We start from the raw sequence: 144,179 nt of genomic DNA, 5'->3' as shown, positions 1-144,179 counted from the left end.
AAGGAAGAGAGGGCCCCCAGCCCACCCCTGCCCCGCCACTCAGCCAGGCAGCCTGGCTTTCTCCCTCCCTGGGGCTGGAGCTGCCTCTCCGCCTCTGCCTGCCTGATCGGGGCAGAGCGGCTTCATGTATTATTAATAGCACTGCCAGCCTTCCTGTTTTCACGCTGATAACCTGCTGGGGAGGGCGGGTGGGAGGGAGGGAGCAAGGTGGCAAACCCTGGAGCTTCCAGGGCCCCTCCCCCAGCCAGTGGAACTGCTCTGCGGGGGCTGGCCCAGCCCCAAGTCTCTGAAGTTGGTTTCTAGAACTTCCCCATCTGAGCCCACAGGAGGGGACCCGGGCCTCTGAAGGGAATTCACGTGGGAGGTTGGAATGGGTGCCTCTGGGCAGGGCTCTGTCCCTCATTTTCCCCAGAATACACCAAGGGCTGAAATCACCTTGGCCTCCCTAGAGGCGCATGTGTCCATAGCCAAGTGGCCCTGGGACTCAGGGCTGAGGATTCAGGGGTATGTTGAGTGTGTGAGTTTGTGAGTGTGAGTGTATGTGTGTGTGTGTGTGAGAGAGAAAGAGAGAGAGAGAGAGAGGGAGAGAGAGAAAGACATTGACTCCCAAGATTCCTAGGAACACGTGAACCGCAGGCCACATCTGAGCTGGTCTCTTCTTGCCTGCCACCCCTATGCCTAACCTTTTCCCTTCCAGGGCCCAGTTTGAGGGCCAAGGGTGGGGAACAGATAGAGCCAGCCCTGTCAGGGGTCAGGGTGGGGTATGTCCTCTGAGCCAACCTGCAGGCCGGAGGTCACTTCTATGGGCCTGCTGGTGTTTCTCTTTCAACGTCTCACTCAGGGGCAATACCTTGGTAGTTTGAAACGAGGTAGGAAATCAGCAGATACTGCAGATCAGGGTCCCCCACCCCTAGAGCCAGTTGTTAGGCATTTATTAAGCTCTCCTCCGAGATGGGTATGGAAGGCTCTGTTCTGAACTTGAATGTGCCTGCACTCTGCCTTTAACTGCTGCCCAGCCTGCTCCTCTGAATTCTTTACTCTTCCCCTTTGCCTGTTAATTTTCAATAACAATAAATAAAAGCAGGAATAATAATGGCTAACCTTTGAAGTGAGTGAAGCATTAGTCCCTCAGCCCAACTCTTTGCGACCCCATGGACTGTACTTCCTGGGCTCCTCTGTGCATGGGATTCTCCAGGCAAGAATACAGGAGTGGGTTGTCATGCTTTCCTCCAGGGGATCTTCCCGACCCAGGGATGGAACCCACATCTCCTCCACTGCAGGCAGACTCTTTACCGTCTGAGCCACCAGGTACTGTGTGCTCATAATTGTGTTTGCTCAGTGTGAAGAGCTTTACAAATTCAATCCATTTCATCTTCACAGCCGTCCAATGAGTAGACACTGTATATGTTTTTTCTATCTTTTATTTTCGCTTAAATATTTATTTTTATTTATTTGTTTGGCTGGGCCAGGTCTTAGTTTGATCATGAGGGATATTGTTCCCTGGCCAGGGATGAAACCTGGGCCCCTTGCACTGGGAGTGCAGTCTTAGTCACTGGACCATCAGAGAAGCCCCTATATTTTTTCTCTTTTTAAGTTATTGAATTATAGTTGATGTATAATATTATGTGAGTTATAGGTGTACAATATAATGATTTACAACTTTTGAAAGTTATGCTCCATTTATAGTTATTATAAAATACTGGTTACATTCCCTGTGTTGTACAATGTATCCTCGTAGCTTATGTTACACATAACAGTTTGTTCCTTTTAATCCCTGACCCCTGTCTTACCCCTTCCTCCTTCCCTCTCCCCACTGGTAACCACAAGTTTGTTCTCTATATCTGAGTCTGATTCTTTTTTGTTATATTCACTCGCTTGTTTTATATTTTAGATTCCCCATATAATTGATGCCATACAGGATTTGTTTCTCTCTCTCTGTCTGGTTTATTTCATTTAGCATAATACCCTCCAAGTCCATCCATGTTGCTGCAAATGGCAAAATTTCATTCTTTTTTATGGCTGAGTAGGGAGGGTGGGTATTCTGTATTTATATTCTGTAAATATATGCACATATTTTTTGGCCGCTTTTGGGATCTTAGTTTCCTGGCCAGGGATGGAGCTGGGATCCTTGGCAATGAAAGTGTGGAGTCCTAACCACTGGACCAACAGAGAATTCCCTATAAATCCCTCCATCCTGGGAGTGGAACAGCTGTCGCAGGAGAAGCAGGGAAGGGTTCCACTTTCCACAGTGCAAAACAGTCTCGCAGCCCTTGTCTGGGTCCTGGGCTTCTTGTAGACTCCAGTGCAGCACAGAGTTGCCTCAGTTTCCCTTCCAGACTCCTATCAGACTCCTCACCTATTCTGATCATACGTCCTGCCTGAGGGGCACTGCGGGTCTGGAATGGCACCCTCCTTCTCTGGGTTTCTGCTGTCCTTTCTGCCTCAGGGAATACTTCTTCCAAGGTCAGATTCACTAGATGCTGACCACCAGACCGGCCATTCCTGATGCTCCTGCTTTCCAGACACTGCCCTTTGTGTTCCTGAAGTCCGGCCTCCAGGCAGAGCCTGCTTGAGAGCAATGCAGCTGTCTCCCCAAAGAGAGTGAGGGCTGCGGGGCCTGGAGAGCCTGGTGGTACAGGAATGAGGTAGCGAAGGAAGGCACAGCATGGTGGGGTGCGCTGTGTGAGTTCAGTGGGCCCGAGGGGTGCTGCAGGGGTCTCCTACCCATCTCGAGGCCAGGACCAGTGCTTGGGGGTGGTGCCAGGGCAGGTGATGTCTGGGTTGGGGGTGTGTGGACTGGATTTATTTGTCCAATGCCACACCCCACCCCAGAGCCCTAAGTGCTCAGCATCGTAAATAAAACACACCTAATAAATCTCCCCTGTAAATTTTCTGCGTAGAATTTCATTACTCGTCTCGTTTCCAGTCATTAGGTTTTAGTCCAATTTGGAGTTGTCCCGATGGCTGTGTAAATCATGTCTGCACTCTGGGGAGTGTGAACTCCAGGGAAAAATCACGCCTGGGCCTGAAGGGGTGACAGCTCGGGCCTGAAGGCCTGGACCCCGAGTTGTCGCCTGTGGAGTGTCGGCTGTTGGTGGCAAGCTCCTGTTCTTCCCCTTGCCCTGGAAAAGGGCAAGGTGCTGACATGAATTGAGCACTTTATGTATGCCAGGATCTTTATATATATCACCTTTTTTTTTTGTAGTGTTTATTTATTTGACTACGTTGGCTCTTAGTGGCATGTAGGATCTTTCATTGCATTGCGCGGACTCTTTAGTTGAGGCACATGCGCTTAGTAGTTGCGGTGTGTGGGCTTCATTGCTCCAGAGCAGGTGGGATCTCAGTTCCCCAACCAGAGATTGAATCTGCATCCCTTGCATTGCAAGGTGGATTCTTAACCAGTGGACCATCAGAGAAGTCCCTATACACATTATGTTAAATCCTCATATATGCCCTGCAAAGTAGGAATTACTATCTCTGTCTTAAAGAATGGGATGGACGCTTGGAGAGGGTAAGTTACTTGCACAAGGTACACAGCTCAGCTGGTTTATACCTTGATAGTTTGGCTAGGGCCCAGGTTTATCCGACTCCAAAGCCATTGCACCTGCTGCCTCCCAGCTTCATGGATGGAGGGGTTTATGAAGTATTTAGCACAATGCCACCACTTCCAGGAAGCATTCCTCCATGACTAGCAGGAGTCTGTCCAGTCATCTGTTTCCCCCGTATGAACTTTGAACCACTTTGGGAGCTTTCATCACCTCCAGCGGCCTTCCATGACCCTTCATCTGCTGTGCTGTCCCATGGCTCCCTGGGCCTTTCATTCACAGTCTTTTGCACTCCATTGCTTTAATTTCTGTGACTGCTGGGTTGTTGTCTTTCCTCTCCTTTTAAAAATTATTTTATTTATTTATGGGCTTCCCAGGTGGTGCTGGGGGTAAAGAACCCACCTGCCAGTGCAGGAGACGTGAGACACAGGTTCAAGATCCCTGGTTTGGGAAGAGTTTCTGGAGGAGGAAATGGCAACCCACTCCAGTATACTTGCCTGGAAAATTCCATGGACAGAGGAGCCTGGCAGGCTACAATCCATGGGTCGCAAGGAGTCAGACACAACTGAGCACCACATATTTATTTATGGTTGTGCTGGTTCTTCGCTGCTTCATGCAGGCTTTGTCTAGTTGTGGCAAGCAAGGGCTTCTTTTCGTTGTGGTGCGTGGGCTTACTATCACTGCAGTGGCTTCTCTTGTGGAGTGTAGGCTCCAGGGTGCATGGACGTCAGTAGTTGCTGCTTGAGGGCTGTAGAACTCAGGCTCAGTAGTTGTGGCATGGTTTTAGTTGCTCCACAGCATGTGAGATCTTCCCGGGCCAAGGATTGAACTGGTGTCCCTTGCATTGCAAGGCAGATTCTTAACCACTGGAAGCCCTTTTGTCCCTTTAAAAACACAAGTTCGATGGAAGTAGCAGCCGCATCTGCTTGGCTTACAGTGCATTTCCAACATCCGGTATAGTGCTCAGCACATAATGGATGAGCAGTATATTTTTAACTGAATGGTTGAGTGAAATAATAAATGAATGAATAAAGTAGCCAGCCCAGAGGGAAAAAGGAGGAGATGTCACTATGTCAACACCTATACAGAGTAGGTCAGTGAGGCTCCCAAATCTCTGTGGGGGTCTGTGCAGGCAGGTAGGATTCCGGAACCTCAAGCCCAAACCTCAACTTAGGGCAGACTCAGCCCCAGCCTGATTTCAGTCTTCAACCCCAGACCCCACTCAGACCTCAACCTTGACCTTAACCTCTAACCCATCTCCAATGCTGATTTCAGCCCCAGCCTCAACTCCCTCCTCAGCCCTAACCTCAACCTCAACTCCAGCCCATCATAGCCCCAACTACATTCTTAACTTCAACCCTACATCCATCTTGAAATCAGCTTCAATCTTAGCTCCAACTTGAGCATAGATCCAACTCTTAGCCTAACCTCCATACCAGACAGCCACCCCAAATTTACCACCAACCCCAGCCTCAATCTAAATCCTAAATCCCCATCCTAAATCTAACCCCAGCCCAAATTTCAATCACAGCCTCATTCCCAGTTTCAGCCAGGCTCCTGCTGCAACCTCAATGTCAATATCATTTGGGATATTGATGTTCTTCAGAAAGCAGTGGCGCTTCCTTGTCTGTGGGGCAGGGGGCAGCCCTAGACATCAGATGTTGGCTCTTCTGTAGGCCTGCTACCCTTTCCCCCCACCTGCCTTGCAACTTGGAGGCAGGAACTCAGTAATAATTTCCCACCTCAATGTCATGGTTGAGGTTTACAGACCACATCGCATCCCTCAGCCCACCAGATCCTCTAACAGCTTGGGAAGAAGAGTGAATTTCTTTATGCTATAAAGCAGGAAGTGGAGGTTATCAAATGTTTTAGCTGCTTTGTGGCAAAGGGGTGCTGATTACCCTCCAGAGTTATAAGCTGCCCTTTTCTCTCTGGCCTGTGAGGAAGATGCGAGGGTCTTTTGGCTCTCTCTCTCTGTAACAGGAACCCCTTCCCCACCCTAGCATCTTGGGGGGGCGGGCGTCTCTCTACTAGGAGGCAGAAGCAGTCTCAGTGCTTCCCACCCTGGGTTCAGGAGAACTTGCAGGGGAGAGACACTAAGAGATACCGAGGATGCCAAAGAGCATCCTTTGGTTGAGTAGGTTGAGAAGTGTGCACTTAGGGTCCTGGCAGGACACACTGTGTGTGTGTGTGTGTGTGTGTGTGTGCACGCGCACACACACGTGCTTAGTCGCTTAGTTGTGTTGGACTCTTTGTGACCCCGCCATGGACTGTAGCCCACCAGGCTCCTCTGTCTATGGAATTCTGGAAATCGTGAATTCTGGAATCCAAGGCCAGAATACTGGAATGGGTTGCCATTTACTTCTCAAGGGGATCTTCCTGACCCAGGGATCAAACCTGCATCTCTTGCAGCTCCTGCATTGGTAGGTGGATTCTTTACCACACCTCAAATGCTTTACATATAGAGACTGCAATGGAATGGACAGGCTACTTGCAAGGCAGGGCTGGAGTTTAGAAAGCCAGGGCTGGTGCCAGGAAGGACCAGATGCCTCGTGCATGCTGTAATTGTGGAGTAACACAGCCTTTTTGAAAGATGTGGCCCAGGAGAGGGGTCGTGGGGAAGGAATCCCTGACTGCCCTCCCCTCCCACCCTGCCATCTCTTCTCATGCCTCCTGCAGGCTAAACCCAACCAGGGGCACCTCAGGCGTGCAGTCCTCAGGGGTCAGCCTCCCAGGGCACAGAGCAGGACTGAGCAGGGCAGCAACTGAATCCAAGGCTGGGGATCAGATGGGGAACGAACAACCCAGGGAGACAAAGACACGGAGGAGCAAGCCGTCCGGCAGAGACAGACAGACAAAGAGCAACCAAGTGAGGTGCAGAGTGTATGAGTGAGACAGTGAGAAAGGGCTCAGCCTGTTGGTCTGGGCAGGTCTGCTGAACCCAGATCTGGCTCATCTGAGTCTCCTCAAATAAATTGAGCAGTGAATGCAGGAAGCTGGCATGGTGCAGAGAAGTCAGCCAATGTGTGTGTAGTGAATCCCATGCTTTCTGTTCCCCGCCTCTGAGAAGAGCAGCACAGCCTGGGTGTCCTTCCCTCTGATCCCCAGGAATGGTCTCCACTGTGGGCATAGGGAAACATGGAGAGAAACCTCTCACCCAGTAGGCCTGAGGTCCAGAGGGATGCAAGTCACACTGGAGAGTGACACTGGTCTCTGAGGTTGACACCAGCCTTCATATGCATGATGCGATGGTGCCTCCATCGCATGCGATGTGCTGCCTCCAGAGGGCATGCTGGCTGGCCTCATTGTTCCATTTTACAGGCAAGGAAACTGAGGCTTCTAGGGAAGGGATTTTCACACAGGGCTGTGTTGTGAGTCAGTGGGAGAGCTCTGATTAGGCTCGGACTGAGCCTGAACTCTGACCTCACAGTGAGCCCCAGCCCAGGCCCAGACTGGCCCTGAACACGACCTCAGATTGAGCCTCATTCTGTCTGGACAGACTTCTGGGATACCCTTGAGGCTTGGAATTTTTCCAAAAGAAACTTTTACTAAAGGAAGACCGCTGCTATTTATGAAACAGTTTTTCGTTACCTGGCACCGTGTGAAGCACTTGCATGAGCTGTCTCATTTAATCCTCTCAACTATTTATAAATTCGGTACTATCATTATGCTCATTTTATAAATGAAGAAACTGGGGCTCTGAGAGGTTAAATAGCTCTTTCAGTATCTCATGGCTGGAACGTGGTGGAGGTGGGATTCCAACCCACATGTCTGTGACTGTTGGTTTTCACTGTCAAGCTACACTGCCTAACAGAGACCAGAGACTGTAGTTTGTCCCTTTTCTTTCAAAAACAAACACCTTACAGATCTCTAATGAGAAGGGACACAAGTCAGCTTGCTGGGCACAGCATCTGTTTTCAAGGTTGGCCTGTGACAGAGGAGACTTGAGAGAGTTGCCTTCCTTCACCCCCAGGGAAGGGGGGTAGGGGAGGGGGTCATGGTCATGGAAGCAACATCCTCAGTCTTGCACAGGACAAAATTCTGTAGTCACTGCAGACCTGGGCAGTCCACAAGGTATGGGTATGTTTATTGGTCAGGGCTCTCAAGAGAAACAGAACAATAGTGTGTGTATATATATGTATCTGTGTGTGTGTGTGTATATATCTATCTATCTATCTATCTATCTATCTATCTATCTATATAGAGAGAGGCTTATTATGAGGGATTGGCTCACATGATTATGGATGTTGAGAAGTTCTACCATCTGCCATCTGTAAGCTGGAAGCCCAAGAAAACCAGTGGTACACTTCCAGTTCAAACCTGGAGGCCTGAGAACTGGGAGAACCATTGATATACGTTCCAGTCTAAGTCTGAAGGTGTGAGAAGCAGAAGAACTAAAGTCTGAAGGCAGAAGATGGACATCTCAGCTCAAACAGGGAGGGCATTCACCCTTCCTCTGCCCTTCCTATTCTATCCAGGCCCTTGGTGGGCTGAGTGGTGCCCACCCACATTGGTGAGCGTGACCCCCTTTACTCCATCTACTGATTCACATGTGGATCTCTTCTGGAAACGCTCTTGGAGACATACTTAGAAATAATGTTATTCCAGCTATCTAGGCACCCCTTAGCCCAGTCATGTTGACACAGAAAATGAACCATCACAGCATGCTGCACACGTGTGAGAGAGAGATGTCAGCTTGCCAAGAGAAGGTGCTGGGTGAGTGTAGGGAGCCTCTTCCTCCCCTCGTCGTAGTGCTGTGTGCAGTGCTAGGCATGTGAATGATCCGTTAAAGCCCTCACTCAGAACTGTGCGGAGGAGAGATGGGCAGAGGACACTTTCCAAGAGTTCTGGTCTACGGCTGCACCCCCAGGTAGAGCCTCGGCCTCCTGCAGCCGTCTGTTCCTCCGGGCAGCCCTCTCGTGCGGTCTCCCTCTACACCAGTAGGGAGTTCCTAGAAAAGAGAAGGGACCCAGAATCCTGCCCTCGCCTTCTGTGGGACAGCATGGGGTGTGGAGATTGTGAGCTTGGAGATCCAGCATGTTTGTGATCCGGGGAAAGTCCTTTGCCCTCTCTGGCCTGTTTCTTCCTATGCAAAGGAAAGCAGTGGGCTTCATTGGTCCCCAGGATTCCTTCACACTGATTTCCCCACTGCGCCCCCCCACCCCGGCTCCCCAGCTCTGAGCCCTGCAGCATCTTCTGATCTTGATCCTCTCCTGCCATTTTTAGCCTCTGGGCAGAGACTCTGGCCATGGTGCTGAAGGAGCCATAGCTTCTACAGCAGCTTGGAGACGGGCAAGGTAGCCATCTAAGGGTTTGCGAGAGCAGAGGAAACTACCTGAATTGAGCACCTACTATGTACCAGTCTCTTTGCCGTTCCTGTTGCGTGCTTTGTCACCTTGACTGATGGAAGTATCCCCTTGGAGGAAGAGATCTTCAGGGGGAAACTGAGTTTCAGGGGCTGTGGGTCCCATACCTTCCAGGAAGCAGAAAGCTATTCCCTTGACTTTGGATTTCAAGTCGCCATGGTTCCCAGAGATGGTCCTGGGACAATTAAGGGCAGCTGAGAAAACAGTGACACGCAGAAATGGTTGATAAAGCTGTGAAGGAACGTCTGTTGGCATTGGTTCTGAGCCTGCGGCCAGAGATGAATGATTGAAACGCCAGGCTTGTTAAAGCGAGAGCACGTTTGATTTCTCTGCCCTGCACTGCATGCGATTTCGCTGGAGGGAAGTTAGCAATCAGCTAATTGACATTGAATTAACCATGAAACTCAGCCCGTGCCTTCTCTCTGAAACACTCTCCAGCAAGACTTTATCAAGGCTTTGAATTATTGATTATTACTTATAGCTCTGATGGGGTGATTTCCTTTTATTTGTTTTCACGTTGGGTGTCCTTCATAAGTGTCCCTGAGAGTGGGAGGCACCCAGACAGCAGAGCTTCTTGCTGGAGGAGCCCAGGGAGGAGGGTTCTGGACAGTCCACTCTGCCCCAGAGAAATATGCATGTATTTGTTAAACTGTGAAGCTTTTGCTTTTTTGTTGTTGTTCCTGTTAGTATTGCGAAGCCTAGCCTAACCTGACTAATAGGGGTTCTGAGGGCTGGCATCCTTCCTGATGCCTTATGATGCCAAGCTTAGAGTGTGAATGAGCTGTGCTCCCTACCCTTGCTGTTTGAACTCTATCTGTAAGGGCTACTATTGTATGTTTATTTCAACTTCTTCAGATACCTGAATAACCAAAGCCTCCAAATCAAATGGCTTTCTGGACTCTGCTTGTATATTCCTGCAACAGGGAATTCACTCTCTCCTGTGGCAGTCTTTTCAAAAGTGCTCTGCTCAGACTGTGCCTCTGGGAATTGTCTGTATAACTTCCCTTGGTCTGAGCTCTGCACCAAGGAGGCCCACAGAGTAGTTTTTGTCCCATGACAGTCCTTCAAGAATCTGAAATTCGAGATTGGAGGCCTATCTTCTTCCAGACCAAGCGTCTTTTCAACTCTTCCTCGGTGTAGACTTCAAGTTCCCTTTTCAACTTGATCTCCTCTCTTTTTGGGAGTCCCATGTTTCTGGGAGGCTCTGAAAATACACCTAAAGATGCAGAATAGCAGTCTAATTAAAGTTTGAAAGTGGCATTGCTGAATAGAACCATCAGCTTCTTCTGGTTGGATATTAGACCTTTAATGGTACAGCCCAACTTGATGAATAATTTCATTCCATGGCAGAGACATTTGCTTCTTACTGAATTCATGTGCTGCCTATATTTCTAACTTCCTGTGTCCACGCAGGGCCATGTGACCGATCTGGCCAGGGGTCTGTGAGCTGAAGTTATATGTGACACTCTGGAATGAAACATTTAAGAGCCAGTGAATGACATTTCTTTTTCCTGGCCATGGTGACTTGGAAGCCATGTGTTCCAGATGGTATTGCTATAGGACACAGGAAGCCTGGATCCCTGAGTCACTAGTGGAGAGGGAGTGGACATGAAGAGTTCCTGGGCCCACAGTGGACTTTGCATGAGCCGAAATAAACTCGCATGTGTTAAGTCACTGACATTTCTGCTGTCGTGGTTGCTGTTACTGTAGCACCGCCTAGCAAACCCGACTAACAGGCCGTCATGCTGCGTATTCACAGTGGGCTCCAAGCCCATTCCATCACCGATGTAATGCCTCATGTCAAGCCCATCCCTCCTCAGTCAGACCTGGTGGTGATTCTTATTATTAACTTTGAGCTCCTTAAGGTTACTGAGCATGTTTTATTCTTTGTATCACCCTGGGGCCCAGTCTACCATGCAGAGTACGTTAATCTTTGCAGAGGAAGGGAGTAAGAAAAGGAACTTCTGGGTCCATCAAGATGGAGACAGAAAATATCCCCTTCGGAATGAGGAAATGTGGATTCAAATCTCTAGCTGCCTTACTGACCAGCTGTGTCTCCTTGGTTGGTTACATATCCTCTGTGGATTTTAGTCAGATCGCGATAGGAATCCCGGTCTCTCAGAATCTGAGTATGTAATAGTATATTTTATAAAAAGTCTGCCACATTGTGTTGTAAATAAATGCCAGGTGTCACCATTTTCATCATTATTATAGTCATCAGTGGGGTCAAGGGATACTGTTGCCCTATCCATCCAGGCGGAGAGCTGAGAGAAGGATCATCCCAGAAGGGACTCAGCCCAAGGTGGTCACGGGGAGGATTTTGCTGACGTGGGATCAAGGAGGCCCTCCTGGGCCAGACATCCCAGATCTAGCCACATTGTAGCATCCCTCCAAGGATGCTCACCCTACCCACCCCGGGCATCCCTCCCCTTCCTCACTGGTGTTCGCTCAACAGAGATGTTTGGCCTGGGGTGCAGCTTGTCACATCCATCTGTATGGCTCCTCCCATGACTCTGCTTGGTTCCAGCAGACACCTGGGCAAGACGATGGGAGAGTGAGGAGCCGCGTCACTCTGCTGGTGGGTGTTCGGTGTGCAGGGGAGGGAGGGTGACCTCTGCACAGACGCCACGCTAGAGATGGACAGCACATGCGGGCAGATGTCCTCTAAAGATGATCCCAGACAAATGTCACTGTGCAGATGGACTCCACTTTGTGTTTTTTAAAAAAAATTTGAAGAATTTTTATTGTAATTGATTTACAATGTTGTGTTAATTTCTCTCTGTTCAGCAAAGAGATTCAGTTATACACATATATACATTTTTAAATATTCTTTTCCATTATGGTTTATCCCAGGATATCGAATAGAGGTCCCTGTGCTATACAGTAGGACCTTGTTGTTTATTCATTCTATATGTAACAGTTTACATCTGCTAACCCCAGTCTCTCAGTCCATTCCTCCCCCATCCCTTTCCTCCTTGGCAAACACAAGTCTGTTCTCTATGTCTGTGAGTCTGTTTCTGCATCGTAGATAGGTTCATATGTGGCATATTTTAGATTTCACATATGAGTGATATGGTATTTGTCTTTCTCTTTTTGACTTAGGATGGTAATCTCTAGGTCCATTCACGTTGCTGTAAATGGCATTACGTAGTTCTTTTTTATGGCTGAGTAGTATTCCATTGCATGACAGTACCATATCTTTATCCATTCATCCGTTATTGGGTGTTTAGGTTGTCTCCATGTCTTGGCTATTGTGAATAGTAGATGCACACCACTTTGAATGCCTAATGTCCCTGAGGAAGAAGAAAAGAGAGGAAGTTTACATTTTTTGGGCACCTACTTTGTGCAAGCTATAATTTTAACTTCATTTAATCCTCATGATTCTATGAGATAAGGATTGTTATTTCCATTTGACATACGAGGAAACTAGGCCTAGAAAGTGTTTGAACTGGGGACTTGAGTCCAGGTTTACCAGACTTCAAAGCCCAACTTCTTTTAAATCATTGCCTGCCTCCCAAGCCTTGTCTTCTGCCTACTGCCCTCCACCTTGACAAATGTATAATTTATTTTCCTTCCTAAAATGTTTCCTAAATCACCAGGCACTGTCATATGTTCTGAGCCTCAGTTTCCTCTCCTGAAAATGCAAATAATAATAGCACTTGCCTCTTAGGGTTGCCATGAGATTGAGTTCATATCCATAAAACATTTCATTCAGAGTTAACATTATTGCAGTAGAGTCATTAATGTAATATAGCTAACATGTATGGAGTCCTGTTTTCCATGTTCCAGGCATGGTGCTAAGTGCTTTATGTGGTTCATTTTATTTAACCCTCAAAACAACCCTTGGGGCAGGCATTAGTACCCTCATTTTCAGCTGAGGATTTTGAAGCATAAGGAAAGTTATGTGAATTATTCCAGTTTACACCCTAAGGAAGAGGTAGTGTGGGAGTCTGAATCCTGATCACCTGAGGCTGTGTTATATGAGGTCAGAATCAAGGAATAATAATAGTATAGGGATAATATGTATTAAGTGGCTATTAGGTATCAGGCACAGTGCTAATATATGCACTACAGAATTTTAATTTTCAAAACTATGCTCTATGAGGCAAGTCCTGTAATGAGCTGATTTTTTTTTTTTTTTTTTTTTACACATGAGAGTAAGCAAGATTAGATAACTTACTGAAGATCTCATGGCTAGATGTGGGGACCTGAACCCAGGCAGTTGATAGCCCTTGCACTTAACCATGTAATCACCTTAGCAGCAGTGATAATATAGATGTTACATATCCTAAGAATGTGATGCAATGTGGACTGAAAACTGGTTTACAGAATACATCCTGTAAACAAAAGGATCCAGAAAGCTTGACGAGGAAGGGATAAGTAAAGATAGCTCCAGCAAAGGCCAACACAAAGGAAAGGTATTGACTGGTTGACCTTCCAGTGGCTCCAGGTGGGTTGAGCAGGTCATAACCAGTTTGATTCAGCTTCATCCAGTCCTGGCCAGCTCCACACATTCTGTGCTGGCCCCACCGGGTCTGGTTTGATTCAAGCCAGCTTGAATCAGTTAGGTCGAGTTGCAGCCAGTTGGGACCAGTCTGAACTGGACTGACCTAGTTTAAGTCTGTCTCTTTAGGCTGACTTCCCTTTCAGCATTAGGGTTCTGACTCCCTGTGGATGCTGTTCTCATGGACTCCTCGGCTTTGGTTGGGACATCAGTGAGAAAGAAAGTGTAAGTAAATTATTAACCTTGGAGAGGCTGCCCTGGGACCCTGGGGGGTCTATAGCTGGAAGACACAGCTGACGAGCCCTGCCTTGGTCAGCTCTGCCAGAGCACCCCTCCTCAATTCCCTCCTCCTTCTGTCCCTGTGGAATCCTCTTGCCATGTGTTCCCCGCTCCCCGTCCTTTTCTGTCCTACAAGTAGACTTTTCTTCAATTTTATTGATTTATTTTGGTTATGCTGGGTCTTCATTGCTTTGGATGGACTTTTCTCTAGTTGTAGTAAGCAGGGGCTACTCTCTAGTTGTACACAGGCTTCTCATTCGGGTGGCTTCTCTTGTTGCAGAGCAAAGGCTCTAGATGCATGGGCTTCAGTAGTTACAACTCGAGGGCTCAGTAGTTGCAGCTCAAGGGCTCAGTAGTTGCAGCTCACAGGCTCTAGAGCGTAGGCTCAGTAGTTGTGATGCACAGACTTAGTTGTTCCGCGGCCCGGGGAATCTTCCCCAGCCAGAGATTGAGCCCGTGGCCCCTGCATTGGCAGGCAGATTCTTATCCACTGCACCTCCAGGGAAATCCTCAATTTTTAAAAAAATGTGCGAACCTGGGGGATCTGAATGTGCCAACCTAGAGCTGTGCCCGTGCAGCGGGGCTGGTCTGGGATGACAGGATGCTTGTGTGGTGGGCCCCCCCACCCCCATCATGGGAGACTTGGTGGGCATTGCTCACCTCATCCCCAGACCCTGAAACAGATGTGACTTGCACTTCGACACTGGAAATTCAATTAAACATTGATGTGTGTGGGGGCTGGGGGGAGGAAGGTGGGCAGTGAGGGCAGGTGCCGGCTAATGGGATGCCACATTGCATTACCATTCTGCAGAAACCATGCCCCCTTTGGAGAATAACGCAGGCCGAAGGGGCTGAGCACCAGGCAGGCCTGGGGAAGGGGGCCTCCACGCGGGCTGGACCGCCACCCTGGGCTTGCTGCTCCATTCCTAGCTGCACCGGGTGGTGATGGAGCTGTAGGACTGATCAGACCCAGGAAGCATCAGAAATCCAGCACCAGCCGTGTCCTGGAGCTGACAGTCCCCTGGGACGAGCCACCTCCTCCTTCCCTGTTAGAGCCATGCCTAAGGCTGCGAGTATGTTGGTTAGCAAGCAGGACTGCCACCTGGTAGGGAATTTACATTCTTAGAACTAGAAGAAACTTGTTGCAGTCACTTACCACCATCACGTGGAGGTTCGGTAGCAGTCCTGCATGCTTCTTCTGGAGATCTGTGATCCATTCTGTACACAGCAGGGGAACAGGGTAATGAGAAGGGGGGACTCCTGCCTCCAGGCCGGGCCATGTCTACCGTAATGCACCCCTCTGCCTGCATGGGAGGCCAGCTCTGCTTTGGAGCACTAGTTTCCCATTCTCCCAGGCCTAGCTCTCCCCCAACTCTTCTCTGACCTTGCCACCTCCACTGGCCAAGACGCAGGCCATGCAAGGGCTCTGGGGACCCCAGAGGGTACTTCCAGTTCCTTCTGTGGTCCCCAGTTCTCCAGGTCCTTTGAGGAGGGACTGGGGCCACAAGAGAGGGGGGTGATGCGTCTATGAATGTTAATCAAGGGTGGGGGACTCAGTGGACTGTGTCAGGGGTCTACTTTGTCCTAAGATTGACTGTGCCCCAGGGACTGAGTGTAGTGCCTGGCTGCTGACCATGCCTCAGGATGGATAGTGTACTGTCGGCCAATGATGCCCGGGAACCAGCTCTGTCCAGGGACTGGTGGTGACCTTGGAGTAACTGAGCCCAAATGACTGTTCTCAGAGACCCTTTGAGAACCCCCTGTGTCTGGGGCTCATCCATGCCCAGGACTCTGCCTACCATGGCTGCCTGAGAGCTGACTGGACCCGGGGCTACACTGCCCAGGGGCTGATTATGCCAGACACGGGGTATACGGAACCCGACTGTGCCAGAGACTAGAGTGGCCCAGTGGCCAGTTCTACTCAGGACAGCCCCACCTGATGAAGCAACTGAGCCCGGTTCTCCTCTGCCCAGGGCTGGAGGAGGCCAAGAATGGGCTGTGCCTGGACCACTCAGACCGAGGTAGGAGCCCAGCTCTGCCCGGAGACCGTATTGGGGGCAGAGACTCTTCTACCTGGAAATGGAGTCTTGTGCCCAGCACACAGGCCGCCCAGTCAAATGGTACCATGCCTGGGGTGAGGGTTTCCGGCAGCAGCTTTTCTTTTGGAACAGGGCAAGGAGGAAGCCCCCACCCTCCATGCAGGCAGCCTCAGGGGCCCTGTTTTAGAGCCTGATGAACAGAGAAGGAGAAAGAGCTGCTGAGTACCTCCTGTGTGTCCACACATGCACAGTTTTGGCATTTTGGCATTTCATCCCTAGGACAACCTCAGGAAGCAGTAGCTATCATCCCCATTTACAGATGGAAAAACTGAGGTGCGTGGAGGTGAACATTCTTTCTGGTCTTTCTTCTCTTCTGCCCGTAAGGCTGTGAGCTTTCCTTGCTCCTCATTGGAAGGAGAGGTTGGGGCCTCTCTCCATCTTGCAGAAGAGGAGACTGAGGACAGATCAGAACCCAGACATCCAGTCTGCAGCTGGCAAGTTGAACCTGCTTGTGCCAGCGGCCCGGATCCTCGGGCGGGAGCAGGGCACTTGGCAGTCCTGGTAGGAAGGGCTTCCTGCGGGTTGCATTCCTGGTTGCTGTCCTGGAGGCGGGCGGGCCCGGGTGCGGAGGCCGTCTGCCTCTTTACAAGCCCCCTTTCATGATGCTCAACAAGGCTCCCTCAGAGCCCGGACTCGGCTGTGCAAACACGCACATCTGGGCCGCTGGCTGCAGCGGGGCAGCGGAACTATCCCACAGCTGGCCAGCTGCTCCTGACCTTCTGGACAAAAGGAGCTTTGGCCCTGTGGGGGCTCCCCGGGGAACTTGGGGCTCTGGAGGGGACTGTCCCCACCCGGCCCTCCACAGGGAGCAGTCGTCTCTGGCTGCTGCCTGTCATCTTCATCAGGCCCGAGACGCTGATGCTGACAGCATTTCCTGCCGGGGGCATGCCCTCCTCCTCTTTCCCGGGCCAACACCCAGCCAGAACAGGGGAAAACAGAACAAAGACCGCAGGCAGAGAAGGACGCGAGTGGGCAAAGAAGCGTCTGAGCGGTCATCCCAGTCCAAACCCCCTCTTCCTAGAATTTATAATGTCATGAAGGAAAAAGCCATAAATCAAGTAATCACACACACAAAAATTGTAAAGAACAGCACACTCTTACCTAGTGCTTTTCAGATGCCAGGCACTATTTTTGGTGCTGTGCATATTTTAACTCGTTTCATCCTTATAATGACCCTAGGAGGGGGGATACTATTATTATTCCCACTTTAGATTAGGTGGTTGAAGCACAGAGAGGCTAGGTGATTTGTCCAAGGCCACTCAGCTAGTAAGTGGCAGAGCCAAGATTTGAACTCAAGGAGTGTGGGTTAACAGCATCAGGGCGGTGCAGGGGGATTTGGTGGTGCAGGGGGGAGAGGGGAAGTCATTGGGAAGGGAAATATGATCTGAACGTAGGGAGGATTACTTTGGCGGCTGGCTGGAGGGCAGATCTAAGCATCCGGACTAAAGGCTGTCACAAGAGTGTAGGTGAGAGAGGTTGGTGATGCAGCCTGGGTTAGGGCAGGCAGGGAAGGCGGCCTGGGGAGAAGAGCAGGGGGCCTGGGTTTGGGAGAGGTGCAGCATCTAGAATGGTGAGAGCTGGCAGGTGGGTGGGGATGAGGGTGGATGGAGGAGTCTACCCTGTGTCTGGGGAGTGGGCCAGCTGGGTCCCAGGTCCCTCTTCACCTGCTTGGCTCTCCTGGACCACTTTGGCTCTCCTTCCTCCCGGGAGGATGGGGCCTATTGTTGCTATGCTCCAGCTGCCAGAAGCACCCCTGGGGGTCTGGAGGGGACAGCAGGTTCGTGGTCCAGCAGAGGAAGCCTCGATTTGGCAGCCAACATGGATTTAAATCCTGACTCCTTCTCTGACAACCTGAGAGATGTTGGATGCTTGACCTATATCTCAGCACCTTAATTCCTTCTGAAATTGGGGAAATGATGCTTCTCTTGCAAGGCCTGTGTAAGACTGGATGTGAAAGTGAGGGGCAAGGTAAAGGGCTGAGTTGCCCCTCTTTGCTGCTGTTTAAGTGGCATCCTTTGAGGCTCCTTCTGCCGGATGGCTGGAGGACTCTGGAGGCCAGGATACTTGTCTCTTAAGATGCTGCATGATGCTGGACATGTCTTCTGCCCTGGGCTTCGGTGTCCTGCTCTGGACCATGAGCCACCCTGTGGGAGGTAGAGGAGCCAGGGCTGTCCTGAGTTTAGCACCTGGAATGGACCTGGGCAGACAGGACATCTCTTGTTCATCCCAGTTTGTGGTCTTGTTTAACAAACATTTTTTTGGGGGGGTGCTTATTTATTTATTTATTATGACTTACGAGATCTTAGTTCCCCAACCAGAGATTGAACCTGGGCCCGTGTCAGTGAAAACCCATATCTTAACCACTGGGCCAGCAGGGAATTCCCTCCTTTAACAAACTTTTAGCTGAGCCTGTCCTAAGTACCAGACCCTTTCCAAGGAGGAGAGATATTGTGATGAAACTAGGTCTGCAATATCCTGGCTTTCCAAAACTCCTTTATAGTGGGGGACGTGAATAGTTATCAAGTCAAAAAATTAAAAAAAGAAGGCTACATTAATGAGATGTACTACACAGAGGGGATAAGGGATAGGGAGAGGGATTCCTTTGGATGGGGTGGCCAGGGGCAGTCAGGGCAGAGGCCCTAAAGAGGCGCTGGGGGAGCAGAGGCCTGGTGGATGAGGAGCAACCTGCCTGGAGATGAGAGGATGAGCTGGCTATGTGACTAGCAGAGGCCTGGGGAGGTAAGAGAGATCTATCTCATATTGGGCTTTACAGGCTCTTAAAGAGTGTGAACTTTCCTTCGAGAGCCATGGGAAGCCTTTGAAAGGATTAAAGCCAGGGCATGACATAATCTGATGCACTGGTTTAAAAGGTTACTCGGGTTCCCTTGCAGAGAATGGATTGCGTGGAGGAAAGGAACCTGCTGACCCGTCCATCTCAGCTCTGAATCCTGCCCCAGCGCTGCCCCATCCTTCAGGGGTCCTCCCCCATTCTCCCTACCCCTCCTCCACCCCACGGCTCCAGATGTGCCGTGGTCCTGGGGGTGGTGGGGGTGGGGAGCACCAGGGCCCCCAAGGCTGAGTCCTGGCTGGCTGACACCGGGGGCAGCCTGGGCTGGAGGCTGCAGGTGGGGGCCCATGTGTTGGGACAGTGGGCGTGGGCACGGCTACCCTGCCTGCTTCCACCCACCGTGCGGGGCAGGCCCCCTACCCCCACCCCGCATGGGGCTTTTGAATTAAAAAGTCTTAACTTTTTCTTTTAAATGGCAGCTCTGTGTACTGTACATGGTAATTAATACATTAGCATTTATGCAAAATACCATCACAGCCGGGCTGGTATGTCAGCTGCCTTCCTGAGCTGCAAAAATGTGAGCGCCCCGAGGTACCTCAGACAGGCCCCTGCTCCTAGCAGACAGCTCCCTTTGACCTGGCAGTTCTCTAAGCGTGTCTGCCTGGGTGTGTTTCTCTGGACGCCGGCTCATGTGTGTGTGCACTGCTTGTGAGGGTCTGTGAGTTTGCATGTATCCTTGTGTGTGTGTGAACGCACACGTGCTTCTGTGTTGACATGAAGGCTCCTGAGTGGTACATGAGGGCACCCCTGTGTCTGTGTGTGCCTGTGATGACCCGGGAGTGAGGGACTAAGAATGAGACTTTATATGCGTGCCTCTCTGACTATGTGTGTGTACATCTTTGTGTGCCCAGGGACATGTCTGCTGGTCTGTGTATTCGTGACTGGGTAGGTGTGCGTGAAGTTATGTGTCCACACATGTCTGTATGTGTACCTGGATATACTCAGTGTGTGTCTGTGCATCTGCGTGGGTTATGTGCACAAATGCACATGTGCATGGATGTGTATGTTTGTGTTCATCTGTATATATTAGTTGGCACACATGTATGAGCATTCATGTGTATCAGGCATGCCTATGGAGTCTGCTGTTTGTGTCTGTTCATCTGTGTGTGTCTCTGTTTGGATATACCCATGTGCATTTCTATACATGTTGAAGTATGTTTGTGTATATGTGTGTATGAGATGCTTGCTAGAGTGGTTCCTAATTGAAGCTGTGATGCAGTGGAAAGAACAGCCCACTGGGAATAGTGACATCTGAGTTCAAGCCCTGGCTGCCCCGCTTGCCAGTTCTGTGACCTTGGGAGAGTCGCTTCCCCTCCCTATGCCTCATTTTCCTCACCTATAAACTGGGACTGATGATCTGACCCTGCGTAATGAGCATTCACTGGGTGCTGGATGCCCTCTGTCAAGGAGCTCACGGTGCAGTGGGGAGACGAACCCATACCTAGGCAGTGACGTCGAGGCCATGAGGGTGATGACAAAGAGTGTTGGAACGAAACTCATTTAGCCCTGAGCAGGAGATGGGGTGGGATGGGGGTCAGGGAAGGCTTCTGGGAGAAGGCAATTGTTGAGCAGGGTCTTGGAGGATGAGAAGGGGTGAGTCAGATGAAGAAGCAGAAAAGAGCAAGCCAGGCTGAGGGAGCACAGGCATGGAGTTGTCTGGCCCCTTTGGGGTGGCTTGAGACAGGGAGAAAGTTGCAGGAGTTGGGGAGTGTGTAGCTGGTGGAGACCATCCAGTGCCAGTGAAGAAGACCTTTAGGAAGGAGAGTCTGGGTCTAGCTTCTGTGGGGAGGCGCTGACTGCAGGTGAGGGGTAACCTGGAGACAGTGACCCTGAGCAAGGCAATGGGGAGGAAGGGGAGAGGAGGGGACTACAAGGTGTTGCTGAGTCAAAATCAATACCGCGAAGAAACTGATTAGATAAGAACAGAGGACTGTCGTAGGCAGAGGTAAAGAGCAGGTGCAAAAGCCCAGCAGCAAGAGAGAAAGTAGTGTCTGGGAAGAATTATAAAAGGCTTAGGGAGGTGGGAGAATGCAGGAGAGAGAGCTCAGGCCCCCGGCAGGGGCTTGGAGGTGGGTAAGTAGGTGGAATGTTTAGGGGAGACAGTTTGGAGGAGGCACTGACCATAGGGGATTGCCAGGTCAGTTTGGTGTTTTAGGAAACCTTTCCTTTCCCCTTCTTGCCCTTGTCCAAAGCTTGCCCAGAGGGTCCTTGGTTCTCTGATCTACAGATCAGATGGGGCTGATGATCTGGGCCATTGCCATACAGTTGTGAAATCGATTAAAGCTGGGCCCTGGTGATATATCCCTGCCCTCTAGGAACGTCTGACAGCACATCATAGGGGCTGATTAAGTATTTGGCGAATAAGTGGTCTGTAGGGGTGATCTGGGACGACTTCCCGGATGAGGTGACCACCAAGCTGGATCCTAGAGCAGGAGTGGAAAGTAGCCGGGGAGGGAGTGGAGTAGTGGAGTAGTGGAAAGTGAGAGGGGAGGGAGATGCATGGTCCGGGCGGGGGTGGGGGTGGGGGTGGGGGAACGTGTGACAGCGCAGAAGGCTGGAATGATTGTAAGCACTCAGTGAAGACTGGAGATGGGTGTGGCTGGAGTGGGGTAGAAGCCACAGCACGAAAGACCTGAGTTATCAGCCTAAGGAGCAGAGATTCCGCCTGAACCCCGCCCCGCCCTCCCCGGCAATGTGAAGTTTTGTAAATTTCATAAATGTGGTTCTGGGTACAGGTATTGGATCCTGACTGAGGGAGGGCAGAGTTAAGGACACAGAGGCAAGCGAAGGGGTCTTCTGTGGCTTAATTTGGGGTAATGACCTTGCTGCTAGACCTCTTGGATTTCTTTTAAGGAATGGGGCACCAAGCTGTTTTGTTTGATTTTGATTTTTGGGGGGCTGCCCCGCATGGCTTGTGGGATCTCAGATCCCCTGACCAAGGATTGAATCCAGGGCCACAATAGTGCAAGCGCCAAGTACTAACCACTGGACCGGCAGGAAATTCCTACCAAGCTTTTTTCAATGAAGGCATGCACAGGACAGCAGCAGGAGACCCCACCCCACACCCTCCCACTGTCCAGCCCTGCGACCTCGGGTTGCCAAGTCAGTTAGCTTCTCAGGGTTTTAGGTGGTTCTTGGGCAAGGAGATGGTAGGAGGTGAAGCAGTAGAAAGGGGGGGATGTGGGGAAGGGCCTTGATTCCCTCACCTCTCGCGGCGAGGGTCCCATCAGGACACAGGAGGGCCGGGAGAGGGGGATGGCTCTCTCCTTCCTCCGGCCCCCCTGGACTGGAGCAGGGTGAGGACAAGGACGAGGCGAGCTCATGTATTTTCATGCCGTGGCCTCGACTCTCAGCCGCACAGTCCCAGCTCACAGGGGCTGGGAGGCTGCTCTGGGGTGGGCCGACCCCACCCGCAAGCAGACACTCCGCTATTGTTCAAAATGGAATTGGTCCCAGGAAGCTTGGAGCCTGCGAAAACCGCTATGAATTTTGCAAAACAGCTCTGAGGCGGTAAAGCATGTCAGAAGAATCAAATGCGGAAATCCCTATTTAGAAACTCCACTCTGGACAGGCATGACGTGCCCTGAGAAGATGGGGTGCAGGGGCTCCGGGGCTCCAAATCTCCCCTGTAGCCTTGGAGGGTGCCTAGCACACAGCAGGGGGGGACAGCCCCGCCGCCCCTGCCCCGGCCCCGGCCCCAGCTTCTGCTGGGTTTGCCTGGCTGGGGGTTGAGCCCTTCATAAGGCACTCCCCTCTCCCATTCTTTCTTAATGTACCTATACTTTTTTTCCTTTTGAAGGCAGCTTTATCATTTTGTAAAAAAGGATACATATGCTCATTGCAAAAAATTCAGACAATATGGAAAAGTTCAAAGAAAAATGTAAAAATCACCTCAGATTTCACCATCCAGAGATAACCACATAACATTTTGGTGAGCGTCCTTCCAGACTTCTCTCTGTGCATAAATATACACAAATAGACTCCACGTATGCAATTCTACCCTGAGTGAGATCAGACGACACATGCTGTTCTGTCACCTGTTTTTTTTTTTCCCCACTCAGCAATATGTCATGGACATCCTTCATGTCAATACATATAGACCCACCTCAAAGTTTGAATGCCTGTATTATATGTTTGAATGCACCTCTCTTACCCAGTCCCCAGCTGATGGCGATAGATGTTTTTCCAATTGTTCTGCTCTTGTAAACATCCCTGCAATGATTGTCTACGTGCCTATCTTTGTGCATTCATTCATTCATTTGTGCCACAGATGTTAGTCAAGGGTATTCTACATACCAGGCCTGTGCCGGGCTGGGAATAGGAATGGGGAATAAAACTACATGGTCGGTCCTTGTTTTTGCAGAGTTTATGATGTAGTGAGGAGACAGGACAACCAGCCCCTGCCAGCAGGGAAGACAGTGATTTTTTGCGATGAGCTTATGTCTTAAGCATTTACAGAAATAACTATCCAATTAGCACATGATATGCAGTACGAAAGTACACATAGTACGAAGGAAAAGAGAGTCAGACAGACAGGAGAAGGTAACTTAGACTCAGGAGTCAAGGAGGGCTTCTCTGAGGAGGTGACTTTCAGGTTGAAAGATGAGTAGACAGGAGACAGAGGAAGGGAAAATGATGGGTGAGTGTGAAGGGGAACAGAAAGAGGACTTCACTTAAAGGGAGCAGTATTTTCAATGACTGACACACGGAAAATTCCCAAAAATGGGATTGCTGGGTCAAAGGGTAAGTGGAGCTTGCATTTCATCACATATTGTAAATTGCTTTCCGCAAAGGTGTTGCTTTTTACAGTCTCATAAAGGGGATGTGGAAGGGGTTGTCGGGAGAGTTGGTGAAAGTCAGTGTAAGCAGGCAGGGAGGGCTAAGTGGTTGCATACAGGAAGTGAGCTGGTCGCTGCTGTTGCCATTATTATTATAATTATCTTTGCCAATCTAATCGGTGAAAAATGATATCTCATCTTTGTTTTCAACCAACTTGTCTTTTTTTTCTGATTCTGCAGGAAATTGAGCCCTTGGGGGGAAATGAACTATCTTTCTTTCTTAAGCCACCTTTGTCAGAACCTTCCTGTGCCCTGGGAGAGGCAGGAAATGCTCAGGGTCCTTGGCCTGTGGTCCCATTCTCCCAGTAAAGCCCCCGGGACTTAGAAATGATTCCAAATCCCTCATGGCTCTGGGTCTCCTGAGGCAGGCAGAGGGTGGTTTGACACCTGGTTAGGGTGGGAGTGATACCCTTGGGGAGGGTCAGGCAGAGAGGTAGGGGCGCTGCAGCCAGAGTCCACATGCCATTAGGAGTGCTTGGAGATCCCAGGTGTTCCTGGAGGATATTAATGCAGCTAGATGAATATTAACAGAGCGGCTATTAATATTAATGACAATAATAAACAAGTGTGAGGATTATTTTTAAAGAGGGCTTCTGCTCCAGCTGTTGCCTCCGTTCATTAAGAAGCTTCTGAGGTCCTCAGCCTTCCTCTCCCCAGGCCTCATGCAGGACTCAATGGCATCCTCGAGACCTTTTCCCTGGGCTGGGACTGAGCCAGAAGGGCCTTTCCAACACTTTGGACTGAACGAGAATCAATGCAAGAAACCCTGAGTTTCCGTCCAAGGCGCTCTGGGCCAGTGAGTGGATGGGGGCCAAGGAAGGGATGAATTGGCTTGTGTGCGGGCAGCCAGCTATCAAGACGCTACTTCTGACCCTCTCAGGCATAAGGCCCCAGTGTCTTCATCCCCAGAGGAACATGGGCAGGGGGCTTGCAAGGGGCCCATCTCTTGCAGAGGTGGCTGGAGGAATTACCCTGCTAAAGTGGTCATGAATTATAGAAGAAGAAGGGGGAGGAAGGCCCAGAATATCATATGTGTAAATAAACCGGAGTGGCTGCCAGACATAACAGCCAGCCACCAAGCTCTTGGACCCACAGCGCCCCTTCTCCCACGACCCGCTTGTGCCAAGTACCACAGTGAGTCGCTTACCACCTCCTTCTTCAAAGGATTTGTTAATAAGTCAATGACGGAACATCTAAAGGGGAAAAATATTTCTCTTTATAGTTGGAGATAATTGTCCCAGGAAAAAAAAAACAACAAACCTTTAATTACAACTCACATGGAGAAAGCTTGATTTGTGGGCAGAGCCCAAATGCTGAGGAGCTGGATGTAAAATATTTGTAATATTTAGGGAACCTAGAGTTTTACATAAAAGTAAACAGCATTGCCTGAAGGCACAATTTCCAGCAACACAATAAAATGTGCAGTGAATTTATGGCGGCCATCCATTAGCTCTTACCAAGGCAACGTCGCCCCTATCTGTCGTCCATCATTATAATAGAGGGTTAATGCACCGAATTTACATAAAAAAGTCATATTGTCTGCATGAATTATTTACACTCGAAGCTGTTTTTACAGCTTGGTTTCAAGCTGGATTCTGGGAGAGATTCTGCCAGTAAATTACTCTGTGGAGACCTGGTTCTATAACTACGCGCGGAGCCGGCAATGAAAAGAAAGGAAAATGGGCCGGCCCTGGCGGGTCGTTGGCGCTGACGCCTCCCCGGTGGGGGCTGGAGGCAGTGGTGGGGGCTTGGGAGGCTGTGGGACTTTGCTGCTGCAGATGAACCTCTGTGTCTGGGCCCGTGGCTTCGTGGTTGCTGCCTATGCATGTGGTCAAGAGCAGTTTGGGCCCAGTTGGAAATGCAGCAATCCTTCAGAGGTGTCCAAGGGCTCTTGGTGGCTGAAGTTAGGTTTTTTTTTAGAGATCAGGGTCCTAGAGAGGGAGAGGAGCTGCTGTGTTGGTTGGAGCAGGGGCCTAGCTCAGCAGTGTGAGGGAGACCCAACGTCCCCATTGTACAGATGGGAAGAGTGAGCCCCCAAGAGGCACCTACTTGAGAAGCAGGAAGCCTATTCATCCCAGGTGGGCCTGGGGAATGTGGGATGTGCACACACTTCCAATGTGGGGGGAGAGTGGGGCTGGGATGGGGCATCCTTGGAGGATATACACAGAGTCCCCAAGATGCCATCTCAGTCCTTATGTTTTCTAGGAAGTTTAGTGAATCAAAAGCAGTTTTTGTTGGGCTGGGGATGAGCCATTGTGTGGCACTGGGTCTTTAAACTCTCTTCACTTTAGGATTGGGGGACTGGGGGGAGCTGCTCATGCTTCCAGGTGATGAGGAGGTTGGGGAGCCAATCACACAGTGGAAACACACCTGGATTTTAAATTCAAAGCCAGCTGCGTGGCCTTGAGCAAGGCTTTTAGCTTCTGGGGGCTCAGTTTCCTCATCTGTAAAATGGGGTTTTTAATTCCAACTCTCCCAACCTGTACCACCACATGCCCCCTCCCACGCAAATGCCAAGAGGCTCAGATGGAATAATGTGCCACCCTGGGAGAGGTGTGATGTGTCAGCAGCAAGGCCACAGCAGACAGAGGTCAGCAGAGGGAAACCTTGAGGTTAGGGGGACTGATAGAGGAACTTGGAGAGTGAAAGACAGACAGATGGAGAGAGATGGCCAGACAGCCAGACACAGGCAAGAAACAAATCCCAGAGACAGAAAGACAAAGAACAAACACACAGCAACAGAGAGAAAGGCATGGAGCAGAGGGAAGAGTTGACGGTCCCAGGGAGGAAGAATCAGGCAAATTCAGGCTAAGACTCAGACATCCTAGAACCCTGAGGGTGTTATTCTGGCTGGTGAAGAGGTTGACGGGGTGGGATCTGCACTGGGACCACTTCTTGCATGGACCCCCTTTCTCCCTCCAGGCCAAGTGGCTGGGCTTCTCTGGCCTGCAGACTCCTGCCTCCCCTCTCTGCTTTTCTTTAGCACCAGGAAGCCTGGGCTGGATGCCGGCCCCTTCCTCCCCCATCCCCCAGCACCTGGGACAGGAACGTGCTTGTCGCTGCTGCTCTCTGGGTCTCCCGCCCTCCCGGAGCAGCCACAGCGGGTCTCAGGGGCCTGGAGACAACAAATGACTCCCTGCTGACGGGTTGCTGGCTGCCTCCTGCCTGCCAGCCCTTTCCCCTGCACACGGCAGATAATCATGTAAGGCAAGGAAACCCCTCCTGCCCGTGGTCTTGTGATTTAAACCTGAACTTTGCTTTGCTTTCATCCCCCGGAGAAGCAAGATTTAGATTATAAATTTCTCTGTCTTCTTGGGCGCGTGCACACACATGTGCGTACACACACACACATACACACACGCCGCAGACTCCCTGTGTGTGAATTCTTACACACAAACGTGTCCTCCCCAGTTGCAAACCACATGCCTACACGTTCACGTAGGATGCATCTGTACGCACACACCTGCCATCCAGGGAACTTGCGGCTGCTGGTCAGGGCAGGAAGAAGATGCTGAAACAGCTGGGAAGGGTAGGGTGGGTGGGGGAGGGAGAAGTGAACAAGCAACACCGAAATTGTCAGAAGCTCTCCAAACCTCACCCCACCGGGCTGCCTATAAGAAGGGAATGGGGGTTTGTGTTTTTGTGTGAACGTGTGTGTACAAGTCTGTGTGCTTATGTGTGGGTGTTCCCACGTGTGGGTACCTCTGTGGGTGCTGCTGGCATCAGGCAAGCTGGTGCCTCTCTCCCAGCATCACTTCCCTCTGGCCGCTGAGGGTTCTGCCAGTTCTGACTTTTGTCTCCCTGGGTGACCTCAAGGGAGGGTGACCCTGAGGCTTGAGTAAACTGGGCATGTGTGTGTGTGTGTGTGTATGTGTGTGGGACAGTGTGTGGGGAAAGATCTGTGAGTGTGTTTTGCTTAATAGAAGAATTAGTAAGGATGAGGACCTGATAGCTTAAAACTGCGCCCTTCCTGTTTCCTACTCCTTCTCTGCTTTAAAATTCTCTATTGCAGCCATCACTATTTTTTAAAAAAACATTTATATATTTATTTGGCTCCGCTGGGTCTTAGTTGTGGCATGTGGGGTCTAGCTCCCTGATCAGGGGTCAAAGCCGGGCCCCCTGCATTGGGAATGCGGAATCCTAGCCACTGGACCACCAGGGAAGTCTCAGCATCCATCACTATTGGACATATTATATTTATTTAGTTTCTAATTTCTCTCTCCCCTGCCAGAATATAAACTCTAAGAGGGTAGAAATTTTAGCTCTTTTGTTCATGTTAGTATCCCCACTATTAGAACCATCTCTGTCTCATTGTGTGTTCAATAAATATTTGTTGAATGAATGAACCCATGAATAACTTCCTAATCTCTTTCCAAGAGTTCTCTTTAAGTGTCACTTTCTTTTCCCCCTGAAAATGCTGTTAATCATAGCGCACCATCTGTGGACCAGGAAGAGCTGACATCACCAAGGTGCAGATAAAGGATGGAAAGGGAGGAGAAAGGGGAAGTTCCTTTTTAAGAGAAAGTTGCTTATCTTTCCAGGAGCAGTTTTGACAGAGTTCTGAGAATGAATAATAGATTTCAGGGTATCAAAAAGGGAGGTGGAGAAGACCAGGTAAAGACAGTTGTTTTGGGAAAGAGTTGGAGGGGGGCAGAAAAAACATATTAGCTGGAAGAGGTATTGGGGTCCCTAAATCATTCTGACTGACATGATGACATTCATCAACCTTCCTGTCAAGTGACCCAGGTCCATGGTATGTGGTAACTTAAGTAGGTTTTCAGGCATTTGTAACAGGGAGTATCTCTCTGAATGAGGGAATTAATGGAAAACTGTCTAGGTGTGAGCTTTTCAACACAGGAGCCATTGGCCAAGCATGTGTGGCTACTGAGCATGTAAGTGTCACTTTCTTTTGTTTTATTTTATTGAAGTATAGTTGATTTACAATATTGTGTTAATTTCCACTGCACAGCAAAGTGATTCACACACACACACACAGACACACATATATATACTTTTCCATTCTGGTTTATCACAGGATATTGAACATAGTTCCCTGGGCTATGCAGTAGAACCTTGTTGTGTATTCTTCCTATATATAACAGTTTATATCTGCTAATTACAGACTCCCAGTCCATGCCACCTCCCCCGCCCTTGACAACCACACGCCTGTTCTCTGTGTGTGAGCCTGCTTCTGTTTGGTAGATAAGTTCATTTGTGACATATTTATATATATGTTTATATTTTTGAGGTGGACCATTTAAAAAATCTTTATTGAATTTTTTACAATATTGCTTCTGTTGTTTTATGTTTTGGTTTTTTGGCTGCAAGGCATGTAGGATCTCAGCTCCCTGACCAGGGATCCAACCCGCACCCTGTGCGTTAGAAGATGAAGTCTTAACCTCTGGACTGCCATCAGTCTCCTCATAGGCAAAATAGAGATGCTTTTAATTTCATACCAGGATTGAAAGGATTAGGCTGCTGTTATCACTGTTATTATTTTATGTGTATAAACAAAACTGCACAGATCCAGGAAGGGAAGAATGTCCTAACAGAAATTCACATGAAAAAGAGCCAGGGTTTTGGCTGATCTCAAATTAGCGTGAGGGCCAAGCATGGGTGGTAAAATCTGTGACACTCAGAAAACAAGGCAGCGACCGTTGGAGCCAACGTGGGTTCACCAGACCAGACATGTCTTTCAGATTCTCGCCGGCTTAATGGCTGGTGGCTGAAGGGAGAAAGCTAGCATGTGGTGGACTGGAGTCTGTTTACTGAGCACCTACTGGTACTGGATGTCTCACATGGTCTTTTTTTTTTTAATCTTGTTTATTTATTTTTGGCTGCCCTGAGTCTTGCTGTGCACAGGTTTTCTCAAGTTGTGGCAAGCAGGGACTGCTCTCTAGTTGTGATGCTCAGGCTTCTCACTGTTGTGGTGTGCAGGCTTCAGTAGTTGTGGTGTTACCTGCAGCATGTGGAATCTTCCCAGACCAGGGATCAGACTCATGTTCCCTGCATTGGCAGGCGGATTCCTAACCACTGGACCACCAGGGAAGCCCCATCACATACATAGTCTTGATCTTCAGAAGCTTGTGCACTAGATGTGACCATTCTTTATTTTGCAGATGAGAAACTGAATCTCCAGGAAGTTAAGTGACTTGCCCAAGACCCGTGGAGCTGGGACTCAAGCCTGGATCTGCCTGACCCTTTCTGCTATATCACGCTGCTCTCCCAGACACTGGACAGGATCTCTCGTGACTCTTGAAGACATGATGGATGGTGTAAGGGCTCAGAAGGGGCTCCCATCTGAAGGACAACCATGGAATGTTCTTATAGGTGGGAACAGGTCAGTCTGTAAAGGTCTTTAGAGGCTGCTGTGGACCTCTGCCTGCTCCCCAGTTCTGATCAGTATATGCCAACGACCAGAAGATGCAGAGCATGCAGGCCTTTGACAGTAGGAAGTAGGGGGGATAGAGAAAAAGGACAGAGAAAAGCTCAGATAGCAGGATCAGGGTCTAGGGAGATCTCCACAGACTGGAGTGAAGAGGTGAACTTAGCAGGATGAAATGTCATGAGGATAAATGCTGGGGCCCATCTTGCTGACAGGAAAAAAATTGTAGAGAACAGCAGCTTACAAGAAAAGGATTTAGGAGTTCAGGGACCCAGTAGGTTCAGTATGAGTCAGTGGGCTACATTAATAGAGGTATGGGGTTTGAGTCAGGGGAGAGGACCACCAGCCTGATCCAACCTGCTCTCTGCCCTGGGGCAGTCTCTCTTCTACATATCTGAAGGTCATGTACTAGTACCTGCTTTTTCAGATCTTCTCCTTTTTTGAGGGGTGGGGATAGAACCCTTTTGGAGTTCAATCCTTGGAATTCAGAGCAGCCCTCTAGAACGACACCTTTGAAAGTGGAAAAGAAGGTGTAGATTTCCTGGACACTTTTTGAGCAGCAAGTCCGGGATCTCATCTTTGTGCCAAACCTCCCTCGTTTGGCGAGAGGGAAGTTCTAGTCCCCGAACATTGTGGAACAGGGAGGGGTCCAGGTTTCTTTGGCCACTGGCCAGGTGAGTCCACTGCTTTTCCAGCTGCCTTCCTCTGCTCTTGGAGCCCTGAGCCCAGTGGTCAGCGGCTTGCCGGAGCCTGGCGGGGCTGGTTCCTCCCGTGCTGGAGGCAGGCAGGAACAGAGAACCTTGCGGTTGCTCATGTCAGGGCTGGATCCCTGCTCGAGCTGGAGCGTCACCTGCCAAGCTGAATTCGGCACAGGAAGCGCCTGGCGGGGAGATGTACTGTTTGGAGGTTCTGTTCCACTCTGAAATGCACTTCTTCTGGCAGCTGCAGTGAAGTGAAGCTGTTGCACTTCCTTCTCTCTTGCCAGAATCACAGCCACTTTTTCCTGAGAAAGAAACAGGGCTGCAGACAGTTTGACTCATTAAATACTTCTTTTCCTCTTAAATCTGATTTTGTAATTTTTCTTCTTTTTTTTTTTTTTTGCATGAATGGAAAATCCAAATGAATGATATTGAAATAAACAAGGCATTTGTGATGGGAGGGTTAAAGCAGATTGTTGGGGGTGGGGAAAGGGGGTTGGAGACGCCTCACGTTTCTGCACACAGGCTGCTCATAGCCTGTTGAGGAGGGGAGTGAGAGAGTGTTCATGTTCTGCCCACCTCCAAGCCCAGAGGAGCCTTTTTCTCCTGGTGTCTTGGGGATTCACTGAGAAAGGCTGTGGGGAAGGGAACTCTCATTTATCATGAACCTACTAAGCGCTAGGTCTGTAATATGGGTAATGTCATTTTATCCTCATAGCAGCCTTAGGGGATAAGGGGACCCATTGTGTCGATAAGGGAGGTTGAGGCTCAGAGGGGTTAAGGTGAACCAGCCCAGGATACACAGGGCTTGGATTTGCACCTCCATCTGTCTGACCTTAAATGCCATGCTCTTTTTGCTGCTCATTACTCTGAGCAGTTGTATATTGAGCTCGGGGATATAAAAGGAGGAAGAGGAGGAGAAGAAGAAAGGTGAGGAGACTTTGACCAGCTCCGAGGAGTGGGCATCCTACCTGGCGAGACAGACCAGGACACTGACTAATGTGAGTGAGCCAAGCCCTAGTTGCTGGGTTCTGGCAAATATGGGTGGTTTAGGGAAGGGTGTGGAGTGTGAATGGGTTTGGCCTGAAAACCAGGATGGGCTTCCTGGAGGTGGAGGCCCTGGAAGTTAAATGGAGGTGAGGGAATGACCTTGCTGTGTAAGCAAACATAGGAAGAAAGGTCTGAGTCTGGCTTGGGTATGGGGACGTAAGTCTGGGTGGGGTAGTGATGATTGTGTTGAGAATCTAAGTGTTGGAGACTTCCCTGGTGGTGGTCCAGTGGCAAAGACTTCATGCTCCCAATTCAGGAGACCTGGGTTTGATCCCTGGTCGGGTTTGATCTCTGCTGCTGCTAGAAGACCCACAAGCTGCAAATGAGACTTGGCACAGTCAAATAAATAAATAAATAAAATATTAAAAAAAAGAATGTCTGTGTTGGAGTTGGGGTAGAGGGGTGATCAGGTTGAAGAGAGTATTGCGAAGAAAGAGCCCGGGGCTGGGAGGCAGGTGCCTACTTCTTGTCCTGGCTCTGCTACTGGCTTGCTGTGTGATCTTAGGCAAATCCCTTTCTCTTTCTGGGCCTTAGATTTTCTGTCTGAAAAATGGTGAAATTGGACTGGAGGCTCCCCAAAGACCTTTGCAGGGCCCCATAAAGAGAGAAGCTGACTGTAGAATCCAGAAGGCCTTGAATATCAAGACGTGGCATTAGAATGATGAAATGTTAGTGTTTAAAAGAGCCCCCTGTCGCTGCTACTTAGTTGCTCGGTCATGTCCAACTCTTTGCGACCCTGTGGACTGCAGCCCACCAGGCTCCTCTGTCCATGGGGATTCTCCAGGCAAGAATACTGGAGTGGGTTGCCATGCCCTTCTCCCGGGGATCTTCCCAACCCAGGGATTGAACCCCAGTCTCCCACACTGCAGGCGGATTCTTTTACCATCTGAACCTCCAGGGAAGCAAAAGCGCCCCTAGGAATCATCAGCTAAACCATGCCACTTTATGTCTTAAAGGATGAGAAGGAGTTCTTGAGGTGAGGGAAGGTAGATGGGGGAGGAAGATGAGGGTGTTCCAGGTGGCGGGTTGGGGTAGAGCGTGAGCGAAGGCATGGATGGAAGATAGAGATGGGTGTGCAGGGGACACCAAGCTCTTTGGTGCTGTTGGAGAATAAAGGCCAATATGAGCTGGAGCCAGCAGTCTGAGACCAAATAGGAGAGGGGGATGTAACTAGACCTTGGAGAATCAAGGGACTTTGGTCCCATCCTCTGGGTAACAGGGAGCCACTGAAGGGATGGGAGGGACATGCTCAGAGGGGCAATTTTGAAACATCACTTTGGTATCTGTCTCGATGACGGATTTGGCCAGGGCTGGGAATGGGTCCAGGTCAGGGGATAAGGGTTGAAAGACCAGTTAGGAGACTGGTGTGTCAGCTCAGTGATATGGTGTTGGTCTGAGCCAGGAGAGCAGAGTGGGTGTGATGGGTGTCTGTTTCAGACGAACTGGGGAGTGGAGTGGAGAGGACTTGCTGATTGACTGGATGTAGGGAGTGAGGAAGAGGGAGAGTCAGAGACTCCAGGTTTCCAGCTTGGTGATATTCATCGAGAGAGGAAACACTGGAAGAGGGATAGCCTTTTGGGAAAGGTGATGGGTTCACTTTGGGATTTGGTGAGTTTGAGGCATCAATGGAACATATGTGGAGTGGATTTTTCATTCATTCATTCTTTCACTGCTGGGCACTTCCTATGTGCCAGGCACAGCTGGATGCAGCCTTCCTGGTGCTGTCAGTCTAGTGGGGGCATTCAGGAAGTCCTTCCTTGTGCTCAGCCACGATCTGCTGAACTTTTACTTGCTGGTCTTCTTCTGTCCTTTAGGACCCCTCCAGAGTCTACCCTCCTTCAGAGATTAGAGATCAGTGACCTTGGCTCCCTGCATTGCCTCTGGTTCAGGGAACATGGAGCTGACAAGAGGAGGTGGACTTTAGAAAACTGGGAAGAAATGGATTTCAGCCTGAGTACCTTTTTATATAGTCTCATCTGTTAAGTGGGTTTCATAAAACCTTTCTTCCAGGCGGTGGTGTGCTAGAATGTACTACTGTTGGATTTTTTAAACAATCTTTTTTATTGGAGGATAATTGCTTTACAATGTTGTGTTAGTTTCTACTGATACAGGAAGTGAATCCGTTGTACACACACATATATACTCTCTTTTGGATTTCCTTTCCATTTAGGTCACCATGGTCTTCCCTGGTGGCTGAAACAGTAAAGAATCTGTCTGCCATGCGGGAAACCTGGGTTTGAGCCCTGGGTCGGGAAGACCCCCTGGAGAAGACAGTGGCAAGCCACTTGAGTATTCTTGCCTGGAGCATTCCATGGACAGAGGAGTCTAGCAGGCCCCAGTTCATGGGGTCGCAGAGAGTCAAACACAACTAAGTGACTAACACTTCGACTTTGGGTCACTGTAGAGCATTAGTAGAGTTTCCTGTGGTGTACAGTAGCTTCTCATTAATTATCTATTGTGTATGTAGTATCAAGAGTGTTCTATGTCAATCCCACCTATTGGCTTATAGAACCAATTGAGGACATCTCTTCCCAATTCTGTGTTCAGCTCCACTGGGAGCTGAAAGTTGACCATGGTGGGAATATTTACACCACAGAAATTGGCAGATACTATTCAATGCAAGTCAGTATCAGTATCAGTTCAGTCGCTCAGTCATGTCCGACTCTGCGACCCCATGGACTGCAGCACGCCAGGCTTCCCTGAGCTTGCTCAAACTCCCGGAGCTTGCTCAAACTCATGTCCATCGAGTTGATGATGCCATCCAACCATCTTGTCCTCTGTTGTCCCCATCTCCTCCTGCCTTCAATCTTTCCTAGCATCACAGTCTTTTGCAGCGAGTCAGTTCTTTGCATCAGGTAGCCAAAGTATTGGAGCTTCAGCTTCAGCATCAGTCCTTCCAATGAATATTCAGGACTGATTTCCTTTAGGATTGACTGGTTGGATCTCCTTGCAGTCCAAGGGACTCTCAAGAGTCTTCTCCAACACCACAGCTCAAAAGCATCAATTCTTTGGTGCTCAGCTTTCTTTATGGTGTCAATGCAAGTCAGGGCTCTTTTATTCTTACAGATTGCTAGTTGGTAAATATATAACCAGCATACCACTGCTCACAGAGTTACATTAGGATGATGGATGTTGAGCCCCTGATACACAGCCCCTACGTGTGCATACATGCTCAGCACACAGTAGGTGTCATAAGTGTGACTATCTTCTCCTTTGACATTTCCCTCGCTTGGGAAAGACTATTGTTTCCTTTGCTCAGAATAACAACTCCCGTTCAGCCGGGGCCTTCTCCCCCTTTCAGACAAGATGGTTCTGATGGAAGCTGCCATCTTCTCTTGCTCCCTGGGACTTCACAGAGGGGTGGCGTCCAAAGGATGAGGATTTTAGAGTCTTATGAATCTAGGTTTGGATCTTGGCTCTGCCTCCTGCTAGCTATATAATAACCCTGAGCAAGTTATTTAATTGCCCTGAGCCTCAATTAAGTCACCTGTAAACTGAGGATGGACATGCCTCCCTCATTAAGTTGTTGTGAAGATGAAATGAGGTAATGAGTGTGTGGGTGTGCAAGGACCTGGCACAGAGGCAGCAGTTTCAGTGGGAGCTTGACCGATGCTGGTCTCCTTCCCCGAACAGTCCAGTGTAGATTTGGGCTCCCCCTCTGGCCATGGGCAGCAATGGGAGGGAGGAATTGGGGTCGCATCCTTGGGAAATGTGTTTTCTGGTGGAACATGTAGGCCGGGAGAGGCTGTGGGCTGTAGGACCTTCCAAATGTATTCCGAGTGCAGTGGAGGGGAACTCCCTGGGGCCGTAGTTCACGCTTCTAGGGCCCTCACCTGCAGATCTGCAGATAAACTCCTATCATCAGCTCGGCTCGTGGGTTTCTGGGGCGGCTGTGGCAGCCTGGGCTGCGCTGATTTACCACCCTGGCCCCAAGCAGATTAAATCACCCAGAGTCATTTGAATTTTACCCGCTCTTGTCACACAAATCTTGGAAACTGCTGTCTGGCAAGAAACTTTCTCTGTACTTCTTGGAGGAAGTCTAAGAGCTCTAGAAATTGAGGTGAATGGGAAAAGGGAGGTGGTGCCAGGGGATTTCTGCATCTTCAGGTCAGATTTGAATTGGGGAGTGGAGGAGGGAATGTGGAGAGTGTGTGTGTGCATATTTGTGTTTATATGTGCAAGAGAGTGAGAGTGAGAGCAAGAGAGAACTTGCTCTAGAAACCTCTGGAGGCAAGTCACTTAACCTCTCTGAGTCTCAGAGGATTGCTGTGAAGGTCAAAAGGGTTAGTTTTTATAAAATGTTTTGTAGGCTTTAATGAGTTCTATCATTACTAGCTGGGAAAAATGGACAGATGACTATATAAACTACATATGGCTTGGTTACCAGGTATTGAGCAGAGAGTAAGAAGAGCCCTGGAAGCTAAAAGGAAGGAGCACATGATCAGAGTTCTGGGGCTTGACTTGGGTCTTAAAGGAAGCCTAAGTCCCAGGAAAGTGAAATGGAAGGAGTTCTAGTACTATTAAGATTGTCAGCATCCCATCCATCTTCACAGTGTATGTGACTCTGGAGAAGTGTCTTGGTTGGTTTAGCCAGTCAAGATAATCCACTCTCTTCCCAGCCTTGGCACATTGGCTGATTGTAGAGCAATTAATACACATATCCGTCTGGTCAAAGGGATTGGTTTAGAGTGGCCCAATCAGACAGAAGCTCAGAACTTTTGTTAGATAGCTGGGAAAATACACCTAATCTCTGTTTGGATTCAAATGAGGAAGAATGAAATCCTAGTTCCTGGTAGGCATCTGGTGAGATTCCCATGGAGGTGGGAAAAGCCTGGAAAATCACAGAAAAATGGCATTCCAAACTTGATCAAACTGTGCCTGAAGCCTGTGCAGTTAAGTTGCTAAATAAATTTGCCTTTAAAACCAGTTTGGATTTCATTTTTGTATTTCTTGCAAATAAAAGATAGAGAGGCTTGATCAGGGGATCTGAGCTGGGAGTGAGAGCCTGCTTGGTATTAGGCAGCTGTTAATGAGGAGAGCATCTCAGCTGGAGTAAAGGGTGGGTAGTGGGTGTGTGATGGGTGGGGGCAGCAGGAATCTATAGGAAATAAGGCTGGAAAGAAGCTTGGGGTTGCTTAAAAGAAGGACTTAGATGCAAACTTAAGAATTTGGACTTGAGACTGTTGGTGTGTGTGTGTGCTAAGTTGCTGTTATGTCTAACTCCTTGTGACCCAATGAACCATAGCCTGCCAGGCTCCTCTGTCCACGGGATTCTCCAGGTGAGAAGACTGAAGTAGGTTGCCATGCCCTCCTCCAGGGGAATCTTCCCGACTCAGGGATCACACCTGTATCTCTTACGTATACCTGTATTGGCAGGTGGGTTCTTTACTATTAGCACCACCTGAGAAGCCTGATTCTGTTGGCAGTGGGGAATAATCAGAGATTTGCAAGCAGTGCGGTTGGGGGGTGGGTTGGAGGGAGGGGAAGTGGTAGAATGATGTGAATACAATGGTATTTTGAGAAGGTCAACATAAGATTGGGATATAGGTTGGATTGGAAGGAGAATTTGGGGACTGAGACTTGAAAAAATATTATCATTTGTTGATATTGCACATAGTATATGTATCACTCACTTGATCCTTATAAAACCCATCTTAATTTCAAAGATCTTGAGTAGTAACATGACCAGGTCATATGCTCATAAATAATAGTCAGGACTTGAACACAGGTCATCTGACTTCAAATCCTGTATCCCTATTCTTCACGTTTGTGATGTCACAGGTGACAAGTTAATATGGGCCAGACGAGGGTAGAGGTCACAGGGCTGAAAAGGATGGAACAAGAGATGCCAGGCTGGTGAAACCTTAGATATATTCTTGTTAGAGACAGGAACTAAATCAGGATAGTTTTTGTTACCAATATTTTAAAAAGTATATTTTCTAAAGTGCTAGACATTGGAACTAGACAAGAAGATAAAAGTTTAAATATTGAGGGAGGAGAGAAAAATAGTCATAGTTTGCAGATAAGATGATTGTCTGGAAAATCTAAGACAATTTCCTGGAAGCAATTAGAAAAATAAAGAATTTAGTAAAAACGACCTGTAAGAAAACAATATATACAGAAGTTATTAGTAATAGCTTTTCTGTTTATAAAATGAAAGCCCTCATCCACAGTGTTGAGAAGAAAATAGCAACACAAAATAGCTGGAAATGAGCTTTACAAGAAACATATAGAGTTTACATGAAGAAAATCCAAAAACTCTTCTAAGGCTTATAAAAGGGGCTTTAATAAATATGACATACACTTACTTCTTGTGTGAAAAGATTTAATTCTTTAGGGATGTCAATTCTCCTTAAGTGACTATACAAACTTAAGATAATCCAAACAAGACTCCAGCAGAATTCTTTTCTTTTTCAGTTTGACAAAAATAATTATAAAACTAATCTGGAAGAATAAAAAATGAGAATTGTCAGGAAAATTCTGAAAAAGAATGATGAAAACTTAGCCTGTCAGGTATTAAAATATTTTTATAAAGGACAATAATGGAAATTCTTATGTGAGAACAGACAGATCATTGGGACAGAATAGAGATCCAACAGGATCCAGAAATGATCCAAGTTTTTAAGGGAATTTTTTATCTGCTAAAATGGCATTTCAATTGAGTTGGGAAAATATGGGCTATTTTTATAAATGGAGTTGGACTAATGGGTAGTAATTTGAAACAAAATCTAGTTTTCTACCTATGCAAATAAGATCAAGCCATGAAGACCATGAAGATATAAATATGAAAGAATATTTTGGTCATTAAGGTGGGGAAGGTCGTCTAAGCATGACATGATATCCAGAAAACAGAAAGAAAAGATAAATAAATTTGGATATATGAAAATTTAAATTTAATTGCCTAAGAGATGATTAAAAGGAAAGTGGGGGAAAAAAGGCAGGGGGAAACATATACATTAGACAAAAGTTTAATCTGATCTCAATTGTACAAAGAATTCTTACAACTCACTAAGAGATAACTATCTCATTAGAAAAATGGGCAAAGGACAGGAACAGGCAATTCACAAAGAAAATAATTGTAAGTGATTGAAAAACATAAAAGATACTCATTTACTCCCACTAGCAATGGAAGCCGTGCCAAGAAAAATGAGTGTCATTTTCCTTTTGATTTGGCCAAACATTAAAACCCAGGGCTGGCAAGGGTGTGGGCAGACAGATGCTTGAGTACTATTGTTGGGACGTCACTGTCATAAGTTTTCTGAAGGGCAGAGTGGCAAAATTAGAAATAGCCTACCCTTATTGTAAGTAATCTCATTTGCAGGATTTTATTCTAAGGAAAGAATTGCAAAAAGGAGTGAAAAGATAGGCTCACAGCGTTGTTTTGTGAGAGTAAAATCTTGATAACATTCTAAACCATCAATAGAGACCCAGTTCAAGAAAGTATGATACATACATGCAGTGGAATACTATGAAGTAATTAAAATAATTTTGCAAAGCTCTATTTATTGACATAGAAAGATGTCTATGACATATTGTTGAGAGAGAAAAGCAGGTGTCAGCGAGAACAGTATGTATAATACAATTCCTCATCTATAAAATTATATACATAGATCTCTGTGCGTATATATTCATAGAGATATGTCTGAAAGCCTGTTCACCAAAATGCTAGGGGTAGTTATATCTGGGAGGTGGGATTTTGAGTGGTTTTTTAAACTTTCTTCTTCACACTTTAAAGTATTGGTTTGATTTTTTTTTTAATAATGAGGCTATAACTTGTTTTTCAATCAGAATAAATAATCAAGCTATTTTCGTTTTGAAAATCAAATAAGTATTAAACAGGAAGAATCAGCACGTGGTGATTTCATGACTGTGGGTAGGGAGTCAAGAAAGAAACCAGAAATTTGGGGAGGACTAAGTGGGGTGGAAAGCCCAAGGCAGAAGCTGATTCTAGAGGAAGGAGGAGGAGCTGGGTTTGCAGAAATGTGGCTTGCGGCAGTGATTGGCAGGCAGCAGGCCTGCTTCTTAGGACACTCATCACAGAGGCACAGATTGGGGGGGGTGGTCTCTTCCCCAAGGAGAAAGTCAAGGACGAGGTCTCTCTGGGAAGGGCTGCATCAGCAGGAGAGGGCCGAACACTGGACCCTGGAGCCTGGCCACGGCGATGAGATGGGAGAAGAAACAGGATGAGTCAGGATGGCGAGGGGCTACCAGGGGCATAGAGTGTCTCAGAATTCCGTGGGGATGGGGGTGACTTTCCAGAGAAAGGTCAACCATATCTAATGCTGCAAAAGCACTGACATCAAAGAGAGGCCACAGGGCTTGACAGATAGGAGTTTGTTGGTGACCTTGGAGAGAGCTGTTTGATGGGGGTTGAGGCTGCATATGGTGTGTGTGGGGTGGGAGAGTCTGTGATGGGAGAAAGGAGGCTGATAGCTTGGGGGAGCAGATCTGAGGGAAGGGACCGGGCCTTGATCAGGGATGGCAATCACCAGCACGTGTGCTACCCTGCTGGTCCCCCAGCACTGGCAGGCATCACTAATCAGTCTGTCGAGCCCAGGTTAGGCCTCAGCATCTTTGTCCCTAACACTGGCAGGCATCACTAATCGGTCTGTCGAGCCCAGGTTAAGCCTCAGCATCTTTGTCCCTAGTGGCCAGGGAGCCACTAGAAATCAACTAAACTTGGCCGGTGGGATGAACCTATTTTCCATGCCTGGGCTTGAACACATACTTGAAAGATGATGAGAAGGAAGGCATGGAGAGAGGGGTGATTAAAGGTACTGGGAGAGAGGAGGCCTGGGGCAGCCAGGGCCTCCAGTGCAGGTGTGGACTGTGGCCTCAGCCTGGGAATATTTCTGGGTCTGAAGCCCAGGAAGGTGGGTGTGCTCTGTCTCTGAGGCTGAGGTGAGGAGATGCCAGAACAAATCCATGCGTTGGATGACGCTGTGAAAAAGCCCGACAGTGTGTGGATTACTGATTGGTGTGCAGATATCTGGGAGCCCACCATGGCCCACCACCTGCCTGTCCGAGGAAGGCATAGTAGGGACCCCACTGTCTGGAACACCTGGCGTGGAAGAAGGGCTGCCCATGTGTCCCCGTGGTGGGGGCCAAGAGCAGAATGAGCAGCTGAGGTTCCACTGTGGCTTGTTGGGAGGGCGCTCACGGAAGACAAAAAGTGTGATTCAGCGGCCGGGCCTCCCATGGCGTTTTGATGGCATCGGTGGGAGCACGCGGACCTGGGCTCAGGAGATAAAGGCTCTTGTGGATTCTGAGTGGCCAGAGCTTGTCTGGAGCAGTGGAGGAATGCAGACGCATGCGCAGAGCTCACCTACAGGAAATGAGCAGGATGGGGAAGGGTGGAGGCCCAGGCATTGTGCCCAACCTAGGAGAAACGCAATGCTTGAAGGAACCCAGGCCATGCTTTTAATCTGAGGAAGCACTGTTTCCTAAAACGTGCTAATTTCTTGAGGTTGTTCCATGAAAAAGAGTTCAGTGAGCAAGTACGTTTCAGCGTATTTGCTGAACAGTGCAGTGTGTGGAAGCACAGTCAAGGCTCAGAGAAATCCTGCAGCGAAGAAACTTCGGTGTCAAGTTGTCCCAAGTTTATTCAACCACAGAAACATCTTCAACTTAACACCAGTCTACCTCCTGCAGGACTAGCAGCTGTCCTGTGTGGCCCCTGGGATAGTGTTTGGGCCAATGTGAGTACATTGCAAAGAGGCTGGTTTTGGCTCAGTTCTTAAGGGAGAAGTTTGCAACTATTGCAGATGTTTTAGCTGTGAAAGGTGCATTAAGGGAATCCAGTCTCTGGAGGCCTGGAGCAGGGTATGGACCTGTCAAGGATGCCACAGAAGGGAGCTGGGCTCCAGTGGGTGTCATCGTTGATTTCTGGGGTTCCATGAGCCCTGCGAGAGATAGCTCTTTGGCTATCCAGAGGTGATACTGCTCCCTTGGAGCCTGTTGCCTGGCTTGTATTGCCACGTACTCAGCTCAAGAATACTTGGGACGCTTGAAATGAGCAGTCTGTGAAGGTAAGACATGAACACATAAATATCCTCATTAAGTCCCAAATACACATCCCAAACTTTACATAACAGGAGCAGCAGCTGGAGACGCCCACAGTCCTAATTGCTTTTCTGTACGAAGAGAATGTCCTCTCTCCAGCTTTGCTTCTCCCATTCATTTAGGTAATTACTGGAGGGAGCCAGCTGCGGCCGACTGGCGGGTAGGCAGGCAGGTTTGTAACACCCCTGAGTGGGTACCCCCACAGATGGGGTGCTGTGGGAAGCTGGAACCTCTCTGCTGTCTTCGCAGGAAGCGGGGCCTGAGGATGGGAGGTCGTCTGCTCAGGACCTGTCTTGATCCCCATGGGCCCAGATTGAGTTGCTGGGACAGGATGCGTCACCTGCCAGGGACCTGACAAGCAAGATTCAGAGCAGCAGGAAGGACCGAGGGCCAGGTACAGGCGTGGGGATGGGAACGGTTGGCAGAAAATGACTCCATTCAACAAACTGTGCCAGTACTTTCTCTGAATCTCGTGCCGAGATGGGACACTGAGATGGATGGATCAGTCTCCACCTCTGCCCTTTTGGGGAGGAAATAGCCACGGACAGGAAAGGGCTGGTGCCAAGGCGAGCTTTCAGGACCGGGGGCGCTGAGGATGGAGAGGTAGACTCTGTCTTGGAGGAAAAGATCAGAGTAGACTTCTCGGAATAAGAGACAGCAGTTTTGAGCCCGAGAAGTGAGTGAGACCCAGGGAGGGACGAGCCACCTGCAGGTGGGTTGTTCCCATCAGCAAAACAGGGTAAAGCTTGCTGAGGACCTATTGGGCCCACAGTGATACCTAGCTGGTCCCCTTACCTCCTGGTCTCTAGTAACTATATCCAGGACTCATGAGGACCTGCTTGAGATTTCTTTAAGGGAGTCCCAAGCCTGGAGCTCTTCTGGAGGTTGCCATTGGGACCCAGGCCCTGGGTGGACCAGCAGAGTGGACTCCCAGGATCAGTAGGGTTCAAGCCTCTCCTTGGAGGGGCCCTGGGGAGGGCCGTGGCCTAGGCACTCTGCCCACCAGGCTTCCTGTGGGTGGCAAGTGAAACTTTGCTTCCTGGTTCTCTCCCGGCAGCCAGCTCCATTCCCCCGGCCCCAAGTGGCGGCTCCTTGGGCCGGAAACAATGTGCTTTCTCCACGCCTGGGAGTGGAAGTCAGCAGTTTGGCACCGTCTGGCTGGCAGCCTCCACCGGCTTCCTTTGGCACTTTATTGGCAAAGGCGGTGACATTTCTTTCAGTTGGGTGGGTGGAGCTGTTATGCAAACTCCCGCTCTCCTCATTCGCCAGATGAATATTCATGACTCAGGCAATCTGTACCAGCCAGACTTCCCTGAGGGCGGCAGCTTTTCTTCTCTTCCCCTCTCTCTTTTTCTTTCTCCTTCTCTCCTTCCCAGCTCCTCGGAAAGCTGGAGTGCAGCTATATTTAATTTACAAATACGGAGCTCTTTAGCTTGCCTTTTGAGGTGCAGCCTTTGGGGAGGAGGTGCTGGCAATGGGAACAGTGGTTGAGGCATGGGGTCCCTGACCTTGGGCCTTCAGGGTCCAGCACCCGGGCCCCAGCTCTTGGGAAGCTCCCAGGTCTGGGGCTCCCTCTGGGTTTGGCATCTTGGTGCCCATGCCTGAGGAGGCAGCAGCCTGTGTCACCCCATTCCACACTGGCCCCCAAGATCGACATGGACACTCCGAGGCACTGATACTTTTCTGTTCAATGCATGGGCCAGGCCCCACCAGTATATCCTTGCGCCCCAGTCCTCTGCCTCCTGTGTTCCCCTGCTTGTCAAGGCACACCCAGACTCTGCTTCAAGCCCCAGACCAAAGCTGGGAAGGCAGTGGGGGGCATACGCCCATCACTGCTCTCCTAGAGAAGGAATAGGTGCCTACTCAGGGTCCAATTCCCCTGGGACACCCCTGCTCCCCTTCTGGGAAGGACAGCTACCTGCTTCCTTTGTCTCTTCCCAAAGAGGCTCCAGAAACTCTGATGGAGGGGTCAGAGTTTCCAGAATTTGCTGGGGAATTTGGTCTCAGCGAGGATGTACTCTTGTATGGCTTGTGTGTGTGTGTGTGAGTGTAAATATTTACGCACAGCTTAAGTGCGTCTGTATGCCTACATCTATGATCGAGTGTCTGAGTGTGTGTCTGTATGTGTAAGGGCGTGAATGTGTGTGTGGCGGGAAGTCTGGGAATGTCTACATGTGTGAATGTGCCTCTCCTGTTAGAGCTGCGTGTGTGTCTCTGTGGGCCTGGGAGGGCTGTGGGTAAAGGTACCCCTGGAGGGGGTGGTGGGGGTGGTGAGGCTTGCGTTTGTGAGTGCATACATGTGTATGTGTGAGTGAGTTGTAGGTGCGCACGAGTGTGTATGTGGGCCTCTGAGAGCCTCACGGAGAGTAAGAGGGTGTGTGTGTGTTAGGGGCCATTTCTCCCGACCTGCCCTCCCCTCCCCTCTGCACCCTCTCCTCCCAACCTTTTCCTCTCCAGGGAGGTGGAGGGGGACGTTCCCCCCCTCCCCCTTTGCAAGTGTTACAGATTCTATCCAAGGACGAGAACAGAAGGCTTCCCAGCACAGAGCGTCCTGAAATTACTTTATATTCCCCCATCCTTGTCTCATCTAATCAAAATAGCAGCATTAGGCTCACCCATTCTCCCTGCCCACCACTCAGCCCTGGGGGAGGGAGCGAGGTGGGCTGTCCTGTCTGACCCCCTCCGAGAGCACCTTGGAGCCCCGAGCCAAGGAGCTGTCTTCCAGATCTCCTCGTTCCGCGGCCCAGGCTTCAGTGGCAAGAGCCAGCTGCCTCCCTGCCTGCCAGCAACTGCCAAGCTCTTCCAGACCCACATCCAGGCCCGGCCTCATTTACAAATATGCAAATTTGCATCTTTTCTGGTATGCAAATGGAGACATGACAAATAGCTAATTAGGGTCAAAAGAAGCACTCTGAACCAATTAGTTGTAGGGTCGATTCCTTTCTGCTGGGGGTTGGGGGGAATGGAGACTGGGCCCTCCTGCTGCCCTCCCAGCCCTGGCTCCCCCAGGCCCCCACATTCTGGCTTGTCCTGTCTGGCTGGGGCTGTGGACATCAGAGAGAACTGAAACGGGAGAAGATGCTTGCATGCCAGTCCCACCTCTGACCCGGAGCTCTGTGCCCCTGGCTCACTTGCCCGAGCCTCAGTCCCTTCCTCTGTGACATGGAGCAAAGATAGTGGCAGTCTTCTCCCTAATCCTCTACCCGAGATGGGTGGGACTTGGGGGATATTGGATGTAAACAGGCTTTGGAAACAGTACTAAAATTTCTCTGAGAGACATATCATTGTGCTCTTCCTAAGCACTCTCTGCCCTCGATTTCCTTTTATCTTTATATCCGCCCTCTGAATTAAAAGAATCAGATATAGGGACGGTGGCTGTAGTTTTCGCCGTGGGTGCCAACTCTGGCCGAATCCAAATGGCTGCCTGGAATGGTGTGTAAAGGAGGATTCCAAGTCCAAGTCTGGAGTCACCAAAAGGAAGATTATGATCAATTAGGAGATGTCTGCTGTGGGCAAGTCATCAGATGCTGGCAGCTTTTGGACTGCATATTTATTGACCACGAAAGAAGTGGAATTTGGAGCAGGAACCTGGATATCAGTGCTGTCTGCTCCCTTGAGTAACTGACCTACCCTTTCGAGCTCAGTTTTAAAACAGGGGTAAAAAACACCTATATAGTGTTAGGGTTGTCGTAAAGATGAAACAAAGGAAGGTTAAGGAAAATTCCACCACCTAGGAGGTGATATGTACATTTACTGGATGTGTCAGAGGGACAGGCATATTGTCCCATTTCAGAGGTGAGCCGCCTGAGGCCCGCAGAGGGTGGGTGACTCGGAGAAGAGGAAGCTGGCAGCCTTGCAGGACAGGCCTGCGTGGCTGGGGCTGTTCCTCTCTCCTAGTGCAGGATTCTGGCTCCCTCCTGCCACCCCCACGCTGATGCCCCAAGCGGGCTGTAACAGGCCCTGCTGGCCTGGCTCCACTTTGGGGTGTGAAACTTGGCTGAGTCGGCACCTGGGAGAATGGGGCAATTGCCATCCTGGAGCCTGGGGCCTGGGCCGGGGCCAGTGGGGCAGATGAAAGGATGATGGGAGAGCCGAGGTGTCAGGAGCTAGCTGAACCTGCGCAGCTGGCAGGAGGCGGACAGCAGAGGACCTGGCTTGAGGATACCCCCGAGCTGAGACCCCGGTCCTATCTGTGTGCATGCATGCGTGTGTCTGCCTGGCTGCTGGCAATGCCTGAGCATGTGGGCTGGTGTCTGAGTGTGCTTTTGTGCATGTACATGTGTCTGAGGATGCGTCTGGGAACATGTGTCCTTATAAATGTGTGTGTATATGCATCATCTATCCGTACAAGAGGTAATCAAGTACATGTGTGTAGTTGTGCACATCTGTGTGTCAACATGTGTCTGTGTCCGTGTGCATGAATGATGTGTGCCCATATATGTGTATAAGTGAACTTCTTGCACAAATACATCTGTTAGTATCCTCTACGTGTCTGTGCATTTCTGCCTGCATCTCTGAATGTCCATATGTACGTAACGTTTAATAGCGGTATCACAGGAGTGTCCATACTGGTGCGTGTCTGACCACCTCGGTCAGTATCTGTTGATGTGAGTTCAGACCTTTCTGTTGGCATCCACCCATGCCTCCCTGCACAGCATGTGTGTTCTTCCCAATGCCCTGTGCCTCTCTGTATGTTGCACACATCTGTAGACGTGCCCATGTATGGGCATCTACGGCTGTGCCAGTATTGTTGGTGCATTTCTGGGTGTGCACATCTACCTGTGAGGGTATGTTGGTATCTGTTTCAGGATGCAAGCACAGTGTATCCAGGTGAGCTGGGTGGACTCTTCCATGTGGCTTCAGCAGCTCCAGGTCATCACTTTGATCTTTGTCCTGTGGCTGGAGCCTCCTGGACATTCATGTGCCTGTGCTGTGTTTGAAAGAAAGCTTTTCTCTCTGTTTCCCAGGTTGCTGCACCGACTCTTGGAGTACTCCTGGAGCTGGACCCACCTGCCCTTTGGCACTTATTTATTTCTCCCTTCTCCTTTTCCTTGTCTCATCTTCTTTTCTTTTTCTATTCCTCCTTCCCATCCCCCTTCCTTTCTCCTCTTTTCTCTCTCCTTTTCCTTCCCTTTTTGCAACTCACTTGAGAAGACCTGGCCTTGGGCTCTGGAGGCGACAGTTGAACCCTAAAAGCCCCATTTCAACCTCCAGAGAGGGGCTCCCCACTCCCATCCCCCCTGAGGACTCAGCCCCAGCCACACACGCTTCTGGGGCTCCGTGGCTCTTTAAAGTCGTTGTGGACTTCCCTGTTGGTCCAGTGGTTAAGGTTCCGCCTGCCAACACAGGGGACACAGTTTCAGTCCTGGGACTAGGAAGATTCCACATACCTTGGAGCAACTGAGCCCATGCGCCATGACTACTGAAGCCTTTGAGCCCTAGAGCCCGTGCTCTGCAACAAGAGGCCACTGCAATGAGAAACCCACACACCACAACTAGAGAGCGGCCCCCGCTTGCTGCAACTAGAGAAAGCCTATGGGCAGCAAAGAAGACCCAGCAAAGCTAAAATAAAGAAGACATTAAAGCCTTAAAAAATAAAGTCTGTGCATCCCCACTGCATTTTAATAATCACTCCAAGAGTAGCTCTGAGTCAGGACTCATGCCTTTTCTCCTTTTCTCTGAGGGCGAAACGTCCCAGCCTTCCTGCGTGCTGCTAACGCGTGGCCCCACTACCTGCTGGGAGACCTGCTGGCTCGGACTTCGGAGCGCCTCTGCCCCAGCTTCACTGTGTGACGATGCTCCCTTCTGCCACCGCTGGACCTTTTCTGGGATTGACCTTGGGGCCGCTCTTCCTCCTGACTGTGCTCAGATTCCAGCCTGCCCTGGCTGGACCTCGCTGTTCAGTTACCTGTTCATTCCTAGGCAGCCTCACCCTAATACGGTTCCTCTTGTGTGGTAACTGACTCTTCTGTTCTGTCCTGCAGGGACCAGGTCAGACTCAACCCCCTCTGCAGCACTGTTCCCTGCCTCACAGCACTGCTTGGAACATAAATGCAGATGGATGATTCTGGTAAAAAACAAGACGTCCTAGCTCTTGTCTTTTTTTTTTTTTGCTCAGATTTGATATACGTTTATTTAATGTGATTTCAAGCAAAAAGAAGAGACAATAAAGTGGACAATTCTGTTCTCAGAGTCCCTTTGGAAACCAGGCATTCATAAAATATCATTTCTACACTTAGGAAAAGACCAGCTCATATCTTGTAATTACCAAATGCCTTCCCCCTTCCAATGATTTCCCTACACTGATGATTTTGGATGGAGTTTACAGTAAAAAGACTGATTAAAAATTGGAAGCTCGATAAATGAAAATAAAAATGCTTAACACCAGTAAGTATTGTTTGAACTTTAATGTAAAGAAAAAGTGTGTTAAGACGACCATTTTATGGACAATTTCAAATTCGTATGAAGTTCTGAGTTTCATTCCTCTCTGTTGGGAGTCCTGGCTAGGTGTTTCTCTGTTTGGAATCCTGACCAAGCAGGCACTGAAGTGGGATGTGAAGACTTTGGGCTCAGGTTGCATGAGCCTGGGTTGAAATCTCGCATTCACTGGCTTTGTGACCTTTCCGAACCTCAGTTTTCTTATCTGTACAGTGGGGATGAAGGAGCTGCTACATAGGGTAGGTGTGAGGATGACAGAAGATGGTGTGCAGGACCAGGGCCAACACCTGGTGCACCATTCTGCCTTGAGAACACACCCAGAATTTACCTCTGCGGCTGAGCACCACCCCCCACCTCAATCTCCCAGCGGTCTATTCTCTACACTGCTGCCACAGTGATCCTGTTAACATTTAAGTCACATCACATCACTTCTCTGCTCAAAACCTTCAGTGGCTTCCATCTCACTTGGAGCAAAAGCCAAGATTATCACAGCAGCCGCAAGATCCCACAGGCTCAACCTCTCTGTCACTGTCTCTGCTCTTCTCCCCCATTTCTCTTCCTTCCAACCACTGGAAGTCCTGGCTGTCCCCCCAAACTTGTCAGCCACATTCCTGCCTCAGGACCTTTGCATGGTCTGTGCCGGTTGCTGGAATGCTCTTCCCCCAGATATCCTCATGGCTCCCTCTGGTGTCCCCTCCAGGTCGTTACTCAGATGTCACCTTTTCCATGAGGACTAGCCTGCTCTTCTTTCCAATTTATTTTTGTCTATGGCATTTATCACCCTCTAGTATATCATGCCATACTTTTTACTTATTTGCTATGGCTGCTTTTCTCTCTCCAGTATGGTTCTTACAAGAGAATTCTTGTATGAGGTTCTTACAAGAGAATGTAAGCTCCTCGAGGGCAGGGATTTTTGTCTCTGTTTTCGCCATCTGGAATGGTGTTCAATAAATTTTTGTTAAATGGATGAACTGCTTGTCATTTTGGAGAGTCCCAAAGCATAGGAAAGTTATGACCAACCTAGACAGCATATTAAAAAGCAGAGACATTACTTTGTCAACAAAGGTCCATCTAGTCAAGGCTATGGTTTTTCCAGTAGTCATGTATGGATGTGAGAGGTGGACTATAAAGAAAGCTGAGCGCCGAAGAATCGATGCTTTTGAACTGTGGTGTTGGAGAAGACTCTTGAGAGTCCCCTGGACTGCAAGGAGATCCAACCAGTCCATCCTAAAGGAGATCAGTCGTGGGTGTTCATTGGAAGGACTGATGTTGAAGCTGAAACTCCAATTCTTTGGCCACCTAATGTGAAGAGCTGACTCATTTGTAAAGACCCTGATGCTGGGAAAGATTGAACGCAGGAGGAGAAGGGGGTGACAGAGGATGAGATGGCTGGATGGCATCACTGACTCAATGGAGATGAGTTTGAGCAAACTCCAGGAGTTGGTGATGGACAGGGAGGCCTGGCATGCTGTGGTCTATGGGGTCACGAAGAGTCAGACACGACTGAGCAACTGAACTGAACTGAAACCATGGGAGTGGCTGTCCACCAACTCAGGGAATCAAAGTTTACCATGCTCCTGTAGCTCTGGACAGAGGTCACTTCAGCATCGTCTCATTAGTGAGGTGGTGGGGATGCTCAGGTGGAAACCTGCCCTATGGTCCTCCTACCAAGGGCAGCCAGTCCAGGAGGAAGCACCCGTGTGCTGATTCCTGATCCAACCTGTGCACCACTCGAGTGTCTTCATGGACCAGCCAGAGGCTGGGGCTGCCTGCTCCCTGGCATTCTCCATCTTTTGTCTATACGCCATGGCTGCAGTGTGTCCAAGGCCAGGGTGGTCTTTCCCGGAGGCTCATATTCCACTGGGGCACTCCATGGGAGTCAGGGCATTCAGAACAAGGGAAGGAGTCCAGCTGGGCACTGGGAGGTTGAGGGAGGGTCAGCTATGGGAAGGGCACGGGACAGGCATTCGGCCCGGGGATCAGCATGGAAGAGCCGAGCATGCAGGAATTCCTTGGTGTGCTGGGGAAGGGTGGGCAGCAGGGTGTGGCTGGAGTGTGTCTGCCTTACCTGGTGAGAACTTCCAGAAGCCTGAATCGGGTCCCAGCCATCTTTGCCTGCCCTTCTAGAACAGTGCTCAGGCCTCAGGAATGCTGTCAGTGTCTGCTGGTGGCCTTGTTGCCTCAGGAAAGAGAAAAAACAGGCTGGTGAAGGTCAGAGCTGGGAGCCAGCCTTGGTCTTACCCACCTTTACTTTAAAGTAGTTCCTTCACCTTGTATGCGGATGGTAGGAATGTGAAAAATAATATGGAGGCTCCTCAGAAAAATAAAAATGGAACTACCATATGACCCTGCAATCTCAATTCTGGGTATATATCCCCCCAAAGTAAAAACACTGATTCAAAAAGATACATACACCCCAGTGTTCATAGCAACATTATTTATAGTTGCCAAGATGTGGAAGTGACATAAGTGTCCATCAACAGATGAATGGATAAAGAAGCTATGGTATATATATACAATGAAGTATTACTCAGCCATAAAAAGAACAAAAATTTTGCCATTTGCAACAACATAGGTGGACTTGGAAGGTATTATGCCAAGTGAAGTAAGTCAGACAGAGAAAGACAAATACTGTATGATATCACTTATATGAGGAATCTAAAAAATACAACAAACTACTGATTATAACAAAAAAGATCTAGACTCACAGTTATAGAGAACAGATTACTGGTCACCAGTAGGGTGGGGGGCAATGTAGGGACAGGGGAGTAAGAGTATAAACTGCTAGGTATAAGATAGACTCAAGGATGTACTGAACAACATGGGGAATATGGACTTGTAATAACTATAAATGGAAAGTAATCTTTAAAAATTGTATAAAGAATTAAAAAAAAAAAGTAGTTCCTCTAAAGGTGAAGGGAATGGCTACCTACTCCACTATTCTTGCCTGGAGAATTCTATGGACAGAGGAGACTGGTGGGCTACAGTCCAGGGGGTCGCAAAGAGTTGGACACAACTGAGTGGTTAACGCCTTCACTTTTAAAGGTGGGGAGGAGGGTTCTCCAGAGCTGTGAGATATGCCCAGACCGGAATGACCTCCCCAAACCTGCCACCGTGGTGGTTTGGTCGCTAAGTCATGTCCGACTCTTATGACCCAATGGGCTGTGGCCTGATAGGCTCCTCTGTCCATGGGAGTCTTCAGGCAAGAATACTGGAGTGGGTTGCAATTTCCTTCTCCAGGGGATCTTCCCGACCCAGGGATTGAACCCAGGTCTCCTGCATTGCAGGCAGATTCTTTACTGACTGAGCTACAAGGGAAGCCCAAACCTGCCACATTCATGGCTAAATGAAGCTTATAGACACACCTTAAATAGTGCTTTTAAATGCATAAAATAAGATACATAGGATTACCAAGGAAACTCATTCTATTGAACTATGGTTCTTAGCATGGACCCCAGGTTCAAATGGCCAGGTACACTCTTGGCAGACAACTATTTGGCTCTCTGAGCACAGGGCACCACCGTGGCTTCTCTCCCTGCACACCCGGAGGGTGATGTCTGTGTTTGCAGGACTGTCCTGGGATGGTGGAAGCAGCCCAAGCCTGTCCTGCCCAGGAGTTGGAGCCTGGAACCCTTGGAGGAAGGCACAAGGAGGGCCAGGCTGCCTGGGGGCTGGAGTGGGCTCCCCATTTTTGGAGGTGGTGAGCTGGAGGCCCATCTGCCAGGGGTTCTGGGTCAGGGTGGAGTGGGTGATTGTGGCCTGTGGGGGAGAGGACTGTGATTGATTTAAAATCACTCTCTTGGAACTTCCCTGGCAGCCTAGTGGTTATGAGTCCACGCTTTCCGTGCAGGGGATGCGGGTTCGATCCCTGGTTGGGGACCTAAGATCCACATGTCTTGTGGTGCAATGCACCTCCCCTGCTCACCGTCCCCTTCCCGCCCCCCCAAAGAAACTAGTCTAGGAGGTACTGGTGGGAGTCAGAGCTTTCTCCTTCACCAAGCCCCGAGCCAGCCAAGCCACCCTGGGAGTGAGAGAAGGGTCACTTTCTGCCAGCTTCTGCTCACCAGGCCCCTTCTAGGGATACGCACCAGCATCACCTCAGTGTTGTTTCAGAACCAGTCACTGATCTTGGTCTTTCGAAGACGCTGGGCTTCAGGCTGGGAAAACCTTCTGCTGTTCTGAGTCTGCACCTCAGAACCACTTCTGGCCACAAGGATTGCAAACCACACACCCAGCCTCCCCTAGCTGTCTCGGGTTTCACTTCTGAACCTAGGAAGGGGTCCCTCCTTTTAACCTCTGTGGCATGGTCACCCTCCTCTGCCACTTCAAAGCCCTCAACAGTCTTTGAAATTGTCTGGGTCAAGCCTCCCTGCTCCCCTTGCCCCAACCCGTGCCATGGGTGGGGCAATTGAGACCCCTGGGTGGCAGAGTTGGTTCCAGAAGCTCAGAGGCAGCCCAGGTGGGAGAGACGGTGGTGGGGAGTCCGTCTTGGGTCCCTTTGACAAACACAGCCTGCTTCCCATCTACCTCACCTCCGTGGGTGGGGAGCCTGGGACTGGTCTATTAGCTCTCTCCTGCTGTCCCCCGAGGATGCATTTGTCTGTTTTGCAGTTTTTTCAGGCTGTAGTTACACTACTCCTGGTCCTGGGGGGAGCACTGCAAAGAGAAAATGTCAGGGCGACACGCTGCCAAGATAACATTAGCGAAATATCAAGTCCTTTATGATGTCAGGAGGGATTCCTTGCCGCTGCCGAAGCTGCCTAATGACATCATAAAATAGGCCTGCGGCAGCCGCAGCCCCCTGAGCCATCAATCAGGCCTGTCTGCACGCGGGGTGCGGGCTGGGGGTCGGGATTTTCAACTTGGAGGGGCCCCATCGTAGCCGATCTGTGGCTCTGGTTGGGGACACCCAGAGCCCTGAGAAAGGGTCAGCCCTCTGGTTCGGGGCCCCTTCTTGGCTGGTCTGGGCACAGGGGCAGGCATGGCTCCTGAGGCCCCTTGAAGATCCAGAGACTGACCTGGCCCGAATGGCTCCCAAGGAGGCCTGCATCCAGCCCAGAGCACCTCAGTGGTGCTGAGCAAGAGGAAGGGCCTAAACTCAGCTTTCCTCTTTGCTGATATCATCAGGAACAGACTGAAGCCCCATGTCTGGGTCATCAGGACCAAGAGTTGCATCACGGGATTCAGATCCGGGAGGCCTTTGACTCCACTGTGGCTATCGTGTGCTCTCACTGATCAGATCCTGGGGTTTTCTCATGTGTCCATCTGTCTATTCATCTGAGGTGTTTGCAGCCCATGGATAAATGCAGCGCCCGCCTCTGGTTTGCTGGGTGTGCATGCGTGTGCCTGCAGCCTCCTGCTGGCCTGCCCTGCACCTCTCTGTCTGTCCTGGGCTTGGGCTTACGTGTGCAAATGTCTGCAGATGGGGTGAGGAGATGTGGAAAGGGATGGAGGGCCAAAGATGAAAAGGGAGATGTCTGAGGGTGAGCAGGGACATGGGGTGTATGTGTATCAAGCACTTCTCACCAACCTCGGCTGAGAACTTTGGATGTGTGTTAGAATCACCAGGGAGATTTAAAAACTTACCCATGCCCTGGTCTTCACCTCAGATCAATTACATCACAGTCTGGAGCCAGGGCCCAGATATTGGTATTTTTAAAGGCTCCCCAGGGGATTCTAAGGGCAGCCAGGGTTGAGAAACAGGGTGTCCAGAGGTTTGCGATCCGAGTGTCGACTAGCACCATCGGCCTTACCTGGAAGCTTCTAAGAGAGGAAGAGTATCAAGCCCCTCCGAGATCCTCAAATCATCATCTGCATCCTCTCTCCCCTAGTCTGTATTTTAATAAGATCCCCAGGTGATCTGTACATCATTAAAGTCTGAGGAGTAGAGCAGGGCTCTCAGTGACTTCAGATCTGAGAGTTTCTGAGTCAGTAGATAGGGGGTGGGGCCTGAGAATGTGCTTATCTAACGAGTTCCCAGGTGATGTTGATGCTGCAGATGGGGGTCCATGCTCTGGGGACCCCTGGCTTAGCGGCAGTGTGTGAGAGAGGCAGACAGAAGGAGAGGAAGTGGAGGGTGGGTGTGTGTGTTGTAGGTAGGGAGGTGGAAGGAAGTCGGGGCGGGGGGGTATGTCTCATATCTCAGTCCCCCAGGAAGATCACGTTTCTACAAAGAGCATGGCCTGTCATCCTCTTAGGGCCTGGATTTCTCCGACTCAGGGACCAGTCCAGGGATGTGGATTGTAAGGAGAACAGGAAACAGAAGCAAGTCTCCTGAGAGCTGCTGGCCTGTGACCTCCCTCACCCACTGCCCCGCAATCTGTCAAGAAGATTCCAGGGCTGGACAGTTCCCTGGTACCCTAAAACCTCTGGAGAATATCAGGTTTTCTCAGAGCCTGAGAGCATCAAAATACCCATGTGCTCTCTTGGGGGTCCTGTACATAGTGGGGGCTCATATATTTGGTTAGCTGGGACCATCTTGGTATAGGAGTCTCATCTTTTCATTGTCAAAAGTTGCCCAATAAATCATACGATTGGATAATGGTGACTGGAATCGTCACCCTGGGTGGAGGTGGGGGTGGGAGATGACTAAGGGTGTTCCCAAGGGGGAAGCCCTCTGGGAACCCCCCCTCCAGGTTCCCTCCTCCTGGCCTGGCTTCCTGAGGGAGGAGGGGTGGGAAGGTCCTTTGCAGGATGCCTGCCCGATCTGGGTCAGGGTTTAGCCTGATGATAGAGGCAGTGTTGTGGGGAGCAGACCTCCTTCCCAGGGGGCCGTCGGTCCTTCCCTCTGGTGGTGGCGGGGAGTGGTAGGCAGGCGGGCCAGGCTGGCAGCAGCCCCGTCTTGCCTCGGGCCTGATCTGCGGTCCCAACACCTCTTCTGCCTGCATCTTCACGGAGTTACCTGAGGGCTGGGGGAGGAGATAGCGATCAGCCAGAATACCAGAGGTGTGAGGCATGCATGACCTCACCCTGGGCGTGCCCGCTCTCCGAGCCCTGTCAGGCCAACCTCCCCAACGCTCCCAGGCACCTCCAGGCCGGTTCAGACAACAAGCTTCAGCCAGCAGTAGCAGGGGCGTCCCTACGCTCTGCGGCTGGGTCTCAGCCAGGGTCTCAGGCCACCTCTTCTGGGAGTAGCCTATAGTTCTCTAAGGAGACTCCAGCTCCCTGGGGGTTGGGGTGTTTGGGGTGTTTGCAGTGAGGGACGGCTGGGGTTGGAGGGAGCCATTCAGGATTGAAATTGAGAGCTAGATTAGGGCTCAAGGAAGAAATTGGTACTCCCCAGTAAGACTTCCCTGGTGGCTCAGATGGTAAAGCGCCTGCCTACAATGTGGGAGACCTGGGTTAAATCCCTGGGTCAGGAAGATCCTCTGGAGAAGGAAATGGCAACCCACTCCAGTATTCTTGCCTGGAAAACCCCATGGATGGAGAAGCCTGGTAGGCTACAGTCCATGGGGTCGCAAAGAGTCGGACATGACTGAGCGACTTCACTTTACTTTTAGTGACCTAGGAGCTTAGAGACCTGTCCCAGCTTGGGTTGGGGTGAGGGCCAGGAAGAGATCCAACAGTGAGCATCCACTGTGTGCCAGGCAGTGTGCTAGTCAAGTCAGAGCTGATGTGAAAACCAAAGCTAGAGGAGCCAGGGACTTCCCTGGCTGTCCAGTGGTTAAGAATCTGGGCTTCCACTGCAGGGGGCACAGGTTCCATACCTAGTTGGGGAGCTTAGATCCTATATGCCATGCTGCGTGGCAAAAAAAAAAAAAAAAAAAAAACCAAAGTAAAAATCCAGAAGAGCCCAGAGGAGACTGTGGAAAGTATTCACCAAGCCAAACCCCTCTTGATAACTTTAGATGGACCCAGAGATTCACACCATGGTAAGATAGGCTGTCAGTGTTAAGTGGTTGACTGTCAACTCAGAGGTTGACTAGGGGCGGAGCCTGGTCCCACAGGAGCTGGAGGGTCCTGGAAATCCATGGGCAAGGTCTCTAGGGGAAAGGCCCTCCCCAACCCCTGAGTGACTGGAGCAGAGAGTGAGCGCAGCGGCAAAGCGCACTAGGTCTGCGCTCTCTGGCTGGGACCCCTCCCACCGTCCCGGCTCTGTCCTGCTGCTCAGAAGCTCCCTTGTGGACCTGCAGGCTCACGCCTGCTCATCCCACCCCCACCCTCGATGATCTACCCGCCTGTGTTTCCACGGCCTCCCGGCATCTCCCACACCCACACTCGTGGGGAGGTAATGGGCCTCACTCCAGAGAGTCGCACAGTCACTTGAGACATCTTTGCATAATGAATGAATGGACCCACCTGGGAGCCACTGGCTTCTGCTGGCTGTGCTCCGTGTCGGTGGGCACACAGTCCCAAACCCAGCATTCACCCTGGTGCCAAGAGCCACGACCCCGATCTCCAGCGTACTCCCCCCACCCACCTCCCCGCCACTGCGGCCACCTTTCCAGTCCTCGTGTATCAGACTGTCTGTCCAGCCCCTTTCCTCTTTGTGCTTTTGAGGGACATGGCTGCATCTTAGTGTGTGTTGTTGTCTGACTTAATTATTCAACTCAGCAAATGTTCCCTGGGTTTTCCATGTGCCTGGGCCTCTCCTGAGCTCTGGAGCCCAGAGGCAAGGAGAATAACAGTGCTTTCACAGCACATCTGGGCTTAGCAGGAGCCCCAGGCTGGCTCCCAGTTTGTCCCAGGAGTCTGACCCCTCCCCACCTGTTCCCCCTGCCCCCTGCCCCACCCCCCACCCCAGCTGGCACCTCCGCACACACTTTTATCTGCCACATGACAGCCAGCTTCCTCCTCCGCATCATTCTCTTCCACCCCCTGGTTTCCTCCTTCATCCTGGCTTTGGACCGATGACATTCCCTGGTCTCGTTCTCTGTTTCTGGGGCAGCATTAGGACTGCTCAGATTCTCCCTGCATCTTCCACTCCCTCCCTTTCCGGCTTTGGCTCTGGGGGATGTAGGACCACGTGAAACCTGGAGGTGGGGTGGAGCTTGTCCCTGCTGGGTTCTGAGTGAGGGTCCTGGCTTCCTGATGGCCTGAAGCGGGCTGGAAGAGGACACTGGGAAGAGAGAGGGATGCATGGAGCGGGGAGGGAGGGAGAGAAGGCTGGAGGGAGGGATGCGGACATTGGTGGGAGAGAGGGAAGAGGGCAGGAGAGGGGAGAGGTGAGGGGAAGAGAAGGGAAGAGAAGAAGAGAGGAGGGAGACAGAGGGAAAGAGACAAGAGTTAAAGTCAGAGTCTGAGACAAGTATATAACAGAGACAGACCAACAGAAAGAGATTCTGACCCAATCTCCGGGCAACTTCTAAAAAAACTCATGCTCTTTTCTTAAGGCGGGACTTGAGTCTCTCGGTAGGTGGTTGCACAGCCTTGTAACAAGACTCGGAAGGGGTCTGAGTCCTTCTCCAGCCTTGGCTCCCACCCTGCTGTGCTGGGTTGAAAAGTGCCCTGGGTGAGAGGTGACGGTGGACAGTGGCAGTGAGGTTCCTTGGCAGGTGCCCCAGCCCAGGGATTCTCCCATCTCTACTCCCTGGGCTCCTGCCTGGCTGTGGTCTTGACACCCTCAGCTCTAGCCTTGAGGGAGCTTCGTCAGCTTTGTGGGGAAATTTCGTAAATTCCCAGCAGCCTCTGGCCCCACCTTGCGTAGGCAGTCTTCAGCCTTTTCTCAGATGCCGAATTCCCTGGCCTCCCTTCTTTTGCCCCCTGGTGCCCTCCAGGACCCTCTGAACCCCCTTCCTCTTGTCTTGCGAGGTTGCCTTGGGAGGGAGTGGGAATGGGTGCTGGGGGTTAAGAGCCTGATCTCTTCTCCTTCCCAACCCAACCGTCAAAGCAGTTCTTGTGGACAGGTCTTGACCTGCCCTGGAGGCCTTCCTGGGTGCCTCGCCTTTGCCCTTGGCCTGCGGGAGCCCTCCCGAACCCCAGCCAGGGCTGAGGAACCCTGCGGAAAGCCACGAGCAGTCTCAGGATCTCAAGGAAGGATTGTGATAGGAATCCCCACTGCACGCACCCGCCCCAGGACAGAGGGGCCTTGGCAGCTTCCAGCCTGGTTATCTGATTTGGGGGCTGATGGGGTTTCTAATGGAAAACAATATGGTAATTTCAGAATGTTCCTGATTAGATGAAAATGATATTGCATCAAAGTTACTTCCTTAATTTATTCAGAAAATAACAAGAGAGAATTCTCTCCTAAGATCCTTAATTAAACCAGAGCTTCCACTGCGCAGGCAGGCGCTGAGCTCCAGGTATGGGGGACAAAGGCCATACTCCTGGCCTACTCTTGCAGGGGCTGACCCGGGGCTGCAGGCCTGGGTGGGTCTCCACCTGGACACAATGCCTGCTCAGCCTGGGGGGACTGCTGGCAGCAAGAGGGCACGGGATGAAGCTCCTTCTGCTGCAGGGGCCAAGGGGGCAGTCATCCTAGCATCACTGCGGCTCCTGCTTGTCTCTTACAACATCATCCCGCAAGTGACCGAAAGCTCAGCGAGTAGGGGTGGCAGACCTGGGTGCCCAGGGTGTCTTTAAGACCCAGAACAGCAGAGTGAACAAGGAAGATTTTGGTAGGTCCAGTGAAGATCTGCACTGCGATCAGCTTGGGAAAGTAGTCACAGCGCAAAAAGCTTAACTGAGGATAGTTTGGCTTGAGAAGGAGAGGCAGGTATAAGAGAAACAGCAAAGGATGGTGAAGCATCTGGACATCAGTAACAGGGTGAGGAAGCTGTGGCTTCTCTTAGGCTGGAAGATGCAAGAGAAGGGAGGACAGAGACAGGGACAGACACTTAGAGCTGCGGCCAGTTGGTGCTGGGATGCAGTGAATCCAGGGAGAACTGGGATGCATTCCCAACCCTTTTCTTCTCCTGCCCTTGGTCTCCTGCTGGTGCTGCTGGGCTGGACCGGAAGCCAGTGGGTGGGGCCCCTGGGTGACACCCTTCATATTGGTGAGGCTCCTGCAGAAATGGATCTGGGGGAGGATGAATGGAGAATGGCCAGCACAGACCTAGGAGTGATGCTAAACGACCTTTCATGGTCTGATGCTTCAGAATTTCTCTAGCACATTCTTATTCATTTTCCTGGTCATGCCCCACAAGGAGCCTAAGTACAGATTCTTATCTCTAGGAAGAAACAGGCTCAGAGAGGTCAAGTAATGTCCTGGAAGTCACACAGTAGGGAGGTTATGGATTTGAACTCATTTCTGTTTCACTGCAAACCCTTTCTTTCCCCCTGAAATAGAGGCTTTTATGCATTGAAGTGATAGCCTGAGCTTCGTGTTAGGAAAGTTTCCTGGTGTGAAAGGGTGCTGTCTGGAAGCTTCTGCAAAGTCATGAGGGAAGTCCTGCCTGCCACTCATGAATGAAGATCTAGAGGGCCCTTGGCACTTTGTAAAGTAGACAACAAATTACTGGTGGAAACAAACATTTCTAATTCTGGTAGGACCTCCTGCCTCCAGGGCCAGTGTGGAGCAGGAGCTGGAAAAGGAACCTCACAGCTGAGTTGGGATCATTTTAGAAGGAACTCCTGTCCTCCCGGGGACTGGCCCCATTTGCCCACATTCCTAGTGGGTACACACACTACATCAGCTTTACTCCCCTTACTACCAGGCACCAGCACCCCAGCCATTGAGTGTGTAGGGGGCCAGGTCCTGGCTGGCGGTGCAGTGGGGGGCTCCTGACTTTGGATTCCGATGTGGTGAAGATGTAGAGACCAGGGCTCTGACACTGCGGCTGCAGAGGACCACAGGGTGCAAAAGGGTTCTGAGGATGGGGAGGCTGCTATGTGAACACGTGGGTGTTTGAATGCATGTGTGTGCACGTGGCTGTGTGTGCATCTGAATATATGAAGGTGGGCATATATGTGTGTGAAGATGCGGGAAAAGGGAAGAAGGAGAAGGGGAAGGAGAAGAAGGGAGAGGAGGAGGAGGGGTGCCTCTACCTCTCTACCCCTTTGTCACAACAGAATCCAAAGTCAGGAGTTTTGGAGGAGGAGGAAGGGAAGAAGAAAAAAAAAAAAGAAAGAAAAGGAAGAAGAGAAAGAGGAAGAAGAGGAAGGAGAAGAAGGGGAAGAGGGATGGGCAGGGGAGAGAAAGGAAGAGGAGAGGAGGGAGGGAGAATTTGTTGGGGTCATCAGAGATTGAAGGGGTTAAAGTCAAAGGAAGTGGGACTTGGATGTGCCAGGTGAGATAATGATGATAGTAATAATAATAATAACAGCTAACATTTACGTAACACTATTTGCCAGGCCTGTTCCAAGCCCTATGTACATATAATATTTTACTCTTCACAACCAATTTATGTGGTGGGTACTATGATCACCCCATTTTACAGATGGGGAAACTGAGGCACAAGGAGGTTTAATGCTGTGCCCAAATACTAGAGCCAGGAGTTGAGCCAGGTCTGAATCTTAACCACCGAGAGATACTGCCTGTCAGCTTGCAGGTGTGGCCTAGGACTCTGCTTCATGCATGCAGTCTGGACGTTGATGCTCTTCTCTGTGTCACGCTCTTTAGTCTCAGCTGGAGCTTTTCTGGGGGGAGGATATGAAATTGATCCCACGAAGTTTGAGTATCAGGTGGTTCTAATGGATCCAAAGCAAGGAGGTGTCAAAGGAGCTTGGGTTTGGGAGGGCCTTTCATTCTGAGTGTTGATACACAGGGCTGGCTTGTGAAGGGTCTTTGCAGGCCAGGAAATTGTGTCCCTTTCTCTTACAGCATAGGTGGTGGGAGCCCCCGAAAAGGTTTTATGTAGGAGAATGGCAGGGTCACTGTAGAAGTTTCTTTCTGGCTGCAGTGTGGATTGGAGAGAGTCTGGAGGCAGGGAGGCCAGTGAGCTGAGTGATACAACTGTCCAAGTAAAAGAGTGATGAGGCCTGGGCTGGAGTAGGTAATGTGAAGACAGGAGAGGATGCAATTGTGGAGCTAGAAGCCTCAGTATTTGGGGGTGGACTGGATGTGGAGGGATGTGAGGGAGCTGTCGAGGCTAGCTTTTAGGTTTCTGGGTGGATGCAGACCATGGAGGAGAGTAGCATCTGCCACACCTGTGGGAACGTCAGGGGGGCAGGGAAGCCTGCAGCCCTGTGACTGAGATTTAAGGTGCCCACAAGAAGTGGCGAGGGCACCACCTGGCCCTGGAGAGATTTGGATTGGCCCTGGGTTCTCTCCTGATGACACCATAGGCTGGGGAGGTAGAAGGTCGGAGGCATGGCCAATGGACACACCAGAAAATGGGGAGGGGTATTGATTTCTTCTCAAATGTTTTTCATTTTCATAGGTGTCTCCAATTCTAAAAAACGCACGCAGAGGACTGTAAGAGAAATGGAACTGTACATGAGCCCTCAATCTCAAACCCCAGTGAGGCCCTGAGATGCAGTGGTCAGGACTCTCGTTATGTGGTCATTTTGGGTTCAAATCCCAGTGTCATCAGTCTGTAGCTGTGTGTTCTTGGGCAAATCACTCCACCTCTCTGAGCCTTAGTTAGGGCTCATTATAGCACGGGCCTTGTAAGCCTGTTGTGAAGGTGACATGACATATGTCACTACACGGAGCTTTAGTTACAGTTAATCAGATCTGGGCAGGATGACACGGAACAGGGGCAGGGTGGGCATTCCTTCTTGCCCGGGTCTCATAGGAGTCCTTTCCCCCTTGCCCCCATCTTCCTCACACTTAGGAGACACCTCCGTTCTTTGGGACCGGAAGTTGGGATTCTCTGCTAGACTAGAAGGAGGAGGACTTTCTGGGCAGGATGGGGTGCCCAGGAGCCCTTCCTCTGTCAGACCCCTTCCTTTCCCAATTCCCCAGTCCTGGAACCAGGAGGTGTGGCCTAGGACTCTGCCTCACATGTAGGGTCTGGACTTCCCACGGGGTCTGAGTGATACCACAGTCCAGGTAAAAGGGTGGGCAAACCCAGACAGAAGCTGAAATTCAGATGCCCATCACCCGTGCGGAGACAGAGCCTCCCCAGATAGGATCTGGACGGGCCATTTCTCAGCCTTTCCCTGGCTGCAGGCAGTGCCCCCTTCTCCCAACCTCAGGGCAGCCGCTCAGCCCGCAGTGGCTCCTATGCCTACAGGGCCCCATCCCCGAGATGGGGTGGGGGGCGGGGATCTGGGGTCAGGGAGGGGCCCAGTGCGGAGGAAGAACCTTCAGTCCGGTTCCCCCAGAGCCATCAGGAGAAGATGGCTGCCTGCTTTCTTCCCCGCCTGCCCGGTACTCCCTGGGGTCGGGGGGCCTGAGCCCCTGGCTCAGCTCAGCTCTTACCCCAACCCCAGCTCAGAGAGTTTGCTGGCAGCAGCGTAGATGACTTTGGTGTAGTTTCTGTGGTTTAATAAGCTACAAAAACGACATTATTTTAAGCCAATCTGGATATAGCACAAAAACTCTCACCCCGTCTGTTCTGTGAAACTCAGATACCCTGACGAGAACACAGCTCACAACCAACTAATACAATATTCTACTGGGCTCGCTGTCAGCGGGCCCCACGCGGGCGCCGGCTCCCCGGAGGACTGCCCAGGCGCGCTCGCCGCGGGCCCGGGAGGGAGGCGGGCGGCCTGGGGACCGGTGAGGAGGCGGATGGGGATGGGGCCGGAGTGGGAGCCACGCCGTGGGGGGCTGCCTCTCCTCTCCCCGAGGAGCTGGGGCCGTCCGCAGCCCCTCTGGGCTCCCCGCCCCCTTCCACGGGGACTCGGGGAGGAGAGGAGTGTTTCTGGCCTGCTGACAGCAGTTTCACTCCCACAACTTGCATATGTCTGATTCCGAAGCAGGGAAGTGTGTCCAACACACCCAATGCAAAGACAGGTTGTTGAATATTTTTTCTCTCATCACTAAAAAGGATTCCCTGCTGGGTGCAATCAAGATCCATAAACTCGCGGCTCGAGTCGGTGTGAAAGCAGCGCTCCAGCCCAGACTCCCTCGCTGGCGCTAAATGCAGGCTCCGGGCGGAGATGCAGACATCCGCTAGCAGTCTGGCCTTGCGACCGGCAGTTCCCGGCACATTAGGCAGCGCGCTTATTTTGGGCTACGCTTCAGTGGATTAACTTTCAGTGTAAAGTTTCCGAGCTCGGGCCTCGTCCCTGCGGCTCCGCCCCCCTCCCCCTCCTCCTACGGTGGGTACCACGCTCTACAGAGCCAGAGGCAAGGGAAACTGGCTGACAGGCTTTCTCAGCAGCCGCAGGGTTCAGCCCTGGAAAACGGAGGCAGGGCAGGCAGGGGTCCCTCTGGGACCCCTGGCAACCTGGAGAGCTCAGCCTTTGACTGGCGCGCCTCAGGGTCGACCAGATGCCCACCTCCGGCAGACACTGAATTTGCATGCTTGGGAGATCTTGAAAAGTTCCCTTGGGTGGGGGCTGGTCCTAGAAGAGAGGCTCCCCCCCTCCCACCTTCTGCAGGTGGTGATGGGTCTGGCATCCATCTATCCCTTCCCAGCTGGGCTCCTGGTTCCCTCTTCTCCTCAAGATCCCAGGACCCTTGCTGGAGGTTGGAATCTTCTGTGCATGTAAAGGCAAGATTGCCTTCTTTTCTTTCTGAGCTGCCCTTCTCCATCTCTCAAGGAGACTGAAGCAGAAAGGGAAGAGGCAGGGGTCTTTAATGAGCCGTAGGAAAACCCTTGGGGACTTGAGGAAGGTGGAGAGAGGACGTGAGGGAGAGGAGGAAAGGGAACATAACCAACCTCTTCCTTAAGGAAGAGCTCAGGTTCTTGCAGAAATGGAGAGACCCCTGCCTCCCATCCCCCGTATTGATCCACTGGGAGGTGCTTTCAGATCCAGTGATTTAAAACACTAGTTCTCATGAATTCTTAAGAAGCAACTAAAGATGTAGCCTCCAAAAAGCCCCCTTTCTTCCCTGGCATCCTGTTTGTTGGGGGGCATAGGATGTATCATTAAAAAAACCAGAATGAGCTTCAGAAATAGCATGCAGGGTAAAGGGCAGTCTAGGTAGAGTGCTGAAGCCCTGTAGGGTGTGAAATTTATTTGATATTATTCACTCATTCATTTATCCAAAACACAAAATCGGTGCTGACTTTGTACAGGTTGCTGGACTGGGGCTGTGGGAGGCACAGGGTGTTCCTGCTGGGGTGTGAGAAGAGATACACACCCATTCTTCTGTTTGTTCATTTATTAGCATGACTGTGGGGCAGGCACTGTGCTTGGGCTCTGAGCACAAGCAGATACAGCTTGAGTACAAAGCAGAATGTGAGAAGGGCTATGAAGGAGGGAAGGGGGCCTTCGAAAGAGGCAGCGCTGCTCAGGCCCCCTTGCCCCCAGCTCTGAGCAGATCCTCAGGTCCACATCCTTCTAAGCCTTCCTCCGGCTTGGCGGGGGCCCGTGAGGATGGGATCATTTGGCCTTAAAGTTACACCGAGGCAAAAATAAATGATGAGAAAGAGGAAATGTTGAGGCATTTTCGGGGAGCCCTGGATTTAAAAAAAAAAAAAACCTTTATTGTAAATCACTCTCTCTCTCAAACCCCTCCCCCACTCCCTCCTGCTCTCCCTCTCTCCAAGAGATCAGCACATTGCAAAGACAGGTTGTTGAATATTTTCTCTCTCATCACTAAGAAGGCCTCCCTGCTGGGTGTAATCAAGAACCATAAACTCGCCTTGCGGCTGAGTCGGTATGAATCCAGCCCTGCTCCACTCGCCACAATTCAGACGATTCAGATGCGATCGGGCTGGCTGACAGCGGCAGTCAGGCTGCTCTCCCAGACCAGACGCAGCCCATCCCGGAGGGGCTGCAGCCAGGGGGGCTGGCCTCTTAGAGTCTCTGGGCTCTGTAATGACCTGGCATGGAATTCAGGGCGCCTCTCCTGAAAGGTCAGGAAGAAGAGGAATCGATGCCTGCAGACAGGTAGTCAGGGTGTTGACAAGTGCTGTGGGGGCACTCCTTGACCTTCACCCCAGGTCCCCATGTCTCCTGGGAGAGGAGACAGGAGGTAGGATGGCCTCTCAAGCCTGGCAGTGATTTCCAGTGGGCTGCCCGAGAGGATGGAGTGGCTTCTGTCTGGTTTTCAGAACTGTCCCTTTCATGGTGGAAGAGAGCGTAGACCTGGTGTTGCTCCAGAGGGCTGTGAACAAATTGGGGGCTGGGATGACGGGAGAAAGTGAGGGAGAAACACCACGGAGGCCGGCTGCTCCATGTGCCATCCCGCTCTTTGTCTGAAAATCCATTAGCTGGATTGGGAACAGTTTGCAGATGCAAAGCTGGGGAGGAGCCCTTCCCACCTTCTCTTGACTTTCTATCTTTGTTTTGATTCTCTTCAATGTCATTGCCAAGGCCTGAATCCCTGGGCCAGTCACCCTCCCTGATCTTTGTCCAGTGTGAGCTTTCGTGGATCTGACTATAATCTCCCCTTCCTCAAGTGGTTGCAGGCTGCCCCATTGCCTGCAGGAACTGAATCATGGTGAATAGTCAAGATCTGTCACCAGTATTACTTTCTGACTTCCTCCTGCCCCTGACATCCAGGTTCCCAGCCAGCAATCCTTCTGGATACACTGAAGTTTTCCAAACACATTTTTTTTAAACCTCCAAGCCTTTGCCTTCCCCATCCCCCTGCCAGGCATGCCCCTTCCTCCTCATCTTTAATGAATATCTCCCTGTCAGGAAGATCCCCTAGAGAAGGGAATGGCTACCTACTCCAGTATTTTTGCCTGGAGAATTCCATGGACAGAGGAGCCTAGCGGGCCAGAATCCATAGGGTCACAAAGAGTTGGACACAACTGAGTGACTAACACACTGTCCTTCAAGTCTCAGCAGAAATGTGTCCTCTTCCGAGAAGACTTCCCTGATCCCCCAGGCAAAGGTAATCCACACTCCCTGGGCAATTTACACAATTCAGCTCTTAACCTCTGTACCATGACTGTCTGTGTCCCTCTCCCCACTGGACATGAACTTCTCGAGGGCTGGGACTGAGTCTGGTTTAGCTCATGTGTCCAGGGCCCAGCACCTAGTTTGCTAGGATGAATAAAACCAAGCATCTATTACCAGGTTTCAACATGGCTCTCTGTCTATACCTGCATACCTATGTACCCGCACACCTGTGTAGCTATCCAGGTGTCTACACACTTGCTGTCCATATCCTTCTCTCCACCCTCCTAACCAGATGGGGAGCTCCTTGAAGGCAGGATGGAGTCTTGTTCCTCTGTAAAGGTACACACCCAAAGTGGTCACTGGTAAAGGTTGAAGGAACTGGACTTGCTGAAACAGACGTGTTCGGGCTCCACCTGGGAGATCCAGGGCTTTCTCTGCAGGGCTGCTGTAGGTGGTGAGGATGTGCTTTCCAGGAACAGCCTGGAGGAGTCACTGTACAGGGCTTGGATGGTCAGCCTTCACTGGGGATGGGTTTCCTTCCAAGCTTGGAAGGGCTGCTGACCCAGAATCTGCGGGTTCAGTCCCCATGCAGGGTTTACGGACCCACACTAGCTAGTGAACTGCCAGCCGCGGGGCTCTTCTCCCAGGGCTGCCAAATATTATTGCTCTCCAGGACAGGTAAGGTAGCATGGGTCCTGGAGCAGCTACCTCTGCCTCTCTCTTGGGAGGCCAGGTCCAGAACTCAGATAGAGCAACAGTTTCCTCCCAGGCAGACGGCAGGCCTACCCTCCCGCCTTCACAGAGGCCATGGAGATATTGCCCACCAGCTTCAGGGCTCTCATAACTCTTTCAAGACAATCACTTTATTTATATGAGTTTATTTTAAAAAACCCACAGACGATCCACCATGGGGACCGCTCCTACTGCCTCAGCTTGATTCTCTCCTATCCTCCGAGTCCATAACTCTTAGTCTTTTGATTCTCCCAGTCCACAAACTATAAAAATCTTATTTCTATAAGGTCTTTTATGGTTACCAAGATAGTCAATAGTGTCATTTTCATTCATATCATTCTGCAGGGAAGTTAGAGGAAACGAACCAGACAGAGGAGAGCTATAAATAAGGCTCAGCTACACAGGCCCCAAGCGGATTCCTCTGTGTTCTTTTAAAACGATGCATGCACAACACACAGAGGCAAACACAATATACACACACGCACGCAACTATGCACTTTGCGCCCACTTGTGCGTAGATAGAAGTACATAAGCTCATCTGTGCACACAGCTGTATGCATCACGCTTGTGCACACACACATGCACACGAGTGCACTCATGTGCTTACACAATTTGTCAAGCTTAGAAAAAAAGCTGTTTGTGGAATTTTCTCGGCTTTGAAGAGACAGGAGCAGACAGCAGCACTTGCTTTGGTGAGATGGGGGTGGGGGGTGGGTGGGTCTGATGCATGCTAGCCTGAAGAATACATTCCAAAGCCATGAACCATGGGGTTGGGCACCCAGCCACCCATGAGCTCATGGGAGGGAGCTCTGGATTTCCCGCCCCACAGTCTGTGGGGTAGCGACTCAGACAGCTCTGGGAATGGTCAGGCTGCCTGCAAGGCTCCCTCTGACTGTCTGTGTCATCTGAGGTCCCAAACTCTCATTCCTGGAGGATAGCCAGCCAGCTTCACGATTCGATTTGCACCTAGCAGCCACTCACCTGAACACCTGTCCACAGTCTGCTGCCAATGGCTTTGCCTTTGGACCCCAGAGGGACAGCCTCAGGCGTGGCATGAGAGCAGAGAGCAGGAAGTCTCCAGCAGAGGGAGAGCTGGCACATTTGTGTGCTGGGGTGAAGGTGGGCAGCCCAGACCGGCCAAGCACAGATAGACGGGGCAGACCCGGGCGTGGGTGTGGGCTGCCAACCTTCCCTAGGTAGGCACAGCTGGGCCTCAGTCCCCGCCCCAGGGAGCAGACTGGGGAAGGAAGGGGCTACGTGGCTGGTGCCAGAGAACCACGCTCTCCTCAGAGAACTCTGGGTGCATTGGCAGGTGGAGCCCAAGAGGGAAAGACCACTAGAGTCGGGGGCATGGGTTCTGAGGCTAACTCCATCAGATCGTTGCTGTGTGTGGTGTTTTCCAAGTACCTTCCCACCTCTGAACCTCTGTGCCCCGGTGAACCGTAAGGGAGGGCGCTCTCTCAGACCTCTTCTCTGTTGCAGATACAGATGAACTAGCTGCACTCCAGAGCCTTGGGGCAGGTGTGTCTCCTTCATTTCCTGTCTGCAAAATGGGCACCAGTATTGTTGCTATTAGCAACAGTCCAGGGAGGCCATGAGGGGCTGGGAAAAGGTCCAGAAGTACAATTGAACTCCTTTGGGAACTGGTCTGATTGGGACATGTAAGGGATGCAACCTAGCAGGGGGCCTGAGATCCTGAAAAGCCTCTCCTCCCACTCCCTCCCTTCCCCTCCCTCCCTACTCCCCACCCCAGCTCCCCCTAAACAGCTGGGAGTGGAGCCCAGGGCTCTGAGCTCAGGCCTTGGAATTCCTCTATCACTCCTTCTGCCTTCTTCAAGGGAACTATTAATTGTAATTGAGGCCTCCTAAGTTAAAAGCCGCACACAGATTTAAGGATTCTCTCATGCCAATTACACATCGTTTCTGGCTGCACTTTAGGGCCAGGCTTTTATCTGTTGTTCTGGGGAATCACTTATCGGTCAGAGCAGCGGGCTCCACACAGATTTCTTCCTGATTATGTTTAATGGCAAATGGAGAGTTAACCAGCTTCCCTTTCCTGATCTGTGCCTGTAGTTTCCCCAGCCCAGCCTGAGAGCCACCCAGGGGAGCAGGAGGTCACGGACCAGGGAAGCTGGGGTTGGGGGGAGACTGCCATGTCCTGGACTGGTCAGTGCAGGTTCCTCTTTTTTTAAAGATATTTTTTGATGTGGGCCATTTTTAAAGTCTTTATTGAATTTGTTACAATGATGCTTCTCATTTACTCTTTGGCTTTTTGGCCGAGAGGCATGTGGGATCTTGGTTCTTCGATCAGGGATCAGACTTGCACCCCCTGCATTGGAAGGCGAAGTCTTAGCAACTGGACTGCCAGGGAAGTCCCAAGTTCAGGGTTCTGAGGGGATCCATGTGTAGTCCAAGGTGGCTGAAGGGGCATTCCACTCCCACAATCTAAGGTGACCCAAGTGCCCCTTTCCAAAGGCTGATGGCAGCTATTTGTTTATTCTGTGCGTTTTGCAAGTAGGCAACTACTTTGTGTCAGGTCCTGAGCTGGCATCATTTCTTCACTCATATCCGTGTGCCCCCCACCCACGTACAAGCTTTCACACTCCAGGGAGTGAGCAAGCACTCTCTGGACCTGCACTGCCGTGTATACACACACTCATAGATGTGTACACACACACACAGGAGCATGCACACACATACTCAGAGAAGCATGCACACACACAAACACAGAGGAACGTGCTCTTACATACAGACCTTATAGAAGTGTGCACACACATACATTCACAAAAGCACACATACACAAGCACTCATGCACACCAGCCGTCAGCACCTCCATATGCAGGGACACATTCTATTTGCACTGACTCCCCCCTACTCTTAGCTCCAACACACTCTCAGCTCAGTCCCACAAAGGCACACAGTTTGGCTCTTTATTGTCACATGGAGACTCCTCTATCGGTCTGTCATTCACAGGTCTGCCTGTCTCCATCATAGGAACTTGGAATGGATCTTGGGATGGCAAGCAACGGGATTCTAGAGCCAGGCCCCTGTGCTATGGAGCCCCCGTGTCACACGCTTCCACTGTGTCCCTGAGCCCTGCCTCATACCCAGTGGGATCACACTGTGTCGTAGAGCTCAGCTGGCTACTCAGACCTGGGGTTGCTACTCTGCAAATCTCAAACTCAGCAGGTCCAAAGTGGAACTCCTGGTCTCCCCCAAACCTGCCTCACCTGCCGTCTTTCCCACATCAGGTTTTGGCAAGTCCTTCTTTCCACTGCTCAGGATGAAACACTCTGATTCTGATGCCAATTGCAACGTGTAGGTTTTACCGCTCACATCATCATGCAGGTCTCTGATACCATCAGGGTATCCTACAATTCAATCCACTTCTGGCTCTATATACCGGAAGGCAGCCTCAGATCCATAGGGTAAGGGCTCAATCTCACGAGACTGTTCCCATTTCAGATGCTGATCGTTAGGCCAGGTGCTTGCCTGTGCTTCTGACCAATCAATTATAAATCAAAAGTTCCCATAACGTCTTTGCATTCGAATGATTTACTAGGGAGGCTTACAGAACTCAGGAAACCAGTTTACCAATTGGATGACTGGTTTACTATGAAGGGATATAACTCAGGAACAGCCAGGTGGAAGAAATGCATGGGGCAAAGTATGGGGAAACGGCTTTCATGCTTTCTCTAATCACTGCTCTCCCAGTACCTCCAAGTGTTCACAACTTGGATGCTCTCTGGACCCCATCCTTTTGGGCTTTACATAGGCATGATTGATTAATTTGTTGGCCATTGGTGATTTAATTCAATCTCCAGCCCCTTTCTGAAAGGGGTGGGAGTAAGTGGTGGTTGGGGGATGGGATTGAAAATTCCAGCCCTTTAATCGTGTGGTTGATTCCCCTGGCAACCAGTCCCATCCTATCTAAGGGCTTTCCAAACTCACTTTATTGACATAACAAAGGACACCTTCATTGCTCTCAGCACTTAGGAAATGCCAAGAGTTTTAGGAGCTCTGTGCCAGGAATGGGTACCATTACTATAATATATACCAAATATATGTTTATTATAAATCACAATATCACAAACACCTTGGCATCATCTTGGACTCCTCTCTTTTTCTTACATCCTATATCCAGTCCATCAGCAAATTTAGCTGGCTGGGTAGAAATACATTCCTAATCCTATCACTTCTCCCCACCTTCACTGCCCCTACTAAGACCTCTACTTGTGGCACAAAGAAAAGAAAGTTGAGCGCCGAAGAATTGATGCTTTTGAGCTGTGGTTTTGGAGAAGACTCTTGAGAGTCCCTTGGACTACAAGGAGATCCAACCAGTCCATCCTAAAAGAAATCAGTCCTGAACATTCAATGAAAAGGACTGATGCTGAAGCTGAAACTCCAATACTTTGACCACCTGATGCGAAGAGCCATTGGAAAAGACCCTGATGCTGGGGAAGATTGAAGGTGGGAGGAGGAAATTACAGAGGATGAGATGGTGGGATGACATCACCACCTCAATGGACATGAGTTTGAGTAAACTCTGAGAGTTGGTGATAGACAGGGAGGCCTGGTGTGCTGCAGTCCATGGGGTCGCAAAGAGTCAGACATGACTGAGTGACTGAACTGACTGTGTCACAAAGAACAAACCTGACCCCATATCGAATCTGTTCCTTTAGCTTTAACCTCTATGCTCCATTTCCTATGCTTAGTCATGCTGGCTCTGCACCTTTTGTAAAAGAATGTTGCCTATAACTTGAAATATATGTGATATCCCATTCTCAGGGCTTTGACCTTTAGAGGTATAACACTTTTCCATTCATATAGAGATAAAAGTGAAAGTGCTAGTCTCTCAGTTGTGTCTGACTCTTTGCAACCCCATGGACTGCAGCCTGCTAGGCTCCTCTGTTCATGGAGTTCTCCAGGCAAGAATACTGGAGTGGGTAGCCATTCCCTTCACCAGGGGATCTTCCTGACCCAGGGATTGAACCTGGTCTCCTGTCCTGCAGGCAGATTCTTTTCTGTCTGAGCCACCAGGGGCTTCCCAGCTGGCGGCACTAGTGGTAAAGAATCCATCTGACAATGCAGAAGATGCAAGAGATGCAGATTCAGTCTCTGGGTCAGGAAGCAGCTGTCTTCTCTAAGAGGCACCCCACTCCAATATTCTTGCTTGGAAAATTTCATGGAGAGAGGAGCCTGGTGGGCTACAGTCCGTGGGGCTGCAAAGAGGTGGGCAAGACTGACTGAGCGCACACAGAGATAAAAAGCTGTAGAACAGAGAATAACATTTGTCTTGTTGGCAGTTTATAAGAATTTTGGACCAGACCTAAGTGAAGAGCTGCAGCAACAAAGGCTTCCTGCACCAAAAACGTTTCTAACTCAGGGAAGATGGTTCTTTGGGATGCGAGTCCACCATCTTCTCAGTCTGTTGGCTTTCCGAAAAAGGTCACTATTTCTTCCTCCAACACATCACCTTGATTTATTGGCCTGTCATGGGGTGGGCAGTATGAACTTGGACTCAGTAACACTTGGTTTACTGCAAAGACCTCCAAATAGGTAGGCCTGCTTCTGCCCTTCCTTGCTACACAGTAGCCAGAGGAGTTTCAGGTCAGAAGTTTTATGTCCATTCTCTACTCCTTTCAGAGAAACAGTTGAGAACCTTGCAGTGGCTGCAAGTCTCTCTGTGACCTCTCCCCTTTCCCACCTCAACCTGGCTTCTCCTGCTTTCCTTCCCTCTCTCTACTCCAATCACACTGGCCTCCTGGCTGTTCTCTTGCCTTTGGGTCTTTGCTGTTCCCTCTCCTCCTAGAATGCTTTCCTTCCACATCTCCACTTGGATAATTTCCTTTCCTTCTTCAAGTCTTTGATCACTTCTTAACAAGCTCACCTTGACTATTTTATTTAATGCTACTCTCTGCTGCCCCATCAGCCCCTACCCTCCCAAAGGCCCTTATACCACTCTGGTTTTCCTTTTCCCCCACAGAATGTAGACTTTCTGTTGCAGGCTGGATGCACCAGGAGACAGACTTTTATATAGTTTTGCTTGTAAGGTGTTTCTTGGGGGAGCTCTCAGATCAAGACCTCTAGGGAGTGAGGAAGTAGAACTGGGCGGAGAGAAGAGCTGGATTGTCACTAAGGCCCAGCTGATCCCATGTGGAGCTGGACTGACTCCAGAGTTGCCTAGCATTGAGGCAAAGATATGGGGGACTTTATGACCACTTATGGACCAAATGTGGGATGTGGGCTGCCCCCAGGGAGGAGAGCAGCTTTCTCTAAGGGCTCGTCTGGAGGAGGAGGCCTCAGCAGAATGTCCTCGGTTACTGGTACTCCTGGCAGTTGGGGAAGTGAGTGCCTCAGTTCAGAAGTGGGGGATCTGGGAGCCATCCTGAAACACGCACCTCACCTTTCAGCATACACAAATGAGTAAGTGTAATAGAACTATAGTTGTCATCTGTATCTATGTCTTTTGCTAGAAAATGAGGCCCAGAGGGGAAAGGATCTCTGTTGGCATAGCTCCCTGGGGTTTCTTAAGTGCTTTTAACAGTTTTGGCCCACAGCGGGCTCTTCCTAAATATTTGCTGAATGAGCCATTCTCCATGTCCTGCTTGTCTCAAAGACATCAAGTTTCTAACCTGGTCACCATTGAGGTTCTGCTGCCAACTAGGTATGCAGCCATGGGCAAATTGTCTAACTTCTTGGAGTCTTTGATTCTCCATCTGTGAAATGGGATAACAGAAATGCCCCACCTCACAGGATTTGGAGAGGGATGAAATGAGCTAATGTTTGTAAAGCACTTAGCAGACACCTGGAACAAGGCTGGCAATCAATAAATGTCAACTCTTGTTGATGACGCTGTTTGTGCCTTGGGCTCTCTTTGTTTTGGGTTGCTGCCAAGATTCGGATCAGACTTGAAGACAAAGCCAAGACTCCAGCTGGGGTGGCTTGACCTTCCAGGTGTACAAGGAGAGGTGCACTCTGTTTCTGCAAGTCTGATGTTCAGGCTTGGCTAATGGGTGTCAAGGTCTGCTCACAAGCCAATGGTTGGAGTCTCTGCCTCTGCAAAACCTCAGTGTGTGTATATGTGTCCATATAATGTTTGTATGGAGATAATGCAAGCCATACTCAAAGACTTATATTCCTAAAGGATCATTCGTCCTAGGTATTAGGCCCACATAGGAAGCCAGGCATTAGTGGGGTCTGAATAGGTCAAAACCATCATCTCTCCTTCCCCACCTTCTGCTCACTCTTTGCCTCCTGCATGGGCTCCTCCCTCTTCACTCCCTTTAATAAACTTGCTTCCCACTCTCCATTGCTGGTGCTGTTATTTAGTCGCTAAGTTGTGTCCAACTCTTTCAATCCCAAAGACTGTAGCGTACCCAGGCTCCTCTGTCCATGGGATTTCCCAGGCAAGAATACTGGAGTGGGTTGCCATTGCCTTCTCCAGGGGATCTTCCTGACCCAGGGATTGAACCCACGTCTCCTGCATTGGCAGTTGGGTTCTTTGTCACTGAGCCACCAGGGAAGCCATTGAATTCAATGACAGAATGATTATTCTTGCTTTATTTGGGGATGTCTCTAAAGGGTTATACCAGCTCTAGAGATTACCATGGATTTGACTGTGGTCACTGTTACAAATGCATCAGAGTTCATCTTCTCCCTCTGCTCAGTCCTGCTGCCCTTCCTCTTTCACAGATGTAGGTGTTGGGATCACTGTCCTATAAGCCCCTCTGCATGCACATCTCCATTCCAGGTCCGTTTCTAGGAAACCTGACCTCCTACGACAGTTGGTGCTAGGAGTGGTTCCTAGGAAACAGACTCTCAAGTGGGAGTTTGGAGTTGTATCACTCACTGGGCAGTTGGTAATGAGAACCCATGACTGGTGGCGGATGGAAGTAGTAATAACACCTGACATGTTTCGGTCGTGCAATTGTTCAAACTTTTCCTAGTGGTGACCTGGGACAGGTGCTGTTGGAAGGGAACACACTGGTGGGAGTAGTATCCCAAATATTTGAGAGGCTCAGAGGAAATCATAGTGATAAAGACCACAGTTCAGTCAGTTCAGTCGCTCAGTTGTGTCCGACTCTTTGCGACTGCATGGACTGCACCACACCAGGCCTCCCTGTCCATCACCAACTCCCGGAGTTTACTCAAACTCTTGTCCATTGAGTCGGTGATGCCATTCAACCATCTCATCTTCTGTCATCCCCTTCTCCTCCCACCTTCAATCTTTCCCAGCATCAGGGTCTTTTCAAATGATAAAGACCATGAATTAGATAATTGTTGCTGGGGGCTTTCAGTGCCTTGGAAAAAGGCAATGAAAGGCTGAGGGTGATTCATCACCAATTCGAGGTGAAATGCAAAAGCCACAGGACCTCCTTGCCATCTGATAAACAGACTTTCTTCTGCAGCTGGAGGGCAGAAAACACTGAAGTTTGACCCAGGGTTTAATTATGAGAGTAGAAGATTTCCAGAGAAAATTAAATTCTCAACATAGCAAGTTGGCTATGCCTTGATTGGTCAGGGCTTTGATTGGGAGGAGGTTGGGTTCTCACACCTGGGACAGGGACATCCGGGCGGATGCACTTGAATGCCTCCAAATCCCAGGTCATGCTGAACCCTCTGAGGCAACCAAGTGTCCTTTGCCTTCCCACATGAGGCTACAGCTGTTCATGCTTGAAGATGATGCAGAGGCTTCTACCCTGCAAGAAGTCAAGCGTCATGCAACACCCCGCCCCTTATCCCCAAGTTCTACTCCCCATCCCCTTCTGGAACCCAACAGAACTCACCTGCTAAGGGAAGGTGTCATTTCAGACTAGGCCAGGCTACACTAGCAGGAGCTGGGCGTTGAACTTCATTTCTCTCCTGCATCATTGGCAGGCCCTCCGCCTCCAGTCTCTACTCTGATGGGCCCCCTGCCATGTTGCCAACAGAGGAATCTTTCTAAAACACATCTCATCTTGTCTCTGCCATGCTTAGAGCTCCTCAGTAGCTCTTCATTGCCTCTGGAGGAAGTCCACATTTTTGGTCTTCGTGTTGCGTCATCTCTTACCTCCTCTTTTATGTAGTCTTCCTTTTTGTAGCTGCCATGCATGTTCCCATCTCTGAACCTTTGGCTTTGCTGTTTCCTTTGCTTGGAAACTTTCTTTCCTCACATTGCCAGTCACTTCCCTACCCTCACACAAGTGCCACTGGATCACCTCTTTTGGAAGATACAGTTTTCTCCTCCCAGCTCCCCTCTTCAGTGTTGGCACCTCTGTCCGAAACTCCTGAGAACACTTGCTCTGAGGACTTACAGTTGCTTCCTTCCGTGGGAACTCTTCTTAGCTACTCTTCTCAGCAAGAGGGCCCCCTTGCCTAAGGTTATGGCCCCTGCCAGGGCCAGCCCCTGGCCAATGCTGGCTGAGGAGAGGGTACAAAGATGCAACCACATTGCTGGCCCGTTGCTAGCTTTTGTACTTTATAAGGGTTTATCTTGCTAGAGCATTTCTCTGTTCCTCCTTTAGCCTCATGCAACTCTGTTTCAATGTCTGTTCCCAGAGAACTCAGTCTAAAACACCTCTTAGGGCATTCTCAGATTCTTTTCCTCTAGGCTCCTTTAGAACCATGCACAAACATCTGATATTGTGTTTTTCACTTACCTATTGGTGTATAACAAACCGACCCCAAACTTAGTGGCTACAAATAACGATTGACTTTTCTCCTCATGACTGGCCTCCATGGGAGAGTTCTGCTCCATCCGGTTAAGTTTAGGTCACTTGTGTGGCTGCACTCAGCTGGGAGCCCCGCTGTGACTGGACTGTCCAAGATGGCCACTCATCCTCTAGGGCCTCTCTCCTTCTGGCCGCTAATCATTTAGTAGTCCAACTTTGGCTTCCTTACAATATGGCAGCTGGGCTTCAAGCAGGAAGAACTGAAGCGACCATTCCTCTTAAGACTTGGACTTGGAAGGTTTAGGACCACATGTCTGCTGCATTCTATTGGTCAAAACAAGTCACTAGCCAGCCGGATTCAAGGTGAGGGGAAATAGGTTTCACCTAATGTTGGGGAAGAGCATTATTTGTGTCTAGGTTTGAAAGGGAGTGGTTGATGACCATATTTGGAAACTATCAACCACAGCATAAAAACAGTCATTATACTGGGAGCTCCTTGAGGGCAGGGATTTAGCTGTATATTCACTACTCCTAGCCTAGGCACTTCCAGGAACTGTCAAAGATTTTTGGTAACAGAGTGCCTCAGGCTGTATTAGGTCCCTGGAGAGCCTGGGGAAGGGGTAGAGAGGTAAGAGCCAAGCCTTAGGCTGTCAGCTGCCTCTATTGGAATATCTCTTTAATTTCCAAGATAACAGATCCAAATGTGTCTGAGCGTCTATTTCTGGGCAGAGACTCACCCCCTGGGGCATGAGTGGGGCACATTTTATTCATCCACATGGTTGCACAGGGCCCAGGATCCAAACACAGACTTAATAATTAATGCTCATCTCTCCTCTTTCTTGTCATTGTACATTTAGAGCATGTGGAAGTCATTAGCGTTGTTTGTCAAATATTTCTGGCTAAGCACCTGCTGAACACATGGAAGGATTGTACTTCTTGGCCCTCTTGTGGTTGGGTGCAGCCTGGTGATTAATTTTGGCCAATGAGTTGTGAGTGAAAGTGACTCATGTCATGTCTGGGCATTTAATTGCTGTGTGGGGCCCTCTCCGGAGTTCTTTCCTCCTGCTCTGGTGACTGGCAGTGTTGGAACTGATGTCTGCTCCATTCAGTTGGGTGAGGAGCCATGGAGCGGAGCCCCAATCAACCCGTGATGTGCAAGTGGCACAAGTAAGAAGCCAGCTTTGCTGTGTGCAGCTGCTACCACGAAGGGATTGTTTATCACAGTATCCTGACTGACACAAGGGATCTGCTTGAGCCAAGCTAGCTCAGCTCATCTTATATCTATTATACCTCGTTTTGGGTAGATCTGGTGTGGAATGGGGGCAGGGCTCTTGGGAAAGAACTCACCTTCAGGGAACGAGGAACAGACGTTGGAATAGATGCTGGAGTGGGAATCCTATACACAGGCCAGCTAATATAAGAAAGGAATTCATCAGTATGTGTCAGAGTTATAAAGGCTTCATATTAATGCTGAATGGTTCAGAAAAGTGGGAGCATTTTAAAGATTCCTATCCCTTTCCCTTCTCCATACATAGATTTCCCCTCTCCCTCCACCGCTATCCCATCCCTTCATTTGCTGCTAAGGCTTTGCATAGTTGTTTTAAAGGCAGAGTGATTTGAATGCCCGTACATTTGCATGTGGGCTGTTCTTCATTGTCTTTCTTTATTCTAGTTCAATGGCTCTCTAACTTTGGGAAGCCTAAAAATTCCTGTTCGTGGTTCTGTAAACAAACCCATAGACATTGGACTTTGTGAATGGCTTAAGAGTTTTTCAAAGTGACTTTTGACTCCATGCAATTCTTATCTTATGCACAGACTTCAAAATCTAACCCCTATGTAAAATGAGATTCCATTGTTCAAAACCAAAAGAACCTTGCAAATTTCATGAGATGCTGAGAGCACAAGATGTCAGCAGCAGCTGCTCTTAGACCATTATCCACCCATCACCCAAGTCCTGTTGATTTTACACCCACAGTGTAAGCCTCCGTCGGCTCATGCCTGGCTTACTGGGAAGGGCTCCTCACTTGTATTTTTGCTTCTCTTGCTGCTTCCAGTCCACGATCTACAGCACAGCCAAAGTGATCTTTTCCAAACACCCAATTCCTCTTTCACTGACTTCCCGTATTTTACCAAAATCTTTAATGAGGTCTTTAGGTCCACAGGACCTGGCCCTTGCCTACTTCTCCAGCCTTAGCCTTATTTCATGACATCCGCTCCCTTGGCCTCTGTGATCCTTCCACACTAGCCTTTCACTCCCACTGACACTTTCATGTCCCCCTCCCCCCATCGCAGAGCCTTGGCACCTGCTCCACCATCTGCTTGGAATGTTCTTCTTCCACCCTCTCTTTTTTGTCTGGTTAACTCCCACTCATGTTTCAGATGTCAGCTCAAGTGTTGTGTCCTCAGAGAAGCATTTTAAAATTGAAGTATAGTTGATTTAGAATGTTGTGTTAGTTTCTGGTGTAGAGCAAAGTGATTCGTGTATTCTTTTTCATTACGGTTTATCACAGGATATTGTATATAGTTCCCTGTACTACGCAGTAGGACCCTGTTGTTTATCCATCCTAAATATAATAGTTTGCATCTGCTAATCTCAAACACCCAATCCAGCTCTCCCAACCCTCTGGCTACTACAAGTCTGTTCTCTATGTCTGTTTGTTTCTATTTCATAGATAAGTTCATTTGTATCATATTTTAGTCTCAGCATACAAGTGATAACATATGGTATTTGTTTTTCTCTTTCTAATTTACTTGACTTAATATGATCATCTCTAGATTCATCTATGTAGCTGCAAATGGCATTATTTCATTGTTTTTAATGGCTGAGTAATAGTCCATTGTGTATATATATATATATATATATATATATATACCACATCTTCTTTTTCTATTCATCTGTTGATGGACATTTAGGTTGGTTCCATGTCTTGGCTATTATACATCATGCTACTATGAATATAGGGGTGCGTGTATCTTTTCAGGCTTCCCTTGTGGCTCAGCTGCTAAAGAATCCGCCTGCAATGTGGAAGGCCTGGGTTTGATCCCTGGGTCAGGAAGATCACCTGGAGAAAGGAAAGGCTACCCACTCCAGTGTTCTGGCCTGGAGAATTCCAGGGACTCTATAGTCCATGGAGTCACAGAGAGTTGGACACGACTGAACGACTTCCACTTTTGTATCTTTTCAAATTACAGTTTGTCTAGATATACGCCCAGGAGTGGGATTGCTGGATCATATGGAAACTCTATTTTTACTTTTGTAAGGAACCCCCATACTGCTCTCCATAGTGATTGCATCAATTTACACTCCCACCAAGAGGGAGGGTTCCTTTTCCTCCATATCCTCTCCAGCATTTGTTATATGTAGACTTTTTGATGATAGTCATTCTGACCAATGGGACATGGTACATTGTTGTGGTTTTGATTTGCATTTTTCAGAGAAACATTTAAGCCAACTCATTCTTTATTGGCTCTCATAGAATGATTTGCTTTATTTCAGAATATCTATGTCAGTTTATCCTTATACACCAATTTATTTGACTGTGTGATACTAGCTTATTTTTTCCACTAGAATGTAAGCTCTAGGAGAGCAGAGGCTATGACTTCCTTATTACTCTTATATCCCAGCCCAGGCAACAGATGTTTGCTGCATGAATGACTGAATGGTGCTGACAGTGGTGTAGTGATAGCAATACTGATGGTGGCATTGACACCATTGATGGCACATCCACCTCTTGCTCTTTTGGGCTATTGTTTACTCTCGTTCTTACTTCTGGCTTATGTGACCTGGTAAATAGAAGTTACCTCAAGATGCTGGATAAATCACAAGCTGGAATCAAGATTGCCAGGATAAATATTTGCAACCTCAGATATGCAGATGATACCGCTCTAATGGCAGAAAGCAAAGAGGAAATAAAGAGTCCTCTTGATGAGGCTCAAAGAGGAGAGTGAAAAAGCTGGCTTAAAAGCTCAACATTCAAAAAATGAAGAGTATGGCATCCAGTTCCATCACTTCATGGCAAATAGATGGGGAAAAAAATGGAAATAGTGAGAGGTTTTATTTTCTTGGGCTCCAAAATCACTGCAGACTGTGAATGCAGCCACGAAATTAAAAGATACTTGCCTCTTGGATAAAAAGCTATAACCAACATAGACAGCATTAAAAGGCAGGGATATCACTTTGTTGATAAAGATCCATCTAGTCAAAGCTATGGTTTTTCCAGTAGTCATGTATCAGTGTGAGAGTTGGACCATTAAGAAGGTTGAGTGCTGAAAAACTGATGCTTTTGAACTGTGGTGTTGTAGAAGACTCTTGAGAGTCCCTTGGAGAGCAAGGAGATCAAACCAGTTAATCCTAAATCAACCCTGAAATCAACCCTGAATATTCATTGGAAAGATTGATGCTGAAGCTGAAGCTCCAATACTTTGGCCACCTGATTTGAAGAACTGACTCTTTGGGAAAAAACCCTGATGCTGGGAAAGATTGAGGGCAGGAAGAGAAAGAGGTGACAGAGGATGAGATGGTTGGACAGCATTATCGACTCAATGGACATGAGTTTGAGTCAACTCCAGGAGACAGTAAAGGACAGGGAAGCCTGACGTGCTGCAGTTCATCAGGTTGCAAAGAGTCTGACCTGACTTAGTGACTGAACAACAATAAGATGCAAAAATTCCAACCCAGTAGTTAGACAAAACTAAGGACCAGTGAGTGCCCAAGTCAGGTGTAGAATTCATCTTCCAGACTTGAGATACGGAATACTTTCTTAGATAGTCTATACCTTCTTGGCCTTGAATCTGACAAACCAGAAATATCTTCTGAAGTCTCCCAGGTAGATAATTTGTAGGCTACAGGTAGCACAGTAGCATCTTTTACAAATGATCTTCTTCTGTCTCCTCCTCTTTGTTCTTTTTTCATTTTTTCGTCTTCCTTCTCTTCCTTTTCCTTTGATTCAAAAATCTTATTATTTATTTATTTTTTTGGAGAAAGATAAACACCAGTGAAAGTTTTTGAAATGTTGATGAGCAAACAAAAGAATTTAATATCTGGCAAGGACATTTTGAACCAGATGTAATATAGTGAAGGAGTATCTCCATAAACCTTGATACTATAGTGGGCTGTAGTAATCAGGGTGGATATAGTGGAATTGCCTTGGAAGCACATTGAGAAAATGGTCAGAGGATTTAGGGATGTGGCACAAGACTATATGGTCAGCTGTCTGTCCTATGGAAGGATCCAGAGAATGGATGGTTGATGGTTTTGTTGCTCAGTTGTGTCTGACTCTTGCAACCCCATGGACTGTAGCCCAGCAGGCTCCTCTGTCAATGGGATTTCCCAGGCAAGAATACTGGAGTGGATTGCCATTTCCTTCTCCAGGGGATCTTCCCAACCCAGGGCTCGAACCTGGGTCTCCTGCATTGCAGGCAGATTTTTTTCTGACTGAGTTATGAGGGATACTCTATCCAGAGAATACTCCCTACACTAAAGTAAGAAGGAATGAGCTAGTGAGGAGTATATAGCATCAGTGAGGATCTCAGTGGTGGTTATCTCCTAAAGGTGAAGGTTAATGGTAAGACACACTGCCATGCAACTGGGCTCCTTGATGACAATGGGGATGATAGTATTTTGGAATAGCAGAAGCCACATACCAGCAGATAACTGACAGAGGAAAGGTGGATTTGTTTATCACAAGTAGCAAAGTTGCTAGGGGCTTTGACCCTAAAGGGTCTGTGCTGATAGCTAATAGACCATGTTCCCACAGGCTAGACATTAATATATGGGCAGCCAACAAGTGTATCACTTGACTTATGTAATCAAAAGAAAAAAAAAGATCAAGAGCAGGTGAACAAAAGGCTTATAGAAGCCTTTCCAATAGAAACTCATAAATCTTTTCCCATTTTTCAGATCTGAGCCATTGTTCAGAATTCACTGATGGAGGGAGAGGTCAATGGCCCTTGAGAAAACTCCCTGCAACATCACTTTGAGTGTATACAATAAACATTTTCCCACTCTTTGTCTAAAGAGACCTACAGCTGCTTATCAGAATAGCATTGGGAGAAAGGAAAAACATAAGCTCTTTTGAGGGCCACTTAACTTAAAGTCTGAGTTGAGAACCCAAAGGCTGAAATGGCAACCATATTAGCGTTTTGCTGTTGTTGTTTTTTCACTAAGTTATGTCCGCCTGTTTTTTTTGTGACTCCATGGACTGTAGCCTGCCAGGCTCCTCTGTCCATGGGATTTCCCAGGCAAGAATACTGGAGTGGATTGCCATTTCCTTCTCCAGGGGATCTTCTTGACCCAGGGATCAAACTTGCATCTCCTGTGTTGCAGGCAGATTCTTTACCACTGAGCTACCTGGGAAGCCCATATTAGAGTTTGTTGTTGTTGTTCAGTTGCTCAGTCTTGTCCGGCTATTTGTGACCCCACGAACTGCAGCACTCCAGGTTTCCCTGTCTTTTACCATTTCCCAGAGGTTGCTCAGACTCATGTCCATTGAGTCAGTGATGCCATCCAACCATCTCATCCTACATCATCCCATTCTCTTCCTGCCTTCAGTCTTTCTCAGCATCAGGGTCTTTTCTAATAAGTTGGCTCTTTGCATCAGGTGGCCAAAGTATTGGAGCTTCAGCTTCAGCATCAGTCCTTCCAATGAATATTCAGGATTGATCTCCCTTAGGATTGACTGGTTTGATCTCCTTGCTGTCCAAGGGACTCTCAAGAGTCTTCTCCAACACCACAGTTCAAAAGCATCAGTTGTTTGGTACTCAGCCTTTTTTATGGTCCAACTCTCACATCCATACATGCCTACTGAAAAAACCATAGCTTTGACTAGATGGACCTTTGTTGGCAAAGTAATGTCTCTGCTTTCTGATACGCTGTCTATTTGGTCATAGCTTTTTTTCTGAGAAGCAAGTGTCTTTTAATTTCATGGCTTCAGTCACAGTCTGCAGTGATTTTGGAACCCAAGAAAATAAAGTCTCTCACTGTTTCCACTTTTTCCCCATCTATTTGCCATGAAGTGATGGAACTGGCTGCCATGATCTTAGTTTTTTGAATATTGAGTTTTATGCCAGGTTTTTCACTCTCCTCTTTCACTTTCATCAAGAGGCTCTTTTGTTCCTCTTTGCTTTCTGCCATAAGGGTGGTGTCGCCTGTATATCTGAGGTCATTGATATTTCTCCTGGCAATCTTGATTTCAGCTTGTGCTTCATCCAGCCTGGCATGTCACATGATGTACTCTGCATATAAGTTAAATAAGCAGGCTGACAACATACAGCCTTGACATACTCCTTTCCCAATTTGGAACCAGTCCTTGTTCCATGTCTGGTTCTAACTGTTGCTTCTTGACCTGTAGACAGGTTTCTCAGGAGGCAGGTCAGGTGGTTTGGTATTCCCATCTCTTGAAGAATTTTCCACAGTTTGTTGTGCTCCACACAGTCGAAAGCTTTAGCATAGTCAATGAAGCAGAACTCGATGTTTTTCTGGAATTCTCTTGCTTTTTCTATGATCCAATGGATGTTGGCAATTGACCTCTGGTTCCTCTGCCTTTCCTATTAGAGTTAGGGCAATACGAAGTTGCTCTTTGTTCGTTTTCCTGGTTTCTGAATGTAAATTTAATGTAAAATAAATTTATATTATAGTGTATAATTTCAGAACATTATGAACAGAAGTCCACGTGGAAGCCTTTAAAAGTGCTTTCCATGATGAGGGGTGGGGAAGGAGAGGGTGAGACAAACAGAGAGAGTAGCTTATACTCTCCTTATTATATATATATATATATACTTATTCCGTGTAGCGTATACACTACCATATGTAAAACAGATAGTAATGAAAGTTACTATATGACTCAGGGAACTGAAACTGGTGCTCTGTAACAACCTAGAGAGGGTGAGAAAGAGTGGGCGATGAGAGGGAGATTCACAAGGGAGGGGACATATGGACACCTATGGCTAAATCATGTTGATGTATGGAAGAAGTGAAATCAGTATTGTAAAGCAATTATCCTTCGATTAAAAATAAATTAAAAAAAAAAGTACCCTCCAACTCCTTGGCCAAGATGCTAAAATTTAAACAACACCAAATCTTTGGTGGCATTATCGAAATCAGTGCTGCTATCAAAGATGTAAGGATTCAAGGTTGATTTTCCCCATCAGATTCCCGTTCAGTTCATTGATATGGCCCCTGAAAAGTCCAGACTAGTCGTGGCTGGTGACAGTGGGAGCCCCAGTTGTAGCTGCTGTGCTAGAAATGCTATCTTTCCTAGAACAAATCAATGTAGCCTCCAGCATTTATGACGTGGCATTTGATCTTTTCAATTCACATCAGGAAAAAGGATTAGAAGCAGTTTGTATTCACATGGGAAGGACAGAAAAATATATATTCATTGTCTTGCCTCAAGGCTATGTTAATTTTCTCACTTTCTGTCACAATATCAGCTAAAAGGACCTTGATTTTCTTGACGTTTCAAAAACGTCATGCTCATCCCCTGCACTGGTGGCATCATTCTCGTCAAACCCAATTAATAGGAGGGGCAAGTACTCTGGGCACCTTAGTAAGAGAGAAGAATGTCAGGAGATGGGAGGTAAGCCCTGCAAAGACACATTGGTGAAGATTTTAGAGATGTTGCTCCTTGAATCTCCCACCACTGAGAAAGAGGTACAGTGCTCAGTGGGCCTCTTTGGAATTTTGAGGAAATGTCTACCACACTTGGAAATAATGTTCTAACCCATCTATTGAGGGGCTCAGAAGGTTGCCAGTTTTGAATGGGTCCTAGATCAGAAGAGGGTTCAAGTCTGAGCTACAGTGTAATCTTCCCTACTGTTTGGGCCATGTAACCTGATAATTACAATGTGGTTGGAGGGATTCATGGTAGAGAGTCTGGCAAGCCCTATTAGGAGAATTATGGAGGAAGGCCATGTCTTCTATAGCAGAAACTACTCTGTGCTTGAAAACCAGCTCTTGGAATGTTGCTGGGCCTTAGGAGAGATGGAGAACCTGACCATGGATGATCAAGGGACCCTATGGGCAGAGCTGCCCATCATGAGCTAGATATTATAAGAACTGAGTCATAAAGATGGGTAGCTGTGTCAGTAATCCATTGTACGGTGGAAATAGTACATCTGAGCCAGATTTGAACAGGTCAAGGGTGCACCAGTAAGTACACAGGTGCATTATCCTCCCATGTCATCTGTCTTTGCTGAGCCAACACCTTCCCCTTGGCTTATATCTGCCACCTTGTGAAGAGATCCCGTGACAAACTCATGAAGATGGAAAAATCCTGAGTTGTTTCCCAGATGGACCAGCTGAATATGTTGGTGGTCCTAAAGGACAGAGCTGAGAGAAAATCTTTTACTTGGTAGAGCTTCAAGCTGTCCAGTTGGGTTGTCAACTTTTTATGGACAGTGATGTGGTCTGAGGTGAGCATATTCAAGGCTATTGGGTAGTGATGAATTACTTGGATAATTGACTGAGGGTCTGGAAGAAGCAAGGTTGAATGACTAGAGATGAGAAGTCTGGGAATAAGGGATGTAGATGGCCTTATGGGAATGGGCTCCATGTTTTCAGAATTTTGCGTCTCACATGAATGCTCACCAAAAAGCACCTGTTGTATAAAAGGCATTAAACAACTAGGGGACAAAAGACTCCTAAAGCGACTGATATTTCCTTGTAATGTTTTTGGCAGGATGAGCTCATAGCTCTGGTCAACTTGGTGTGGAGGCAGTTGCTACCAGCAGGCAGGTTGAATTGCTGTAAACCCAGGAGGGAGCAGAGAGAGGCTTCTACCTAGATGGCCACTCTCAGGATCCCATGCTCACTCTACTTAGAGCACATTAGTGTATTTATAGCAGGCTTGTCATCGGTGCTTCTCATCGGTATGCTAGTTCCCAAATACAACCCTTTTGCCCTAAGGTCTCTGTTAATGAAAGAAACTTTAATTTACTATTTGAAAAAAACAAAACCCTTCCAAATATTGGATGTTTTTGACATCCAACCTCTGTCCTCAGCCATCCCACACATGTACAAAGGGGCCATGTACAGAGTAGCATGTAGCAGGGATGGGTGCTATGCATAGGTACAACCACGTAGACTACCTCTCATCAAGGTTGATATAGCTAATGCAGCTGCTAAGTGTAATGACCTGTCAGCAGAAGAAAACAGCACCCTCAAAACCCTCAGTATGATACTGGTCCTTGCAGTGAATGACTCACCACTTGATGATAATTTCCCCCATGCAAGGGGCAGCAAATTGTCCTTATTGAGAATGACAAATACTCTGGATATGAGTTTGTCGCCCCTGCCTGTAGTTCCTATTCCAGTGTCACTGTCCAAAGGCTTACAGAGTACTTGATTTACTGACATGGGATTCCATATAACCTCATCTCAGACCAGGGGACCCACTGTATAGCAAAAGAGGTATGACAATGGATACTTGACATTGGGATTCATTGGTCCTATTGTATATCGTATCACCTGGAAGATGCTGGCTGATAGAATGCTGTATTAGCCCCTCAAAAACTCAGCAACGTGGCAGCTTGAAATATAGCACCCTGCAAGGTTAAGATTCTGTTTTCCAGGATACTGTATATATATTACACGAATGGCCATTAAGTGATGTCTTGCAAAAGCTAGAAGACATGACCTTGGGAACCAAGGGGTAAGAGTGGGATTGGGCCCTGTCACCACCTCTTTCAGGGACCAACTTGAGGAAACCTGTGGTTCCTGTCTAGAATCTAAAGGCTCTGTGGGACTAGAGGCCTTCTGGTCCAAAAGAGGAAACAGTAAGGATTCCACTGAACCTAAAACAAAGATTTACAGCTAGTCATTTTGGGTTCTTCATGCTAGTAGACCAGCATACAAAGAAAGGAGCTAGGTTGCTGCTACCTAATGAGGGCAACAGGAAATAAGTCTAGAACTTTTCTATTTCTTGTGAATTTCCCCCATACCCTACTTTACTTTTGTTCCCTGAGATTATCTCCTGCACCCAAGCCCATGTCTCAGGGTCTGTTTTAGGGGGAACAAAATAAGACAATAGGGTTTTATTTTATTTAATTTTTCAATGTGATTTTATTTCAAATTCAACAGAGTGAGTTCTTCAGTTACCTTTGTTGAATAATAATTTTCAATTGCATATCAGTTATATATTAATAGATATTTCCAAAGGGCTTTAAAGTCTTTGAAAATAATTTCTTTAAAAAAATTTTTATTGGAGTAAGACAATAGGATTTTAAATTTTGTCCTAAGTGCAATGAAATCCCCTGACGCATTTCATGCAAATGTAGTGCACGATCAGATTTGATTTTAAAGTGAGGTGACTCTGGTGGTTGATGGAAAACAGATTGGAAGAGCCAGAGTGGACTAGGTCATCTAGTTTGGAGGCAATTCCACAAGGCCAAACAAGAGATGGTGGTGCTCTGGACTCATATGATGGTGGTGTTAGAGATGGAGAGAGGAGTAAATGGATATTTAGGGAACAGAATCAGTAAGTCAAGAGTTCCACTGATCAATTTCAGATCAATCTGTTCAGTGCTTACCCTCAGTGCATGCATACATGTTTGTCTGTGTATTCATTGTTCTCTCTGAGGCTGGGTAGTGGCTCTAGGACAAGCCCAGCTTGGATATCTTTCTAACAGCTATCTTCTGGGAGGAAAGGGCTATAATTGAATAGTGAAGCGATGTGATGCTCAAGAACTCTGTGACCTTTCTAGTTTAGCTTAACACAAAGACTGCTCTCTTCAGCAAAGCCAAGACTCTGAGCTCCAATTCTGTTCCAGCCACTCAGAAGATCATTCCTGCAAAACTCTTGAGTCCCAAGACTGTGGTGTGTAGCTGATTATCACTGCAATATGCAGGAGTCACAACTGATTTATGGAATGTGGTGGCAGCCCTTAAGATTCCCAGAAATACTTGGTAGGGGAGATAACAAGGAAGTAGAGTGGAAGATAACTCTTTAAAGACTGAATTTCTTGCCATCAGTCAGCTGGGAGGCTCCAAGTGATTAAAATAGTGGGACCGTATATGTATTCAGGGGCAGTCAGTGCGTGCTTGGGCAGGTGAGCAGTAGAGAATCTGATGATTACCAGGTTTCTGGTTTGATGAGATACTGAATTTAGATTTAGATATGCTGAGCAACAAAACATTTGACTGTGTGGATCACAATAAACTGTGGAAAATTCTGAAGGAGATGGGAATACCAGACCACCTGACCTGCCTCTTGAGAAACCTGTATGCAGGTCGGGAAGCAACAGTTAGAACGGGACATGGAGCAACAGACTGGTTCCAAATAGGAAAAGGAGTATGTCAAGGCTGTATATTGTCACCCTGCTTATTTAAATTCTATGCAGAGTACATCATGAGAAACACTGGGCTGGAAGAAACACAAGTTGGAATCAAGATTGCCAGGAGAAATATCAATAACCTCAGATATGCAGATGACACCACCCTTATGGTAGAAAGTGAAGAAGAACTAAAGAGCCTCTTGATGAAAGAGAAAGAGGAGAGTGAAAAAGTTGGCTTAAAGCTCAACGTTCAGAAAGCTGAGATCATGGCATCTGGTCCCATCACTTCATGGCAAATAGATGGGCAAACAGTGTCAGACTTTATTTTTTTGGGCTCCCAAATCACTGCAGATGGTGACTGCAGCCATGAAATTAAAAGACGCTTACTCCTTGAAAGGAAAGTATGACCAACCTAGACAGCATACTGAAAAGCAGAGACATTACTTTGTCAACAAAGGTCCATATAGTCAAGGCTATGATTTTTCCAGTAGTCATGTATGGTTGTGAGAGTTGGACTATAAAGAAAGCTGAGCACGGAAGGATTGATGCTTTTGAACTGTGGTGTTGGAGAATACTCTTGAGAATCCCTTGGACTGCAAGGCGATCCAACCTGTCCATCCTAAAGGAGATCAGTTGTGGGTTTTCATTGGAAGGACTGATGTTGAAGCTGAAACTCCAATACTTTGGCCACCTGACTCATTGGAAAAGACCCTGATGATGGGAACGATTGAGGGCAGGAGGAGAAGGGGGCGACAGAGGATGAGATGGTTGGATGGCATCACCGACTCAATGGACATGGGTTTGGACATGACTCCAGGAGTTGGTGATGGACAGGGAGGCCTGGCGTGCTGCGGTTCATGGGGTCACAAAGAGTCAGACACGAATGAGCAACTGAACTGAACTGAATGCTGAGCAACACCAAAGGAGTAATGTTCAGCAGTCTGTTGAATATATTTGTATGTCTAGTGTCTAAAATAATACCTGACATGTTAGGAATTCGATAAATATTTGTTCAAACACATTAGCTAAATTCTTCTCCCCAAACTCCCCCAGCTATGCACAACCTCAGTGATAGGGCAGTTGTTGCTTTCTGTTTGGGATGATAGTCTAGGTGAGGGACTAGTTAGCTAAAGTCCCAGACCTCTCACAAAAGGAACATGGCTTTGGACAGTCTCCACAAAGCATTTGACTCACTGATGTTTTATTTGGATATTCAGGTCTGTGAAGACATAGGGATGAGAAATAAAGACTCACAGGCATCCGGACCCAGCTTTCCTGAATGAGGTGGGGATTACAAGATGGGGGTGAGGTAGGGTAGGCAACTTTCTCCTTCCAGTTCAGGATCTATTGTAATTCTGATGGTAGAAGTTATAAGTACAGGCTTGGGAGTTGGATAACTTGAGTTTAAGTCTTCACTCCATCATTCCAAGGTTTGTGACCTTGAGCAAGTTATTTAACCTCCAAACCTTATTTTCCATACTTGTAACATGGAAATAGGACTTCTCAGGTGGCACAGTGGTAAAGAATCTGCCTGCAATATAGGAGACACAGGTTTGATCCCTGTGTTGAGAAGAGCCCCTGGAGAAGGAAATGGTAACCCATTCCAGTATCCTTGCCTGGGAAATTCCATGGACAGAGGAGTCTGGCGGGCTACAGTGCATGGAGTCACAAAAAGGTCAGACACGACTTAGTGACTAAACGACAAGAAGCATGGAGATATTAATGTCATCTTCCTTACGGTGTTGCTGTGAAAATTAAATGTGATAAAACCTATATTCCACATACACATACCTGTATGTGGTATACAGAAAGCATTCGATTTTAATAATAATTTAACAGGATTTCCCTGGTGATCCAGTGGTTAAGACTCTGGACTCTCCATGCAGGGGGCCTGGGTTTGCTCCCTGGTCAGGCAACTGGATCCTGCATGCAGAAACTAAGATCCAGTGCAACCAAATAAATTAAAAAAAAAGAAGAAGAAAGAAAACAAGTCCCAGAATAAAAAGAATTAAGTGAATTATAAAAAATAATTTAACACCAATAATACTACTGATCATTGTATCTAACAGTATCATGCCATCCTTATACTCTTTACTGTATAAGTAAGATGTCATCATTATCATTCCCATGTTATACATGGGGAAGGGAAATTTGGAGAGGCCAAATAACTTTCTCCAGTCAAGAGTAGGGTGAAGTTGAGTCACCTCATCAAGTCTTCTGACCTCAGAATCCAAGACTCATTTAATGGAAAGCCTAGGTAGAGTTGAATGAGTCCATCTAGCCCAATCCAGCAGCAATGCTGAGTCTCAAGTTCTAGGAGACAGGAACTACTGGATAACTCAGCCAGGGATACATATATGTGTGTGCACGTGTGTGTGCTCAAGGGTGAGGGAAAAATGGTGAGACAGCTGCCCTAAATGTCCAAGTCTCTAGGAATCCCCAATTCATAGAAGGCATATTTCTACTCTGTTCATTCAATACCCTTCTGAGACCCCCACCTTCCTCTCTCTTTTGGAAAGCCCTATTCAATAAAGTTGAATTCAAATAGAAGAAAAATATTATTTTTTCCCCATTGGTCTTTCTATTCCACTGTTCAACTCAGGGCCTGGGAGAAATCCAAGATTAGCATGGTCAGATTGTTGTTCCAATTGTGGTACTCTAGGACTCTGAACAATTCCTATTCTCTTTCTGGGCCTCCATTTCCCTGTCAGCACTGGATGGGACACTCCATGATTCAATGTTGCACCCACACCTCCTATTTCTGGTGGAAGGAGAAAAGGATGGGGCAGTGGCATTAATCTCCTTCCTGGGATGGCTCCTCTGAGCTCTATATTTCTTGCCTGTAGTGACCAGGGAATTTTCCCCTATTGATTGCTTTCTGTAATCGAGCTTAACAAATAGAACTTCCCTCAAATGATTCTTCCAACTAAACTGATAGAAAGCTAACCTTGTTATATTTATTGACAGAACATTGAAATAAATATTATAGGTCTAGAGGGAATGTTTCAGCCCATTGATTTTTTTAAGGAAATAATAAATGGAGCCTATTCCCTTTGGCATATTATGCTGGGAATAATCTGAAAAAATGCTTAGCTTGTTCAACACAGAGCTTAGAAACCCTCCTTTCACTCCCTACGGAGCCAGGGCCCTTTGCATAAATCTGCTCTGGCCCAGACAATCAATTTTCAATTTTAATTATTTTCAAAACTCGTTTATTATTTGCTTGTTCTGTGAGTTGGAAGCTTTACTTTCTTGGTGAGTTTATAGCCATGAGTGGTCAGATCTCTGGTCTGGGTCTGGAGGCATGAAATTTCTTAGTTCTGAAGGGCTTCCGTGGTGGCTCAGTGGTAAGAACTTGCCTGCTAATGCAGGAGAGACCCATGTTCGTTCCCTGGGTCAGGAAGTTCCCTTGGAGAAGGAAATGGCAACCCACTCCAGTGTTCTTGCCCGGGAAATACTATGGACAGAGAAGCCTGGCAGGCTACAGTCCATGGGGTTGCAAAACAGCTAGACACAACTTAGAGACTAAACAACAACAATCCACTGGACAGGAAAACTCACCATCCCTTTTCCTAGGGTCCCTTGTTTGAGAATAGGGGTCTGTGAATGGGGCCCACTGCCTATTTTTGTAAATAAAGTTTTATTTTAAAATAGTCATGCTTGTTTGCATGTTGTCTGGAGCTGTTTTCTATCACAGAGGTAGAGTTAAGTAGTTTCAACAGAGACTAGATCGCCCACAAAATCTAGTCTATTTACTTATTTATCTGACTGCATCGGGTCTTCACTGTAGCATGCAGGATCTTTTTTTCAAGGTGCACACACGTGGGCTCTTGCTTCCCTGGTGGTTCAGTGGTAAAGAATCTGCCTTCCAATGCAGGAGACACAGGTCTGATCCCTGGGTTGGGAAGATCCCCTGAAGAAGGAAAGGGCAACCTACTCCAGTATTCTTGCTTGGGAAATCCCATGGACAGAGGAGCCTAATAGGCTACAGTCCATGGGGTCACAAAAGCATGACTTAGTGACTAAACAACAACAACAACAACATTGTGGGCTCTTAATTGTGGCATGTGGGATCTAGTGCCTTGATTAGGGCCCTCTGCATCGGGAACACAGAGTCTTAGACACTGGACTACCAGGGAAGTCCCTCTAGAGTATTTACTATCTGATTTTTTACAAGAAAAAGTGGCCCACCCCTGTTCTACATTCCTGTCTTTCCTGCCGTCCTGGATGGGACCAGCAAGCTTCATCCACTCACTTGGGGATCTCTCCTGGACCAGTGGTTAACATAGTGATGACATTAGCCAAAGCAATATAGTGCTTTCCAGGTCCCCCACACTCTCCTAAGGACATTTTATGTATTATTCTTCATTTCATCTTCACAACAACCCTGGGACATAGGACAGTTATTAACCCTGCTTTAAAAATTGAGGAAACAAGATGCAGGAAAGTTCAGTAATTCACCCAAGATCAAATAGATAGAAAATAGCAGAACTGGAATTTAAATCCAGACACACTGGCTTCAGAGAGTGTCAGAGGTGGTGGGTTCTCAGGGAAGGTCTATGTTAATGTCCCTAAAGTACAGGTGGGGAAATTGAGGCCTAAAGAGAGGACACATAGTTGGTAATAAAGCTAAAGATAGAATCCAGATCATGGTTCCAGTGTCTTTTTGTAGTTATTATTGCTCAGTTTCTGTTCATCCAAGTCAGGCAGGGGAATTCAAAGGCCATTAAAGCAGACATCACCCTTCTCTCCTCCAAGACTTTGAGGAGTATATTATCCATGACATGCGCTTCTGTGGTGGTCCAGGGGTTAAGAATCCTCCTTGCAATGCAAGGGGCACAAGTTCAATACCTGATCTGGGAAGATTACACATGCCGCAGAGCAACTAAGCCCACACGTCCCAACGACTGAGCCTGCACCCTAGAGCCCGAGAACCACAACTACTGAAACCTACTTGCCCTAGAGCCTGTGCTCTGCAACAAGAGAAGCTACCGCAGTGAGAAGACCGCACACTGTGGTTGGAGAGTAGCCCATTCACTGCAACTAGAGAAGGCCCGTGGGCAGCAATGAAGACTTAGAACAACCAGTAAATAAATAAATAATATAAAAAAAGGTTATGTCATCCGTGACATCACTCATTACCTCTTTCTCACAGTCATCTGCTCTTTTTTACTCTCCCATGTCGGGGGAGGTAGTTGGTATTGGGCTCAAGGGCTTCTTTTCTTGGGCAGTTTCTACAGTCATTCATATCACAAATATCGCTGGGTACCTAGAACACACCACATTCAGTGATTCTGCAGGGCCATTAGCAGCTCTTTGGGAAAGAACTCGAACCATGTTATAGACTCACCTATAATCACAGGTTTGGGCTACATATAGGTCAGTCATCTCCAATGAAAAATCATTCCTTGACCCTTTGTCCTTCCCTGGCTATTACCACATCTTTGACTTTCTACTCAAAGCCAGATTGGAGAAATTTCTACTCCATCATTGTCTCATGAACGTCCCTCTCATTCACTCCTCAACTCACTCCAACCTGGTGTCCATCAAGAGCACCACTGAAACTGCTCTAAGGAGGCCTCTGAAAGTGAAAGTAAAAGTCACTCAGTTGTGTCCGACTCTTTGTAATCCCATGGACTATATATATATATGTGTGTGTGTGTGTATATATGTATATATACTGTCCATGGAATTCTCCAGGACAGAACACTGGAGTGGGTAGTCTTTCCCTTCTCCAGGGCATCTTCCCAACTCAGGGATTGAACCCAGGTCTCCCGCATTGCAGGCAGATTCTTTACCAACTAAGCTATGAGGGAAGCCCAAGGAGGCCTCTCAGTTCAGTTCAGTTCAGTTAAGTCGCTCAGTCGTGTCTGACTCTTTGCGACCCCATGAGTCGCAGCACACCAGGCCTCCCTGTCCATCACAAACTCCCAGGGTTTACTCAAACTCATGCCCATCGAGTTGGTGATCCCATCCAGCCATCTCATCCTCTGTCATCCCCTTCTCTTCCTGCCTCCAATCCCTCCCAGCATCAGGGTCTTTTCCAGTGAGTCAACTCTTCGCATGAGGTGGCCAAAGTATTGGAGTTTCAGCTTCAACATCAGTCCTTCCAATGAACACCCATGACTGATCTCCTTTAGGATGGACTGGTTGGATCTCCTTGCAGTCCAAGGGACTCTCAAGCCTCTAGTGACCCCTAAATTGCAAGGGCAATACCTTCCAGTCTGTATCTTCAGGATCCCTCTTGCCTTTGAAAATGTTGACTGCTCTCTTCTCCTTGAAATATTTCTCCCTAATAATACTCTCCTGGCTGTTCTCTTATCTCTCCAGACAATCCTCAAGGTCCTTTTCTGCTTCTGCTTTGTCTGTCCTGTTACATTTTGAATGACCCAGGGTTGCATTCTAGGTCCTCTTCTTATTGGACTCAGGGCAGACCACAGCTCTAACTACCTACCACTTACCTACCACCCATGATTTCTCCAAATCTCAACCAGTTGCCAAAATCTCATTTTAATTCTCCAAAATGTATGTATACCTGGACATCATCTGGAAGTCCTGCAGGTACCTTGAAATCAACTTCTCATTGTTGAACTCATTATGGTCTCCTCCAAACATGCTCCTTCCCATGAATTACTGATATTGATGAATTATTTCACCACCCACCAGGCTGTTAGAGCCGGAGGCTTCTGCTGTTTCATCTCTTATTTAAAATTGGCCCTGTTGATTCTGGTTCTTAAATACGTCTCACATTTTTTCTCTCCATTTCACTCTCGATGCAACCGCCTTAGTTTATGTCCCTATCATCTCTCACCTGGATAATTAACTAGTTAATTAATTCAACAACAATTTATTGCATATTACTATGTGCTGCTCACTGGGAGAAATAGTATCAAACAAGGCAGGCATTTAGTTCTCCTGGACAAAGATTCTTAGTAGGAGGAGACCCTAAATATATAGACAAGAAAGCACACAATTAAAAAAGATAATTTCAAATATTAGATCTGTGAGGAAAATGAAATTGGGTGATGTACATGAAAGTGACCACAGGTGAATTCCTTTAGATGGGGGCGGGGGTGGGGTGGTGGCGGTCAAGAAGGGCTTCCTGAGCGGGTGACTTTTGGGCTGAGATCTGTGTGTGTTCCAAGCAGAGGGAGACTAGGCTAAGGATAAGCCTGACTGGGTTCAAGGAACAAAAAAGGCCTGAGTGTGATGAATTTAAGGAAGACCAATAGAAAATGCTTCCCTAATAGCTCAGACAGTAAAACTTCTGCCTGCAATGCAGGAGACCCGGGTTCGATCCCTGGGTCAGGAAGATCCCCTGGAGAAGGAAATAGCAGCCCACTCCAGTATTCTTGCCTGGAGAATTCCACAGACAGAGGAGCCTGGCGGGCTACTGTCTATGGAATCACAAAGAGTCAGACAGGACTGAGCGACTAACACACATACACAATAGAAAATGCATCTCAAGAGGTAGGTGAAGGCCGCAGCAAACCAGGTCTTGCAGGTCATGGCAGAGAATTTATTCTAAGGGTTATGAGAAGCCTTGGGAAGGGTTTTAAGCAAATGGGATCTGATTTACAGTTTAGATAGCTCACTGTGGCTGCTGTGTTGAGAATGAGTGGTGTGAGGTATAGTGTGGAGACTAGTAGATGGTTAGGAGACCATTGCAATAGTGTGTCTGGGATGAAGGTGGTAGAAATGGATAGGAAGAGATGTGGTCAGTATTTGTCTTGGAGCAGAGACAACAGGGCTTGCTGATGGATTGGGTGTGGGGGGCAGTGAGAGAAAGAGGAAGCAAGCCTGTCTCTTTAAGATCCTCCAACAAATATCATGTATTAACACATATATTGATGTGTGGAATCTAGAAAAATGGTATAGATGAATTTATTTGCAAATCAGAAATAGAGACACAGATGTAGAGAACAAACATATGGACACCAAGAGGGGAAGTGGGGGTGGGATGGATTGGGATGGCATATACACACTGCTATGCATAAAATGGGCTTCCTTGGTATCTCAGTGGTAAAGAAGCCTCCAGGCAATGCAGGAGATGTGGGTTCAATCCCTGGGTCAGGAAGATCTGGAGAAGGAAATGGCAACCCACTCCAGTATTCTTGCCTGGGAAATCCCATGGATAGAGGAGCCTGATGGGCCCACAGTCCATGGAGTCACAAGAATTGGACACAACTTAGCAACTAAAACAACACCAATGTATAAAATAGATAACTAATATGGACCTACTGTATAGCACAGGGAACTCGACTCAATATTCTGTAACGGCCGACATGGGAAAAGAATCTAAGAAAAGAGTGGTTATGTGTAAACGTGTAACTGATTCACTTTGTTGTACACCTGAAACTAACACAACATTATAAATCAACTATGCTCCAATAAACCCCCCGCCCCCAAAGGAACAATAACCAAAAAATCACCTCACCTCCTGCCTCCCGGTGCCTCCGTCAGAGAGAAAAAGAGGCCTATGGACAAGAATTCCATCTCCTTCCAATCTCTCTGCTCTGACAAGCCTGGCACAGAAAGGGGCAGAGGGTCAAACTTGTCTTGTGTGGAGGTAGCCTGGCCTGGGGTTGAGCCTTGATACTGAGCTGAGCTGAGCCATGAGCAGGGGCTTGAACCCGGCCAGGCATAGTGTCCCACCTCCAACTGTGTCCAGAGAGCAGTCAGGCCAGAGAGCCATTGGCCCTCAGCTCTATTGACCCGTCTTAGCCAGGCAGGTGGTAGGAGAGGCTCCTCACACAGCCTTGGAGGCTGAGGAGGCCTGTGGTACCCAGTGGGCTGTGGTTTACATCCCAGTGTGGCCGAATGGGACGCTGGCCTGAAATGGCTACTTTTTGAACCGTGGGTATCAGAATTGCCCTCTTGGGCCTATGGGAAGGTTGGACTCTGGCGACTAAAGAAGGAAAGAGGAGCTTGGTTTTAGTTTCACAGAAGCAGATGAGTCCTCCATGGAGGAAGTTGGGGATGGAAAGGAGGAGGATAGTTTTCTAGGATCTTCTAAAGATGACTTTTTCTGACTATGGCTGACTGTGATATCCTAGAAACTCTGACTCAAATAGGAGGACATCGACTTTTGGTAAACCCTTCATTCAGCCATTTTTCCACCTCTAATGACCAGTCTCTCGGACAGACACTGAGAGTATTGATATTTTCAGGGACCAGGCACGTACTAAGTGAAGTGGGCTTTGTGGGGACTCTGAGGAGTCTGTGTTCTATACAAAGGGTGAGAGTAAGGGGCGGATGGGTGGGGAAGCCACTGCTTGGCACTAACAGATTGTTGAAGTGTAGGAAGAGGAAACTGGTGTTGCTGGATCCTCTGGGTATTCAAGAAAAGTCAAATTCTGAAATTTTATGTGTCATGTGAATTTTAAATGTTGGCAACTAATCAGATGGAAAAAAAAATTGCCAATGTGGGTCAAACAAGGCTGCAGGAGACATTTGGCCTGCAAGTGGTCAGTTTATGATGCCTGATACAGAATCACAGAGGGACCAGAGGCATACTTGGGTCTAACAGTAGCCAGGTGCTAATGTCTGATGCAAGTGAAAAGCACTAGCAAACACCTACAGTTTAATATTCATGTGTCCCCAGCTGACCAGGACTATTTCACTACTTACATCACAAAAGATGGAAATGCTCATGACTTTTGATTCAAACTAAATACTGAACAACACTCAGGGTCTCTGTTAACAACTCTGTTAAACATCCACTGATGACTGAACACAAAGTATATTATTCTTAGTTTCACAGATATACATGTTTATTGTCCATTCATTAATTCATTCAACAAGCTCCTATGATTATGGTGTAAGACACAACTTAGGCTTTGTGCCATGTTAAAAATTGCCTGTCATATCAGGCAGGATAAAATAAGTTATGAGAAAAAGGCTATGGAAGAACACAGAAATAGTGACTACCTTTAGGGCAGGTGGTAAAGGCTTCAACTGAGGAGGTGACATTCGACCTGAGCCTTGAAGGATGAGTGAGTGGAGTGGGGATGAAGTAGATTTCAGTTAGCATTTTTATATGTGAGCATTAGAATTAATTCAGAAGCTGAAGTTCCAATACTTTGGCCACCTGTTGTGAAGAGCTGACTCATTGGAAAAGATCCTGATACTGGGAAAGATTGAAGGCAGGAGGAGAAGGGGGTGACAGAGGATGAGATGGTTGGATGGCATTACTGACTCAATGGATATGAATTTGAGCAAGCTCTGGGAGATAGTGAAGGACAAGGAGGTTTGGTGTGCTGCAGTCCATGGGGGTCACAAGGAGTCTGACATGACTGTGACTCAACAACAACAACAACTAATCAATAGGAGGCTGGGGGACCAGGCCTGGAAAAGGCGGGAATTGAGGAGGGTCTGGACGCCTGGGATTCAGGAAGCAGGAAGCTGAGAAACTGGTCCTCAGCAAGAGCAGATGGGAAAGGATGTGGCTGGTGGTGCCATGGCTGTTTCTGCCACTGTTGAAATTAACCTCCAATGGCTCTGTAATCCTTGTGACACTTGCTCAAGATTTGGCGTCCTGGGAGTCAGTGACTGGCTGACTTTAGGTCACCTTTTCCTCTCAGCCCTCCAAACAGATGAGGACGTGGGGAATTAGTTCCTGCCATGACTCTGTTCAACGCTGACTATTTCTAACCCATCCTTACTGGGAGACAGCACCCCCAAATTCTCCAGACTGAGCAGTTCTGTGATGGGGCAGTATAGGGCCTCCAGAGGACTCCCATTTCTGCCAGACAGGGAGATATGTGGCAGAGACTGATGGGGAGGCCTTCTGGCCTCTGTCCTCTGGGGCCGGTCGCTGCCTACTTCTGCTCCACGCTGCAAGCAGGAGTTCAGTGACTTCCTGTGTTCTACCAGAACTGTGCTCCCATCTCAGGCTTCATTCCTCATAGTTAACTGGAAAAATAAAGGCTTATTTCCTCAAGATAAGCACCTTTTAGTCCTACTTACAAAATGAATGAACAAAACTGAAAAGTAATTGAATTAGCATTGAAAACAATCTAAATATATAGCAATAAGGGATTGAATAAATAAAATTTAATACATACAATAGAATGTAATCTGTCCAGATTGCAAAACAGCCTGGCTATTTCCAAGCCTATTAAAAATTTACACGCACTCACACACGCACACAGAAATGACTGGCAGTGTAGGTGCCAAAATGCCAGCAGTGATTATCTCTGGGGAGTAGGATGCTGGGTGGATTTTAGTTTCTTCTTTTTGCTTATCTTGCCTTTTCTATTGTTTCTGTAATGAACACAAAATACTTTTAAATCAGAAGAAAATTTATTTTTTTTAAGAAAAATATATTTGGTGAGGACAATTGTCATGATTGTGAATAAGCTACACTTGCACCACCATTCGTGAGAATCAGCTGAGTATATCCCAAGTTATACGTAACAAGATCTGAATAAAATCAAGAATGTGGCTGAGAGAGAGGTTGGAGGACATTGCTGTTGTCCCCACGTTGCTATCAGGGGCAGTCATCTGCCTGATAGTATCTTTTAGGGGGTGGGGAAATGGGGTCATGGCTCCATCAATCCAAGGCCCATGTCTCTGCCTTGCTCAGTGATTTTGCCCATGAGATTTAGGATACTTTTACCATAATATTTATTCAGTTTTATGGCTTTAAATATAACACTAACTCCTAATAATCAATATTGATTTAACTATAATATCTTATTTATAGACATAGCCCTCTGGTTTGCATATGGACTCAAACTGTCATGCAATAGAAATAAGCCACTCACTCCCCTGGCCCTGGGCCAGCAACAAAGGAAATGTCAGCCTCTGATGAATGACTCTGAGGCCAGGGCAGAGTGTGGGGTTTTTCTGATGCCCACTTCTCCCCAGTCCTTCCAAAATGGCTGCTAAGGCAGCCTGTTCACTTCATGGAAGGTAATTGTCAGTCCTAAGGAGTCAAGCATTCCAATTGACCGTCACTGGAGGGTAGTTAACAACCTGCTCCGGGTGGAAATGCAAATAAAGAAACCTGAGGGAAAGAGAAATAGCCGGAAGTACAAAGAATAAGGTAGGGACTTCCCTGTGGTCCAGTGGTTAAGGATCCACCTTACAATGCAGGGGATGCAGGTTCAATTTCTTGTTGGGGAACTAAGTTCCCACGTGCCGTGAAGTAACTGAGCTGGCCCGTGTGGCGCAACTAGGGAGACTGAGTTGTTGCTGTTCAGTCACTAAGTTGTGTCTGACTCTGTGATCCCACGGATGCATCGCAACAAAAGATCCCGCATGATGCAGTGAAGATCCTGCATGCCACAACCGAGACCCAATGCAGCCAAATGAATAAATATATTTTTAGAAAAGTAGGTACTTGCCTCTCCCCACCCCCCCACCCCACCACCCTATCCCAGGGGACCCTGACAGGACCCTGTGGATTTCTGGAGAAGATATTATGGTGGCTATAGTTAGTGTTGAAGAGGTGTCCAGGCAGCACAGCTGGCTGCTGCCACTTGTGGAGATAGAACACTGGCTTGGCAACCATGGCCTAGTGTGACTGAGGTCTGTGTGGAAGGATAGAAGTAGCGAGAATTTATAGCCTGCGGAAAAGAAGACTCAGACCGGTGAAGTTTGTCTAAGAGGTGAAGGAGAAGGTCAACTCTCGTTTATAAAGCAGCGGTGCCTGCCAGTAACTGGATCATAATGTCCGTTACTCAGAACACTCCCTTCTCCCTCTTGAAGTTCCTGGATATCTCCATTGATATTTGATATGTATGGTGGAGATTTATTATTTATCCCCTTCGGCCTCCAAACATACACACACACACACACACATATGCACAGTAGCATTCATTCACCCTTCCTTCTGAAGCAGCTCTAGGCTCCACAAGTGGAGTCTGTGACCCAGGCCTGTCTGTCCAATCAAAGCATCTCTTGCACTTGATTGCAAATTGATTAGGGACTTTTGGAGGAGTTACCAGAAGGGTCTGGTTCTCTTTCACTGCACTTGTATCCAAGAAGATATAGTGGCTGGAGCTGCTGCAGCCATCTTGCCATCATGTGGAACTTGCAAGGCACCCATTATTTTCTCCATTCAGTTAAGTCACTCAGTCATGTCTGACTCTTTGTGACCAACTCCTGAAGTTTACCTAAACTCATGTCCATTGAGTCAGTGATGCCATCCAGCCATCTCATCCTCTGTCATCCCCTTCTCCTCCTGCCCTCAATCTTTCCCAGCATCAGGGTCTTTTCAAATGAGTCAGCTCTTTGCATCAGGTGGCCAAAGTATTGGAGTTTCAGCTTCAACATCAGTCCTTCCAATGAACACCCAGGACTGATCTCCTTTAGGATGGACTGGTTGGATCTCCTTGCAGTCCAAGGGACTCTCAAGAGTCTTCTCCAACACCACAGTTCAAAAGCATCAATTCTTCCGTGCTCAGCTTTCTTTAGAGTCCAACTCTCACATCCATACATGACTACTGGAAAAATCATAGCCTTGACTAGACAGGCGTTTGTTGGCAAGGTAATGTCTCTACTTTTTAATATGCTGTCTAGGTTGGTCATACTTTCCTTTCAAGGAGTAAGTGTCTTTTAATTTCATGGCTGCAATCACCATCTGCAGTGATTTTGGAGCCCCCCAAAATAATGTCTGACACTGTTTCCACTGTTTCCCCATCTATTTCCCATGAAGTGATGGGACCTGATGCCATGATCTTAGTTTTCTGAATGTTAAGTTTTAAGCCAACTTTTTCACTCTCCTCTTTCACTTTCATCAAGAGGCTCTTTAGTTCTTCTTCACTTTCTGCCATAGCGGTGGTGTCATCTGCATATCTGAGGTTATTGATATTTCTCCCGGCAATCTTGATTCCAACTTGTGTTTCTTCCAGCCCAGCATTTCTCATGATGTACTCTGCATAGAAGTTAAATAAGCAGGGTGACAATATACAGTTTGACGTACTCCTTTTCCTATTTGGAACCAGTCTGTTGTTCCATGTCCAGTTCTAACTGTTGCTTCCTGACCTGCATACAGGTTTCTCAAGAGACAGGTTAGATGGTCTGGTATTCCCACCTCCATCAGAATTTTCCACAGTTTATTGTGATCCACACAGTCAAAGACTTTGGCATAGTCAATAAAGCAGAAATAGATGTTTTTCTGGAACTCTCTTGCTTTCTTGATGATCCAGCAGATGTTGGCGTTTTGATCTCTGGTTCTTCTGCCTTTTCTAAAACAAGTTTGAACATCTGGAAGTTCACGGTTCACATATGCTGAAGGCTGGCTTGGAGAATTTTGAGCATTACTTTACTAGCGTGTGAGATGAGTGCAATTTTGTGGTAGTATGAACATTCTTTGGCATTGCCTTTCTTTGGGATTGGAATAAAAACTGACCTTTTCCAGTCCTGTGGCCACTGCTGAGTTTTCCAGATTTGCTGGCATATTGAGTGCAGCACTTTCACAGCATCATCTTTTAGGATTTGAAATAGCTGAACTGGAATTCCATCACCTTCACTAGCTTTGTTTGTAGTGATGCTTCCTAAGGCCCACTTGACTTCACATTCCAGGATGTCTGGCTCTAGGTGAGTGATCACACCATCGTGATTATCTGGGTCATGAAGATCTTTTTTGTACAGTTCTTCCATGTATTCTTCCACTTTTTCTTAATATCTTCTGCTTCTGTTAGGTCCATACTACTTCTGTCCTTTATTGAGCCCATCTTTGCATGAAATGTTCCCTTGGTATCTCTAATTTTCTTGAAGAGATCTCTAGTCTTTCCCATTCTATTGTTTTCCTCTATTTCTTTGCACTGATCGCTGAGGAAGGCTTTCTTATCTCTCCTTGCTCTTCTTTGGAATTCTGCATTCAGAAGCTTATATCTTTCCTTTTCTCCTTTGCTTTCCACTTCTCTTCTTTTCACCATATTTTCTCCATACCACCTACCTTTCTTAGGGAATTCTTCCCCATACCCCATATAGTATTAGAGAGTATGTGACCTTCATTTTTGATCATAAATGATTTTATAGGGGTGAACACTTAACTCAATGTGACCAATCAGGTTTTTTCTCATAGGAATTAGGAACTGAGCCTATGGGATTAAATCAGTAAGACAGTATTACGGGCACTAGCACTGAAAAGTCATGTAGAGTTGAGGCCAAAGGTGAGTGCTCCAGCTTGTTCACTTGCTTCTGTGACACACTCCATTCACACACAAGTAGGAGTTACAGGGAAGCACAAAGAAGTAGATATAATGATTATGTTGATAATATTTTGGTTACCACTTGCTATGTAACAGACCAGCCAAAACTTAGTGGCATAGAATAGTTTATTATTATGTGTGGGCTGATTGGAATTGGTTAGGTGGTTCTCACTGGGGTCTCCCAATAGGGTCTCCCATTGGGGTCTCCCAATATTATTCTAATCAGAGTGTGGCTAAGGATGGTGTCATCTCAAAGCTCAGTTTGGCTAGATGTCCAAGATGATGTACACACTGGCGAGCAATTGATGCTGACTGTGGGCTAGGAGCTCTACTGGGTCTATTGCCTGGAGTACCTACAGGTGTCTCCCTTACCTGGCTGGAGCTTCTTACTGCATGGTGGCTGGGTTCCAAGCGGGCTGTCCTAACAGCAAGTGCTTGAAGAGAAGGTAAGCAAACTTTGCCAATCTTCTTAAACGCCAGTCTTCAAACTGGCACAGTATCATTTCAACCCCATTTTCTTGCTTCAAGCAGTCACAGGCCAGCCTAGATTAAAGGGTTGGTAGGAATGGACTCTATCTCTAGATGGGGAAATATCAGTGGTAAAGGGAGGGAAAGACTTCATGGTGGCTCTCTTGGAGACAAGCTAGCACAAATAATGATTTTTTTTTTATTTTTAAACTTTTAATTATGAAGTTTTAAAACATTGAAAAGAGAGAACACCACAAGGAACTCCTATGGACCCATGATCTTACCTCTGACAATTAGCATTCTACATTTCTTGTTTCTCATCTGTCTCCCCACTTTTTGGTGGGTGGAGAAGCATTGAAATATTTAAAATCAGATAACAGTATCATTTTATCCAAATAATGATTTTTAACAGTAACAATTGCTAACAATTGTGCAAGGCACTGTCCTAAGTGTTTTGCATGCCTTATATCCTTAAGTCTTTATAGCAGTCCTATTGCTATTCACAGTTTACAGAGGGGTGTGGAGTTTTGAGGTATGGAGTGGATGAAATAAATTAAGATGGTGTTTTATTGTTAAGAATTACTACATCATTTGTAGAGATGTGGATAAACCTAGAGTCTGTCTTATAAAGTGAAGTAAGTCAGAAAGAGAAAAACAAATATTGGATATTAATGTGTACACACACACACACACACACACACATACATATGGAATCTAGAAAATGGTACTGATGAACCTATTTGCAGGGCAGGAATGAGGCACAGGTGTAGAGAACAGACTTACAGGCATGGCTAAGGGTGCAGAGAGAGGGTGAGATTGACTGAGAGAGCGGCATAGCCACGTGTAAAATAGACAGCTAGTGAGAAGCTGCCTTATAACACAGAGAGCTCAGCTCAGTACACTGTGATGACCTAGAGGGGTGGGATGGGGGATGGGAGGGAGGCTCTAGAGGGAGGGATAAATGTATACATCGCTGATTCCTGTGGTACAGCAGAAACGAACACAGCATTGTAAAGCAATTATCCTCAAAATAGAAAATAAATAAAAGAAGCAGAACACCCAACTAAAGAAAGTTTAAACAACATGCCCATTTATCATCTTACTTAACAGGGACGTAAGGAAAGGAGGCAAAAGAGTGACGGTGTAGCTGGTGAATCAAAAGTCTCGTTTCTTCCCAGCTCTCCACTCTGCTACCCTCAGAATGTCGGTGATGGCTCCTCTTGTCTTGGTAAGATGGCTGCACAGCCCATCCACACCTGCTCACAGTTGATTGGACCAGGGCTAAACAGCTGACCAATCTGGACCAATCACATGACAACAACCTACATGGCCGCATCTAAGGCAGGGAGGAAGGGAGAAGCTTCCTCTTGTGTTTTTTCTTTCATTGAGCCCCCTGCAGGCTTCCTCCTCTGTCATCGAGCAGAACTGGGATCAATCCGTTCTGGCAAAGGGAAATAGGATTATCAAGACTGGTTTAGACTGATCATGATGCATCTCTTGGGCTGGACTCAGTACTGCCTGATTTCTGAACAAACTCTGTGTACTGTTGGTGCCTAAGAAGGTAGTGGAGTCAGTATTGTACAGGCAACCAATAGTTTCTGCCACATGTGTCTTTAAGAGGCAAAGAGCATGGCCTGTGTCCCTGAGGTTACATTTTCACTCCTGACCCTTGTGGGCTGGATGCACTGTTTTCTCTCTGGCCTATGAGATTGCCTGTCATATCTTGACAACCAGTTCCCCTTTACTTAAGCTAACGAGTGAGTTTCTAGTCTTGGCAACCAAATACAATATGCCTAGGACAATCACTGAGACACTTTGAGGTATGCTTGTTTTACAACTTTCTAGAACAGAATTTTCTAGAATGTTTCACAACTGACTAGAATGCTTGTGCCTGCTGGGCACTGGACTTGCAGTCAGGACACCTGAGACTGAATCGTGGCTCTGACACAGCGTTGGTGTTACTTGGCATGCTTGCTATCATTACTTCTTCCTAAAGCTATGTTTGTCATTGCCTATTAACTATGCATTCCTTCCCATTGAACCCAGATATGGTGCCAGAGTGTTCTCAACAAAATACTCAAAGGCAGCCAATTAGCAAGAGTTGGTATATGAGATGAGATCCATTGCCATTTCTGCTTTAAGTACCTCTTAAAGTCAGAAGAACTCTTTCCTTCTCTAGGGCTGGTTTCCCCCCTGTGTGATGAGGAGGTTGGACTGGGTGATTACTAGGGGGTCTTCCATTTCTGAGCTTCTTTTCATCTTACTATCCAGTTCTGTTTTCAGCCTTGATGTAGCCCGTGATCTCTGGTCATACCACAGTGAGCCCAGCAAGTCAAATGATATGAGTCTGGGGTCAGATAATAGGTGTAGACCAGTCATGTTCCAGTAAGTAGGGACACTTCATCTCTTTTCAGGATTCCAGAGAAGCTCTAATCTCCGTGTGGAGACTCTGAAGCTCCCATCTCTATAGTGTCACTAGGAGGGTGGGGGTGGGGGGGCGGTCCAGGTAGGCAGCTGAACTTGGTTGTTTCAAGAAGATTTTTTGGGCAGTATAGAGCTGGTGGTCAAGAGAAGGACCTGGGTTCAAGCTGTGGGACCTTAGGATGGTTATCCTTTGAGCCTCAGTTTCCCTATCTGCAAAATGATAATAGTGTTATCATTACTACAGTAGAGGTTAAATAAATCATGCTTGTAAAGCAATCCACAGAACAGGTGGTTCACAGGAAGTATTAACATATTGTAGCTATTACTGTTATGTAATTGGGGGGGGGCACTTTTTCATGCTGATAGGGGGAGTGCCATTCCATCTCACATAGAGAGTCCAAGAAGGTCTCTTTACCAGGATAGGCAGAAGGGAGGATGGACAGTCTCCATGGTTGGGGCAGCCCATGACCTGCTATTCTGGCTAGACACTGAGAGGATCCCACCGTGTCTTGTATTTTAGGTGAAAGTGGCCCAGGGTCTCCCCTGAAGGATGCTGGGGTCAGTGGGAGAGCTGGAAATATTGTTCTATGAGGCAGGCCTGAGGCAGCTCAGCCTGCAGAAGATCCATGCAGGGAATTCTTTCTTTTAGACCATTGAAAAACTATCATGGGTAGAGGGAGCTGATACTTCACTGTAACTGGAGAGGACAGAGGGGATCAGAGAAAGTCCTCTGTCCCCGTGCAGGTTCTGATGCTCACAGCCGTCCAAAGCTTGACGGGCAGGACTCTGCCCTCTGTTTGCTTCTCATTCCATGCCAGGAGCTCTCAACTCTGGCTGAACACCAGTGTCACTCAGCATCTTTCTAAAAATACCACTTCCTGAATCCCACCCTGGAAAACACTGCTGAGTCAGTAGATCCTGGGGGAAGAGAACAGAATTCCCATACACTTCCTGCAAATCTCCCCTTTGCCTTGAGTTACTGGAGTCGGTTTTCTCTTTTAACACTGAATGACCCAAACATCGGAAGGGCCTGGACCTTCCCTTCCAGGTGTGGGAGTCTCCAGCGCTTCTGGGCAGTGCCGCCTTGTTAGTTGAGGGTTAGTGCACGTGACTGAGGCTCTGCCTGTGCTGGCCGGGCGCAGCTGATGAAGAAGGCCCTGGTCCTCTGTGTGGGCTGTTTGCTGGGTGGCTCTGACTCTCAGGACATAGGGCACCTTTATGCTCCACCCCCAGGGGGCACCAAGAATCTCATGGGGTGCCCTGATGCCTGTGGCCACCCCATGGACTGGGTGACAGGGCCCAGCCCTGGGAAACAAATGGCTTGCGAAGACCCTAGACTCTCACGATGGCACTTCCCATACCCAGAAGTTTTCTGGAGGCACAGACAGTTGTTCGTGGGGGCTGGGGGGGCAGGTAGAGGGAGAGGGAAATACATTTTTAAAGATAACCTGAAGGCAAATATAATATTTATACTTATTTATCCTCAGAGCTCACTCACAAGGCCCCAGACATGTCTAATGAGCAAGAATTGCAAAATGGCCACGAATCCTACTTGTTTGCCTTTGCACAGTCTCTGAGCAGTCAGAGGGACCCAGATTTTTCAACAGTGTGACTGCTGCAGGCAAAACGGCTGTAAGGAACACCAGGGCAGGCAGCGAGTGCCCAACTCCCAGAGGCACTGAGCCACAAAACTGCCGACCCAGGAAAATGAGGTACTCCCCTCTACCCCCCACCTCAGCAGAACATGGAGCATCCACACTTCCCCATGTGAGCTCACGTGACACACAGACTCACATGTATGCATGCACACGTGTACACACACGCACACACCACATACACGGTGAGGCTCGCAGGGTCTTCCTCACAGGCCTGCAGGCCCATCCCCATCCAAATTTTTACACCCTCTCCAAAGAAGGTGCATTGGGACAGGGTGCTCCCCGGCTAAGGTTCTGTCTTGGATAAGGACTCTGACCTGCCCGGCTCACTCTGGACAGGAATGATCATCACCAATATCCGAAGGAGCTCGCTAAGTCAACAGCAGGATTAGAGAAAGATATATATCATCTTATATCACTTATATGTAGAATCTAAAAAAATGATACAAATTAACTTATTTACCAAACAGAAATAGACTCGCAGACATAGAAAACAAATTTATTCATAGAGAAAAGGGGGCCAGGGATAAATTAGGAGTTTTGGATTAGTAAATACACAGTACTATATATAAAATAGATAAATAGCAAGGACCTAATGCATAGCACAGGAAACCATATTCAATGTCTTGTAATAACCTATAATGGAAAAGAATCTCCCTGGTGGCTCGGATGGTAAAGAATCTGCCTGTAATGCAGGAGACCTGGGTTCAGTCCCTGGGTCTAGAAAATCCCCTGGAGTAGGAAATGGCAACCCACCCCAGTATTCTTTTCTTTTTTTCCATTTATTTTTATTAGTCGGAGGCTAATTACTTTATAATATTGTAGTGATTTTTGCCATACATTGACATGAATCAGCCATGGATTTACATGTGTAAAATGTATTTTCCAGTATTCTTGCATGGGAAATCCCATGGACAGAGGAAACTGACAGGCTGCAGTCCATGGGGTCACAAAGGGTCGGACATGCCTGAACGACTAACACTGTATGTGTAACTGAATCACATTGCTATACACCTGCAACTAACACAATATTTTAAACCAACGATAGGCTACCCACGCCAGTATTCTTGGGTTTCCCTGGTGGCTTAGACACTAAAGAATTCACTTGCAGTGTGGGAGACCTGTTTATGATCCCTGGGTTGGAAAGATTCCCTTGGAGGAGGGAACAGCTTACCCACTCCAGTATCCTGGCCTGGAGAATTCCATGGACCCCTAGTCCATGGGGTCGCAAAGAGTTGGACACAACTGAATTTCATTTTCATACTTCAATTAAAAACTAAATCAACAACAAGGATAACTGAGACCAGCACAATCTGCTCTGGAATGAGGATGATATACAGATTACTCCATGGCTAAGTCAAGAATCTATGCTTAGTGTGTGTATATATATGCAAACATGTGTGCACGCATATGTGATGGTGACAAATAGAGAAATATGTGGGGCAGCCTGTAGCTAATGGGAGTCTGTGTGCCCTGGTCTCTGACTCTCCAGGCTGGGTCAGGTTTGCTGCTACGAGCTCTCAGAGTCACTGGTGGTGCTTCTCGAGGCATTTAGTCCCTCTGTTTGCCATGCTAGCTTTTCCAGTCTGTGTTGCCCTGACTCTGAGCTCCAGGAGGCGAGGCCCCTGTGTCTCTGCTCACCGCTCTGTTCCAAGTGCCCCACTTACAGAAAGTGCTCAGTAAACAGACAGCTGAATGAAGAGTGAGCCTTTTCTCCTGTTGCATCTCTTCTCTGTGTGTGTGGCTTGACAATCAAGTCTTACACGTCGGCACCGGGAGGGTCACTTCTTTTACTGCCGACAGCAGAAAATGCCCAGGCTTGGTCTGAAAACTTCAAATTTCAAATATAGCACCGATGTCAACTGTATTTCTGATGCGGTGACTTTCTTTCTTCATGCTGCCGGTGGCATATGTAACAGGGAAATGGCACCTCTCTGCTAACTTCCTTTCTTATGGTTGGACTGTGGCTGGCTTGACGGGGCTGTGGCACAGGCGGTGTGGTTTGGAGAGTCATGGACAGTTTAGGTTTTCATACAACAGTGTCACTTCCAGATATTGTCTGGCCTGAAAAATATCTTTATGAAAAGCGCTGTGTGTTCTTAAGGCTGTAGTCTGGAATCTCCATGTACAGAAGCCATTGTGCTGGGTCAAGACTGACCGGTTTTTGCTACAAGTCGCAGAGGGCGGTCAGGAGGACCAGTCTTGTGAGTGATCAGAGCTCGAACAGTGGTAGGTACTGACCCACTCATTATACTAATTTCTCTGAAGATGCTCGTTCTGGCTTCTAGGTGGCTGGATGCCTGTCCCCTTGTCTCCAAAGAAAAAGAAAGAACAGCAGTTTCCTGGATGCCACTGACATGATTTTATTTGCACAAACCAGGAGTGTCCTTGATAAAGAGCTGGTTTTGCTGGCTAATTGGTGTTTGAAAGAGGAGTTTCTGGCTAGCGACTCTGAAACCCACATCCACCCCTCTTTTGTTCGAATTTCATTTTACTCCACATTTATTTGAACTTGTAAAATGGACTCTATCAGTTTATTTGCAATATTAACTGTTTATATTACTTTAAAAGGTTTTAAAGTATAGTTGATTTACAATATCATGTTAGTTTCAGGTGTACAACACAACTGTTATATAATATGTATATAGATTATTTTCAGAATTTTTTCCCTTATAGATTATTACACAATATTGAGTGTAGTTCCTTGTGCTCTACAGTTGCTTATTGGTAACCAACAGGTCCTTGTTGGTAACCAATTTTATATAAAGTAGTGTGTATATGTTAATCCCAACCTCCTAATTTATCCTTCCGCCCACCCTTGTTTTCCCTTTGGTAATGGTAAATTTGTTTTCTATGTCTGTGAGTCTCTTTCTGTTTTGGAAATAAGTTCATTTGTATCTTTTTTTTTTCAGGGTGCACATATAAACAATATTATATATTTGCCTTTCTCTGTCTATCCTATTTCACTTAGTATGATCATCTCCAGGTCCACCCATGTTGCTACAAATGGCATTATTTCATTCTTTTTTATGGCTGAATAGTCTTCCAATCACATCTTTATCCATCACCTGTCAATGGGCATTTAGGTTGCTTCCATGTCTCGGCTATTGTAAATAGTGCTGCAATGAACACAGGGGCACATTTCTCCTATCAGGACACTTCAAATTCATAACCTGTGTATCAGGACACCCTGTTTCTTCACCTAACAAGATGAATTTCTAGGTATCACCAGTGTCACGGGTGGATGAGAAAAGCTTTGACTCAGAAAAGCTTTGCTCATGTAGTATCCCTCACTCTCCCTTTTCAATGTATATGAGATGTAGAAAGAAAACAACAACAAAAACATCAGGAAAAGTTGGTTCCCAAAAGACCTCCCTCAGTCTTGGGTCCCTTCGGCTTGGAAGGTTCTTTTGGTTCTGGGCACCTGTAGTGGACGCCGTGGTGCGGTGTCCAGATCCTTCTTCAGGATGGAAGTACTCCTTCCCTTAGTTTCTGGAGTGGTGATGCCCTTGGCTGCAGACACCTGCCTCACTCAAGGTGATACCTCCTTCCCAGGGGAGCCCACATCCAATGACCAGCTTGCGAGGGTGAAAGCCCTCAATTCAAGCCTTCTCTGCAGTCCCACTCAAGCCCTAGGGCTTCCCATGGGGTGGGTTGAGGCCTTTGCTGAGGTTGCATCGCCGTTCAAATGTTTCTGCTCAGTTCTGCGGCCCTCACTCCCTGGCAGGTGTTGGACTCCCACACACTCCCTACGCACAAATCCCCACCTCAGAGTCTGTTTCCTGGGAAATCCAACCTACGTTAACCACCTCGACCCTTTTCAGCTTTTCACTGCTCAGATTATTTTGGTGAACCTTTGAGACTATGAAGGCTGTATGGATGAAGTTTGCCATGGCTTTGGCTGGGGCTGAGTAGCTGGGATTCAGGGGTCAAGTGGGGTCAGATTTCAGGTGCCCTCTGCCTGGACGTTGCTGGGTTTAAAACCTAACCCACAACTTCCGTGAAGCTCAGAGCTCTGGATGGCAGGCGAGGTACTGTAAGTCTTGCCAAGTGGCTTGATGACTCCCACGCAGGTTTGTCTTTGGGGTCTCTGCCTGTGCTCAGAGGAGAGATCTGTCACACCCACGGCCATCAGTTTGAAGCTGGAGGACCCTCAATACTTCTCTTTTCCTCCTTGTGGAGCCCTTGGGAGAGAGGAAACTGAGGAGTTCAGGTGAAATACTGACTGTGGGAGTCACACCCATCCTGAGCCTGTTTGCGCTCACATCTCTTTTGGAATCACAACTGTGTGCATGTTGGGAGCTGACCCCTGCAGGCTGCATTTGCAAGCTCCTCTGGTTTGGGCCAGTAAGAGGGATTGGTGGGAGCCTGGCTGGTGGAGAATTTGGGTATCTGTCCTCTGCCCTTTCTGCCTTGGGGGCTTCTCTGGCAAAGGCCGCCTGCCCTCCGTGGGTCCAACTCCTCTGCGTTCTGTAGTCCAGTTCTGCTAGAAGCTAGCGCTGGGGCTCCAGTGACACCGCCTCCTCCTCTCCTTTTCTCTCCAATCTAGAGGTGACAGTGGCTTCCTGCCAACCTCTGGGCACCTGCCTGCCAACCTCCGGGCACCTCCCTGCCAACCTCCGGGCACCTCCCTGCCGCCTAGTTAGCTCTCAGTTTCTCTATCATCTGTGTTACCAACTCTCTGCATTAAATTCCTTCTATCAGACATTCTTTTTGTTGGTGGTGTTGTTTCCGTTATTATTTTATTATTTTTAAATGTTTTTTTTTATTGTGGTAAAAGTCACATAATAAGAAACATATTGCTTTAACCATATTTAACTGTGCATTTCAGTGGCACAAACTACATTCACATTGTTGTACAACTCTCCCTATCATCTGTCTCCTGAAAATTTCACCTTCCTAAACAGAAATTCTGTCCTTAAATACTAACCCCTCACCCATCCCCACCACCCCAGTTCCTGGAATCTACCAATGTGCTTTCTGACCGTATGAATTTATCTGTTCTGTCATACAGAGTGGAGTAAATCAGAAAAAGAAAAACAAATATTGTATATTAACTCTGCTGCTGCTGCACTCAGTCATGTCCAACTCTTTTGCGCCCCCATGGACTGTAACCTGCCAGGCTCCTCTGTCCATGGGCTTTCTCAGGCAAGAATACTGGGAGGGCTTGCCATTTCCTCCTCCAAGGGATCTTCTTGACCCAGGGATGGAACCTGCGTATCCTGCATTGGTAGGCAGATTCTTTACCACCGAGCCACCTGGGATGCCTATATTAAGGCACACATGTGAAATCTAGAAAAATAGTACAGATAAACCCATTTGCAAAGCAGAAATAGAGACACAGATGTAGAGACCAAACGTATGGACATTAAGAGCGGAAGGAAGGTGGATGAATTGGGAGATTGGGATTGACATATATTCACTACTGTGTATAAAATAGATAATAAGAACATATTGTGTAGTACAAGGAGGAAAAAAAATGCAATCTGTTTGTAGGACATGTATTAAGTAAACCTTAAAAATGGATTCCAATATACATTAACTGCAGATAATATGGTTTGATTCCTTCTATTATACATTCTTAAGGTGGTTTTTGTTTTCCTGGTTAGACTGACTCATACAATCATTTCTGTTGTTCCCGTTGAGTTGGAATCTGATTTGAGAAGGAGAGGATTTGTTTAGAACAGCTGGTCTCATGAGTGAATAATTCCTGAGAACTGCCAGGGAGTGCCTCAGACCACCCACCCCTTCTCCCTCATCCCCAGATCAGGGTCTCATCTCAGAAGGGTTTTTTCCTTCATGTCTGCTCTTTCCAGGAACTTGGGGGTGACTTCATGTCTGCATCTTATTGAATTTCGGTTTGGCCCATGTATTGGGAAGAATTTAAATGAGGGAGATGGAACAAGAGCTAGATTTCCCCCACAGGCTAGAATGATAGCTCCTTAGCAGAATTTCCTAAAGGTGTTCCAGTACATTATGGTGAGAGCTTTACTAAGGGTTACGTTAGAAAAAGGGTTTTCAGGGCAAGTGGTTTTGGGAGGCTTTGGGTTACACAGGACTGGAGGCCTCTTTACTCCAGGACTTTTCAGAGCCTTCAAAGTTTGAGGGTCCTTTGTGAGTCTCCAAGAGAGGAATGTTGCGTGGAGTTCCCGAGCTCATTTAACCCCAGAACCCCCTTTGCATGGAAACACATCCAATCAGACCCACTCTGGAAAACCTTTCTGAAGGTGCACAATTGAGTTTTTGATGGTCCCTTTGTCCACAGGCTGGGTTGGAGCTAGCACTGTTTTGGGAGGAGGAATACTGTCCTATGGAGGGACAGGAGTGACCATCCATTTGGGTGCCAGTCCTGCTTTACCTGGTTCATGAGCTAGACGTCATCATTTCTTATTTCTGTGGTATTTCATCCATGCACAGACACAGGAGAAGGATGGTCCGCATCCTCCAATTATAATTGGGGCACTTAAGCAGGACTCCTAGTAGGACCGAGTGGGGCAATGCATGGACGGTGCCTGGGCACACTGCTTGGCCCTTGGGAAGGATTCCGTGAGTTCTAGGCTGCCGTGAGCTCTCAGGCGTATTGGTCCTGTCTCTTTATGTGTCCTCACTCAGGTCAACGAGGGAGGTAGAACATACCCCCAGACTCTGTGGGTCCCACAACTCCTTCCCATGGATTCTGAGGTCTGGCCATTGCCTCAGAGGTCCAGGCTGCTTGGGAGCCTCCAGAAGCCTCTTGGATGACAATTTCTGCACTCCCTCCCTGAGCTTATCCAGGCCCCATCTGCCCTCTCTTTGGGGAGTCTGAGTTGCTCTCCAGTCCTATCTTCTGGAGGGTCCCCTCCTCATCTATCCCCAGGGTGTTAGCTCTGTTTTCTTGGACCAATGCATGCAGCTGGAAACCCCTGGAAACATTCCCCCCAATCTCACAAACATCCCCTAGCCCAGGCAACTGGTCCCCTATCACCCAGCAGAAGAAAGAAGTTGGGGAGACGTGGCTACAGGAGCATCTGGAAATGGGAACCAACAGCAGCTCTCCCGCCATGGATCAAAAGCTCAGGATGATGAAAACAAAAGCGTGTTTGTCCCAAGGGGCTAGTGACCACCTCCCGGCCAGGGAGCACTGAACTTTGCAGAACGTTCCTGGCTCCAGCCTCCCCAGAAACAGGGACCTCTTTGATGCCTGGGGAGCTGACTTTTCCAAGCAGGGGTTGGGGGATGTGGGGCTGCAGTTGGGCCCCCAACTCCCTTCCTTCCTGACCTCTACAGCTTGAGCCAGAGCCAGAAGGGCCACTTCCAACAGTGACTCAGCCCTCGTCCTGTGATGGCCTGGCCACCCAGGGCCAGGCGGGACCTTTGCAGCCGGCTGAGTGTGCTTCTGAAGCTCTGGACCCGCTGTCTGGTGTTTTGCCCCTACTTCCAACATTTTGTTTTAGAAGTTTTCAAACTTAGAGACAAGTTAAAAGCCTTGTCCAATTATTACCCATAAATCTTCCATCTAGATCCAGCATTTGTTAACATTTTGCCATATTTCTATCTATCTCTCTTTTTTGTGTAGTATTTGAAAATAAGTTGCATACCTCATGACCCCTCACCACTAAACACTTCTCAGCCTTCTCCTGAGAATAAAGACATTCTTCTTCATGTCCACTGTGCTGTTATCACACGTGAGAAGATCACAGTAATTCCATCACATCGGTCAATTTCTAGTTCATATTCATATTTCCAGTTATTCTAAAATGCTTTTTTTAGCTGTTAAAATTTTTTTGAGCTAGAATCCAATCAAGATATGTATTTTGCTTTTGGTCTTTAAAATAATCTACAGTAGTCCTCTTATTTTTTAAAAAATTATTATTATTACATTAACTTTTTGAAAAGTGAGTGCCAGTTTTCTTGGAGAATATTCTAGATGCTGAACTATTTTTTTTTTTTTTTAGCTCAAGATAATTTTTAATTTTATTTATCTAATTTTTTATTAAAGTATAGTTGATGTTCAATATTGTGCCAATCTCTTCTGTACAGAAAAGTGACTCAGTTATACACATATAGGTTGCTTTTTTTGGTATTCTTTTCCATTATGTTTTATCATTCTAAATGCTACATTTATCTGATTGTCTCTTCCTGGTGTTTTTCAACATGCTCCTCCTTCCACTATATATCCTGTGAACTGCAAGTTAGTCCTAGGTGTTTAATTAGTTTCAAATTAGATTCACAAGAATATGTCTCAGGTACACTTCATATTGTAAAATATCAAAAATGCATCCTGGTTTCTTTGAATTTTTCTTGAAGTTTACTTTTAAAGAATGGAATAAGGTTTAGTGGTTGTGTTTTATATGCCAAGTACTTTGCAGAGCTATCTTACCTGAAGTCACAAAACAATTCTGAGGAGAGGAGATGGATTATCCCTGTTTTATGCCAGAGGTGGCAGGGCAAAGAAAGAAATGAACATTTGCTAAGTAACTATTGAGGGCCAGGCACAGAGCTGAGTATTTTCCGTTTATGCTCTGTTGCCCACTTCACACAGGGGGCAGTTCTGGAAAGTTAAGTCCCTTGTCTAAGGTCACAGAAATCAATTAAATGACAGACCTAAGTTTTCAGTTAGATTTTCTTGTCCCCAGAAAGTCCTGGGTTCTTTGTGCCCAACCCCTCTGTCTGAATCCCTCATCTTTAGGATTCTGTTCATTCAGTGGATGAATTGATCTGCTGCCCAGATTTAGCTGTGCTGGTCAGGGCCAGTGAGCCCAAGTCCCTAGAAGGCTTTGAGCAGTAACTCTGAGGGGCTGGTTGCTGGGATGGGCCTTTGAGGAAGATATATATGGTCCATGGTCATCTCTTTCAGTTCCCTATGACATCACCAGGGCCAGCGTAGGCGCCAAGTGGGTGAATGGGCACATCTGCCTCTCCAAGATTCCAAGCACAGATGGAACAAAGTGGGCAGGGAGGCCTGAGGGGGTCTCCTAATTGTAGGAATCTAAAGTACCAGGTCACAAACCCAGAGTCTAAGCAGAAGGTGTTGGAAGGAGCTGAGGCCCAGAGGGGCAGAGGCTCGCCTCGGGTCCCATGGCCAGCTGGAGGCACAGCTGGGGGTGGAGCAGAGGGGAGAGGCTGGACTCCTGTCCAGTGCTCTTTGCCATCTCCAGTCTGTTGCCTCTACTGTTTGTGCAGATCCTTCTTGGGGTGGAGAAGGAGCAGAGTAAGAGAGTAAGTAGAGGGATGAAGGGGCAAAATGATGGCAGGGGAGGATATACAGAGTGTGGGGCCCCCAAGTAAGCAAGGGGGTTGGGTGTGTGTGTGCATGGGTGTGCATGGGTGTGTGTAGGGAGCAGCCTCAAAAATAGATTTCCATGATGTCATTCTGTCTCCCAGGGGGACCCTGGGACAGCTTTCTACCCATCCCTATTGTCTTGATTAGATCTTCATCTTTTTACCTGGGACTCTGACACCTGCCTCCTTAAGGGTCCCTAGCAGCAATTTCACCACTTTTAACCTATCCCCTGCATCATGGTCAGTTATCTTTTTAAAACAACTTCCACTCAGGTCATCCTTGTTTATAAACTCTTGCATCAGTTAGCTGTTGCTGCCTAACAAATTATCCCCAAACATAGTGGCTTAAGACAACCACGGTTTAATTTAGCTTGTTGTTTGTCAGTCACTCAGTCATGTCTGACTCTGCGACCCCATGGACTGCATCATGCTAGGCTTCCCTGACCTCCACTATCTCCCAGAGTTTGCTCACTCACCAAAGCAAGTCACTTGACTATGCCCAGCTGCAATGGGGAGATTGGGGTAGAGGAACAGACTTCACCTCTTTATGGAAAGGGCCAAAGTGTCATCTTTTTTTGCAGACTACCACAACCTTGCTTGATTCCCAGTGTCTTCAGGATAAAACCCAAAATCTTTAGCTCGCACCCTATGCCCTCCATGATCTGTTCTCAAATTGCCTTCCCATGACATACCCCATGCAAATCTCATGTTGCAGTTATTCCAGTACTGAAAATCTTACTGCTTTTAGAGCATCTTTCCTCCGCTCAGCCTTTGCCCATGCTGTTCCGTTTGCGATGTCTTTTCCATTACCCACCCCCACGCACCCCTGCCTCATGCCCAATCATTCTTCATGGTCCAGCTCCAAAGTTGCCTTTCCTAGAAGTGTTTTCTGCTTCATCTCTGTCTGAATTCTTCCTCTCTTGCAGATCTCAGAACGCTTGCTTGCATCTCTGTGGCAGCATGTCCTTCCTGTTGTCTGGAGTTTAAGCTGCGCTCATGGTTGGTAGAGTGGGGGCCCTGGGGTCAGGCTGTCTGGGTTGGAATCCCAGCTTCTTCACTTACTGTGTGACTTGGGCATGACACTTTACTTCTCTAAGTTTTGGTTTCCTCATTTATAAGACAGGGGAAATAATAGTGGCCCTGACTTCATAAGACTGTTTTACAGATCCACTGAGGCTCACGTGAAATGCTTGGCAGGGTGAGCGCATGAGCATTTTGTCAACAGAGACTCTGTTGGTTAAATCTCTCCCCTACATCCAGCACATGACTTGACACAGAGCAGGTTGAGGAGATCCTAGCAATCATATTCATGAACTGATATCTCCCCCAAATAACAAAGGTCCCTGCAGATGCAGCAGACATAGAGCTTGCCTGCATTTGGGCTTTTCTGTGGCACTCTTTACTGTGGGACAAGGTTTAGCTGGGCCCACAGCCAGCCCTGAAGTGGATGCTAATAATATCATTATATGCTGAATAATTAACTGTCATTTAAATATTCATATGTTGTTGGGGGCAAGGCCTTTTATCAGCATCTGGGGATGTGTCGGCAGAGGAAGGAGATGGATGTCAGCAAAGCTGACTTTGCCTGTGAAGGGCGACCCAGGGTCCAGAGAGAGTTGTTGGAGTGGCCACTAGACAGTCAGCTAATATATAACTGCAATATCCCCATGTGATAAACTGCAATTTCATAAATGCTTGATGCATATGAGCAAGCCTAAAACAATATTGGAAGCATTAATTTCATTCGACTAATGCTTATCTATATTTTATTCTGTTCCATCTTTAAAGAAGTCCCTCTTCCTTTCCTGCTAAGGGAGTGGGGCCAGAGACTGGCAGATGGGCTAGGGTAGAGGGGGCAGAGGTTCTTACCTGTTCTGAACCTGAAGCTGCAGGTACAGTCATGGGGCATGTGTGGTGGTTGTCTCTGAGTCCAGCAGGAGCCCTGCCTGGGTGGGGGGATGGTTCTGCTTCTGGCTGTTGGGAAGATGAGCTCAGGCTCTCTACTGGGGTCAGGGGAAAGGGTGTGGGCATCTAGGTCCTGGCCAGGTGGGCTGAAGCTGCTGTAGATTCCCCATCTGTTTCTGCTAAGGATGGTCCTGGAGGGTTCCCTGTAGGGAGAGATTTGGGAAGGCAGGAACGATGACAAGGCAATTATCCCACTGTGGGTAAGGGAGAAGAAAGAGGAGAAAGGGGAGAAAGGAAGTTGAAGAAGATCAAAAGGTTGGAGGAAGATTAAGAGGAGAAGGAAGAAGAGGAAAGATAAGAAATAGATGAGGGACGCTGAAGGGCCTGGTGATAGGATGAGCTGGCTACCCTGGAAGGAAGGAGACAGCCTGGAGTGGTGATTAAGAGCAGGGGTTCTGGAATCAGACAGTCCTGGGCTTGAATTCTGGCTGTGCCTCTAATTATATACATGACTTTGGGGAAGGTTCTCACTCTTTACAAATCATAGCCTCCTGTTTGTAAAAATGGGAAAAATACTAGTACTGAACTGGTATATCATTTGTCTATTTCCGCACAAATTCTAGCAAATCCCCACAAAAGTAGTGTCTTTAAACAACACATGTTTCTCAGTTTCTGTGGGTCTGGGATTTCAGCATGGCTTAGTTGGAATGTCTTCTGAGGGTCTCATAGGCTATAATCAATGTGTGAGTGAAATGTATTCTCATCTGGAGGCTTGACTGGGGAAGAGTCTGCTTCCAAGCTCACTCACATTGTTGGCCAGAATTCACTTCCTTGCTGTTGTAGGACTGGAGGCCTCAACTCTTTGCTGGTTGTCTGCTGGAGGTTGCTGTCAGCTCTTGGATGTGGCCCCAGCTCCTTGTCACATGGTCACCTACTTCATCAAGCCTGCAGGGAGAGGCTCTGTCTCCAGCCTGCAAAAGTAGTCTTATACAGGTCTTCCTCAACTTACAGTGGGGTTATATCCTGATAAACTCATCATAAGTTGAAAATTCCTTAAGGTGAAAATGCATTTAATATACCTTACCTACTGAACATCACAGCTTAGCCTAGTCTACCTTAAACATGCTCAGAATATTTCCATTAACCTACAGTTGGGCATCCGGTCCCATCACTTCATGGCAAATAGATGGGGAAATAATGGAAACAGTGAGAGACTATTTTTTGGGGCTCCAAAATCACTGCAGAAGGTGACTGTAGCCATGAAATTAAAAGATGCTTGCTCCTTGGAAGAAAATCTATGACCAACCTAGACAGCATTTTAAAAAGCAGAGACATTACTTTACCAACAAAGGTCCATTAGTCAAAGCTATGGTTTTTCCAGTAGTCATGTATGGATGTGAGAGTTGGACTATAAAGAAAGCTAAGTGCTGAAGAATTGATGCTTTTGAACTGTGGTGTTGGGGAAGACTCTTGAGAGTTCCTTGGACAGCAAGGAGATCAAACCAGTCAGTCCTAAAGGAAATCAGTCCTGACTATTCATTGGAAGGATTGATGCTGAAGCTGAAACTCCAATACTTTGGCCACCTGATGCGAAGAACTGACTCACTGGAAAAGACCCTGATGCTGGGAAAGATTGAAGGTGGAAGGAGAAGGGGATGACAGAGGATGAAATGGTTGGATGGCACCTCCGACGCGATGGACATGAGTTTGAGTAGGCTCTGGGAGTTGGAGATGGATAGGGAGTCCTGGCATGCTGCAGTCCATGGGGTTGCAAAGAGTCTGACACGACTGAGCGACTGAACTGACTGACATTTGGGCAAAGGGCTTTCCTGGTGGTGCTAGTAGTGAAGAACCCTCCTGCCAAAGCAGGAGACATAAGAGAAACAGGTTCAATGCCTGGGTTGGGAAGATAGCCCTGGAGGAGGGCATGGCAACCAACTCCAATATTCTTGCCAGGAGGATCCCATGGACGGAGGAACCTGACAGGCTACAGTCCATAGGGTCTCAAAGAGTTGGACATGACTGAAGCAGATTAGCATGCATGCACAGTTGGGCAAAAGCATCTAACATAAAGCCTATTTTATAGCAAAGTATTAAACATCTTGTAATTTACTGAATACTGTACTGAAAATTAAAAAGAGAATCTCAGGGTACAGATGTAAGTGTATTAATTGTTTACCTTTCTGATTGTGTGGCTGACCAGAAACTGCAGCTCACCATCACTGGCCAGTATCAAGAGGGAGAAATGTAACACATACTGTCACCCTGGGGAAAGATCAGAATTCAAAATTTGAAGTAAAATTTCTACTGAATTTGTATTTCTTTCATGTCTTTGTAAAGTCAAATAATCATGAGTCCAATCATCGTGAGTAGGGGACTGTCTGTATAATGTGATGTAACCACAGGAGTGACATTGCAGCATCTTTGCCATATTTGGTCAGTTAGAAGCAAGTCACAGCTGCTCACATGTATGGGAAGAGATTGTATGAGGGCAGTCCCCAGGAGGTGGGGATCACCTTTGAGTCTGTCCAGCATATCTGACAATGACTGCCTCTGCTCAGGGCCAGACACTGTTCTAAGTCCTCTCACTCTTTTGATCTTCTGAAGAATCCCGTGATGTGCTATGATTATCATTATAATTATGATGAAGAAATGGCAGCACAAGAGGTAAAGTTGCAGCTATATATTTAGTAGTGGGTAGAGTTTGCATGTGAATCATGTACTTGGGATTCAGGCCCCAGACTCTTAGCTGCTGTGAGATCCAGTCTTGCAGAGCTGCTTGTGAAGATATTGAGTACAAGCCCTGGTACAAGGCCTAATAAATTTTAGCTCAAAATAACTCACTGCTGGCTCGTCTTCCTTTGGCAGCCTCTGCTTACACTCTGTACCTGCATGGAGGTCAGATCCACAAACACTTCATGTTCCCAGGATACATCAACCCAAGTTCCAGAGCACAGGACATAAAATGGGGAGATGGAGAGATGTCATCTCTTTGTGTATGCTCCCTTCACCTGAAACACTCCTAGCCCAAAGCTATTGATCTCTTGGGCTTCAGCTTAAAAGTCACTGATTTTCTCTTGCTTCTGTACCTAGTTACCACAAATTTAGTAGTTTAAACAACACAGATTTATTATTTTACACTCCTGGAGGTCAGAAGTCTGAGATGGGTCTCACTGTGCCATAATCAAGGTGTTGGAAAGGCTGTGTTTCCTTCTAGAGGATCTAGGGAGAATCTTTTTTTATGCTTACATTTTTTAGTTTCTAGAGGTCATCTGCATTCCTTGGTCTGTGGTCCCTACATCCTCAAAGTCAGTCCAGTCTTTCTCACATTCCATCACTGTTACGTTGACTCTTCTTCTGCCTCTTGATTCCACTTTTAAGGATCCTTGTGGATATACCAGTCTCTCCCAGATAACACATACTAATCTTCCTACGTTAAAGTCAGCTGATTTACAAAATTATTTCCATCTGCAACCAAAGTTCCCCATTTGCTATATAACATAGTCACAGCTTCAGGGGTAACAACATTGTTATGGACTGAACATTTGCGTCACCACCCCCTCCAATTTGTATATTGGCTTCCATTTCCCTGCGCCTCTGTGTGATTGTATTCAGAGTAGATTTAGAGGTAGGGCCTTTAAAAAAAAATTTATTTATTTTTGGCCGTACTGTGGCTTTGTTGCTGTGTGCAAGCAAGCTTTCTCTGGTTGTGCTGAGCAAGGCTACTCTCTAGTTGCAGTGCATGGGCTTCTCTTTGTGGTAGCTTCTCTTGTTGCAGAGCATGGGCACCTGGAATGAGTGGGCTCAGTAGTTGTGGCACAGGGGCTCAGATGCCCCATACCAGGGATTGAATCCATGTCCCCTGCTTTGGCAAGTGGATTCTCAACCACTGGACCACCAGAGAAGTTGAAGTTGGAGCCTTTGAGAGGTAGTTACTATTAGAAAAGGTCGTGAGGGTGGAGCCCTCATGAATGGGATTAGTGCCCTTATAGAAAAGACCCTGGGGAGCTCCCTCAGCCCTTCTGCCAAGTGAAGACACAGTGACATCACAGCAGTCTACAAAGCAGGAAGTGGGTCCTCATCAGACCATGACTCTGCCAGACCTCAATCTTAGACTTCCTAGCCTCCAGAACTGAGAAATAAATTTTTGTTGTATAAGCCACTCAGTTTATGATAATTTGTTATAGCAGTCCTCTTCTGCCCACTGCACTTCCACGAGGATCTGGGTTTGGGTGCAGTGTCTGGTACTCCTGTGACATCCTTTACTTCTCCATCACCTCCCACAGACTTCTTCTAAGTGTCTCAAATGCACCTGCCCTTAGGGGCCAGGAGATAATGTAAAGGAATTCTCTGAGTGTAAGATAATTAGGCGTGATGGCAAAGTAAAACCGGCTTCCAGTTCAAGAAAAATATTTTTTAAGTCTACTGAATTTGTTACAAGGCTGTGTCTGTTTTACACCCTCAGAGCAGAGGTTGAACCCACACGCCCTGCACTAGAAGGTGAAGTCTCAACCACTGGACCACCAGGGAAGGCCCCAGTTGAGAAGCTTTAAAACACTGTGCCGACCACATAAAACCTTCAGCCTGCAGACTGCCAGCGTGCTCTTTGGGGTCCTGTTTGACAGTGAGTGCCCCATGATCAGACCTGGGTTGCAGGGAGGCCAGCGCTGCAGTGAGGGGAGGGGGTGGCCCTGGGCGGCTCCATCAGGAAAGGCTCTCCTTCCTCTGTGCTGAAGCAACCTGTGCTGGCTGGTGTATGGCACCCACCCCGGGCTCTGCCAGCCAGGTGAGTACACGGGATGCAACTTGCACGCTGTCTGTGGTCCTATCCCCAGGGCTTCATAGAGTGTGTGACCCATGGTACACATGTGGACTAGATATTTGTTAAATCTGTAATTGAATGAAATCCACTGCCTTCTCACTTACTCTATACCTCATCTGGGGATATGTGACCTCGTTCTAAAGAGCTCAGCTTCTCTTGACAGGCACCGGCCGTGGCCAGAGGCACTGGTGCGTGTGTCTGTGCGCGCATGCATCAATCACAGGAGTCCGTGACTTGGAACCCAAGGTCTTTTCACCTTTGTGGGAAATCACCATGGCCTGTGACCAAAAGGCCAGGGCCAGGGGCTGACGCACAGAGGGGGCTCCAGCCTGCCCTTGCTGCTGTCCCAGCTGCTCCCTTCTTGCTCTCTCCCCCTCATCCACTCACGTTCGAGATTCCCCGGAGGTCGGGCCTGGTGTAATTACAGGGTATCTGCTGCCTCCCTATAAATCTAATAGACTTTTTGGCCTTGTCAGATTAAAACTTACCTATCAACCCGCCGCAGTCCTCTACATCTCCCTAAATCTGTACTTGGGAGAGAATTTATGGCCAGGAATTGCATTTTGCAAAATGATTAAAGTTGCCAAACAGCCATAAAAAGTTGCAGGAGGAGATATGGTTTTTTTGAAAGTCTGCTTAATTTATAAGGGGTGGAAGGTTTATTGTCATTTAGAGTCCACAGCGAGGCAGCGATGGAGCGTTCTGCGGCAGCTGTGCACAGCTGCTCTCGCTTTATGCCTTTTACATGTTTTTAAATTGCCCTGTTTGAATCTGGCCTTCTGCAGCAGCAGAAACGCCCTGGTGGCCCTGTTTGCAGGAGAGAGGCTGGCCCCCCTGCCCTCTGATGCTTAGCTCCACTCATCCCCACTCCCCATCACCCCATCCTGGCTCACTTTCCAGAAGCATTGCTAGCTGATCTTGCTTCACCCCATCCTACAGTCCTCCACTACCCCCTCCCCCCAAAACATTAACAAATACTCACGTGTGTAAAGGCTTTTAAGTTTATAGGCGAATTCACGTTGTAGTATCTTAGTACTTATCACTCCAGGTTAAATGATTAAACGAGATAAAGCACATAAAGCTTTAAACACATTGCTGCTACCTAGAGAGCTAATAAATAGAATTAGGGCTTCCATTTACTGACCACTTACCACTTGCCAGGACCTCTGCTCCAAGCTTCACATGCATTAATTCATATAATCTCTCCTGCCACCTCATGAGGTAGCTGTGAGTTGTGTCTATGTTTAGGAAGCTTAAAGAACTGAAGCCAAGGTCATGCAGTGAGTGCTGAATAAATCTTCACTATTATCTTTAATTCTGTTCAGGCAGGATACTTACCTATTTTTGCTCCCAGCTTGGCACAGAGTAGGTGCTCAATAAATACAGCAGAATGTAAGCATACATGTGCCAGAGTGTCCTTATTGCCAGTCTGATCCTGCTGGCCATGGACACGAAGATCAGAGTTTGTTCATAATATGTCTGACCTTAGCACCAAGCCCAGTGCTAGACACATGTAGGTGTTCTTCACATATTTGAAAAATGATGGAATAAATGTAATCCTTACAACAACCCCATCAGGAAGGTAATAGGAGTTCCATCGTGCAGAGGAAGATTGGGAGCTGAGGAGTTTGACACCTCCTCAAATCACACTGATAGTGGCAGAGCCAGAGTTTCAGATTCCAAGTCTGGCAGTTTTTTGTTTTGTTTTGTTTTTTTAACCACAGCCCAGCTGCCCACCTACTAGGCATCTGGGGTAGATTCAGAAAATTTTCTTCTTCCTTATTATCATATCTAGTATTTATTAAAAACCTATGACTCACCAGCTACAGATACCATGCCAAATAATCCTCCCAACACACTAGTAAAATGGAGCTTGTTTCTCCAGTTTTATAAATGTGGAAACTGAGGATCAAAGAGATTGATCAGCAGTTGGCTGAGTTCAAACTTCAGCCCGGGTGTGTGTGTTTGTGTTTGTGCGTGTGTGTGTGTGTAGGTGTGTGATTCTGGAGGTGGATGCTGATGACATAGGATGATAATGGCTCTACTGAGGGAAGATCTTCAAATCCAGTCTGGTAGGGGGCAGGGGAAGCTTTCTAGAGGAGGGGACTTCTCAGATGACATTTGGATAATGAGTGGAGATTTGCCAGGTAGGCCATGGGGAGTTGCGTTTCAGGCAGAGGGAACAGCAGGGAGGCAAGAAAGGGCAAGGTTGGTGGGAGGACGTGAAATTTTAGGTGGGCCAGTCCTGAATTCCTTCTGGCCTCAGACACAGTTTAGTCCATTATTCCCCCTCCCTGGGTTGCAGGGATGTTCATGGTGCAGAAGGGGCAGGTAGGCTGTATGCCAGATGCTCACCAAGATCACCATCAGCTTCACTTACATTTCCTCCTCTCTGTCTTAGTGTCAAGCCCACTTCCCTCCTCTGAGAATCAGGGAACTGGGGATCTGCCTACTGGTTTGTGATGGGTACTAGGGTCCCACTTGGATTTGGTCCAGTTTCTCTCAAACTTACCTCTGTCAATCCATCCACCTCTACAGTTTCCTCCCTTCCTTCCCACAGCTTGAGCGGGGAGGTGAAGGAATCTCCTCTTCTGCTTTCCTTGCCTGCCCAATGTCCCCAGATTTGGAGCCTAAAGACTTCTCCAGGCTTTTTACTCATTCATTTAACAGATAATTTTGAGTACCTAGTATGGTTTGAGTACTGTTCTAGGGACTGGGAACATGGCAGTGAACACAGAAGAACAGACCATTATCTTCCTGGAAGGTATCATGATCTAATGGATAAACAGGAGGATTTTAGAGGGTGACATGTGCCTTGATGGGCTCCCCGGGTGGTGCTCGTGGTAAAGAACCTGCCCGCCAGTGCAGGAGGCATAAAAGACATGGGTTTGATCCCTGGGTTGGGAAGATTCCCTGGAGGAGGGCACAATAACCCATACCAGTACTCTTGCCTGGAGAATCCCATGGACTGAGGAGCCTGGCAGGCTATAGCCCATAGGGTCACAAAGAGTTGGACTTGACTGAAGTGACTTAGCACACACGTATGCACGCATATGCCTTGATATGCACAGGAAAGCAAGTTGATATGACTGGAAGTGAGTGAGGGCATGGGGTGTATATGTGTGTGTGTGTATTGCTTTGTTAGCATATAGGGACTTTTGAACCAAGACTTGAATGAGAAGAAGCCAGTTGAAGGAAGATCTGAAGGAAGAATGCCGTACACCAAGGGAAGAGGAAGTGCCAAGGCCCAGGGTGGGAATACCCAACTCAAGGAACAGAAGTGAGGCTGGAGCTTAGAGGGTGAGGGTGGAGTGGTGGATGACCTGGGGAGAGGTGGGCAAGGGTTGGATCATGCAAAGGCTTGTAGGCCACAGCTAGACTTTAGATTTTTACCCTAAGTGCAATGGGAAACTCTTAGAGGGTTGGGTCAAGGGACAACATGATCCCATTTCCATCTGCCGAGGTTCACTCTCCCTTCCATGCTGAGAACAGGAAGTAAATGCTCAAGACAGCCTGAAATCCTATCCCGCACCAAAGTCTTCTCCAGATATACTGTACACTGTTGTGCTTCTGGGTCTTTGCACCTGCCAGTCTGTCAGCCCAGAATGCCTTTCCTTTTTCTTCTACAGCATTCTGATTAACTCTTTGGGGTTACGCTCCCTTACTCCCTCCCTGGGATTCCATCTCCCTTCCCTCCAGACAGGGTGAGTTCATTGCCTTCCCCCACTTCCTGCTGTGAGCAAACACCCTGAAGTCTGCTTCTGGGTCCCTCCCCTGGCTGGACAAGGAGGTCCTCAAGTGCCAGGACTGCGGCTTTTAGCTCTGTGAGCTGGGGCCCTGCACCCAGCCAGCCCAGGATGGGTGCCTGATAGATGCTTTCTGAGTGACAAGAACTTCTCAAGCATCCCCATCACTGACAAAAACACTAGATGAGCAAGCACCCTTTGTTTAAACGGATAATAAGAAGATAAGTATGACAACGTACTATTTACCATAACATTCACATTAAATCTATACTTACTAGAATTTTTGACATCTGGAGGTTAAGTCTCTAAGTCTTTACTAAAAGCAGCAATAGTCTGTGATCATCAACATGAGAACAGCCCTTTCTCTCAAGGACTATTCCTTTATTACCTTGAGACCATGAATGTTTGTTAAAGAAGAATACATTTTAAAAAATACTTCTTGTAAATACTTGTGACTGAAAGAAGACATTTGTTAGAATACCACCAGTAAACACTTGGTTGTAAACCCATGTTTGTCACGTAACAGGGTATAGGCTGCCTGATTTGGTTCTAATTAACCTATGTATGTAGAAGAACTGTGTGTTTCCTTATTAAGCTAAGGATGCATTTAAAGGCTGTTTCCTTTGAACACCCTCCACCAAACTCAGCCGCATCTTCCCACACCATGTGGATAGTGCAGGCTGGGCTGATCCTGTGGGTTCCACAGCAGGGGGCATCTAGCTCCCCCCCACCCCCCCAGCCCACCCTGGGCACTGAGCGGCCTGCACACTCACAGTCTCCAGGAAGTGCCCACAGAGGGTGGTCCCGTGGGCATGGTGCATTGGGTAATGGGCACAAGACCTGGCAGCTTCTGGGTAAATGCTAAAAACCGTGTCCCAAATCTGCATCTTTGGTAACCCTGATGCCCAGCTTTTTGAGATGTGGGGTACCAGTTGGATAACTGAAACATGCAGTTATCACTCAACTAATGGGTAAAGATTCTGAGTCCCTGGACAAGTTATTTAGCTGCTTGAGCCTCAGTTTTCTCATCTGTGAAATGGGGACCATAATATATGTAGGGCAGCTTGCCAAAGCCCTGTGGCCCTCCTGGATTGCTGACTGCCTTCATCCTGCCTTGGCTTTCTTCCTTGTTTCACTCCTCCAGGTGGTTCCATGTGGTGGGGTCCCAGATGGTGACCTGTCTTAGAGGATGATGTTAAATTTTACCACTCTTGTGATAGTCACTAGGCACCTACTATGTGCAAGGACTGTTCTGGGCACTGAGAAAAGGTACAGCAGAAAAGGACACACAAGTCCCACCGCATGGAGCCCGCATTCTAGAGGGAAAAGCGTGGAAGTTTCTGAGCAGCTGGGGTTTGTGAGGTGGCAGAAGTCCACTTCTAGACTGATAGGCTTTAGATGTCATTCCTGAAAGTCGCTACCCATTTTTAAGTCTGATCCTGCAATACCCACCTTTTGAGTCTGTGGGAGGATTAATGCAGATAATGTCTGGTGTAGTACTAGGTGCATCCTGGATGCTCTGTAAGTTGGAGACACTTTTCTTTCTCCAGATACAGATCTAACTGTGGGCCCCTTCCTGTGTCTCCCTCTTTGCACAGATTTTTAGGCAAAACAAGGTATGAGAGATGCTTTTTGTGTTCAAGGCTGAAGATGAACCATTAAAAAAAAAACTTTTTTGGAGCGGTTTTAGGTTCACAGCAAAGTTAAGAGGAAGGGACAGAGATTTCCCACGCACCTCACTCCCACACAAGCATAGCCTCTCCCATTGTCAACATACCCCCGCCCCTTGAGAGGTACCTTTTTATCTAACAACTGATGAACCTGCACTGACACATCATAGTCACTGAAGGTCCATAATTCTCATTAGGTTTCACTCTTGCTGTTTACATTCTATAAAGTGAAAGTGAAGTTGCTCATTCATGTCCAACTCTTTGCGACCCTATGGACTATAGCCTGCCAGGCTCTTCTGTCCATGGGATTTTCCAGGCAAGAATACTGGGGTGGGTTGCCATTTCCTTCTCCAGGGGATCTTCCCGACCCAGGGATTGAACTCAGGTCTCCTGCATTCCAGGCAGACTCTTTACCATCTGAGTCACTGGGGTTTGGACAAATGTATGACAAGCTATGGTCTTCCCATGTGGCACTAATGGTAATGAACCCGCCTGTCAGTGCAGGACATATGAGACTCAGGTTTGATTCCTGGGTCAGGAGGATCACCTGGAGGAGGGTGTGGCAACCCACTCTAATATTCTTGCCTGGAGAATCCCATGGACAGAGGAGGAGCCTGGTGAGCTACGGTCCATAGGGTCGCAAAGAATCGGATATGACTGCAGCGACTTAGCATGCATGCATGATGACCTATATGCACCATTATAGGATCATACAGAGCATTGTCCTGTGTTAGAACTCCCCTGTAGGTGAGCTACTTCTTTAGCTTCAGGGAGGTGGCGTAGGAGGAGGATGGGAAATACACAGAGCCCTTGGAGTCAGGGGACAGCAAGCCTATACTACCGTCCTGGCTGCCAACCCTGAAGTGGAAAGAGGCAGGGCCAGTTTGGAGTCTCCTTAAACACTTGCGCCAGGAGGAAGATACGTAAAGACCAGAGTGAGGGAACACAACCAGACAGAGCAAGAAACAGCAAAATCATTGATACCCATTTCACAAAGTCCCACCAAAGAGCCGTGGCATCTCATGTAGTCCAGCCAAGCGGTTGTCCTGGAACCCACGAGACCCTGGCTGGAAACCCCCAGCCAGCCAAGTGGAGGATGGCATTGTTGTCCATCGTAAAAATCAATGGTTCTTTTGCTAAGTGGTCAATATTTATTTGGCTTTAGCATTGTTTAATTCAATGCATCAATTAAAGATAGTGTAATGTCTGCTCTGGTCTGCAGCCCCAGCTTCTGTGTGTCGTTACCTCATCTGTTTGAGATCACTCACGTCCTTACGTCTCTGGTCCTTTGTCCTCTTGCATAACTCAAGGACAGGAGTAATTGACGTGAAACTTTTAAAAATTAATTTCGCTGCATATGCCACTGAGGGGGAGCGCGAGTCCTCCCAGCCATTTATAACGTCACGGTGATTGGTCCTGACAAAACAATACCTTAAAAACTCACCAAAGTAAATTATGGCCCCAGCAAATGGCTGCTCCGCGGCAGGGCCGGAGGCTTGGAGGGGAGCCAGGCAAAAACAAAGTAATGCGCTTTTGATATTAATAACAGAGATGATATTGATCTGCAAGCTAGTGTCACTTTTCCACTCTGGCGAGGAGATTGCTCCCGGCATTTAGTCCACTGAAAGCCACTTTCCATGCAGGCCATTTAATTTTGTGAGTCTTTAATTATGTGAAATGGAGTCTAGTTAAAGGGCCAGGTCCCAGTTTTGCCGGGCGGAGACGTGGGCTGTGATTCAGGAAGCTGTCAGAAATGAATATAACTCAATTCTTAGATCTGCAAATGCAGTTGTCTTTCTAAATGTTTATTTCATCCCTGCACTTCTCTGGCCTGGTGCCACCGTGCATCAGGACAGACACAGCCTCTGATTACAGGACCACATTTTTCAAAGGACCTGAAGTTAATGGGCCTGTTTTCTGTATAATAAAAGTCATAACTCACAGGGGCCGCCAATGCCTCTCTCCTGAAAGGGGACCTTTACGGACTGCGTGGAAGGGCTGCACGGCCCTGCGCAGCAGGCCCTGAGTCCTGCACCTGGCCCGATTTTGGACGCTTGGTCTCTGGGTGGAGCTGTGACAGACTGCAAGTCAGACTACAGAATGGTGTGTGGGTCAGATCATGTTCCAGATCGTGCATAGGTTCGTGAAACATGTTGAGCAGAAATCCACGTATCAGATCAGAGAAGGGCATGATGGCTACTTGAGGATTTAGGAACTATGTCACCGCAGCTCTATGCCTTGTGTTTACATGTTACCCTTCCTCCGGTTAAGTTGGGTCACGTCTCTTTCTATCTTTCTTTTACATACACATAGTCCTCTCTTTGTATGACCATCTGCTCCTCTAAAGCCACCTTTCATATATGCATATACATTCAGGCATGCTTGCACGCACGTGCACACACACACACACACACACACACACACACACACACACACTCTCAGAGCTTCAGAATCTCTCTTGGACTCTGCTTTACAATTGAGAGGGATCAGTGGAGAAGAGTGGTCTCATATCCAGAGCTTGGATCCCCAACAGCCCCATCTTTCCAGAACATAGTCAAGGATCAGGAGCTCAGAGAATCAGAACCACAAAGACAAAACACCACACTTGACTCACAGGAGGATGCATCAGGGCCCCACTCACAGCTCCTTTCTCTCACTTTACAAGTAGTTTTGATGATCCTTATACTTATTTGTCCAGCCTACATGGGATTTAGAAGTAGGAAGAGGAGGGAGAGAAAGGCTTCTAGAAGCAAAAGCACTCAGAGCAATAGAAAATGACAGCTGAAAGCAAGGGAAGATAGAAAAACCTGAAAAACAGACAAAAAGAACTCAACACAGTGAGATATTTAAAAGTTAATTTTGTAGCATAAATGAGGGGAAGAGGTGGATGCTCATGCATATTTAGGAAATGCTGGGTTAAATAAAGCCAGACAGGTTCCTTGGTTGTAGGAGATTTCAGTGCCTTTAATAGGCTAATATGCATTGTGCATCCCTAGAGGCGATTGGGATAGAATCCAATTTTTCCCAAAGTTATTTACCCCTGAATATCTTTTTCTCCCCTAACCCCTATCTCAGAGGATTCTGAGAGGTTAGTATTCAACACACTGACACATCAAGATTAATTGTCCTGGTGACCAGAGTGGTTGACGCCTGGGTCTTTTTTGGTGCTTAGTAGCCATTGATTCTCCTTGCAGAACCAACCATTTGGAAATCCCTCTCTCCCCCGTTTTTTAGTCCAAGAGGTTTTGTTGGAGTCTATTCCTAAAACCCAGAGATGGGCCCATAACCCATTCTAAGCTACTCATGACATTGCATCTTCCTGGCCACCATGATTGGTTTGAGGACAGGCACAAGGTCTAATCAGAGCTATTGAGATACTATGGGACTTTGCAGGGAATTCTGGATAAGACGACTGGACCCAAAGGCAGAGGATGTGAGCCTTGGAGGTGTGACACCCATTTTTTCTACCACCACCACCTGGAGCCCAGAAAGGAGTCAATACAGAAGAGATCAGGGCCAAGAGGTGGATAAAAACAGCTTGTCTTTTGAGAAAATCAGGGGTTTCCCTTGTGGCTCAGCTGGTAAAGAATCTGCCTGCAATGCGGGAGACCTGGGTTCGATTCCTGGGTTGGGAAGATCCCCTGGAGAAAGGAAAGGCTACCCACTCCAGTATTCTGGCCTGGAGAATCCCATGGACTATACAGTCCATGGGGTCTCAAAGAGACTGAGCAACTTTCACTTTTTGAAAAGATCAGTCTAGGTGCTGTGCAGACGGTAGATTAGAAGAGGAGTCCAGCCTGGAGACTCATGAGTAAGCAGACACTGGAAAGAGATGAGAGTTGCTTGAGTTAGACAGAAGGTAATAGAGGTGACTAAGGCTATTTAGGAGGTAATATTGACTGGAGAGTGATTGTTGGGGATGAAGAAGAGATGGCTCCCAGACTTCTGGCTTTTAAAACTGGATGAGTTGCAGGAAAGGGAACTCCTTCCAGGGCCAAAGAGTGGGCTCTTGTCTAATGCTTGGAAATGAATTATCTGAGGAGACGCACGTGCTGACAAAGAAGAGACTTTATCGGGAAGGGGTGCCCAGGTGGAGAGCAGCAGCGTAAGGGAGCCACTTGGCTTGCAGTCTTGGGTTTTACAGTGATGAGATTGGTTTCCGATTGTCTCTGGCTCTGGGTCCTTCCTGGTGGGACACACATCTCTCAGACAAAATTGATTCCAGCAAGAAGGATTCTTGGAGAACATATGGACTGGTATCTCCTGTCTCCTTTTGACCTTTCCCTAATTCTTCTGGTTGGTGGTAGCTTATTAGTTCTGCATTCCTTACCAGGACCTCCTATTGTAAGATAACTCATGCAAGTGGTTATTATCAGGTCTGGCTGGAGTGGGCAATTTTGGTCAGTTGATTCCCCTAACAGATGGATGATTGTGATCTCTGAAACAGGACCAATTTGTTTAGGTGGAACAGGGTGAGAGGAAGATCATGGGTTCATTTTGGTTATATTGGATCTCATGGGTGGTTGAGAAATCTAGGTGGAAGTGTTGAGTAGGAAACTGCCTGTAAGATCAGAGGACAGTCTTAGGTTGGAGACACATAATGGGGAGATATTGGCTCATGGAGGGTAATAAGTGACCCATAGCAATGTCACACAAACCTATGTCTGGGATAGGAAGATAAAACATCAATGGAAATTGGAAAGGCATCCTCAGTGAGGTCAAAGGAAAAGAATGTTTGAGGAAGGAAGGAGTGGTCAATTTGCTAAGATGTCAAGTAAAAAGGTGGGAAGTTGCCCTATGGATTTAGAGAGGAGATCCTTAGTATCTTTAGCCAGAGATGTTTGGGTGGAGTAAGAAGAAGAGAGGATGAGATGGTTGGATGGCATCACCGACTCAATGGGCATGAGTCTGAGTAAACTCCGGGAGTTGGTGATGGATAGGGAGGCCTCGCGTGCTACAGTCCATGGGGTCACAAAGAGTCAGACATGACTGAGCGGCTGAACTGAACTGAAGGTGAAGAGATCAGGTTAGTGGGTGGAGTGTGAATGGATGTGAGGAAATAATCAGCATAGCAAGCACAATAATAAACAAAGGCTAATAGGATGTAAACACCTACCAAGGGCAGGCTCTTTCTAAGTGCTCTACATTTAATCTTCACAACAGTTCTTTGAAGTGTGCAGTTATTTCCATTTTATAGAAGAGGAAACTGAGGCTCAAAGAGGTTAGGTAGTTTTCCTGAGGTCACACAGCTGGCAAGGAGTGGAGTGAAGTTGCTCAATCGTGTCTGACCCTTTGAGACCCATTGGACTGTAACCTGCCAGGCTCCACTGTCCATGGGATTTTCCAGGCAAGAATACTGGAGTGGGTTGCCATTTCCTTCTTCAGGGGATCTTCCTGACCCAGGGATTGAACCTGGATCTCCCACACTGCACACAGACTCTTTACCATCTGAGCCACGAGGGACGCTCTGGCTTGAAGTGGAACCAGAATTCAAACCCAAGCAGTCTGGCTCCAGAATCCATATTCATAACCATTAACTTATACTGAGGAAATACATAAAGACAACTCTTTCAAGCAGTCTGGCTTTGAAGGCAGGGAGAGATATAGACCGGTAACTAGAGGGAGACATGTAGCCAAGAATTGATGCTTTTGAACTGCAGTGTTGGAGAAGACTCTTGAGAGTTCCTTGGACAGCAAGGGGATCAAGCTAGTCAATCCTAAAGGAAATCAACCCTGAATATTCATTGGAAGAACTGATGCTGAAGCTCCAATACTTTGGCCCCCTGATGCAAAGAACTGACTCATTGGAAAAGACCCTGATGCTAGGAAAGATTGAGGGCAGGAGAAGAGGGCAACGGAGGATAAGATGGTTGGATGGCATCATCGACTCCATGAACATGAGTTTGAGCAAACTCTGGGAGATAGTGAAGGACAGGGAAGACTGGCGTGCTGCAGTCCATGGGGTCACAAAGAGTTGGACACCACTGAGCAACTGAACAACAATGTAGCCAATGAAGGGTTTATCCAATGGAGAGATTTAAACTTTAAATGTCATAGGAAACATTCTCTTCATTCTCTTAAGAGGAAGTAACTGGGGACTTCCCTGGTGGTCCAGTGTTTAAGAATCTGTCTTCCAATGCAAGAGAAGTAGGTTTGATCCCTGGTCTGGGAACTAAGATCCCACATGAGTGTATGTGTGTAGTCACTAAGTTGTGTTCAACTCTTTTGCGATCCCATGGACTGTAGCCCACTAGACTCCTCTGACCATGGGATTTTCCAGAAAGAATACTGGGGTGGGTTGCCATTTCCTTCTCCAGGGGATCTTTCCAACCCAGAGATTGAACTCACAACTCCTGTCTTGCAGCAGATTCTTTACTGTGAAGCCAGCAGGGAAGATATTAAGATCCCACATGCCTTGGGGCAACTAAACCCATGTGCCACAACTAGAAAAACCAGCACATTGCAACTAGAGAAAGCTTGCAATGAAGACCCAGTACAGCCAAAGGGAAAAAAAAAAAAAAAAGAGGAAGTATATGCATACAGAAGAGGGAGGAGGAATAACAAAGTGGGACTCCTGAGAAGGTGAGAGAGGAGGGGCTCCAAAACAGGAAGAGGTAGGAGGAAAGAGCCCTCCTCTAGCACTTGAGAGGGGGCAAGAATGGGTACCATGTAGGTAGGTTTGTAGGTGAAGTTCGTTTTTGAATGACTTCCATTCCCTCAGTGAAAGGAGAGATGAGGTCATCTGATGGGAGTGGGAAAGAAGAAAGTAACTCAGAGCTGTGAGGAGATTGGGAAAAGTCTGAATAGTCATGGAAAGCAGAAGAGGAAGTTGATGGAGAAAGGCAGACGAGGCATGGAAAGTGGGTGATGGTGAATTTGTAGGTTTGTGTGTGGCACAGAGAGAGCAGAGGGTTGGGTTCCTCTGAGACTGGGGTTTGATGAACAGCTACAGAAAAGGTAATGGGGAGGCGAGTTTCAGGGTTTTGGCAAGAGTGTCCGTAAAATGAGGAAATGTATGGAGTCCCTGGGCTTCCCTCGTGGCTCAGTGGTAAAGAATCCACCTGCCAAGCCAGGAGATGCAGGTATGATCCTTTGGTTGGGAAGATCCCCTGGGGAAGAAATGACAACCCACTCCAGTATTCTTGCTTGGGAAAGCCCGTGGACAGAGGAGCCTGGCAGGTTAGAGTCCATGGAGTTGCAAAAGAGTCTAGCACAACCTAGTGACTAAACAATAACAACAACAACAACATGGAATCCACGCTAGATGAAGGAGGAAGTGAAGGAAGAGAGGGCTGACAGATAGGGAGAGAGTTAAAGAGGTTGAAGGACTTGAGGTCTTGGTGAAGCTAAAGAAGGACCTTAGTGAAACTGGCAACGAAGGAGAGGAGATTATAATCAGAGAATGGGTGCTTGAATCAGTGATGCTGGAGGGGGAACAATTTGGGGTAACAACTCTACGAAGTAGCAGCCATTATTCCCCACCATACCATCATTCCCATTTTACAGATGAGAAAACGGAGGCACAGAGAGGTGAAGCTCTTGTTCTGGCTGCGCTGGGTCTCTGTTGCTGTGTGGGCTTTCTCTAGTTGTGGCAAGTGGGGGCTCCTCTCTAGTTGCAGACCTTGGACTACTCATTGTGGTGGCTTTTCTTATTGTGCAGCATGGTCTCTAGGTGCGTGGGCATCAGTAGTTGTGGTGCATGGGCTTAGTTGCTCCTTGCCATGTGGGATCTTCCTGGACCGGGGATCGAACAGGTGTCCCCTGCATTGGCAGGGGGGCTCTTAACCACTGAGCAGAGAATTTAATAATACACTAGCAAATACTTACATGTTATTTACTATGTGCTGGGAATTATTCTAAGTATTGTATACAAATTCATTCACTGACTCCTCACAACAATCCTGGAAGGTGAACACCAGTATCAGTCCAATTTTACAGATGTGGAAATGGACCACCATGAAGTTGGGTAATTCATCTAAGGTGACACTGCTAATGAGTGGCAGAGCTGAAATCTGAACCCCAGTGGTCTGGCCTCAGATCAAGGCTGTTGACCATAACACATGCTTACACTCTGTTTCTGAACCTTGTTGCCAGGGACAGAAAGCCAAATCCAACAGCTTCAGCTAAAAGGGATTTATTGGCTCGGTGACCTGGTGGTTCAGTGTCTGGTCAGATTCCAGAAATTCTGAGTGATGTCAATAGGATGGCGATTCATTCATTCTCTCACCCCCTCTGTTCGGCTTCCACCTGTGAGTCAGCTGTGCCTATTTTCTGGCCAAGCAGACCAAATCTCAGAATTGGCCACCCCGTCAGACCCATGTGTCATGGAGAAGGGCCAGTTCAGAGTGGGAAGGGGACGCTGGGACTAGAAGAGGTGCTGAGCAGACAAATAGGACAGGTATCACTGCAAGCTCTTTCCTATGCCAGGGGCTTTATCCTTTTTAACTTATTCATCTCTCACTACAACCTGTAAGGTCTTCCCCGATGGCTCATCAGTAAAGAATCTGCCTGCAATACAGGAGTCACTGGTTCAAAACCCCCTGGAGGAGGAAATGGCAACCCACTCCAGTGTTCTTACGTGGAAAATCCCATGGACAGAGGAGCCTGGTAGGCTACAATCCATGGGGTCACAAAGAGTCGGACATGACTGAGCAACTGAGCATGTACAACCTGTGAGCTGGGGATAACTATGCTCATTTATAAGTAGGAAACTGAGGCACAGAGTGATTTATCCAAGTTCATGCAACTTGAAAATTTGCCTAATATTGAAACCCCATGCTGCCCGGAGCAGATGCTCTGAGATAGCACACTGACCGTGGCTCATCTTGGGTTCCCAAAGTGCCCTGGGCAGCTCCGCGGCCAGAGGACAGGCGCTAAAGAGCACCTAGTGGGAGAAAGGCCAAGCCTCTCCAGGGCCAGCTTCTGGGCTGGAGGGAATCACTGCTTAGATGGTGCTCAGGGTCCTGGGGCTGGCCCTGGCTCCCTGCCCTTGCCCGACCCTGCATGGCCCCCTGGGCTGTGAGCCGGGGAGTGGGCACCTCCTCTGGGCCCCTGGCAGGGAGCGAGCAGTGCCTGAGGCAGGAGGCAGGCAGGCATGGTGCGGTCCCTGCCCATCTGGGGAGCGCTTGGTGGCTGGCTGGAACTGAGCAGTGGACGGCTTTTGGACTCGGCAGCGCGAGCCCAGCTCGGAGGCTGCGAGGCAGAGCCGTGAACGCCAACAGTCTGGAGGCAGGCTCCGGAGGGAGACAGGCTCGGGCCCATTCGCTGAGCTCGGTTCCCACAACAGCTCAGCAGACAGATGGACCTGGGGATCCTCACTGCCTGGCCAGGAGGGTGTACACACGCATGGGAAGGCAGGCGCCCCAGGGGGAGGGAAAGGCTGGAGGCTCCCGGACACGGCCGGGGAGGTGAGCCAAGGGGCGGATGCTATGGCCTGGGCTGGACTGTTAGATAAAACAGATGGGTGTGCGGCACTTTGTGGTTAGACTGACCCCTGGATCTTGGCTCTGTACAGACCTGCCCCTGACTCCAAGCTTTTCCTGGGTTCTGTTCAGACTGAACAGAAACTCAGACTGAGTACCAACTCTGGGTGCTACTCTGCTGGCCCTGGTCTTAGGCTGAGCAGACTGAACCCTGATCGTAGCCTCCACTGAGCCCCAGTTATCCCGGCCAAACCCAGTTGCTGATGTCCTTTTCAGGAAGGACCCAGAGCTGACTGCTCAGAATACTCCCCAGGATGGAGGGGGGTCCAGTCGGAACTGACAGCCCCTGAAAGGCACAAGAGAGGGAAGGCAGAAGGACCACGATGGGGGAGGCTGGAGGTGGGAAGAACTGACCAGGGGAGAAAGTAGGAGTTGCTGGGATGGAGATCAGATGACAGTCCTCCCAGGGTTGGTCCAAAACTCAGACCCAAGGACAGAGACCAAGAGCATGGGCTTACAAGGTCTGGGGGTGGCGGTGCAGAATCACAGTTGGCCTTGGGGAGACAGCCAGAGAGGCAGGCTTTCCTGAGGGGTTGATGCTGGTGCCATTCTGACCAGACAGGTAGAGCTGGGCCTGGAGAAGAACTCTCTCTGCAGGATCAGGGATGTGGGGCTCAGAAATGAGCAATGCCCGAGGCAGGCAGGGAGGCAGAGGCTGAGCAAGGAGGGAAAGGCAGCACATTTTGGAATGAGCCAGGAACGATGGGTTAGGGGAGGACAGTGATGATCACGGTTGCCTAATGTTGGGGAGCACTCCCTATTCTCAGTACTTAATACTTAGTACTCAGTACTTAGTACTTGAAGTGCGACCTCATCTAGTCCTCACCATGGCTCAGTGAAGTGCTAGGGCAGATGCCCTTGGCTCCTGGTCCCCCATCTCCTCCCCATCCCTGACTCTACCTGAGAGGTCTCTCTGGTGGTGAGTGTGTCCCCCCAGAACTGAGTGCATGTGTTGGGGTGGGTAGTTGTGAGGGTCCCTGGGAGCAGCCAACTGGGGACTGGAGTTGGTGGAAAAACAGCCCGGCTTTCCCTTGTTTAGGGCGGACAGGTCTGAGCTGGGCTCTGTGCTCTGTCCTCGATCAGGGGCTGGCAAACCTTTTCTGCAAAAGGCCAGATGGTTTTAGGGCATGTGGTCTGTTTCAACTATTCAATTCTGTCATTGAAACAAAAAAGCAGTCACAGATGACACATAAATGAATGGACTTGGCTCTGTGGATGCCACTAAAACGTTATTTATAAAAGTAGGGGACTTCCCTGGTGGTCCCAGTGGTGAAGAATTCACCTTGCAATGCAGGGGACTCAGGTTTGATCCCTGGTCAGGGAACTAAGACCCCACATGTCCAGGGGCAACTAAGCCTGCATGCCACAAACTAAAGAGCCTGTGTACCACCAACTAGAGAGAAGCCCGCGTGTAACAATGAAAGATACTGCATGCTGCAACTAAGACCGGGTGCAGCCATATAAATAAGTAAAAATCAGGAGGCTGGAGGTTTGTGCTTTGTAGACAAACAGGTTTGTAGACATCTCTGACCCCTGAGATGTCCCCCGCAGGACTGAGCCCTGATGGCCCACAGTGGTCACCAGCTCATTGGACCCACTCTTGGTTGGCCTCCAGCCCTTTCCTGGGTCAGTTCTCTACTGCCTGTTGGAAAATCTGGATCTCATCCCAAAGGAGCGACTGTCTCTTGGATTCTTCTCAGGGCCTCCTTCTGGGGCCTCCATTTCAGACAGGTCACCTATTTTATAGATGAAGAGACTGAGGCATTGGAAGGCCAAGTCCATGGCCCCACAAGTTGAGGCAGAGTTGCCTTTGTGAACTGCTGTGGTCTTTCCTAGATCTGCCAGACTCTATTGTTACCTGGAAGAGAATGTGTCTGCCTGCATGGGTCAAATGATCTCCAAACAGGTCCCCGGCATTGGCAGGACAGGTAGCTTGTTTATTCACTACCTGGAGGGTGGGGGCATCCAGCCAAAGGAGGGACAGCCCTGACTGCACCCAGGCCCAGCAGTCTTGACAGGTAATTGCAGGTGAATTCAGAGCAGGATGGGGTCAGTGTCTCCAGGGTGTGAGCCTTGTCCCACCCTGGCTTGCATCCTCCCTGCAGGGTATGAATGATCACTCCCACTCTTCAGATGGGTAAGCTCAGAGAAGGGAAGGGACTTGATTCTGGCCACACAGCTCAGGCGCCGCAGAACCGAACCTTGTTCCCAGAGCTCTGTGAGGAGCTGGGGCTGCAGAGGAGTCCAGAGAAGGCTTCATGGCCTCGTGGGCTCTCCAGCTCATTCTCTTAACTGCTTCTATATTTGCTGCCTCATCGGATCATGGCTTCTTGAACAAAAGGGTCCTTGCGGGTGTGTGTGCTAATTCCCTTCAGTTGTGTCTGACTCTTTGCAACCCTTGGACTGTAGCCCGCCAGGCTCCTCTGTTCCTGGGATTCTCCAGGCATGAATACTGGAGTGGGCTGCCATGCCCTCCTCCAGGGGATCTTCCAGGGATGGAACCTCCATCTCTTATGTCTCCTGCGTTGGGAGGTGGGATCTTTACCACTAGTGTCACCTGCAAAGCACAAAGGGCCCTTAGGGACCAGCTAATTTAACTCCTATTTTACAGATGGGAAAATTAAGACCTAGAGAGAAGGAACTTCTCAGAAGATTGGCTGGTGAGTCAGATCAGAGAGGAGCAGGAGCCTCAGATTCTTAGGAAACGTGGGTCAGCGAGTCCCTGCCAAAGCCAGGCAGCAGTTCTGCTACCCTGACTCCCAGAGGCCAGCCCTGGAATGGACAAGGGGCTCTGAGTCAGCCCGTCCCTCTCCCCTCTGCCAAAGCTCAGTTCTTGGGGCCCTGGCACCGTCTAAAAACTCCTCTGCCAGTCTGCTCTCGGCAGAGCACAGATTATCGCTCTTGTGCTAATTATTTTTATGATTAAAAGATGATAAATTATTAAACAAAGTCTGAAAAATGTGCCAAGATCTGCTCTGAGGCTGGGCCTGAGAAGTTGCCCCCTTGGCGTCCACGTTAATTAATAAATGAGGCCCTCCATGGAGAGGAGCCACAGCTGGCACATCTGGCAGCCAGGCAGGGGCTGGCGGAGGGCAGATGCTGGGCAGGCGGGGAGGAAGGGAACTCCCTGGGAGCACTCAGCCTGGGCTTTGGTAATGGAGAGCTCTCCCTCTCTGCTCCCAGCCTAGGGCTCAGCAGAGGGCTCCGTGGCACCAGCCTGACATCTGGTCCTTGGAAGAGGCCTAGGACTTCAAGCTGAGAAGCCACTGTTAATCCCTCAACCCTGTTTCCTTCTCCAAACGCAGACTTGGGAGAACCCCAAGTGTCCAAGCAAGACAAGAGACCAGCATTCAAATCCCTGCCAGTCATTTCCTCCTTGGGTGATTTTGAGTAGGTTGCTCAATGAGACTCTAAGCCTCAGTTTCCACATCTGTAAAATGGATGGAAATGACCTCTCCTTTGCAGCATGAGGGCATTGAGAGCATTAAATAAAATAATGTCTAGAAAGAGCATCCATTTCTCAGGAGTAAAAAAGAAATGTTAGTTGAGCCTGAAGATTGGGTTTATTGCTGCTGTGTAATGATCATCCACGCAATCTTGATCAGTTTAAGCTTTCTGAGCCTCAGTTTCCTTATCTCTAAAATGAGAATAAGAATTCCTAGTTGTCAGGATTAAGGGAGAAATTATATATGATGTGTCTAACAGTGAATGTTCAATTAATGGTAGCTATTTGATTATAATTATTTATTGCACTCCAATGCACTATTTCAACAAATACATTTTCCTCCTCCCCTATAGGCTGCTTCTTCACTGCCTCCTTTGCTGCTTCTCCTTCCTCTCCTACCTCTCCTCATAGCAGTGTCTGTGTTTTTCTTTACACTCTCTCCCTTGTGACCTCATCCATCTGATGACTCATATTTATAAGTCTAGCTTGGGCCTCTCACTTAAAAATCTAGACTCCAGAGTCCATGTGCCCATTCCAGTCCTCCCCTGAGACGTCTTATAGACACCCCAAATCTAGTATGTCTAATGACACAACCCAAACAGAATTCCTGATCTTTTCCCCACAAGCCTGCCCCACCCACCACTGTCTCCATCTCGGTCAATGGCATCTCTATCCTTCCAGTCAGTGATGATGCCTGGACTTGTCCTTGATTCTGCTCTCTCTTTTACATCAAATGTTTAAACATTTGATCAGCCTCATCTTCCACCTCTGTTAGAACCCAAACATCTGGCCCTCTTTCACCTCCACTCCAGCCCCACCCCATCCTAAGACCAGGCATCATTTTGTCTTACCTGAATTTTTACAATCTCTTAATGGGTTCAGGTATGACCTAAATCAAATCTCTTAAGGCTATACAGTGGAAGTGAGAAATAGATTTAAGGGACTAGATCTGATAGACCGAGTGCCTGATGAACTATGGATGGAGGTTTGTGACATTGTAGAGGAGACAGGAATCAAGATCATCCCCAAGAAAAAGAAATACAAAAAAGCAAAATGGCTGTCTGAGGAGGCCTTACAAATAGCTGTGAAAAGGAGGGAAGTGAAAAGCAAAGGAGAAAAGGAAAGATATTCCCATTTGAATGCAGAGTTCCAAAGGATAGCAAGGAGAGATAAGAAAGCCTTCCTCAGAGGTCAATGCAAAGAAATAGAGGAAAACAACAGAATGGGAAAGACTAGAGATCTCTTCAAGAAAATCAGAGATACCAAGGGAACATTTCAGGCAAAGATGGGCTCAATAAAGGACAGAAATAGTAGGGACCTAACAGAAGCAGAAGATATTAAGAAGGGGTGGCAAGAACACACAGAACTGTACAAATAAGATGTTCACAACCTAGATAATCATGATGGTGTGAGCACTCACCTAGAGCCAGACATCCTGAAATGTGAAGTCAAGTGGGCCTTAGAAAGCATCACCACAAACAAGGCTAGTGGAGGTGATGGAATCCCAGTTGAGCTATTTCAAATCCTGAAAGATAATGCTGTGAAAGTGCTGCACTCCATATGCCAGCAAATTTGGAAAA

Source organism: Dama dama, chromosome 20, assembly GCF_033118175.1.
Source record: "Dama dama isolate Ldn47 chromosome 20, ASM3311817v1, whole genome shotgun sequence".
Classification (NCBI taxonomy): Eukaryota; Metazoa; Chordata; class Mammalia; order Artiodactyla; family Cervidae; genus Dama; species Dama dama.
The sequence above is the reverse complement of the archived record's forward strand: the minus strand, read 5'-3'. Positions refer to the sequence as shown.